This window comes from Oenanthe melanoleuca, chromosome 5 (genome assembly GCF_029582105.1).
Source record: "Oenanthe melanoleuca isolate GR-GAL-2019-014 chromosome 5, OMel1.0, whole genome shotgun sequence".
Lineage (NCBI taxonomy): Eukaryota > Metazoa > Chordata > Aves > Passeriformes > Muscicapidae > Oenanthe > Oenanthe melanoleuca.
The window spans coordinates 21,301,209-21,423,104 of NC_079339.1; the positions used below are offsets into that span (position 1 = coordinate 21,301,209).

General features: G+C 39.8%; 2 protein-coding genes across 3 annotated transcripts; both read left to right on the top strand.

Moving 5' to 3' along the window:
- Positions 1-48,638: 48,638 nt before the first annotated feature.
- On the top strand, positions 48,639-65,469 carry API5 (apoptosis inhibitor 5). Its single transcript, XM_056494101.1, has 14 exons — positions 48,639-48,862; positions 52,105-52,266; positions 53,045-53,138; positions 54,055-54,120; positions 54,500-54,651; positions 55,981-56,187; positions 56,714-56,818; positions 57,504-57,593; positions 58,142-58,323; positions 59,520-59,613; positions 60,117-60,173; positions 61,213-61,289; positions 61,627-61,763; positions 63,310-65,469. Exons 1-14 carry the CDS (start codon positions 48,794-48,796, stop codon positions 63,387-63,389), a joined length of 1,572 nt encoding a protein of 523 aa, XP_056350076.1. The 5' UTR covers positions 48,639-48,793; the 3' UTR covers positions 63,390-65,469.
- A 1,630-nt stretch (positions 65,470-67,099) lies between these two features.
- TTC17 (tetratricopeptide repeat domain 17) lies at positions 67,100-121,265 on the top strand. Of its 2 annotated transcripts, none has more exons than XM_056494102.1 (25): positions 67,100-67,355; positions 79,658-79,747; positions 81,075-81,244; positions 82,245-82,356; positions 83,466-83,597; positions 84,286-84,395; positions 84,689-84,833; positions 85,210-85,349; positions 85,583-85,743; positions 86,062-86,174; positions 86,854-86,994; positions 87,440-87,555; positions 88,642-88,816; positions 89,330-89,407; positions 91,586-91,810; positions 93,958-94,144; positions 109,949-110,119; positions 110,461-110,714; positions 111,254-111,419; positions 113,764-113,884; positions 114,206-114,365; positions 114,842-114,925; positions 116,404-116,523; positions 118,729-118,872; positions 120,203-121,265. In XM_056494102.1, exons 1-25 carry the CDS (start codon positions 67,140-67,142, stop codon positions 120,332-120,334), a joined length of 3,663 nt encoding a protein of 1,220 aa, XP_056350077.1. In that variant the 5' UTR covers positions 67,100-67,139; the 3' UTR covers positions 120,335-121,265. The 2 variants fall into 2 exon arrangements, with proteins under 2 accessions (XP_056350077.1, XP_056350078.1); XM_056494103.1 differs by lacking the exon at positions 67,100-67,355 and adding an exon at positions 75,653-75,753.
- Positions 121,266-121,896: the final 631 nt, after the last annotated feature.

The following is a 121,896-nucleotide window of genomic DNA, read 5'->3' on the forward strand; positions in this document are numbered from 1 at the left end:
AAAAATAGTAGTCTCAAAGAGCCTAATAAAAAAGATGGACATACTGAAAAAGAAGAGTATTTTCATGAGCAGCACAACTCAAAAGTGCATACTTGAGAAATTAAAATGATAATCCATATTAAGCAGTTCCATCTTTAAACTGACTATAATCCATAATTACCAGGTGTCTCAGTATTTCAATAATTCAGATAAATATTTCATCACAGACACGCCTGTCTCTAGGAATGAAGTCTATAACATTTGGTCATAAAAAGTAAGAAGAATTTTTTTTAAAACAGTATTCTTTCCAGTGACACAGTTAATCCCCAGTGTATTTTTAAGCATTTTTGCAGAGACAGAAATACTGTAAGGAGAGAAAACTAGTCAGCAAGCCTTTCATTTCTTAAATTGAATTAATGTTTTACTTTCTGAAATGAATCTAGGAAATCCCCTGAAAGAGAAACCAGACACTTTGACAGTACATTTTTAAAAACCTGAGCTATTTCATTTGAAGACCAGTGTGTACACATTGAACTGCAAAAGGATTTCCAAAGCCTTGTACAGAACATTAGATTGTCATGGATGACATGAGAGAAATTTCATCTGTTGGTTTGTTTAATTAGTTGTTTTTTCCTTTTGCTTTCTCTCTAGGTGTCCTGCTAGAACAATGACCACACAGAGCTATTCTTTTTCTGGATGGGAGAAGAATGAGAGGTAGGTCTTTTCTATTATATGAAGAAAAAGGTTTCCCTCTTTTCCCTCCTTTCCTTCCCCCTTCTAAAAAAGAGTTGACCAAGATACAACCCCTCCATGCACAAGATTTTATAAAAAGAAATCATTATTTCTAAAGTATTTCAAGTAGTCCTGCAGATATCCAAGAAACAAAAAAGATGCTCAATCTGTTAATATTCATATTCTAATTGGATACTTAATTTGCAACACTGGAGTTGCACAAAATATGTATAAACAAAACAGCAATTAACCTTTAGTTCTCTGTAATTTTTCTTCTACCCAACATGGGTCAGTTACCATAGAGATTATACCTACAAGATCTGCAGATGTGACTCAAAACCAGCTAGAGTCATCATCTCAGCCACATCTCAGTATGGCACCAGGATAATTAAAAATCTGCTAAAAGGGAAATGAAAATGCATCTGAAACACTAAGGAAAAAAAAAAAAAACTGTTAAAAGGAAAACTGCTGGGGTGAGGAAAGGACTTTGAAACACTGGCCCAAAAAGTATCCTTTCATCAGACAAGGTGTCCTGGCTAGACCTCAGGATCTCCTCTTGAGGTCAATGTACTGTGAACTTTTAGTGCCTCATGTGATTCAGAGCTCAGCACAGGGCAGGGCCTGGACTATTCACCAGCTCAAGTCAAAGTGTTTGGTTCCTTAGAGCTGAACCACACACACCAAGGCCAAAAGCTTATTCCATGCAGAAATTATATTCAGCTGCCTATGTGTAGAGCTCTCTGTAATGGTCCAAGGAGTACACTCAAACCCTAAATGAACTGTTCTAGTCAATGGCTTATGAAGAAAATATTAAAATTGGCAGGAATTAGCATCTTGTCCTGATGAAATTTTCTCAAGGGCTTTCCTACAGTTTCCTTAAAAGCCAGCAAAAGAGCAAAACCATTGTGTAAAGAATGAAAGAGAAAAGAGACTTCAGGCTTTGATTATCCTCCTAGTTTTAGGTAGGATTGCATTTTAGTTACCCTTCTAGAATTATCTATATAAGCATTCATATGATACACTTGCCAGAGAATTCAAATGGAATAGCTTTTTGCACAGTTTCTTTTAGGCATCATCTGAGAGGCTTCGTTAAAAGTTCTTTCTGCAATGTATTTAAAAGGAAATTTGTCTGCACAGTGTTCACCATTATGGAATGGATATTTCACTGAGATAAGAAACATGGCCTTCAGAAAAGTGCACAGAGTGCTTGGAAAACACACACGGTCTTTTCCTCTGCTTCAGAAAGGAAATGAAAAGTAGTGTCTGTGTCCCACAGGCTGGATCATGTAGTGCATTACCACAATTTTATTGGAATCATCATCATACAGTTCATGTAGCATCACTCAGTTTAATGCATCACAAAAAGCTTTACATACCGAAGAACATCTAGAGAATTAAAGAAATCATGCTAACAGAAGAAAATCAAATACAGAGAAAGCCATATAGAGGAGCTGTATGAGCACATAATGGTACTCTGAATGTACATAGTGTGTTCTAGCTGACAATTGCAAATTTCAATGATCTGGTGCTCTAAGGTAGGGACACCTTCTTTCTTCCTTTCATCTCAAAATAACTCAGCCAGAAATACAACCCACATTACCTGTTACAGCCAGTGCTTCAAACCAATGTACTGCATTGCCTTGAAGTTAAAGCAGAAGAGATGAGAAAAAAAGACCTGAAGAGATAAAAGCATAGAGAAAGCAGGGGATTTTTACCTCAAATATGAGCAAAGTTATTGATCAGGTAGAAGTACAAAGCAGAATCTTGGAGAAAAAACCCAATGTATTTTGCTTTCTTGGGGAGAAGATGAGACGAAAGTGCACCATAATCCCAGAACTCCCGAAATGTTAATTGGTGTCTAGAGGAGCAGGAGTCAGTGGGGTACCCCAGCAAAAACATGGAACTCAGGTGATTTACTTTGGACAATAGTTGCAGCCACCCAGAAAGCAGTATGGAAAGGACTGGTTACTGGAGTCTAATGCATCCTTCCTGGCTCTTATTTCTGAGATTATGGCAATACAAATTATTATGAATTACTGTTTGTACAATACTCTGGCCATGTAAATCACTGTTTCTTTGTAAGTCACATGCATTATTAATGGTATCATTCTCATGAAACCAAACATCTTTATTCTACTGGGCAAAGTGTGTAGAAATTAACAACCAAAACAGAGCAGCATTTCTGTAACAGAACAATGCCATTCTTCTCTTTGAAATGAGGCCAGGTAGTAATCCCAGATGAAGCTGAAGTACATGACATGGGAGGTTGAATATCACTCACACTACCCTGCTACGTCTGTGTGCAAGACAGAAAGTGCCATTACCTCCACTTGTGCATGAAATCCTATTCAGAATGTTTCAGTGATATGGATAGGAAGGGCAAACCTGCCACCTGGGATTGCTTAATGAACATTGCAATTAGCAGCAACAATTAACTAATTGTTAACCTGACAGGAGACAGTGCAAAAGCAGCCAGTCTCCCTGCCTGTGTTGTCCTGAATGCTGTTTTAAAGCCAGGAGTCTTGCAGCATATTAGGACTTTTATTTGCAGTTGGAATGTGATGGCTAGAGGCATTTTTCCTAATGCATCTGTCTTAAGTGGTGTACAACAACTGCCTTAAACAATCTCCAATGAAGTAATCAAAAATTAGCAGTTTGCCAGCATTGAAAGCACTTCTGATCAATGATAGATTTTTTTTTTTTTCTCCTTATCTCTTACTTCGGTCTGGGGAAAAATTTGAAAAAAACCCTAAATTTAAAAACCACCAAAAAAACCCTAGCCAAAAAAATAAATAAACAAATAAAACACAAAATACTAAAGGATATTAATATCCTAAGGGTCAAAGTTTTAGGCTAAGAGGAAATTTTATAAAGACCAGACCAGGCAGAGTTCCAGTATCCTAAAAATGTCTACGGCTTTTTAGAGCAACAGAATGGAAGATAGTTCTGGACCATGAAAACAGCTGGTATGAAATTTCAGTCCTGCCCTAGGTGCACAGAAGGAAGTGCTGATCCACAGGTCACCATGGAAAAGCCTGCAGTCTCTGACCCTACCTCATATTGCACAGTGGCACTGAATCCCTGCTGCTGCCCCATCATTGAGCCCAGCCTGCTCCTGGAGACCTGCTGCAGAATTATCTGGGCCTTCTCATCTTTGATGCTTGTTAGACCAAGGCTCAAGTTTTAAAAAAGCATTGTAAATGTAAATGCTTGTCAGCGTTCCTGAAACAGATGGTTTTATTTTAACTACAGCTAACCACAAGCAAATTTCACAGTAGCTACTGTCATAATTTGTAGTAATCTGGGCCTTTGCCATGAAGGAATTAAAGGAACAAACATTTTATGAAAAAGTCATTTGGGCTTCTACCTTATTTGCTCCAGATTTTTAGCAAAACTCAGATCTATTTCTGAATTAATAAATTATAAAATGCTGGTTGAAATAAGGATACATAGCAATGTTAGCTGTTAGATGTTAGCAAGAATTAAATAGTTTCACATTTCTCTTCATTTCCTAAGCATTTCTTCCTTAAATTTTACTCAGACACACACCAGTCAATCAATTAGCAGAACTGTGTTCCTCCACAACTTGGCTTTTTAGTCCACATCCACCCCCCACTGTTCTACTCATCTCGTCACAGCTGCTTCCCATGCTCCAGGCACCATATCCCTCTCAGAGTGCTGCCAGCTTTAGCAGTCAGGATGTCTAAGGCCAAATGTGTTGTGTTTCTTTGTAAGCCAACAGACCTTCAGCACTTCTGTAAGGTATTCCAGCGGGTTTCAAGTCCCTGTATTCATGTCACACACACAAAAAAAATGCAACTTCTCTCTGAAAACACTTATAAGCAGAGGAGGAAGATGTATAACATTGAGAAGGAAAGAAAATTTAAAATTCAGTCTACATAATGTTAATTACAGTCTCTCACCCAGCGTATTTAGATTATTTCTGACTTGTTAACACTATGATATGGAATGGTCTAACATGAAGTTTAAATTTGGCAGTGGTACAAAGGATTAAAATCACCATCCCAGAGTTTTAATGCAATCTGATATTCCAAGTCTAGTTCTAATTATATGGCAGAGATATTTGTAGTCTGCAGAATTCAATGTAGCATACAAAACCTTAGCTGACTGAAAAAAAACTACCTTAGGTGCCAAAAATAGCTTAGCTGTGGCAACAGAGGTGTCAATTTTGGTTAATTTACACTTTACCCAGGCAATCTTTGCTGCATTAGGATCACTCTTTCTGATGCAGCACTTACAGAAAAAATGTGGCCCCAGGAAATCAGTCCAAGAAGAGCTAGAGCAAAACACACATGGAAGAGTCCTGTCTAGGCAAGATTTTGCATCTAAACTGATGGACCCACAGACCACTGGTAAGGAATCATAAATCATTCACTCTTATCCTCTACAGCAGCTACCACCTATCCTGCTCCCCCTGTCTGGGCCTCTCTGCCTTCGCAAAATCAGGCAATAATGGGATATGGCCTATGCCATGGCTCCTCTTGATCACCTTACCTTCTGACTCCTGATCCACCTCCCGCATCTGTCAAACCATTCCAGGTTCTTTGTAACTAAAGCACAATCTGACCATCATGTAGTCTTCTCTGAGGTTTGATGTCTGGTTTATTCAGCAGCAGACATTTCTGTTCTTACTGTCAACAAGCCTCAGTCTGAATATATATGATATTTTCACTGAATCATGACAACAAGTTGACATTAGGCAATTCCCTTGGTGGCACTTACATTGGAGATTTCTTCTTCTGAAAGGCTAGATAGCATGAATTGCCTGTATCCTCCAGCAGGGGTTATTTAGGCACCCTGGCAGGCAACTTCCTCTGCCTGCTTCAAGCTCCACTATGCCTGAACTGACAAGCTGAGAAGCTGAGTCTTCAAGGATATCAAGAAAAGCTAGCACCTTCAACTGGCATCAAATTTTCTCAAAGTGCTATAAATACATGCCATTTGTTTTACTTGTTCTTAGGGGTAAGATGACGTCAGTGAGTTTTACAGAGGTTAGAATTCTCTTATCTACCCTTCAGTATCACTATATGTCCTATATTAGAAATTTCTATTAGAGAATGCACATCATCATGTTATCTGATTTTTCCCCACAATAACAATAAAACAAAAATCTGGACCACCTATGTGCCAAGAGCACATCACTACTTATCTTTTCAATTTTACTTTGTAAGCCTGAGATTATTTCATTGCCTAAAGTACTTCTTCCAGCTTATCTAGCTTCAAATGTGCTTTGAAATACAAACCTAGGGCTTTGCAATAATGACACTTTCACATCTTCTGATCACTTTTGGGAAATCAAAACTGAAAAGCACATTTGAATGGCAACTTTGGGTCATGTGCCCATGCAGTCAAATTCTTAGCTAAGGCTTCAGGATGCTGAAAGGCAAGACAAAGACAGAAGAGTTGCTCCATTATATAAGATGCACTTGGAAGACAATAAAGTTGGAAATGGCATAACACAATTATTCAGGATAAACTGTTATATAAGAGAGAGGCTTTATGAAGGAGAAGAAGCAAAATTTAATACAAAGGCTAAGAAGGGATAGAAATTTTTTGAAGTTTTCCTTTGTGTTCTGAGCATCTCAAATCAACAGATCACAGTATCATGGACAATGGAGATTCTTATTCTTCATTCCTACTCAGAAAAGGCAAGCAGATATATTTTATTTGTCCAGGATTGCACAGTTATTGACAAAGGCAGAAGACCCTAGCAAAGAATCCATAGCATGATGAGGGAGCTAGAGGCAGATTTTCCTGACTCCAGATATGGTGGTGTACATCACTCTCTCTCTCTCCATTTTTTCCAAAGTTTCTGTTTCCTGCAAACATCAATTGTTTGCTGGGAAGAAGTAAAATTAAACTTGAAATTATTGAGATGTTTTTCAGAGAACTTTTTTGAGGGTTCATGCAATTAAAGTAATATTCTTCTGGAAGTATTTCAAGATGAACTTCCATTCATGGCTTGAATGCAAAGCAATAGGAGTTTGCATTTTTATGTAGAAAAATGAATGGCATCCTTTGTAACTAACCTCCTCATTAAGTTTTCCTCCTTCCTTTGGGCTTCCCGATTCACTAGTTTACGTTAAGCTTACAGTGCAGCATAGTTGAACAGTCTGTATTTTCATCATCTTCCATTGGAACTCTCAAGGTCAATCTACTAATCAGTTCATTTTTCTCAGAGATCCACAAGGGTTGATTACCCCAAGGGCATCACTAATTAATACTCAGGTTTGAAATAGAAGACATTTAAGTTTGATGCTAATTAAAGCTGGAGAGTTTCATCCCCAGAAGCCCACAATGAAATCAGTTTTAGTGTTAGAATGTGTTTTGCACCACCTATTTTTTTTCACTTTTACTATTTCAGAAACTCTTTCTGGAATCAACTGCGCCTCTCCTCTGTCCAGTTTAATGGTGTGAGACATATTTGTTTAGCTTTAAAAACCTCTGCTGCTATTTCAGAGGTCATCAGACACCTTACACCTCTTCATGCAATCTGGAGGGACATTTGTGATCATCCAGCAATTTCTGCACTTTAAATCATTTGCAAAACATAGAGTCTGCTTTATCTTGCAGCCTTGCCCTTCACAGGAGATCTTAGTGGGTATGAAGATGTTTGGAGGATGAGAGAATTTTTCTTTGACCTCACCCAAGCAAAATTGGTTATTATGTCCCTGCTACACATACAAAGTTCACTGAAGACCTCTTCTAAATCCTGTAAGATCGGTGGGAAGACTACCACCTTTTAAAAGAGACTTCAGCTCACATTTCACAAAGACATGAGAAAATGAAGATTTATGTGTTGCTAATGCATATTCATATTTTTAGATATCTTTACCTTATGGAGTTCCTGCCTTTTCTCATTTACCCCCAGAAACACAGAATAATTAGTCTTGATACACTTCAGGAACTATCAATAGCCTATTAACTTGTCATTTTCAAATTTATACACAGGGCACTGCATCACCCTTAGTGTCACTGAAGTTTGATGTCCTGCTATTTTCTTTTCTTGATAGGGCCAGGGTCTCTGAGGGACAAAGGATTGGAAGTAATGTGCTGCACCCATTAAAATTAATTGCATGCAAACATTAGAAGCCAGACACCCATTTCAATCATGAAATATGGATAAGGATTTGCTTAAAGCCATTTATATTAAATTACTTTTATGATAATATTTAACTTTTTGGTATTAAATATTTAGTGCCCTTCTGCTTCCCCAGTATGATGCATCTTAAAACTCTCATATTTTTGGCAGAACTGCAGAAAGTTGAACAGACTGACTAATACCTACAATGCTCATCTTTGAGCCAGAGATGGACAAATAAGTCAGAGCTATGAGCACCTGCATGATGCAGGACTGGACTAGATGCCAACCAGTTGTGGCCAAATGCAGTACATAAAATTTCAGAGACAGATCCAGACTCACTTTCATGTTACAGCCAAGAAGAAGCCAAGATAAAGCTTGGTACCTCAACAGCAGCACAATTCTTCTCAGCTGGGAACTCTTACCATAGTAGAGTCAGGATTGTACCCTGCCCTGCCTTTTACAGAAGAAAACCCCCTTCCCTCATTCCTTTTTTACTTTGTGTTTCACAGTAATTCAGAGAGAAAAAAACCCCAAAACATCAAAAGTAATTGTGCATTTAGACTCCGCTTCTCTTTCCAGTTTAGGTAAACTTGATATTGACTTCAGCTTCCTGGATAGATAACATGGGAACTCTCTGTGTACCAGCTGCTGCTGCTCCTAATGATCAAATCCAATAGTTCAGATTATGTTTCAAAAAACAGCAAAAAGAGATGCTTCAGCTGCTTGTTAAGGGCTGAATCCCACTAGAGTGGGATCAGCAGTTATGGCCTTGAAATATTGGCCTCTGAACAGCCTGGAGCAACAATATGATACACAGAAAAGCACCCAGCTGCCGGTTGTGATCAAAATCTCAAGTGAAAGACCATGAAAATAAAACCCAACTTATCGCTGGCAGTATCAAAGATTATAGAAGGCACATTCACTACACAGAGGTGCTCAGTCCTGGGGATGAAGAGAAATTAACCACAGGAATATTAACTACCCAGGGAAGTGGATGGTACTTGCCCTCCTGCTAAAGAAGTGTATTTGACTAGGTGGCTGAAAAGTTGGCCAGAGCAGTTTAATCATGCCTGTGGCAAATATTCCATGTGATTCATAAGCATCTATGTGTAATTCACATTTAATTTCACCTAAAAGCAAATATACTGTATGTGATTGAAATTAGTTTCTCCCCCATTCACTCACACTGAAATGGTCTGTCAGGTTTCTTTCTCTTCTCTCCGAAGATAAAGAAAAGCTGAATATAGCTCTAAAGAGCAGTGCAGCACCTTTTTGGAAGTATCCATCATGTTTCTTCATTTGCTCAAGTGTTTCAAGGAGAGTTTAGACTGCACATTCAGTCATTGTCAGTGATAATCAGGGGAGCAGCTCAGTTTCTTTTCTCTGCATTCAGCCAAAACTCATGGATGAAAAACAGGTGCTTGAAGTTGAATTCAAGCAAGTTAGGCCAACTGGCAGAGTGCACAGCCCACAGAGTTGGCAGTTCTGGTGCAGGCACCCATGGCTACTGATATAAAACCTATTTGGTCAATGCTGTACATAAATTGGGTTCCTCAGTTTTCAATGGCAAGCTCTCACAGTCTTCATAGGAAAATCCAGCTAGTGAAGAAAGCTACAGCACATTAGTTCAGCTACATGGGTTATGGCAAATGCACCTACCAGTCTCCAGCTCAGTACATGAGCTTCCCAGAGAATGTGAAATTAACTTCCTAGTCTTGGTCTCTATCCTCAACATGTTCAATGGCTTGAGGCCAAAATAAGCTAGAAGCTAGGCACCCAGAAAATGAGAAACCTGCACATGCTGTGTTTAAAAAAAAAAGCTTTAAATGACTTGCCAGCTTCCAAATACAAATCTCCTGCAAAGATTTTTTCTCACAATAGATAAAGAAATGGAGAAGCAAGCATAACATCTATGTCTGTAATACATCAGCAGCTGCCAACTCACAAGAATTTCCTTCTCTTCCTGACACTCCTTGTCTTATTGGCTGCACATTGTTTAACATCTCCAACACACAACAAAGGCATCTCACATGAAATTATTTCACCCACTGTGTAAGGCTGGCTCAGTCCACAAGCAGGACCCATGCTGTGCTGTGAATGAGGCTCCATATGGAAAAGTACCACCGCTGCATCATCAAAGCACGCACTGTGAGGCATAAAAGGACACCTAAGATTTCAAGGGCAAGTTTGGTCACATCTATGTTTCTTGATCAGGTTAAGACCTCATTATCCAAGCTGTCATACTTATATTGCCCAGATGGTGCATGGCCTAGAGTGAAAAGGTGAGCTAACACAACATAGCATGCAAGTCCACCAGTACGGGCTTGAGTGCCACCTAGGCCCCTGAGCTAGTATAAAAATATGTTTCTTAATACAACATTTACTGGTTTTTGGTTAGGGGAACTCACAGTCTTAATATAATTCCTGTTTTGTGTGAAGCTTTTCTCAAAAGATGCTACCCAAGAGTGTGAGCTGAAAAGCAAGTTCTCACTGATTTCTGTGGAGGCAAGGCCAGATCTCCTGCGAGAATGATGATCCCTCAAGCATGTCAAACTGTTCCTTAGGACCTAGACTCAATCCATAAAATCACTACTCTATTGTCCTGCTTGAAGAGGTGCCTTTTCAAGGACAGGATAATGTTGATAAAACCTTGTTTGACTGAAATGCTTAAAATTTATCTTGGCGGGTATACTCTAAATGCTGCTGGGTAGGATCAGAGCTTTCTGTTCCTTCTGTCCTCCATTCCCTACGTTTTCCTTTGTACCATCTCTGTGGTGTACCATTGTGTTCATAGAGCAGCAAGTAGAAAATGGCCTGGCATCCTAGGAGTCTACAAATCCTTACCACAGAAATAGCAGGTAATAATTATGCCTCTGCAGGTACTGTAGCAACTGAGTCTGGGGGATTTATCCATAGAGGAAAAAGGTAATACATTGCCTGGCCATGTAAAGACTATTGTGTTGTACTGACAGCACATTAAAAATAATAAGAGGCTGTCTCCTCAAAACTGGAATTTATTATGAGCATCCTCTTTCCATCCAGTAGTGTGGGCCTGGATGTTGAGCTGCCTTTCAGCCTGCTGCAGGTAAGAGATAGCAATCCTCATGCCCTTGGCCTCATCCTCAGAACTGTCATGTTATGGCCAGCTTTTCTGACTGGGCTCTGCCAGATCCTAGCAGCTTCCTAACTCTGCTACTGCATATTATTTTCTCACTGGGTGAGTGCAAGGGTGCTCAGTCCCAGGCTGCTAGTGTCCAAGGTCAGGCTGAGAGCAAATGATCCACTGTAGGCTCAGCACTGGCAAAAGCACAGCCTGGGCTTGTCAGGTAGCGAGTAACTTTGGCTGTGAGTGGCATATCTTGGCAGAAGGAATACCAGTCATTGGAGGCTGGTGACATTTTGCCTGCCACTATCTACAGATGCTCAGTTGTTATGAGTACATGTTGCCATTGTCTCACACTTTGTAGCAATCAGCCCTTTTTCTGGGATTTAGGGGAAATGGTCTGAAAATGGACCAAGGTTCACGGTGTGGGAGCAGCAGTTTAAGAAGTGGTTTTGATGCTTGCTCAAACACCCATTAAAGACAACAGAAGTGTCAATCCAAAGCTGGCAGAGTATTTCTAGTGCTTTGAGTGCACAAAACTGTGATGGAAGTGACAATCAGATGATGCCCCAATCATTTTTTCTCATTGGAAAAAGCTTAAATGCACAGTCATTTTCAAGAAGATAAAACTGGTATAAGGGAAAAAGGTTTTGTTTGAGGGCTTGAGTGGCGTACTGAACAAGTCAAAATATATTTTAAAGCTATTGTTCATAGCCAGTGCTTATATTAAAAATTTCCTGTGGAAAATGAAGCATATCAGGAAGGCAGAAAGCATTAAAAGCATAGGAATGACTTTAAACCTCCATTGAGAAAATAAAGCAAACTTCTAAAGAGTGTCATACCTGATGTAATTCCATCCTTTCATGAAAACTAACGCCTAAATAATTTTGGTTACCTCAGTCTCCAGAAATGGATGAGAAAGAAAGAGTTTTAATCCTTAAAATAAAATTATGCCTTCTAATCAGCCTACAAACATTTCAGACCCAAATGCTTTTATGCTATCATTTTAGTGTTTCTAAAACACCTCATAATTTCACTTGATTATCCTAAAAGACTGTTTCTTCAGATAGTCTCATCAAACGAGGGCCCTCTAAAACTATTTCTACTCTTCTGTTGACAAGGTATTCCTGGAACTGCTGCCATCTCCACTGAGCTTGTCCAGTTGTCACTGTGGGGCACTGTCCAGTGAATAGCAAAGGAATAGATGCCCCCACACATCCTTTGTCTATGTTGCTACAGGCACAGCTGTGGATGAAGCACACAGTAGGGATAGGCAGGTTCTCACTTGATCTAATACAGCAATTTTATGGATAGAAAAATATTCTCATGTAAAAATGCCTTTGGCAGAACCTCACCCTGCAATGCCAGTCCTCTTTTCCATCCCCTCACGTCTCAAACAGCTGTGTTGCTTGCTCTAGTGTTACTCTAATGCCAAAAATGTTTGTTCATATCAGAGAGATTTTAGGGATACAAGTAAGTGTGCATGCGTTAGTGTAATGATTTTGAAATATCTTCCCCACTCTCAGTGGAAATGGATCCAGAAGGAAAGATCCAGAATGTCTGCAACAACTCAACTTTAAGGAAAAACAAAGTCCCAGAAATTCTCTTCTTTAACACTCCACAGACCTCTCCTTCCCATCCTGTGTTATCAAAATACACTTAAAGGATCACACTGGAACTTTGCAGGATAATAGGTGCTCATTTTACAATTTTAATAAATTAAAATCAAGATCCAATGGACTATGGGTCTGCTAATGTCAGATGTGAATTGCTGCAAATGCGCATGATAGATCTGGGCTGTTCTGTGATCATTGTTTTCCCAGAACACAGGCCAAAAACTCAAGTTAAATGGCCAACCATAGCAGTAGTGAAATAAGAGTTTGTCAAAATCAGTAGAGATTGAGCTGAGCTCAATAAAATACATTTTATGGCTTCAAGCAATAGCCCGTGTTAGGGAGAAAAAAAAGTCTGTGTTTATTCATCAAAGGACTTGTAGTTGTATTATTGCTATTATTTGGAAAAAATAAACATCACAGAACTGCCTGAGTCTCTGGTTGTCCACTGTTGAGCTGGGCTCTTAGTCATATAAATCAAGATGAAGTATTAATGCCTTGATCCAAGGAAGCACTCAATTACATTCCTAACTTTGGTTTTATAACTAGTCCCATTGGAATCTATTGTGCAAATCCAACACTTAAAGCTACACCTAAGTCTAAGTACTATCCTGCCTAAATCTTTCAAATGTGGAGCTAATATTTTTAAACAGGATACAAGATAAATAAAAGCTTAAAGTGATTCAGACCAGGCAAAACTGGAGACTAATAAGTGCAATTGCAAAATGTTTCTAATTACGGGAAGAAGTTCAGAGGCACTAAGGGAATGTAACTCAAAACTCTAGATACAAACATTAGATATTGTACATGAACTGCAATACTGAGTAACAATGTAGCCAAAGGACAGCTTTCCCCAAAAGCTTGGACACAATACTGCCACTGAGGAAACTAATTTAATAAGATTTATAAGAGTGTGAAAGTCCACTTGCAAACATGACTATTCATATATACACAAATGCAATTATTTTGTGTTTAACTGACAGGGGAAATTTGTGTGTGAAATTAGCAAGGAGAAGAACTATTGCAAAGCAAACAAATAACATGGGAAAGAGCTAACTGCCCAATCAATGCAGCAAAGATCCTGTGTTCTGTCTATGACTCAAGGTATGAAATAGAAAACTTAAGAGCTTACACCATGAGCTTCCAGCGGTGTGACTGTTTATGTGCAACAAAAGGACTAAATAAATACAAGGAAATAGAGAGAAAAAAGTTCTATCAGCAATTTTTAACCATATGTTTTTAAAGAAATAACCTCTCATGGAGCTTTAGCACCACTTACTGGCTGTAAATTAAAGTCTTCATACATACTCAAAGGACAGCTCCCAAATAACTTTTACTGCCTTCAGTCTGATCTCCTTTTTCTTCCATCTGAGCTCCCCTGACTGACCTTGGCGCAGCTTAAATCTGAGAAAAAGTCTGCATGACCGACCGCACCAGCATTCACCGCATTCTTGTTGCTCTGTACTCCCCTAGGCTGCCCAGCTGCCTCCTAGTGGGTCCACTCCTGGCAAGGCTTAAAGGGATACCAGGATGTGTAACATGGCAAAGACACGGCAGAGTGAATGCAATTGTGATTTGTGAAGGAGAGAGATCATGTCCAATTCTTCGTAGAGTTGCAAGATATCGGTATTCATCTGCATGAAGCAGTGCCCCCGCCACCTCACTGCCAGTGTCTTTTTAAACCTACTACAAAGGATGCCTCCCTCATATCACACAGCCATGGAGACTGCTGTGCTTATCTGGCTTGGCTCTTCCTCGGCATCACAACTGGATTTGCAGATTGAGTTACTTTAATCCTCCTCAGTCTTATCACATAGTGCCTGGGGAGCATGAGAGCACATACACTTAGGAAGAACAAGAAATGCCAACCATAAGATGAGCTGCAGGGTCCAAACGTGGACATGGAAATAGTTGAAATTCACTCAGTTCCCCATGCACTAAAGCAAATGGCAAATGGCAAATGGCAAATGGTGGACTCTGTAGGAACAGGTAAAACAGACGCTGTAGATAGCTGATCAGAGAAAAACAGGGCAGCCTGAACCTATAACCAGCAATATTCAGAGTATCTCAGCAGTTACCCATTCAGGAATGGGGAAGCGCACATGAACCAGAGTTACAGAGGACCTCAGCAGAAGGAAGGAAAATTCCTTCCAAACTAGGGAGAAGACATGCTGTGAGTGGTCCATTTAAGGGCATTGCATTACCCTAATTAAATCTGAACAGCAAAAATGGCAAAAATTCCTTTACAGAGGCAGAAAGCAATCCAAGAAGGACTCAGAAAGCTAACTGTCTGCCAAAAAACTATACATTCATGCTACCCATAATATCAGATCATCATCAAGAAGGGAAACAATGTTCTCAGCCAATCCCCTACTCTTCAGTACAGTAGATTCTGGACATATGAATAGCTTCACAGCTGACAGTTCTCGCAAACTTTTCTGACCATCAGCAGGATGAAACAGACTGGGAATTTCCCTACGTATTTCCTAGCCGTGCCCCAATTCTTCTGGGAGGAATCTCAGGAGTGTGAATTAACCACCTGCTGTTGTTCTTGCTCACAGTCATGTACTTCACCCAAGCGCCTGCTGCCCGTCACAATGTGACAGATTGCAGAGGTATGTGCAGGCAGTGGGTAAGGCAGAAGCACAGGTGGTTGAAGGCACTGTTTTCTGTGATCACTCTAAGTCTGCAGGGAGTCAAGGCTACCCCTTGACCTGCCTATTTGAGACATAAAACATTGCAGCACAACTATACCAGCAAAGCAGTTAAATTTAGGTCAGAGTTAACTGAACCAAACATGACCTTACTTCAGCTTATTTTTCTAGTGTGGAAAAGCCCAAAGGCATAATGCAATAACACATTAAGAGGGACTACCTTAGAAAGGTTACCTCTTCATTTAATCATACATTTCATTTATTGCTCAATTAACATACATCATGCATTTTCATCCCTCTATTACAGCTGCAGTATCTTTAGACCTGGAGCTGTACAGCTCTCTGCAAGGCACTTAGTGTTATCTATTCTGATAGGTAAATCATTTTCTTTAGTACAGGCTGTCAGCATCTATCCTTTCAAAGGAGATGATAATTTATGAGGTATTTTATGTAAGACAGGTATGTACCACAGCAAAAGTACCCTTTTTTGTCTCCTTTGCTCCCTACCTGCCCTAGGGTTGAAGATCCACCAGGCTGTGTGCAGCTTCAGGACACAAGATGACAGCACAGCTCCTGATCTCTACAGTCCCCTGCTCATTAGGGTCTTTGGTCTCTCTATACCAGGTATCACTTAACTTATCCATGAGTAAGAACTGCAATGTAACAGTTTAGAAATTCAGAAGGAATGATCAGGAACTTCATAAACAGACTGACTCTAATAGGTGAAATTTTCTCTGAGCACAGGGTGGAAGATTTTGTTCATTCCTACAACAGCTTTCCATCATGACTGTATTGAACCATACATCAGACACACACATGCAAAGAGCTCCCTAGGCACTTCAGTCCAGCTCAGGTCCAGAGACAATTACCTACAACTTGCACAGAGCTGCTTGCTAAGTTGATCACACTGCTTTCAAGACAAAAACCATATCCCCAGGCAGAGTTACAACCTACTTAGTGGGCATGTGCAGAGACCTTAGTCCCATGCTCCAGTGCCATGTAGGTGAGATTTCTGTTGTTCAGGATCTCAGTGAAAAGCATTTGTCAGGCATGTGAGTCACAGCTTTTGTACAAAGTGAACTCTGTTAAACACACACTGGCTTAGTGCAGCTCTCTTTTGCCTCTCCAGATGATACCCACCCAACACTTTACATTCTTTACCAGTTCATACATAGAAAAACTCTCTTTATTGCTTAAGTCCTACAAAGAGTATCAGAATGGTGGTGCTGTATTAAAAGTGTATTAAAAGAAGCCTTGAGCTGACCAAGTGTACAGTTGCTCATTCCAAGTAGTGACCCTTGTCTAAAACCAAGTGATCCATTGGATTTATGGAAAAATTAGATGAGATTGCTAAAGACTGGGGGATTAAAAATCAATTTAACACTTAATTGTAAATTTGAAAATAATTCTTACTAGATCCTAAGTTTGATATGTTTGACAGACAGTGGGGGCATAGGAGATAGACTGTCAAGGATCACAATAATTTCTACTTGCTGAACATAGAACAAAAGTGTCTGTGGCAAAATAGTGGCAGCACTATTCAAGAATAGGTAAAGATCAAAAGATCATGGAAAAATACCTACATTTCATCTGTTGTCCAAAAGATGCATTCTCCTGCAGTGAAGGGGATAGATTTTGGATTCTACCTTCTTTCCATGGGATTTATTGCCAGTTTGCCTACTCCAGAATTATAGACAGCACCACTGCTTTCCCAGCACACCCACTTCTTCCATGAAACAACATGTTTTACACATGTACAAGGAAGGAAAAAGAACTCAGTAGGAATTTGGGGTAACTGCTCCATGAAGATTGATCAAAAATATAATGATGCAAAAGGATGCTGGATTTGCTTTTATTATTATTGCTGATGTAGAAAAGAAAGTGGGATGAAGAGAAAATAACCAAGAACATGGAAAGAAATCTGAGCATGTATCTTCAGAATTCCTTAAAAAAAAGTTTTTAAAAACACTTAATTTATAGACAATTTAAACCTCTGAAAAATTAAATGCCAGTATAAGGTGCTGTTTTACACTGGCCCATTTTAAGCTCTAGGTACCTGTAAATATCTCTTTGTTTAAGGAAATTTAACTAACACAATATTTAGACACTTAAGAGGTCTGTAAATCACAAGCACATAAAATAATCCCATAGCATGGATGCCAGATGGCCCATGTTATGAACTGACTGAAACTTTAGATCAAATTTGCAAATATGCTGTTTTCATGGACTTCTCCTCCCCAGCATGATATTAGGTGATTTTCATTAAAACTGGTGATACAGTTAGGTAAAGGGAATAATGCAGAGGTAGTTAAAAAGTAGGTTTCAAACAGCTTAGAAGATGGCAGCAAGCACGAAGGGACCATCCTCATATCCCACCTGACAATGCACTTAGCAGCAGTCTTGTCACAGCCAGGCCACAGCACCAGGAGTTCTGTCAACTAAATGTGAAAGCTCTTTTCTTTCTCACTTCTTAGTCATGCTTAGGAGTTACTGTAGCTCTGCCTCCTCCAGGCTGAGATCTGGCAGGCAAAGTAGGGCTAGTGAATGAATCTCACTTTTCTCTCTGCTTAATTCTCAGTGAGTTCTTTTGCCATTACTTGAGTGGTACCTAAAGCTTGTGGTGGCTCTCTGCAAAAAAATAAATTTCACTCTTTGATACTGTATACTTTTAAAGTGACTGATTTTGCCATTCATCCAAGAAACCTGTTATAGAATTATTAACACTGGAAATATTCATTTGGTATAAATGACATGAATGAAAATGTGGGTATATAAAAGCACCAGAAAAAGAATATCAGAACACGTGCCAAAGGATTGGTGAGCATTAATTGTCCCAGAATGCTGTATCTGTGATTTTATGCCAATGACCAAAGTGGCACCAAAGAAAGGAAGAAAAAACTTAAACATAATGTGAAGGTGGAGAACAGCGCTGGGGCCATAAAATGCACAGATAAGGAAAAAGTGAAATTCACTAATTTTATCGAAAACATATATGGGGACAAGAAAAATATAAGGCAACAGGTAAAAATACCTGGAACTCTACATAGAAGCATGTGTATTTCTCACATTCCTTGTTTTTAACTACAATAAGCTACCACTGCAGAAAGATTCCAGAATGAGTCTATATATATTTCCTCCTTTTTTCATAATGAATCATTTTCTTCATGCATTTATTATCTGATCTCATTACAGCTTACTGTCATCCTTTATTTCTGGGATGTCAAACAGTTAAAGTAGTGTTTCCAGAGAACTTTCTGTGCACACCCTCTTCAAAAACTGGACCTTCTGATCCACTTGCATAGTTGCTGTTTGTTGTGTGAGTCTTATAATAAGTACATAAGAAGTTTGCAGCATATAGAGCAGATTTTGTTTGCTGGATGTAGCAGGACGCTCTGCCCTGGAAAGGGGTCAAACAACCCAGACAATACCCTATTTGCAAGGCTATCAGTGATGGACTGACAAGGGGTGTCATACTGAGTTTGGTGTTGAATTTTACTAAAATCCATCTGATGCATTAAGTCCTAATTAACATCCTGATAGTGAAACAAAGATTTGGCAGATAAACTGCCAAGCTGAATTGGAGACAAATTGTCATCAAAGTTGTGGGATAAACAAAATCAATCTGACAGGGATTCATATCACTTTACACCATAAAAGTCCAGTCAACTTTCATATGATAGGAGTATGTCTGCTCCTTCCTGGAAAGCTTTCTCCCTCAAAGTGGGGACAGCCCTTCAAGGATACTCCTTGAGGCTGAGTGAAAGAGATCTGCACACAAGCATTGCTATAGTGAGGTACATCAATCACTGCTTAATAATTGTTTCTTTTTGATAGCTTTAATATTATTGCTTTGATATACAGCATTATACTATACACTAAAAGTAGTTTTAGCTTTTACACTGTCTAGTACTTAATTTAGATTAATATTTTGGTATAATAATTTGTCATAATTAATAATTCATTTTATAGAAATATATCTGATTTGTCATCTTTAATCCTGCAGGACAAGGTTACTTAATCCATTGACACTCTAGGGTTAAGATTGGGTTCAGCCATCCCCAGACTCCTCTCTGAGAACCTCATGCAACTCATGGTGCAGCAGGGCTTCTCTAATAAACTTTGTCTGAAGCGCCCACTATCACCCATGACAGAGGTCTGATGTTTCTTTTCTAAAACAAAAGAAGAGTGAATAGGTCCTCAGAGTTGCTTAAAGCATATTGTATGGCCTCTGGAGTGATGGGCATTTCTTCACTAGGAATATTTCAGCACCTGAAACAGATCTAGGGCCACTACAGCTCTTTGCAGCATTGCTGGAATTGCAGTAGCAGGAGACTGTCTCCTGTTCTGGGAGGATTTATGAATGCAACCCCCAGCCCTGCCACAACTCATTGAGAGCTTTCAGGTGAGATGCTGACACAGTCATAGCATGGAGTAGACACCTGCTCTGAGAATTGACTCTGATAACCAGACTGCACTATCTGCAGTAACCTTGCCAGAATAAAATGTGCAATGTACAACTTCTACCTGAGGCAAGTCTAGAATAACTACTGTTGGTCCAAGAAGAGTGAGTCTTTCTTTCATCCACAAGAGAACATATGGCCCAAATTCAAGTTACAGCTGAGTGAAAGACAAAAAAACTACACACGATAGATGGTGATCCTGAGTAGCTGGCAGAGACAGCTTGTTATGCCTCTTGTGACTAGTAGCAACAAACTGGTCATTCTCACTTCAGTCTCATCTTGTTGGGAATGACACAGAGATTAAAATTTTTATATAACTTTAGTCAGGGGCAAAGGAATTGAAGTTTCTTTTCAAAGGAGTGTTTCAACACTCCAGGCCTGATGAGCTTAACCTCTCAACAGACTGGGCGTAGCACAGAAGATACAGAAAAGATAACAACCATTAATGAGCATCAAACATCAGCATGGAGACACCTGGAAAAGAGATAAGAGACCAAAGAATGAGAAACTAATTAACATCGAAGGTAAAGGGGTCAAGAATCAATAGGAAACCAAGTACTATGACCTGTGTAACTTGGGACCAATGAACACTGAACCAATTAATTTCTCTGGGTTTTGACTGAATAAGTATGTGAAAAATCTAGTAAAGAGCATTTGTGTTGGAATGACTTTTTCCACACAGCCCAGGCAATGTGCAAATCAAATTATTTCTCTTGCACATCCTGGCCAGAACAACATTCTAGCCAGAATAAAGCAATGTCTTAACTCTCTAACACTAAAAAATTTTGTTGGGGACTTTTTGTTTTTACGCAGTTTTGGTGACAATCTCATCAACAGACAAAGTTACCAGCTGTCAAGAAAGTGGAGGCAGGAGAAACACTCTGTCTCCCACTTTGTGTGGCAAGTGGTTGAGCTGCTGGAGGCAGTGAGAGAGTTGCATAGTATCAGGAAGGCTGAGAAGGAACTGGTTAGCTGGTTCCAAGCACAGAGGGTGGAAGAAGTAGACAACTGTCCTCTGAGAGCTACATAGGCACCTGTTCACTGACCTGACACACTCTCTAGAGAGGTGTGATGCAAATGCTCCTGCCAGGGTTATCACTGAGAAACTACTGAGCCTCGTACAGTCCAGACTATTACCCACTACTCTTGCTTCTTGTGGGTGCCAGTGATACAGCCAGGAGCAGTCTGAGGTGTGTCAAGGATTGCAGAGCTCTGAGAGTGGTCACAAAGGGCTCTGGAGCACAGGTAGTTTTTTCATCAATCCTGCCAATCAAAGGAAAGGAGTTTGAAAGGGTCAGTCAGGTCTCGAAATTCAACAAAGGGTTACAGGGCTGATGCAACAGCCCACTGGGATATTTGCCTACTGAGAGCATGGGAATTGCTCTGGTCCACTGAGGGGACAGATGAGGTCCACCTGTCACAGAAAGGGAAGAGCATCTTCAGGCATAGACTTGCCAAGATGGTGAAGAGGGCTTTTAAAGAGTTGATGTGAGACAGGAACTCAATTAATCCCTCTCCTACCTGGAGAGGGCAGACAGGTCAGTGGTAGAGCACCTGAAGAGTAGCACTTGGCCATTTCATTATCTGCACCTACTGCAGTTCATCAAGTTTGAACACAGTGCTGTTTTTTCCTTTTTGTTCTGCCCCAGACTAAGCCAATAGAGAGACAGGATGTTCCTGGAGAGCAGCAGGGGCCATAGAAGCAGATGGAGACAGGGCTGTTTCCCACTAATCCTGGTACACTCTTCTCAACATCATTTCCTGTGCTTTGCCTTGTGCTGCTAAAGTTCCTGCAACCAAGGGAGAGAGGGTTGCTTGTAACATAAGCGTAGCATGTGAGTTGTGACTTCTGTCTCTATTTCTAGTCCAGGTCTTAGAATACATGTTGATTCCCAAGGCAAGAAGATATTCCTCAACTGCTTCAACTGTCACATTTTTAAAAAATAAATCTTGTCTTTCCCCCATCAGCTCACAAAACCATTCTCTCTTTAGATTATTGTATATTATTCTTATCATTGTTCAAATCAAGCCAGCAGATTTGTTGGTAGCATAAACTGTTCAACTGACAGAGAGACACACAGAGTACTCATTTCATATGTCCCACCACACCTGGGCCAGACTGACTGCATCCTCCCAGAAGATATTTTGTTTTGATTTTGTCAGACCCTTTTCAATACAAGATTTTATAGAGTTGTACATACCACCCCAGTGGAGCAGCTGTCACGAGGAAAGCCCATACTGAGTACCATGGTATGCTTTCTGCAGGATTATCCAGCCAGTGCTCTTTCCATATTTCTGCAGATTTTTCGTGATCATTCCTAACAGAATGGTAAATCTAACAGAACTACTTTCATTTCTTATGAATTAGGAACATGGCCATTGTGCAGCCTAAGCTGCCTCTTTTTTGAAACAGCCCCTTCAACATTATTCTGAGAAATGCAACAGAAGGGAGAACACCAGATGAATTGCCAAATGGAGAGGAATTAAACTATGCCAAGTGATAACTGGAATTTACTCCCAGACACATACACCCATAACACAAACTGTCTTGCTGCAACATTTTTCGACTAAAAGTGGTGCAAGGTGCTTTATTTTGGATCTTCATGAATCACAAGTTTCCAATGTACTCCAATGTGCCTGACTGTTTCTGAAACAACTTAGTAAAACCCAGCCTGCCTGCTCTCTGTCGGTAGTGCCAATGTTAATGCATCAGATACAAAAAGTTTCATAAAAAATTGTATCCCAGCAATTAGGATACATTCCTTGGGAGACAGGTAACACTTTTCTTATTGTTTTGACTAAACTCCTCTAAGTTCTCTTTAAGTGCTGCTGATTTTTTACACCACACCCCAGAACCAGCCATTCACATGTGGTGGGCACCCCTATGTCCTGCATCCCTGCATCCTGCAAACAAAGAGCATTTGCAGGTCTGTAAGTGTATTAGAAATAGCTGGGCTTTCAAAGCTGGCCTTGTTCAAATACATACTCCATCTTGTAATTGACTGTCAGCTTGATTTACAATGGCAGTTGTGATGGGCTTAGAGATTTCAATCCAAATGGCTCTCTGAAATAAGTGAGGACAAAAGTCAATCCAGTGAGGCAGCTCAATTTGTTAATATCATCAAAGAACAAGGAATGGTTTAGGCAACTCAGCAAGCCAAAACAAAATGCACTCAAGACAGAAGCAGCCCAGACAAAGACAGTTCACAAAACAAATCGCAACGCCTGTAGAAATTATAGAAGTAGATAGAGGAATGAAGGTCAGCAAGGGGGAATTAAAATATCATTCTACTCAGAAGAAAAGCAAGGAACAAGCAACAATATTTAAGTTCTGAAGATTTTGCTCCATCAGATGCTTTCTATAATTTGTTGAAAAAAGCTTCATAAGAATTTAAGTTATCTGTTTTGGGCATGAATTGGTGGCATTATGAATCTTCCAGGCAGTTTGCTTCAGAAACATCATGCTTGATCATTAAATTTTTTTAAATCCTAAAACTTCCTAACATTAGGAAGACAGGTAAAGGGTAAGGAAAGAAGATGCTGACAGAGACCTCTATGTTCCTCTGTTGCTCTCTGGAACAATAGACCTTAGCTTCAATCCCCAGGCTCTGAACACCTTGGATTTTGCAGATATTGCCTCTCCATTTTTCAAGTGAATTGAGATGCTCCAGACAAACTAAGGTTAATCAGAATTGAGAGGACTGCAGGAAAATCTATTTTTCACCTGTGGCAGGAGCATGTCAGCAGGTGGACAATGTTAACACCCTATTTTCCAGCCACAATTTTGTTTAGTTTTACTCCTGTGTTTAGGCTAAATTTCTTTGTTTACACTGACACACCTGAGATTTTCATTGAACTAGAATCAGAAATATATCATTCACATATAATAAACAGCAATGAAAAGCAAAGCAAAGCTGACTTCAAAATGCAAAATATGTTTTATACAGAAATTTATATATTAAAATAGAGGACAACAAATTAAAATACGAATTATGATCTTGATTCTTCACGTAGACCCAGCTGACTGATTCGGATAAATTATTACTTTGCCACTGGGATCCTTCTATCTCTTGCTTTTGATTTCTGTGCTTTGCTGTTAGCAAACAATTTATTAGTCAGACAATTAACCACATCAGCAAGCAGCTGCCTGGTAATAATACTTTATGCATGCCAGCATTGAACTTGACATTGCAAACCACAAGGGCTGTGGTCTATCCTTAGGTGTGTCAATCCTGCTGGTCAGGCACATTAACCCCTTTGTAACTGAACAGACAGGCATTTGGTTCAAAACTAAAGGCTTCTCCCAAGTGAACTACAGATAAGTCTCCAGTTATTAGCAATGTAACAAAGTCACCACTGTCCTCTTGCTGCAGGAGAACAAGGACTTTTGAATGCCTGGTCGCAGTCAGCAAGAGGACCATACACCTATGGCCAGCATCCAGACCAAAGTTCTACTCCCAGTGCTCCAGTTACTTTTTCCCTTGTGTAGCTAAGGCACTTTTCTTCACTCCTTGAGATGGTTTAATTATTTCTGGATTTCAAACCATTTTTTTTCTGTTGGGAAAATATACCCATACTGTTTTCAGTAACAATATTTACAAAACTTTCTCCTTTTTTCAGCTAAAAAAAAAGGAGTATTTTTTTAAAGAATATAATTCTGTTCCAATTTCTGTTGAAAAATACCTTTTACCTTGGAAAATCTGAGGAAAACATAAAACAATATTTAAGTGAAAATATGTGCTCCAAATAAACCAACATACAAAAAGACAGATGGTGCTTTTCATCAACCTTTATTCTCCTTCCCCTCAACTTCACTCTTGTTTTCCTCATCTTCAGATCTTAGTGAAAGCTTCTTCAAACACATCACCACTCTTCTTCCAGTACTTCACTTCTCATCTCATCATTGATAACTCTCTTACCTGTCGATTCACATGCATTTCCTAAACTCAGCTTGATACCTCTTTCCTGTTTCCCTACTACTGTCAGAGTAGCTTTCAATCCTGTATAATGCAGTGCTCTATCTTTAAGTCTCTTTTACAGTTTCTTCACATATAACAGCTGTGCTTCCCTGTTACACAAAGTCAGATCCATTAATCAGACATTTTCTTATGATTCCCTTGACTTAATCTGGTGAATTTTTTCTCTGGACATTACCACTTATCTGGAAAAGAACCTATGGGAGCTCATTAGAATTGTGCTTTTTTGCCCTTCTCCCAGAAGAGAATGTAGGGCAACTATGTTAATTAAAATACAGATATATACCAAAATCTCAAAAACATTCCCTACAAGTATTGTGCTCACAAAATTCCATCCATTCACATTCCCCAGAATGTGGATTTATATTTTGGCTGTCAGAGGGCTGTAGCCCTCTTGGGACTGTTGGTTTAGGACTCTGTCTGGAGAAAAAGAGGAAGTGCTGCAGCTGCATAATGCTCCTGAGATAAATCATTTAGCACATTTTCCTATGTGGATGGCTTTATCAAAGTCATTTAATTAGGGCCAGAAATGTTGAAGTTCAAGATCTCCAGAGAGTTTAAAAATAAACCAAAAATGAATACAGGATTTGACAACAGCAGTTTTCAGGACACTATTAGAGAAAGGGACAATGCAAAAGAGATTTAAATATGGCATTTTGGTATGATAAGAGAACAAATAGAAACAAGGTATGAAGAAAAAGAATAGGAAAGAAGATATAGCTGAGACAGAAGATTCACATATACTGGAAGTCTTTGAAAACAACCTGCAATGAGCACACACTAAATATGATATCATTGGTACATTGTGTTCAGGGAATTGACTTAAAACACAAAGACTAGACTAAAACACAAAGAAGCAAGTGCTTCCTCCAAAGTAGCTGGCCATTGAAATGGCAAAAAAAAAAAAAAAAAAAAAAAAAAAAAAAAAAAAAAAAAAAAAAAAATCGAGAAAGGATAAAACATTGAATAACTGAACTGGAGTTCCACGAAAGATGAGATGCAGCAAGAGAAAGCTTCTCTGGGAAAGGTTTCTTTCCGGCTTTCTGAAGACTCACTGCTTTTCAACACAGGACTCTGTTCCACAGGAAACTTAACTCCTCAGGATCGTCAAATCCTCAGTCTGGGTAGCAAATGAAGCGCCTTGGAAAGTAAGTTTCACTCTGGTACCAAAAGAAGAAGCGGCAATTGTTTCTACTTTGTCCACACTCTGTTCAAAGATACAATGTCTTAGACTGAGAAAAACTCCTGTGAAACAGTGAAGTATTTCAAAGGATGACAAGGGAATACAATGTAAGAAGGAAGAGATGACCAAAGCCGGCTTTCCTCAGAGTGCTGGAAGCCTTTGAAATAAACTTGGAAAAGATATTCACCAAGTTCACTAACAATTGTATGCCGAGATCTGTATAGACAAAATCATCCTTTGAGTGCTACATCTTCTTTGGATCCATCTGTTTCTTGACTACTACTTCCAAATTCTACTTCAAGCCTGGGATTTTACATACTGAAAGAAAGATGAAAAGAGAGATACAAACTAATGCATACTCTCAGTAGAAAGTTCGTGTGAACATAAAGGAGGAAAGACTGAGGGCTGGAGATTTGCTCAGTGTTCAGGAACAAATCCAAAAATATGTCACTGGCATCAGAACTCCTATTCAGTTTTTGCTGCTGTAACTGAGAGCAGAATCAAACTTTATTTAGCTCTGGCCAAAATTCCTTCATTATAAATGTGTGTGCCCATTTTGTGTGGTCTAGCAACTTCAGAGACAGACTCTACCTGCACTATGGGATTCCTGTCCTTGAGATGGAAAACTAAAAATAATTGGAGGCTTCTGAAGCATCAACATTCCTATGCTATCCCACTACAGGAGTCATTGTTCTCCAGCTGAGGTCAGACTTCTTCTTTTCACGAATAAATGTGAGCCAGCATCCTGTTTTCTCACCTTCTGCTCAATCTTCCCTCTGTTAATCTGTGTAAAGCACAGTAGAAAATCCAAAATGAGAGGGCAATGCTAGAAACTTATTAACAAAGCAAAATTCTCCTGTGGAGGCTTTGGAAGTGAGAAACGGGAAACTGAGCAAGTAATAAATGTTACAGTGCTCTGTCTCTAAGGTTGGAAGAAACACGGCCACAATGCACTGGATTCCTCACTCCAGAGTCTAATTGTCTCTTAAATGCCTGTGAGAATTTGCAGTTGCACAGCAGCCAAATGTCCCATGGCATTGCCCTTACCTGATCAGTGTGCACGTGCTGTTCTGCCTCCCCAATTCCTTCCGGGGGAGCATTCCTGTAATATTGGGAGCTGCACACCTCCAGCATGCTCGGGGGGAGACTTTTGGAGAGAGCAGGGGAAAGACACTTGTATCTGCCACTCAGAAACAATATACCACGTGTGAGCCTGATTCAGAGCTACCATGTCAGGTTTTTTTTTCCTAACTGCTGAAAACATTTTTATTCTTCTTACAAAAGGGAGTGGAGTTTATTCAGCTCTTGTGAAAATCCATTGACTCATGTTAGAGATAAATTTGCCCCTCAGGACTCTAAAGAAAGCAGTCAGAGCATTCTGGCATGCAAAGAATCACTCCTGCTTCTAAAATCCATCCTGAGGCAGAATGTATTCTCACCCACACAATGAGCAAACTCTACTGGCTGGTACTGAGTAGGAAGCAGAACAATATCTCTGCAGCTTCTCCCTTTCACTTTGCTTTTTTCCAATTACCATCCCACCTGACTCTATGGGAGCTGCCTGTCATGTGCTGCTCAGCCCTCACCAGACACAGAATGGACATGGAATCTCCTGGCTTTTCTACCCATGCTTGAGCCAGTCCTGGTCTCTTGACTGAGCAGCACCAGACTCAAGCTTCCCGCCAGACTGTAAAACTGCAAAGGTTCTTTCAGCAGACAGAGTCTGTGGAAACATAACATCAATCTTAACGACCTCCTATTGGCAGTGTCTGGGATCATCCCTGCTTGCCTGCAAGCATTTATTGAGGTCAGTAAAACCACTCTGACATTTATGTGTTGTTTGCAAAAGAAAAGGAGTGGCTAAAGACTTACATTGGAGGTTGAGTCTTCATTTTATCAGGAGCTATTTGAAGAATGCTGTTTGAAGACTCAAACTAGATTTAGTGAGACAGTTCAGGAGGGATCAATGGAGCTTTGTTTCATGTAGTCCTAACTTGAGAGCCAGGATTCCTTTACCTGAAATTGCTGTCAAGCTGTTTCTCAGCAGAAATATGGGGTTTATGTAGCTTGCCACCATTTTCTCTCCTTAAAATCATTTATCTGACATCTCAAAATTCCAGCCTTTTAGGATGCATTATTTGACTTTTACATAGCAATCTCTTTGATTCAACAGGATGCACAGGGAAGCCTGACAGTTATGCAAAAGCCCAAAGCAACTGTATGAAGTAAGCTCAAAAGCCAGAGTTTTCTTTGACATATCAATAAAAACTACAATATTTTCAGGGAGAAGTTCCCATCTTTATTTACCTTCCAAGCAGCCCAGGCAATGGCAGCCTTCATCAAGTTGTCAATACCAAGAATAGCACTCTGTCATTTTGGACCATCACTGCAGAGTAGCACAATCAGGTCAGCAGACAAGAGCATCTGGTTCCATCACGGCAGCAGCAGCTCAGCCAGGCTGCTCTGCAGCTCACTGAGGCCAAAGCAGCTTGCAGAGTAAGCCCTCTTCAGACTTTTTTGTTTGTCCTTTTGAACACCTCAGAGCAGCTTATGCCAGGCCAGCCCAGCCTCCTCACCATGTTGGTGAGGTTTAGTAGCTTTTCTTTGGCCAAAACAAGGAAAAGGAGACAAAGCAAGTCATCATAGATAAATAACATTTGCTTCATCCTTCCTCCCAAAAGTCTCAGAGTGCAGAAACTGGAATCTAAGACCTCTCCTCTGACTCAAATTCTCTGAAAATAACAGCTAGATTTTTTTTCAAGGAGCTGTAAAAGTCCTTTCACTTACATGAGGCTTAAAATATTAACTCATCACAGAGACCAGACTGTGATTCTCCTGATTCAGCAGTACTCACTCAATGTGTCTGAAAATGCTTATAAATTTAATCACTAAGAGCCTGTGTGGGTGACAGATGGAGATAGACAAAGTGATGATGACAGGGGTGGAGGGTTGAGTGTTCCCTATCCCTATTTGTTTCTTAGTCAAATAAATGGCAGCCAAATAACACTCTCCAAACTCCTCCACCTCTGCAAGTTAAGGGCAGCTACAGGATGTAACAATGGTATGCAATGTAACTCTAGGCTCAGCTGTTTTCAAATGGGATGAGAAAAGAAAATGTAATTGGAAAACTTGATGGCTGCCTGACGGCTATTTCTTTATTCCTCTGGTTGCACCTGAGAGCTAAGTGTGAAATTTGGCACTTAAAAATATGTATATATGTTACAGTGTAAAAAAAAAAAAAATTTAAAAAAAAAAATTAAAAAAAAAAAAATTTAAAAAAAAATTACCTGACTATGGAGCTTTTGAAGAAACAGAAAGCAATGAACCCTTAGTACTCTCCTGCAGGAGTATTTCAAGTAGTCCTTTTATCTAGCTATTATTCTTGGCCACTTTTCCCAATAATTTTACTTTTGAACAAGGACCTTGGAATCCAAAGTCCTTTTAACAAAGAATAACTGTAGCATATGAAGCAGCAACATAATCTCTCTATGTTTCATTAATATTGCCAGCCTCTTTCTCTTGTAACCAAAGAAGAAGCAAAGCAACCTACATCTTTTTTTGGGCCATATATATCTTCATCCAGGTCTTTTGGTGTGGAACTAGAAATGCCTAGTTCCTATGTTTTCATTCTTTAAAGCATTGGTTTTAATCCATGGTCCAGTTTTGCTGGTCTTTTGTCTTTATCATCTTTATTCTCCTTGTCAAAAAGCTTGTTGTAGGGGCCCAAAATAGCTCCATATGCTTTTTCCTATTCTTTGTTGTTACATTCCTCCAGCTTCTCCCTCTGTATCTACACATTTATTATCATTGACCCTGTCATCTTCTACACTTCATTCACCATAAGCACATCCATCATACAGTTATGTCAATTGTGTCTCTTCATATCCAACAGCTGCATCTCACCCCAGCAATGTCTGCATTTTGCAATCTATGTTTATGAAAATTCAGTAGTAATGGACTATAGTAAAAATTCTGTGGCTGCCCATAGTGATTCTCATTTTCTGTCCTGCAACTAGTTTTCTGCTCCTGAAGAAATTATTTTCTTTGCCAACTTGGAATCTAAAACTTTGCTGCTTTTTACAGTATTTTTATGCTTAGCTCAGAAATGGCATGTTGTTATTGTCCAGACAGAAGCCCCAGGTGGGATCTGGGCCTGAGACATCAACTGTTTAAACAAGTGGAATGGCTGTCATTAATCTCTGCTTCTGGAGCTCATAACAGGAAAATGGAGCAAGCAGGGAATTGGTTCTCAATAAAAGAAGCGTCCTTCAGCTTTGCACAGTTTCATGTCCAGCCACTAGTCAATATATATTGTTCCCATAGATCACAGTAGCAGCAGGTGAGAAATTGCTTGGAGCAGAGGCTTGTGTGAAGTGGACATGTGAGGATTTCCCATGCACACTACAGACAAATCAATCTTCTAGAAAAAGACTTGAAAGAAGGATCAAGAAAAGGCAAGAAATTATACCAAGAATGTTTGGGAACAGATCCTTTGTGAGGAATATTTAAGACAGGAAAAAAGTCTGATTCTTGTCAAGAAGGTTTTCTTGTACTTCAAAGATCAATACAAACATGTTAGAGGTATGTCTTTGCAACAATACTGATAGCTGAGAGCTAACTGCAGTGTCACCTGCCTGCACGCTAGGCTTTAACCTGCTTTCCAGTACCAAAAGGAAGCCTACAGAAAAGCCAAAGAAGCACTTTTTGACTGCCACTACAAGGTCATGTAGTGATAGGGCAAGTGGGATGGGTTTAAACTAAAAATGAGCGAGTTTAGATTGGTTCTGAGGACGAAATTCTTTACAATGAGGTTGATGAGATACTGGAACAAGTTGCCCACAGCAGCTGCCCCATCCCTCAAAGTGTTCAAGGGCAGGCTGGATAGGGCCCTGAACAGCCTGGTCTAGTGGAAGGTGTCCCTTACAGTGTCCAAGAGGTTGAAACTAGGTGATCTTTAAGATCCCTTCCAATTTAAACCTTTCTGTGGTTCTATGTTTCTAATGCCTCATTCTTGGTGTCTACACCAAAAATCTGCAGCTTCAGAATTATGTTTCTTGTTAAAGGCTTTACCTACCAGAAAATCAGTTTTTCTTCAGAAACAGAGTAAAACATCAGGAATATATAAGTGCTGTGGTGTGCTCAAACCCTCTGTAAAGGTTGCTATTTCATGGTCTATCATGATCTTCTCTTTTCACTCCTGCACAGTAGGACAGGCTAGTTCTGGCATGCGCCTGACTGGGCATCTCTGAAGGAATGCTTTATTGGGCCTAACAGCCGTGTTTTCTGTTCAGAACAGAGGGTACCTGAGAGTGGGCCACAATGGCGAACAGAAAGGTTTTAACAGCTTGGACTTTGCTCAGTAGATAAAAGAGCCCCAATGTTTTCAGATGCCTGGCAGGTTAGAGCAAGAGGCATTTCAATTCCCAGAAGGAAGAAAACACTTCTGGTTATATTACCAAGACAAATAGTGCAGTGAAATCAGTTTCAGAGACAAGAATTGGTCCCGAAAGATTGACTGAGTAAATTTTCAGTACAATTCAATTCATATGCTCCTTTGGTACTTTCTATTTTTTTCCTCATAAGCAGGTGGTAGGTAGTGCAGGATGTGGCAAGCTCTTTTATATGATTGATGGTTTTAACTTTTCAATTAAAAGCATGTTTGCAGGTTTGAGGAAATCTTTGGGATGAAGGACAAGGGAGAGCTATTTGTGAAGTAGAAAGCCCTATTTTCTCTGCCTAGAAGTAGCATCTCCATTCCTGTTTAAATGCACTCATTATTTGACCAAGGGGGCAAGGCACTACAGCAGATTGATGTTGGGTGGAGGTGTGACACCCATCTCCTCTCCAGAGCAGTGCTCATAGCACCCTGCCAAGGACATGGGGAAATGGAGTGTCAACTGGAAGTTTTGCCATTGTTCATTACATAAGGACTGAACACACTGTTTTTCTTGATCCATTCTGTCACCCATCTCATCATTCTCTATGGGCATGCCTAGGGAGGAATGAACTCAGGGAAACTGTGTGTCACTACAATTCTGACATTTTTTAAAAATGTTAAAAAAATATTTCTGCTCTGGAATATTATCATCCCGTTCCCTTTTCCTCTTTGGGAACACTGGAAATGCCACCACTGATGTAGCTCCTCGTTCAAGCTGAGGAATGGCCTGCTCTGGTTTGGCAGATCAGGGGTCACAATCCCTCCACTGTGTCCCTGCTGACTGCCAGGGCTGTCCATGGACTGAATAGATGCTGATGGGCTCCTGTGTGTTCCCACACACACTGGCTTATTTTACAGACTTCATAATAAACACCAGACACCTTGGATTGCTCTGCTGCCTGGCTCCTGACAGATGTTTTGAAAAAGATATTTTACCTCTTTTTGCTGAATTAAAATGATTCATTGAGGATGACATGCAATGAATATTCAGATTCTCATGATTCTTGAGATAATTAAACTTTCTCATCCTCATAAGTGGTAGTTTGTAACATGTCCTTAGCACATGTTTTTTGTGGGATTTAGTATCCTTGATACACAGATATTTATTTTGCCATCTAAGAAACAAGATTTTAATTGACTCATCATATAAAATTGTATTTTATTATGGTCATGATTGCTGAGAGTCATAACAAGCAAGTTTTTTCTTTTGTTTTCACTAGTTTATTTCAAATTACATGAAGGACCTCCCCATCAAATGGCTGATATCTTCAATGCCTAAACAGACATGGGATGAAAAGTGCCTGCTGTCTGCTAGCAGAAAGAAAAGCAGACTTTTGTAGACATGTTGCCATTAGCTGTATTTTGAGCTGTGAGTTCACTGACAGTTATTTGTAAGGTACTGAAACAACATTGTAAATTGGCTTGGCTCCAGATGTACTTTGGAAGGAGTGCATGAACAGTATATGTCATTCAAACCCACCACATTTCAGAGATGTACTTTTGTTGTAAATTTGAGATACAGAGCCATGTTAATGCAAGTATAAAGCTTCCAGACTACAGGTATTACTTCAGTTAGTTGTCATGTTCTGTTAATCTAAGGGATGTTACTACAAAACAACCTCTCACTAGCTAAATCTGAGTAATCCTCTAGAGGTGCATCTCTTTCCCTTGATTACAGATATCTTTATACCTTGATCTCCAGTGAAGTTCTTGACTTAAACATCCCAGACTAGATGGAATTAAGCCAGCCTGTGCATCCCTCACTGAAAGCCATAGAAATTGATGTAATCCTGATGTCAGATATATAAAGACTGAGAGATTTTTAGCAAGATTCCTAAAGCAGGCAGCGTACATCAGGCTGGATCCACAATTTGTGATGCTGAAAATATTCCCATCAGAATAAGCAATGTAGCCAGCTAGAGGTGGCATGGCCTGCCTATGTTAACTGTAAATATCTATAAAGAGTAAATCAGGTGAGATGTCCTTTTCATGGGCAGTACTTGGAGCAGGAAGGTGTTTTAATCAATAGGAGCTATCAGGGAGTATAAAGCACATTATTTTACCACGTCCACCAACTCCCAGCCCCTTGCAGCTTGATATATTCTTCTCAGAAAGGCTTCTTTTGACCACAAACTGTGTTGTGGGACAGCAAGCCTGGCCCTTCCCCCTTCTACTGTCTGCACTGACTTAGGTCTGAAATGTATATGCCCAAGCTTTACCTGAGTTTCCCTCAATGGCAGCAAAGATAAACCCTAAGACATGCAGCAAAGATGTAACATTAAATTATTTTGACAGAGCTAGGATTACTTGCCCAGAGAGTCAGTCAGAAGAAAGCAAGAAGACAGCATGAGAAGTACACTGATAAGGCAGCAGAGACTGGAGTCCAGAGAGGAGTCTTTTGAGGTGAAAAGTCAGTAGACTGGGCTTAGAGCATTTTAGAAGAGACAGACCTCATAGCAGCTGCAACACTATGCCTTGAATCCTGCAAGACTCAGAAAGCCCCTGTCATTTGAATGTCTATGGCTGTTGAAGATAAGCCGGACATGAGCGATGGTAATTAGCATCTGCCTATCTTTTGTGTGCAGTAACTCTGTTCCCATTGCCATGGTACAAACACCTGAAAACACTGCTGTTTAAGAATGACTAAATCAACTTTTATCTGCATTTCCATATGTTTCTTATAAATATTCATGTATTTATTTTTGCAACACCCTTATTGCTCCTTCAAAGCAGGGATTTAAGCACCTGAACAACATAAACTGCCAGCAAAAAGGGGACAGGCTCTGACACTCTGAAGGTGTAGGTTAATGCCCCAAAAACTCACTATATATGAAGGCCTATATCAACTCAGAAATGTGCAGTATGGAGAAGAGGGCTTTGATGATCTTCACTTTTTGTAACAGTTTTTAGCCAGATAACAATCCTTCCTGTGTATTGTCCCAATATAAACTATGAGACTGTACCTTACTTTGTTTAAATGAAAACAAGTCTTAGAGGAGCATAGTAAAGCAGCAAATGAAAAGTTCTACCTATGTATGGCTTGAGCTCTACCTGTGTAAATTCATTAAATCTTTACCAAAAAAGGGGACATGGGAAAGATATTTGAGGTTTTATTCAAATAACCTCACTAACGAGACAATCCTCACTGCAGCTTGTGAAATGATTAGCTGCTTACAAAACTCATCATAACTTCAAGCACAGCATCTTAGCCATGACTTTGACTGTTCACTTGTAAAATCTATGTTAAGCCTTCAGTGCCTTGATAATCCAGTTTTTTTGTCCTACTCTGGATGGATGAGGATATGAAACTAAGGGACTATAGATACTTTTCACCTATTCCTAAAGTTAGAATTCCAGTTCATAGCATTGCCACGAGAATAATTACTTATTAGATTTGTCATTAATTCTAGTTCTTTTTAATGCATTAGCATAGAAGCTGTAAGAACCAAGGGAACAGAAACATTGGAAGCTATTTCTCACACATCAGTGAAATAATAAAACACTATAAACTCAAAGTGGAGCATAGTCTTAAAAGAAAAAAATTGCATTTGGAAAATTTATTTATGTATCAAAACTAATTATTGCAAGTTCCACCTCAGTAGTACTTGAGGATTTCATTACAAGATCTAATTGGACTTATATGTGCTGTAAAATTTTTTTTATCTTTTAATTGGTAGCAGAGATCAAAGTAAAGAGAATGAAAGACAAACTTGGTATTTGTTTCATAAACTCATCTTCTGACTTCATTTATATTTACATGGTTCCTTGGAGCTGCTCATAGCAGAGGCTTGTATTAGCATGCCAAAAGAGAATCTGCTCCTGTTTTTTCAGTTCAGTGCTTCAGAAATTCGTCAAAGTCATTCAGCCAGTCAGATTTTAATTACCAAAGGATGCTACTTCAAGTCTGTCCTGTGTATCCAGCCTCTCCTTATGCCTTTCTAAAACAGGTTTGGAAAAAGAGGCAAGTAGAAGCTGTTGTGCCATTCTAGTCAACTTTCCATGGTGTAGCCGCAAGTCTTCTTTCGCAAGGGTGAGTGATTCCTTGTAGTAGCTCATCTGAATCAAACTTGTGGGGCCAGACCAGAGCCCTTTTAAACTTCACCCAACCTGGTAAAATGAACATTTTTGGTTGATTCTGTTTTAAATGCAGCCAAGCCGAAACAGCTCCTGCAGAGCCCATGGATGTAAGAATGAGAATGACTGAATTCTGTCTGTATTGCCTAACGTTGATTTTGTGCATTGATTCCCACTAATGCCAACCTGGCTGGCACCAAATCCAGAAGTAGTATATCTGCTCTGTCATAATGGCATAAGTTAAAAATGAAACGCATACAAAAATTAAAAGCCACTTTTTGCAGTATCATCCAACAGTTACTGGAGCTGAACCACTGTGAATGATGGTAAGCAAAATACCTCTTGAACCAAGGGGAAGACACTTCTGGAGTCAGTGATGAAGAAGGGACCTTAGCACACTTGAGAGTTGGGCTAAGGCAAATGTCATGAAGTTCAACAAAGCAAGGTGCAAGGAACTACACCTGGATAGCAGCAATCTCAGAAACACCTACAGGCTGGGTGGAGAAGTGCTTGAGAGCAGCCCTGCAGAGCACTGGGGGGCAATGTTTGATGAAAAACCCACCATGAGCCAGCACTCACAGCCCAGAAAGCCAAACCAATCCTGGGCTGCATCCAAAGGAGCGTGATCAGCAGGTCAAAGGAGGGGATTCTCCCCCTGCTATGCTCTTGTGAGTCTCCACTTGGAATGCTGCATCCAGTTCTAATGTCCCCAGCATAAGAAGAAAATGGAACTTTTGGAGCAATTCCAGAGGACACCATGAAGTTGGTAAGAGGACTGGATCACCTCCCCTACGAAGGCAGGCTGAGAAAGCTGGAAAAGAAAAGGTTGTGTGCAGACCTCATAGCAACCTTCCAGTGTCTGAAGGGGGCCTGCAGGGAAGCTGAGGAGGAACTCTTTATCAGGAGCTGTAGTGATAGGAGAAGGAGAAATGGGTACAGAGGAAATTAGGCTAGATGTTAGGAAGAAATTCTTACTGTGAGAGTAGTGAGACAGTGGAACTGGTTACCCAGCGAGGTTGTGGATGCCCCAACTCTGACAGTGTTCAAAGCTAGGTTGGATAAGGCCTTAAGCAATTTAGTCTAGTGGGAGATGTCCCTACCTCCCATAGTGGCAGGGGTGGAAATTGATGATCTCTAAGATCTCTACCAACTCTTAACATTCTATGATTCTAAGTGGATTCTTCCAGTTCAGTGAAAAAATGGGTCCCTTAAATGTTAAATATTTAAACTGGCAAGTTAGGAGGCAGAATGAGCAACAGCTGCCAAAGAGACTGTAGAGTTCATTTTGTACTTATCAGTCACATGCTCTTGCCATTCTTTCAAAAATACAACGTGATTTGTCGAATTTTGCCAAAGACTAGCTTTGTTCTTTCTTTTGTTACTCTTCTATTTTACATGCAAATTCACTATTTAGGAGAGATGTTTTTCCTGTCAAATTTTCCATTGGGAGGTACTTAATCTTCCCAATTTTTTGTGTGTTTGAGCTGTGTGTGTTACATCTGTAACACATTCCAGCCTGGCCACTCAGGCTGGGAGAGTGGTTTTATGTGTCAGAAGCATACCCCTTCCCAGTGTCTTCTCTTGAAACTGTGAAAGCTGCCAGTCCAGCAAGAAAAAGGCAGGGGTTTTTTCTAAATTTGAAAATACAACTAACTGGCAAAACTGCAGGCAAACCAAAGACAGAAGGGGAGAGGGTTGAGGAACACGGCTTTCAAAGGCTCTTGACCTCCTTGCTATGTACCTTGCTCTGTCATTTTCCACTGCTGCACTTTGCCAGGTAGAAAAAGGATAACACAACCTTTGCACATAGATTTCCAGAGGGCAGAAGGCCAAACTGTCATTGCTCAGCTCCTTTGAGAACCTTAACAGTAAGTGACTCAGGAAAGATAAAATGTGATGCTGACCCAAATGACACCATGATTTGCTCTCTGCATTGGTTCTGGAATGTCTCCTCCACAAAAAAAACATTCTGTTTCCCATGGTATTTGGACATTAAGTGAGTATCAAGGAGGATTCTTTTCATAAAGCTGCTTAATTTCTTTTTCTCTAGCTAATTCTAACTCTCACCCTCTCCTTGAGATGGCCCAAGGGCTTCAGTAGTAGATCCTTCCCTTTCTTTTCCAGATATTAATTAAAGAGCTCAATCCTCAATGCATTTATTATAATAAAAGAGCTATGCAGTGCAAAGCAATCTAATTTTCCCTACCTCACAGAGGCCAACAAAATGCCCATTTTGGGGCCTTAATAAAATAAAAGAGCTGCGAAGTTATTTAGAGCCAAGCTGAAGATTCACGTGTTTGAGTGGGTCATGGGTGCTTTATTATGTGCTTGTCATTACAAAAAAAAAAGCTTATTCTGTAATGAGTTCCAGGGTGACAGAAAACAGGCAGAGGCTCTTGTAGGAGCAGCCAACATCTCACAGAAAGTATATGCAGCTCTGCCTCTGAAATATTAGCTTCTCACAGCTAAACAGCTGCAGTACTGGATGTGGCCCATGAGGCAGATGGGCTGCAGAGCAGCATATTTCTTCCCGAATCTATCAGTAGTGCACTGTACCAGGTCATATAAATGGACAGATGAAAGGAAAGGTTGCAGCTTCTTTCTGATGGTTAGTATGCCCGAGCAACAATGCTGGGAAATGTCTTGCTCTTACCTGGTATTTTTTCTGTCTGAGAAACTGAAGATTTTTGGGATATGATCATCTTCACTCAGCATTGGAGCTCTGATGAAGAAACCTTCCTGAAATGCCTCACCTGCAGTTTGTACATTGCAGGATACTGGGAAATCCAACTACAATATACAAAAACATAAGAAATCAGACTTCATTAGTTCGTTTGGTCTCAGAACTACATGTTTATATATGATGGTAATTCTCTTGTAAAGAAGCCTTTCATTGCATGGAAGTTCTCTTGCATTCATAATCCTCTGCCTGAAACGTCCTAATCCTCTGTTTGCACAGGCATGTCTATACTTTGAAGTGTTAAATCATTGAAAAATGTTCACAGATCAACAGTTCAAAAATGGCTTTGGAGTTTTGGTATATCAAAATATATGTGGGCGGTGATCTCTGCCTAGGTAATCATTTTACATCTGTCTAAAACGAACTTCAAGCCTTTCCAGTCTGATTCAGATGAGTTCTGACTCCTGTATGGGTTAGCTCAAATGACAACATAAGCGGCAAGACAACAGAAAATCAAGAACTGTGATTTGGATATGCTAGCTCAAAATGGATATAGCAATAATAAAAAAGATTAGCATTGTGGCTTTCATGCCAGCAGTCCTAATATCATTTATGTAGTCTACAGGAAAATAGGGACATAGGATTGGCAGAGACTGCCTGGGTCATTGAGCCTGGGCCTCTGCTACCACAGGCAACAATATCATCTAATCCCTTTCATAAATCCTGTGACTTGCCAACAAAACACAGGAAACACATGGGAGAACACTGCAGCTGTTCAGAAGAGCACAGGAAAACCCACAGCCTGTTTACAACTAAAAGTACAATTGAAGTTATATAGGCTTTTAATAGGGATGAATCAAAAAGTGTGGGTTAGTGCAGCTCTACTCCAACATATTCTGGTGTGCAGGTGGGAAAGGGTTACATGTGAATATCTCATGCAAGAGATTCACATACTTTTTTCATGTATAAAGGTACTTTGAGTTCTGAGTTTTGATTTGAGCATCAGCATCATCAAAAAGTGCCCATGGATCTTGGATAATCAAGACTGGTTCAAAATTCCCCTTTATCTATCACTTGATGTATATTAAGGATGACATTTGAGCCTGTTGACTCCAGGAGCAGCTAAATAAATCCAAAAGAGAGAACAGCCCAACTTAATTCCTCTTTTATATGGGATATCAGAGTCACTCATCTATGACATTAAGAGTTCTGAGAAAACAACTGGTATTTCCAAGAAACTTGTCTCTGTTCCATTTGTGATTCAGACATTCATTTTGCCTTGTTCTTTGGTAAGTTTCATATAAATAATCAATTGCTAGTTGAGTTGGCTGCCCAAAGGGACAAATTCAATGGCAAGAGAAAGGGAGTAGTTGGAATGCTTCACTGGGACCAATAAGATTAATGAGGAAACAGTTCATATTGTAAACTTCTACAGAGTGCATGTCCAGAACTTGAACTTTTTGCTGATTCCTTGACAGTGCCTGGTATTTCTGTCTGTATCTTATTAGGGGAATCATAGGTCCCTCTTTCAGAGCTCTTCATGCTGCAGCCTGTCTTATTACCCAAACTAATAAGCAGTAAATAATCAAGAAATTTGAACCCATGCAAGAAAAAAAAGCCCCAACTGTGTCTTAAGCTAAAGGGAAACAGGCTGTTCCCTGCTTGTCCCCTAGAGAAGACAGTTCTCAGTGCTGCATCAAACAAAGCAGGAAGGAATACATAGCTGCAGAGGATCTTGTTACCAAGTTTGTTCAGTTTGGACTGAAAAATAGACGGTTTGGCCAAAGCCGAGAAAGTGTTTCAGTGGTCTCCTGTTGTCACAAATTCAGAATGGAAAGAGGAGTGATTAAGGGTAAGGGAGAAAGTTTAGCCAGTCCATAAACTGCCACAAACTCTGCTGACCCTCACATATCTTCACTAGTCACTGTTTCACACCATTTAAAAAAAAACAAACAAATTGAGACCAAGCCTATGCCTCTTCCAAACTGTCATGAGATTACATGATGTCTACAACATCATTCTAGAGTGTATTTGTTTTTCACTTTTACTAAATATTATATTCAGCTTTCCATAGTATGTATAAGATTGTACTGCAACTGCAGATTTCCATCATGAGAGGATATAATTATACTAGATAACCCTTTGCTTGGGATTCTCTAAACGATGCAGAGATGGCATTGATGAATCAAGGCGCTGGTCTTCATTCGGAATATGTTACAGATGAGGTGTTGGGAGAGAGGAAAATGGCCAGTTTGTAGAGTTGAGGGACAATTTGTCAGAGAATAACAAAAGGATGTACATAATAAACACCTCTGGCTTCAGAGCCTGGGAAAAGAGATGAGAGAAACAAAGAAGGAATGTGAGAATTTTCTGCTTTAACCATAGCCAGCAACCAAGGCCCCACACACCTGCTCACTCACTGCCCACCATGGGATGGGAAGGAATTGGAAGGGTAAAAGTGAGAAAACCCATGGGTTGAGATAAAGACAGTTTAAAAGGTAAAGTCATGTAAGCAGAGAAAAGCAAGGAATTCATACACTGCTTCTCGTGGGAAGGCAGGTGTTCAGCCATCTCCAGGAGAGCAGGGGGCCATCATACCCTGGTTATTTGGGTAAAAAAAACACTCTGAATATCCCTCTCCTTCCTTCATCTTCTACCCCCAGGTTTATAAGCTGAGCATGTTGCCATAAGGTATGGAATGTCCCTTTGGTCACTTGGGGTCAGGTGTGCTGACTGTATCCCTGCCCAACTCCTTGTGCACCCCCAGCTTCCCCACTGGTGCAGTGGAACAAGGAGCAAAAAAAGCCCTTGAGCACTGCTCAGCAGAGTACCGTTGATAACTCCCCATTATCAACACCCTTCCCAACACTAACTCAAAACACAACCACATGCTAGCTTTAGCTCTAAAATGTTAAAAGTACTTTCTTAGAAGTTTTTTATTATAAGGTTCTTTTGTTCTCACTTCCAATATTAGAAATTAGGACATCCCCTTGTCTTCACTGAAGTATATTCATCACACACCCCCAAAAAAGTACTTTCACTCCCTGACAAACATGATATACATATTCTCTGTCACTTGCTTAGGTGCTTATTTTAATTCTTTCTCTTCAAAAAAGCAGGGAAACTCAGCTAGGTACTGTGTTCATGACACTGTGACAAAATCTTCACACTTTCACCACAGCAGGTGCAACTAGTGAAATGAGTGCCCTAGAATTTCCAAGTCCTGACAGAAAACCCCTTATAATACTAGATGCTACACACCTTTGCTTTGATAAAGGAATTTTTAGACTTCTCTTTCCTATAGGTGTTGTGCTGATTCTTCTGACCATTACAAATACCATCAGTCCCTGCTGCCAAAACAGAAAATGAAGGTGAGGAAATAAGTGCTATGGACCTAAGGCAGCACTGCTCATCCCAGGGTCTGTTCTGAGCTGAGCAGGGACTGAGCAGCTGCTCAGGTGATGAGCTGAGAGGCACTGGTCTGAGGAGTTCCTGTGGTCCCAGGGATACATAAACAGATATAAAAGAGCATCTCTAGCATAGGGCCTTGAAGTGCAAGAGAGGGCAGGTAACTACACAGCACATACCAATGAACACAGGCAGGGGCCACTCCAAATATTGGCAAAACAACATGGCATAGCAATGTCAAGACATGGCAGGGCTGATATTTCCTGAGATCAGAGGCAAGAAAATTATGATTCTAACAAGAGCAAAAACAAGAAAAAAAGAAAGTGAGAATGGAAAGAGAAAATGAGATAAGGCGAGGAGGTCATCTAAAGAAGATCCAAGCCAAAGTAATGTAAGCAAACCAAAGCAGGAAGAAAAGGACTAGGCACACTCATCCTTATGCAAAAACCAAGGAAAAACAGTCGATGTTGCCACACGTTGGAGGGTAAGGAGACTAAATTAATCAATTAATCAAGGGCAAAAGAAACAGCAGCTAATTCTGGTGTATTTCATGCCCCTCTTCTAGTAGTTAGCAACTGCAGTAGCAGAAATAACTTTCTGCTCTTCCTCTGTTAGGAGAGAGAAATACTGACAAAATGCATACCGGTAGTGAAGGGTCCCCAGTGCCTCTCCTGCAGACTAGCAGTCTCTATCCATGTAAAAACACCTCCCACATCAGTGCTACCAAAGGCACATTGAGCTGCTCCTGAGGGAATGAGGTGTCACTTTGTTCTCTGGCCATTCAGTCATCCACTTCCCTGTTCAGTGCTCTCCTATATGAACTGGTAGATAGTAATAGGAAGGGACTGAGGAGAGAAAATACTTGCTCCTTCCCCAGCTTTGAGCCTGTGCAGCAACACTCAGCTCTCCACATGATGTATAAACACAGTAGGCTGGTGGTTGTCCCAGCTCTACCTCGTGCTGGACAGAGTTCATTTCTATCTGTCATACAAGAGTAGAGAGACAATGGAAATGTCACCAAATTACAGCAAGGTATTCACAAGGGAAAAAAAAACATGCTAGTCAGCAAGTGTTTTCAAGACATGTAGACATGTTAACAAATCCAATTTATCTTGCATGCCAACTCTCCCCCACCTCATTCCCATTCCCACTGAATAGATACTAATTGAAAATTATGTTTTCAACATGAAGGCTTTTTCTAATTTGGTCTTATTTAAAAGTATTTAGGGATCTTATTGTTCATTATATTTCAAAGGGATTTGCATGAACTCCCCAGGGAAGCCAACAAAGGGCACTACCAACATTTTGCTGGCAGACAACACAGAATATTCATGTGCTCCAAGAAACACAGATTCTTGAGGCAGAGGAGACACTGAAGAGCTCCGGTGCAAAACATTTAGGAAACTGTTGTAATATCTATTCCTGTTTATCATTTTTAGCAATCATGGTAGACACAGAGCTCAGCTGAAAATATAAATAATTTTTAAGTATTTTTCACAGGAGAGGCAGAGTTGCCCATGCAATATAGACATGCTCAAAAAGATGCTTTCCATGGTTTAAGTCTCATGTGCATGTCACACGGCACACTCTGTAATCTCTTCATTGAATTCTATATACTCCCACACATTTATGACAAGTGAGTATACAAAGTATAAAACATTTTGTATTTACCCAACAAAAGATGCAATCATGCACTCGGGCATGCAGTACACACATGCCTCATGCATGATGCCAGACATTGTGCATATGCACATATTTGTGCATTATGTTATACGAGTGTCTTTGCAGACTGTACAAAGCACAGGAACAGCCTGCACCCTACAACACCTTACACCTGCAGGACCTGCATGCAGCCAGACATTGCCAATAAAGTTCAGATTACTTATATTTGTGCATTAACAAAACCTGTGTTTACAACATCTTCCAATTTGTATATATGCAATGCATGCCCATACATTCATTTACTTAATAAAGTACAGTATTGAGGAGGGAAAAAACACATTAAGGCATACAGTAAAGTCTTCAGAAGAGAATTTGTTAAACAGAAAGCCCAGTTCCTATTATGAGTTTTCAGACTGGTATAAAACCTCGTCTGCATGCAAAAGCTTAGTTGGCACAGCTAGGTTAAGAACATAAAAAACAACCCCATTAATTGACATCCCCATGACAACAGAAGTCTTACAGCTATGCCAGAAAAGAAAACTCTTTGGCAATCTAATTTCTCTAGTTCAAGAAATGGGAGAAGGAAAAATAATATTTTGTTTCTTTTTCAGAGTAATTGGAGATTCAACTTGCCATCAAATTTTTTCCATTATGACAAAGGCCTGCATCTACTTAGGATGATTTTTCACATTAGAGTGGCTCAAAGTGCTGGAGGAATACTATTTCATTCTAATCTATTCAAGTTCCATGTCAGAAAGAATCATCTGCTTAGAGATGCTATTTCAACTATGACTTGGAGCACAGCAAGTGCTGCACGCTATGGCTTCCATAGCCATGTTTACACAGCTTGCTACAGCCCACAGTACATCATCCAGGTGGCACAGACCATTATTTAGTGCTACTTGAGCATATATTACAAGTATTCCAGGTATTTCATTCACACTGCCATGATTTTTCTGAAGTATGTCTGGATAGCATTGCCAGAACCAACTAAAAACAAACCTCAGTCCTCGAAATTCTTCTGTTGCTTTTGTCACTGTCTAGCTTCTTCTGCATAGCCACTGTCATTTTCATACTCTTATCAGCCAGCACAGATGAAAACAGTGCTCCATGCCATTGCAAATGCCACTGCAAATACACAGAAGCTGTGGAAAAGTTTTCACAGCTTGCTGCCATGTGGCTTTAGCACTTCCAATCTGTCACTGTGCTGCAAAGCAGCTCTCACGTGTTCTCAGAAGCAGAGGCAACAGCTGTCTGACCAGCAGCAGCCTCAGGAACAGTGGAAGGTACAGGATGTCAAGCTGCTCAATGTGGGAGCTGGGTCAGCATCCATGGCTGAATTGATCAAGCAAGAGGCAAGTGGTGGGGAATTTCATAGAGTCATAGAATGGGTTGGAAGGGGACCTTGAAGACCATCTAGCTCCCAACCCCCCTGCCATCATCACAAACACCTTTAAACAGACCAGGTTGCTCAGAGCCTCATCCAATCTGGCCTTGAGCACCTCCAGGGATGGAAGATCAATATCCTTGAGCAACATGCTCCAGTATCTCATCACCCTCAAGATTAAGAATTTTTTCTAATATCTAATCTAAACCTACAGATGCTTTTTGAGCTAAACAATTAGTGGATGTAACGTCTGCTTTTAAGTCTTCTTGCCAAATACCATATTTTACAGTCTCATTTTCTTACTCTTCAAGATGCTTTGTCTCTAATACTTTATGAATGTTGCTGTATGAATGTTCCACACAAACAAGACAATCAGAGACTCTGAAGAGGGCTGGGTTTTCAATCTTTACCCAGCCTTGCCCGTGGGGAATGACATGCAGAATTTTGGTCTCCCAACTGGAGAACTGATTGACCACAGTTAATGCACATGGCACACGCTTTGTTAGGGCTGTGGGAGCTCTAGAAGAGAGGAGCATCACAAACCATTTAAAAGGATGTTCTAAATTTCCTACACACTGCAGCAGAGCGAGCACTAATAGGGGTAAAAGCAAACTCTGTACAAAGGCAGCAACCTGAAGAAAAAAAAATACAGGGGGAAAGAAAAACCAGGCTCTATTTCTTTAATCCCTTTTTTCGGCAGAACTTGGAGATGTGACTTGGAGCAGACTAGGCGTAAGGTTTTCTGCAGAGGGAAATAGTCCCAGGGCCGGGCTCCGTCCCGCAGCCGGGAGCGGCTCCTCCGCGGGGGGCGAGCGCCGCCTGCTGGCACGGCAGCGCAGGGATTGCCGCTCCCACGGGAAAAATTGCTCGCCTTGCCAGGGAGAAATTCCGCAAGAAAACCCGATCACACCAGAAGGAATCAGTGGAAAATCTGCGACTGTCTGAAGACAGCAGCTAGGTGCTTATAGCCATGCAAGATACCTTTAGTGCGAGCCAATAAAAGGCTTTACATCTGTGAACATAGTTATGCATTCGTATTCCCCTGTGATATCTGGACACCATTTTCTGAAAAACTCTCCACAGATTTTTAAGAGAGATGGAGTAATTGCTGCACCCCTTCACATATAAAACCTCTGTTAGTGACTCAAGCCCAATTCTAAAAAGTGAGATTAGAAGAATTCAGGATCTATTGCTCATGTGGCATAAGCCAACAAATGGACACTTTTTGACAACAAATGACAATAAAATTCAGTCACATAATTATTCATAGAAACTTTCCAGGTTTGGTTTATGGGATTGGACCACTGTTCCAGTGTGAAGATTTCATTAAACATGTCTTCTCCTTCTGTCATAATAGAAGTCTTTTCTTGCCCCATCTATGGGCTTTGTGTGAAGCAGGTCTTCCACCAAAGACAGGGCCACTTGTAGGATAGGAATAGTAATATTTTTCCTTTGAGTGAAACAGAAAACTTAATTAATTTCACAAGTAAATTATTTTTCCTCTGGAGAACCTGCAGTGATTCCAGAGTACTTGATTTATGGGCAGTGCACAGGAATGGGAATCAAATGTATAATTATACCACTTCATTTTCAAATTTACCACAGGGTTATCTCAACATGCTTGGGTTTGCAGACATTGAGAAGAAAAAAGAGAGAAAAATCCCGATTGATGGTCAGATTAACCCTGTTTTGGGGAACTATGAGATTTGCACTGCAGAGTCTGAAAAAGCTGTGTGTCATTCTCAAATGTGCATTTGAAGATTCTGAGTTCCTAAAGATGCATTTTCAAAAATATCATAATTTTAACAAAGAGATCCATGACTAACTTTGAAAAATAATTTCAAACAATTTCTTCAGAATATGTAACTATCAGGTCTTCATTTATTTTCCTCCCATATAAAAGCTACAGACTAATGATGATTAGTTTTAAACAGATTCATTTTTAAAAATATTATATTTATTTCATAAATAGGTGAAAACTAAAGATGAGAAAATGGAAATTGTTGTAAGGAGAGAAAAAATGAAATTAATGATGTAAAGAAACAAGGAAGTAGTTGAGGAAATAAAATTCCAAGATCAAAGGACGGAAACCAAACAAACCTCAGAGAAAACAATTCTTTAATGTGGCTCTGAATATCCCTTTTCATTTTGTGTGTTCTCTGTTAGAAAGCCACTGAGACCAGCTGAATGTATCACTGCTACAGAAAGCAGAAAAGTATCATTCCAAGGCCTATAACAGATACTATAAAAATGTGATTAAAATAGTTAGTTGTAACAAATTATATAATGCTATCATAGTATTTTGAAGTTGCTTACCATCCCACCCTACCAGTTAATCTCCCTGCTATGCAGCCACAGTCCAGCATTGGAGCTCATCTCCCATCACTCTCCAGTGTCTGAAGCACCCTTTCTGCTCTGAATGCAGAGCCAGTCTTTCCCAGAAGGTACAGAGCCCCTCTCACAACCATTTTTATTCATGCTTACTTCTTTTATTCTCCAAAATTCATATGTACAACAATGCATAAATGGTACATATTTATCCATGCTTGCTATGGAACGTAATCACGGTTTGATAGAGTGTTCTTGAGGAAAAAAAAGCAAGAAAAGGAGATAACAAGGCAGCTCCATCTACATAAACACTTCAGCAGGGGAGAGTAAAAAGCACTTAAATGAGATATTCATCTTTCCTCCTTTCTGGCCAAGTTGTAAAAGCTTGCCATGGTAGTGCAGATAAAGATGATTATAGTAAATTTTAAAATCTGCATTCAGATGCAATGCTGGCTGGAAACTGCTGGAGGACAAGAGATTGACATCTCTTAATATCCGCCAGGCTGCCCGAGGAACCTCTCCCTTCCTAGAAAATGAGAGGTTATCCTAAGCACGCAGCTCTTTTGTTACATTTAAAATATTTCTTCTCTCATGTTACATTTTGTTCCCACTACTAAGATTACCCAGGATATTCTTTTAAGATTACTTTGGGTATATATGATGGCCACAAGCACACAGAGGGGCAGGATGTGGTTAGAGCTCTCTTGGATCTGACAGCAGCTACAAGCTTCCACACCCCCAGACCCCAACAGAGTGTGCAGAATGACATGAATCCTCCGGGGGACAGGTAAAGGCACTCAGCTCAAGGAAGGGGAGAATGGTGACTGCTGCCACTGGCTGAAACACTGAATAGAAGAGAAATGGAAGAAGGTAAATGATCAATGCTGCTGTACATCCCTGCTGCATGCAGTCTACCGGCATGGACCCTGGAGACAGGCTGGAGCTTCAAACGCCTCCAATAGCATCCTTCATGCTGCTGGAGAGGATGTTAAAGAAAGGTCCAGAGCTTTGCTTAGTTCAGCCTCAGATTCACATCAGGGGACTCCTCTCATTTTAAGTGCCTCTGAAATTTGCAGGATGCCAAAGCATATTGAGACATGAGAAGACCTCGCTACAGCCTTAAAACTTTTGCCACAATTTATATTTGGTGATTAGAGCCTAAGAAACTCATGCTACCTTCATTGGCATGGGTTGAAGATACTTCGGTTTCTGGAATTAGGGAGCATCTTCCTCTGCAAGAAAAGATGCAAGTCACCTAATCACAGGAAGCAGTCTCCGTGTCCTACTAGGAGCTCAGCGTGCAACAGGCACTTCCCGAGCATCTTCCATTGTAGTTGTATATGACACACAAAAAGGGACACAGAAATGAGGCGCTGGGGGAAAGCATCAATCAAAGGAAGGAGCAGTGCGAGGATCCGGAGGGGAGGAAAAAAAATAAACCCTGCAAGAGTCGAAGGCCATGGCGCATCTCCGAGCACAAGAACGCACCCGTGGCGGGGCGGATCGCGCAGGGCCGGGAGGAACACGCAGGGCCGGGCCGGGCTGAGCCTGCGGCGGGGCGGATCGCGCAGGGCCGGGAGGATCGCGCAGGGCCGGGCCGGGCCGAGCCTGCGGCGGGGCGGATCGCGCAGGGCCGGGAGGATCACGCAGGGCAGGGCCGGGCCGAGCCTGCGGCGGGGCGGATCGCGCAGGGCCGGGAGGATCACGCAGGGCAGGGCCGGGCCGAGCCTGCGGCGGGGCGGATCGCGCAGGGCGGGCGCTGCCGCGCGCGGCGCGTTGGGCGCGGTGCCGCTCCCGCCCCGCTCCCGCCTTCGTTGCCCGCGGTCCCGGCCGTGCAGTGCCACCGCCCACCGCCAGGGGGGCCGCGCGGGCGGCGGCGCCCGGCCGCTCTGGCACTGGCGCCTCGCTGGTGCTGACGACGCGGCCCGAGCGGGAGCGGCGGCCGGAGCGGCGGCGGCGGCGTCAGTGGCGGGTTCGGTGTTTCGGCGGCTCTGCCCCTTCCCCGCCGCGCCATGCCCACCGTGGAGGAGCTCTACCGTAACTACGGCATCCTGGCGGACGCCACGGAGACGGCGGGCCAGGTGCGGTGTGGCTGCGGCCTGCAAGGCCTCGCTAGGCCTCGGGCTTGCGTAGCGCCGCCGCGGGCAGTTCCGGGCCGAGGCGGGGTGGGCGGGCCGGAGTGCCGTCGGAGGCGCTGCTCGCCTCGCCGCACAGCCGGCGAGCCGCCGGGGCTGCGCTCGGGGTGGGTTCCTGAGCCCCGCGGCGGCGCGGGGCGGGTGGAAATGAGCAGCGCGCCCGCGGGTCTGCACGGAGCGCAGCAGCTCCCGTCGCTTTGGCGGCATCCGCGGCGTGTCGGCAGCTCTCCTTTAAATGTGGCGTCGCGGATATTAACCAGTTCTTAGCTGGAGTCAGGTTGTTTTTTGCAAGGGGGTGCCTGGCGAATTCAGACCTTGGAGTCTTTAACACCGCACTTGCAGACCTGGAGGACGTCTGGCAGGCTGTTTTGCTAAAAGGCTTGCTGAGGGAAGGTGAAATCTATTATGGTTTGAATGTTGCCCGCAGCCCTTTGGTGTTTTCTTCCTTGGGGCAGGAACGTAAGGTCAACCCCGAGGACTGAAAATCTTTTTCTGCAAAATCTTGACAAGATCTGTCATTTGTTTATACCGGTACTGAATTATTCAATAGGCTTATTGAATATTAGAATACTACTTAAAATATTATCAATGGAAAATATTGTGGTTAGTTACAAGTAGTTTTGGAATTGTATTAGTCCCTCATTTTCCCAAATGGCCCCCTGAAAGAGCAGAAGGTATTTTTTTTTCCTTTAGTTCATAATGTCAATAAGTAGGAAAATAATTTTCCCATATCTGTATCTAACCATGAATTTTAAACTAAACGACAACACTCCTATACAAAGTCACTTAGAAAGTTCTTTAAGAGAACCAATAATTTGGTCGTTGGCTGGGGGCAGGGGGAAGGTGTTGAAGTTTTTTTCATTGCAATTCAGGTTCGTTCAGTTTGTGTGTATGTTATGCCCTAGTGAAACGAAGCATCCTTGCAGACAGTCCAACAAAAGCATCACCTCAGAACCAAAAACAAAGTGCAAACAAAATGTAGGGAGCTACGGGGAGAGGTGCAGAGTAAAACATGCTGTTACCTTGCCACTTTGGAAATGCAGAGTTCGTCTCACTTTGATTCTTGTGAGTAGCTTTTGTGGAGGAAGGAATGGCCATCTTAGGTAAACTACAGCATTGTTAAGAAATGCAGCCTGTGACAGGGTAGGTGTGTAAGGACCTCTGAGGGTAAGTATAAATGGTGATTCCTGAAACACTCTCCCAGCTTTGTCCCCCTCCAGCTTTTGGGTTCCCAGAGCCAGAGTCTCTGTAACAAGCTTAGCTTTTGAGGTTATTCTTCAGTGAAATTTTATGATGCTTTATTGAACTGAACGTGCTTCTGGCATATAAAAGTTCTGTGCTAAAATGTTTCATGGTTTTGTTAACCTGTGGAAGGAGTTACCTCTTTGAATTTGTCATTTCATAATCTTGCTTGGTGGCTTAAATTTCTGCATTCTGAGAAGCCGTGAGTAATTGTTCCTTGCTTGTCAGTTTTATCCCACTTAGTGCTTTATTGTCTCTTAATTTTATGAACATGATCTCTTACTGCAAAAAGTCATGGTCACCCTGTCTCAAATTAAGAAACATTGAGCATGGGTATGGGGACTACCAGAAGTTATGACATCAAGAAATGTAGTTTAGAAGTCTTGAAAGTACTGAACTTGTAAAAGGGTGTTTCAGTTGAGAAGGGGGATCAGGTGTGAGGTGTCCAAAAGTGGAATGAAGGTGAGAAGTTGAAAAAACTATTAGGAAGCTGGTTGAAAATAAAGAAGACAAACATTTCTTCATAATGCATTGTGAGACTTGTCACAGGGCACTGTAGGGTACGAATAGGCTCAAGAACTAACCTAGAGAAGTTAATGGATGATTGGTCATTTAACAGTTATTAAACAAAGGTCTGGACACTGTCTCCAGGTTAGGACATTCCTTTGTTACAGATGGGAAGGGACTGGACAAAACAGAAGGATCACACTGCTTCTGTAGTTGCCTGTGGTTTTTCTAGAGCATTCCATGCTGCCAGGTACAGGTAAAACAAACTCCTGTCTGAACTGTATTTTGCCTACATGGTAGGAATAATTAGCACGCAGGAACACAAATGCAGGGAACACAGGCTACTCTGTTCCATTGCTGTGTGGATGCTTTTTCATGTGTAATAAGTTTTATGTTACATGTTCTACAACAGAACTTGGTCTTAACGTGCAGCTGAGAACGCATGTCTGTAATGATGTGTGTTTTTATTGCTAATTTGTGCTGGCTCATTCCTGCCTTTGCTGCTGAGTGCACTGCATTGGCCCAGCTACAGAGTGAACTGGGTGGTGATGTGGTTCAGCTGAAAGGCAGCTGATTCTTTCACTGCTTTTTTTTCATCCAGATCTGTATGCCACTCCAGACTCTGGCAACACAGAGCTATCAACAGGCTATAGGGAGTGCTTCAGAAGCATGGGCACTAAATTTTAAAATGCAGCATGCTTTAGAGGACATTAATGCAGTGTGCTGCTTTGTAAATTAGTATCTGTATTTGCTATGGGACAACTTTCATGTGGAGTAGTGGTGATAATATATGTGACTCTGGGAAATTTAATGTAAATAAAGCAAAGAAAGCGTCCTGTGCTGTCAGGGTTGCTTTTCAAAGTAGGATAAGATGTTTTAAGCATTCTTTTTCACAACCATGAGGAAAATTAAGCTTAGAAGGTCCTGATTTTCACTAGTATCCTAATAATGCTGACTTCTATTTCACAAACACACAGCTAACCACAACAAAGACTTCAAGTAATTTAAAGTTTCAGTCCTGCAGGCACAGAATCAGAATCACCTGTGTGATTCCAGTTGGAGCAGCTAGAGAATATTTTACTGTTGCTGGAGTGTTTTTTCCTATACTTGGAATATATATAAGAATTTGCTATCCACTGTCGTAGCACAGTTACTGGGAAAAGTAATCTCTACTTCAAAGACAATATATGATCATACAGCAGCTGGAGTAGTACACACTTGAACAGACAGGATCCAGAATAACAGTAAAGACACTAGAGACAAGTATTACCAAACTGGCATGGTTATATCAGTTTAAGAGAAAAATATATTTCTTTGTAACAAGTTTCTGTAATATAGTTAACTTAAATAGTTTAGGAGAACAGAAGATAAAAGTCTTTCCTTGTCTTGAGAATAACCCAGGATTTTTCCATTTATGTATTCTGGTTTTGTTATTTCAGCATAAGGATGCCTACCAGGTGATCTTGGATGGTGTGAAAGGAGGTGCAAAGGAGAAGAGACTTGCAGCTCAGTTTATTCCTAAGTTCTTCAAGCATTTTCCTGAGCTAGCTGACTCAGCTATCAATGCCCAGCTGGACCTCTGTGAGGATGAAGATGTTTCTGTAAGAATAAAAACCTTGTAGCAAGCTGATACTTTGAGTTTATACTTTGCTATTGTTTCCTCTTTTTGTTTAATGGGCTGTGTCTTTTAGGAGGAGAGGGTTGGTCTTTGGAAAACAAAAATTTAATTGTATTCTTGCATTTAATTAATTGTGCTTGGGAAGATGCATCAGTTTTCATTTATCTTTTTTAGCTTCCACCACTGATCAAAGGAATAGCTCTGTAGAAACTTACAGTTTATTTGAATAGCATTTACATATTTTCCTATCAAAAGGCACTTTGTGGTAATTGATTCTGATAAATACTGCTGGGAGACAGAATCCTGTTTGCACCTGAGAACCACAGGGATGTGATTCTGTCTGTTATGCTTCTTGAGGTGCTTCATGCTGCTTCTGTGGTGCTGGTAGAACCTGTACCTTTGAAGCATCTCTGTTTATCAGGTCTTAAGGGATTTGGACAGATCATTCAAGGATTTTTTTCAGTGCTGGAAGCAACCCCTAGAGTTTATCCCTGACATATTCACAACTGTAGAATTGTCCTTCCTCTTAGCAAATATAACTCCTTAATAACACACATTCCAGCCTTTATTTTGTTGATCATATGAATGATTTTGTGAACAGAAGTGCTGGTTCAATTTGATTTTTCTCCAGTCCTGCCTAGATCTAAGAAAAATATATTCTTTTCTTCATAAATATGTCAAAATAGGGGGATTTGAGGTGTTATGTAATTCCTGAAATTTTAAACAGTTTTTAATTTCTACGTCACTGACAATTTCAACAGATCCGGCGGCAAGCAATCAAGGAATTGCCTCAGTTTGCCACTGGAGATAATCTTCCTCGGGTAGCAGACATACTGACCCAGCTTCTGCAGTCAGGTAGGAGACACATCCTGGCTGATCTCATGGCACACCTAAATATGTATACAATTTTGGTTCTGTAAAACATTTTCCATTGATTCATAATTTTCTCCTGTTTTATATTTATATGCTGTACAGTTAGGCTGCTGGTTCTGCTGAAAGGTCACTCATTATTCTAATCTAAACGGAAAATCTTTCTTTTAAATAAAACAGTTTTTTTTATTTGAGTTCTCTGAAAGCATAGACTGCAGCAAATTGCTTCCTGAAAAAGAGTTACTGAATTTCTGATCAAGTTTCTAGAACCTGAAAAAGCCTAAGGGCATTTTGCTCCATACAGTTGCATTTTTGGTGCAAAATAAATACTTTGGGGGTAAATTCAGAATTTAATGTGGTTTTAATCTCAGTAAGTTATAAAGTGCTAAATATTAGGTGTTCAAACTTCCATTAAAACTTCATGGTTAAGACTCTGGTCTTCTCAGAAGATAGGTTTTGATTTGGGTTTTTTGAGATTTACACGTTTCTCCATTTAGTTTAAGAAAGAAATAGTTCCTGCCACATACAATTACTGTAGATTAATTAAGAGTTTGAAAAAAAAAACCTATGTATTTTACATCAATAAGTGAAAGTTAGCTTATTTATTAAAATAACTAAATATATAGATTAATAGCTTCCCTTCAAGTTTTCTGTCCTATCAAGTTTTAAGGTTTAGTTTTGGCAGGGGGACTAAAGTGACAAATAGCTTTTTTTTTTTTTTTGCTTCCATAATCATGGCTTTGAACTTCCTCAGTCTAATAGTTTTTAAAAATACAGATTATGTTGTTTATAGCTAAATGCTGAGAACAGAACACTTCTTGTGTAGTATTAGCAATCTTTGTTTTTCTACTCTTACCTTTCCATTTCACGTATATGTATATTAATTTTTTTCCCTTTCCAGATGATTCTGCAGAATTCAATTTGGTGAACAATGCCTTGCTCAGTATATTTAAGATGGATGCTAAAGGTAAAGGACACGTTTTTCTATACATAGCTTTTATTAATACTTCTCAATCTGTAGTAGGTTGAGAACAAGACTTAATTTTGTGTCGTCTTAGTACAGTGCAAAAGTGAGACACACACTAATTGTTAGGTTTTGCAAACAGTACTGAACTTAATAATTGTGGATCTGAATTATGCAGACTGATAAAAGAATGTGGATTTTTATGTCAAGATACATTAAAATTACCATTTTTTAAGCAGCTTAAAGCAGTTATTTTAAAATGCGTCGTAGAATCTTAAGAGGAAACAACTTCTTTCTGCATAAAAAGTCCAGGCAGGTTTTTATGGTTCAGGCTACCTAACTTATAAAATAATTTGTGTTACCTGATTTATTCTCCATTCAGGGACTTTGGGAGGCTTATTCAGTCAAATTCTTCAGGGAGAGGATATTGTGAGAGAGAGAGCCATTAAGTTCCTTTCTACAAAACTGAAAACCTTACCAGAGGAAGTGATGACAAAGGAGGTGGAAGAGTTCATATTGACTGAATCAAAGAAGGTGAGTGTCTATACTCAGTTCAAACTCGAGCATTGTTCAACCTTCCCTTATCACTGGTGTTGCTCTGGAGATCTGTTTGAGCATTGTACAAACAGATCTTATACTTACCTATCTGATACACCCTAAAGTTTGCAGCATTTTTTGTGGTAATGTTAAAATCATGGCTCTTCTAATTTTTCAAGAGTGGCTTTGATTAGAATTGGGCCCAATCATTCACATTAGAAAAGGTTTATTAAATTTAAGAGATAGATCAGCTCAGTGAATCATGCTCAGCTGAATTCTGATCAGACTTCTTGGTTCTTTTTCCAGTTGGCTGTTGAAAACCTCTAACGAAGGAAAGTTTCTATACTCTGGGCAACCAGCTTCAGTGTTCAGTTGTCCTCAACAGATTTTTTTTTTCCCTCTATCCGGTTGAAACCTCCCATTTTAGTTTCGTGTCCTTGTTTCAGCCTATGTCCACCTCATCAAAGAACCTGGCTGCTCTGGGTGGTGTCCTGCTCTGAGGTGTTGGAAGATCAGTTACTTTGCCACACCCAGATATAGCTTTCTTCCTTTAGGCTGGAAAAGCCTGATTGCTTTAGCTCTCCTGACAGCTCATGTGCTGTAGATACAGATCACCTTGTTGATTTGCCTTCCTAAAGCTTATTAAGCACTTCCTCATACAGGAGAGCCCAACAGTAGGTGCAGTATTCCACATTTGGTCAGATGAGGGCCCAGCCAAGGGCCTGTCAGTCCTCTGTCCCTTTGTTTCCCTTAGTTTGTACTCTTGTCCTTAGCCCAGAACACCGCTTATCAGCCAAGGAATGGTGGTGTCACATGTGTTTAGCCTGCTGTCCCCCAGAACCCTCAGTCTTCTCAGCAGAGCAGTTCCCCAGCCAGCAGTTCCCCTACGTATACTGATGCAGGGAAGCTGGTTCATCCCAGGTGCAGGACTTGGCAGTCTTTGTGAAATCTTACGAGATTTCCATGCATTCCCTTAGCTGAGAAAGATGCAAAAACTTTTAAAACAACCAGTAATGAGCAGATACTTGTTTAACATTTATTCTGCCTGAAACATTTGATTTTTGTTAGATAGGAGTTTGTTCTTAAGTTTAGAGTTAAAAAAACCTGTTTCCTTTGCACAACTTGATGACAGTTGCATTAATTTGTAGGTGCTTTCAATTATACTGAATGTTTTCCTGTGTTACTTCAAACTTGTGTCTTTAAATAACTGAATGCTAAATTTAAATGCTAAATATTTGCATATTTTAACTTTTCAAATCCAGTACGTTTGATGTGGAGGTTTGCAAATTACCGCCACAGAAATATGTTTTCTGTTTTTCTGTTAAGGTTCTGGAAGATGTGACAGGCGAGGAATTTGTTCTGTTCATGAAAATATTGTCTGGATTAAAAAGCTTACAGACAGTCAGTGGGAGGCAACAACTGGTGGAGCTGGTAGCAGAACAGGCTGACCTGGAACAAACATTCAATCCATCAGATACGGACTGTGTGGACAGACTTCTGCAGTGCACTCGGCAGGCAGTGCCATTGTTCTCAGTAAGTATTTGTTTGCTTTGCATGAGGAGTATTGAGGAAAGTTAATGGCTGGAGCTTGGTTTTGGTGTTCTCAATTATTATGTTTGAAAGACCACAAATTAGTACTTCTCCACCTTTTTCTTCTAACGTATCCAAATGTTGGAAAACATCCTTAAAGCCTCCAAATGCAAAGATACCTTGCGTTTTTCTCTTCTTTTCTCAAATTTGAGATGTTACAGTGAATTATTACAAAATTCTCACATTATTTTGTATTAATTTGATTATTTCAAGTTTAGTGCCAGGCAATTGCAGCACTTAAAGGCCTATTCTCGGGTTGCAAGCAGTCTTTTCAGCTGCTGTTGTGGACATCTTCTGAATTTAGGCTACTTGCAAGGAGGTTTGTGTCTTAGGAATAAGAGGGAAGGTTAATAAAGCTTTAAGGTACAGCTGTGAGGCAGGCATTTATAAGGGTGGAGTAACATGAATAATGTGTGATGGTTTGTTTGTGTTTTGTTTTGGTTTTTTTTTTTTTTTTTTTTTTTTTCAGAAAAATGTTCATTCCACAAAATTTGTTACTTATTTCTGTGAGCATGTTCTGCCAAACCTCAGCTCTTTGACTACTCTAGTGGAGGGTCTTGATATCCAGTTAGAGGTAAGCAAAAGTTAAAACATCTTCCAAATTGTGAAAAATAACTACCCTAGATAAAGACAGCTGTTTTAAAAACCACAAGCTCTTTGCTCAAGTCGTTTTCATTTCTTGGCTCGTAGGAAAAGTAGCTGCACTAGAACAAACATTTGCTCTATTGAGGCATGACTGAGCATTGCCTTTTAAAGCATGTGTTGTCTGTCCCAAGCTTTTGAAGCAAGATAGAATAAGTAGACCAGTGTAATCATTTTTATATTACTCTCAATTTTTTTAAGCACGTAGCATTTACTGAAATGATAGTTGCATAGTTTGTGCTAATTTAGCCTCCTAAGGGAGTGGCTTAATGTCTGTCATTTTGTTTACATTAATCAGTGCTACAGCTCCAGTTAGATCTCTGAAGCTCTCACTTGAAGGTGAGCTGTGCTGCAGATGTGGGAGATGAAGTTTTGTTTACTTGTTGACTAAGGCTTGTTGGAATTAGACACACAAACCTGTGTTTCTTTTTACAGACAGGAAAAACAAATTAGGCATGTTCTACCTTGTTTTCCTTCCTGCTCTTTGAGAGGGGTTTAGTTGTAATGGCTGGCCTCAACAGTGCCAGCTGTAGTGATGTGGTAATTGATTTTAGGTTGAATATTAAGCTTGTGTACTATCAGTTAACACACAAAAACCTGGCTATTTTTATGTGTAGGTTTTGAAGCTTCTTGCTGAAATGAGTTCATTTTGTGGTGATATGGAAAAGCTTGAATCAAATTTGAAGAAGCTGTTTGATAAATTACTGGTAAGATGAATTCAATTTTTATTCATGTAAAACACTAAGAAATTAAGTTTTCATCAAAACAAGTTATTTTTATGTATTAATCTCTTTATCCTTTTTCTGAAGTGGCTATTTCAGAGACAGTAATGTCCACTAGATAGAAAGTTGAACATAATTTTGCAATTTAAAGCTTCTGTAGATAGAGAACTCTTACCTGAATAATGTTCTTAATCCAGTAAACACAAGTGTGTTTCTTCTGTTTAAATTTCATTGTCATCAGAGACTCATGTTGATCTCATTAAGTGCTGTACAATTCTAAGCAAATCCAGCACTATTTCAGAAGCATTGGTGCAGTAAATTGTTACTTCCTGTGGTAGTAGTGCCACCTCTGAATTGAGTCACAGAAGTGTAGGCAAACCACCTGCACCACTACTTTATTCAGTGGTTCATCCATTAGTATAGAGATGGTGGAGACTTCTCAAATTGTCAGCACTGATAAACCATCCGATTCAAACACTGTGAAAGAGCAGTCATTAAATGTCTCATGCATGTTTTTCCTTTCTGTTCTTCAGGAGTATATGCCCCTTCCTCCAGAGGAAGCAGAAAATGGGGAAAATGCTGGCAATGAAGAGCCCAAGTTGCAATTCAGTTATGTGGAGTGTTTATTGTATAGCTTCCATCAGCTGGGTCGCAAACTTCCAGACTTCCTCACAGCCAAGCTGAATGCAGAGAAATTGAAAGACTTCAAAATCAGGTAATGATTTAGAGGTAGTGTTATTATGTTAATGTTCTGTTACAAGGTGTTTGTCAAAAGGTATTAGTGGAGTACCCCAGGGCTCAGTACTGGGGCCTGTCCTGTTCACCATCTTTATCAACGATTTGAATGAGGAGATTGGCTGCATCCTCAGTAAGTTTGCAGGCAGCACAAAGTTGTGTGGGAGTGTTGATCAGCTGAAATGTAGGAAGGCTATGCAGAGAGTTTTGGACAGGCTGAGTCAATGAGGTGAGAAAAACTGCATGAGACTTAGTAAGGAGGAGTGCTGGGTCCTGCAGTTGGGTCACAACAACCCCATATAGCACTGCAGCCTTGGGCCAGAGTGGCTTGAGAGCTGATCAGCAGAAATGGGTTAGGGGTGCTGGTTGACAGCCAGCTGGGTATGAAGCAGCAGTGTACCCAGGTGGCCAAGAAGGCCAATGGCATCCAGGCCTGTCACAAGAATAATGTGGCCTGCAGGACCAGGACAGTGATTGTCCCCCTGTATTCGGCACTGGTGATGCCTCACTTCGAATGTTAGGACCAGTTTTGTGATCATCCCTTCTAAAAGGACACTGAGGGGCTGGAGTGTGTCCAGAGAAGGGCAGTAGAGCTGAGGAGGGGTCTGGAGCACAAGTCTGATGAGGAGTGGCTGAGGGAGTAGGGGCTGTTTAGTCTGGAAGAAAGGAAGGTGGGGGGAACCTCATCGCCCTCTATAACTGCCTGACTGGAGGTTGTAGTGAGATGGGGGTCAGTCTCTTCTGCCATGTCTCAACTGAAAGGACAAGGGAATGGCCTTATGTTGCACCAGGAAAGGGTCAGATTAGATACTAGAGAAAAAAGTTTTACTGATAGAGTGGTTGGGTACTGGAATAAGTTGCCCAGGGAGGTAGTGGAATCACTGTCTCAGGAAGTGTTCAAGAGGCATCTGGATGTGGCACTTGGGGTGTGGTTTAGGTGTAACAGTTGGACTAACTGATACTGTAGGTCTCTTCTAACCTTTATAATTCTCTGACTCTACAAAAAAGTGAATTATTATCTGGACACTAAAGAAGCACAAATCAGATTGATGGAAGACTTATTTTGAGCATTTTTCCTGAAGGGGAAGAAACAAGGTTACAGCTTCCCTTTGCTTGTGCTTTTATTTCTATAGGACTATGTAAATTTTACTAAGGGTTTGCTTTTAACTGTTTTAGGCTACAATATTTTGCTCGAGGGTTGCAGGTGTATATTCGACAGCTTCGTCTGGCACTTCAAGGAAAAACAGGAGAAGCTTTGAAAACAGAGGAGGTAAGAATTGTTCGGAAATTCTGATTTTTCTAACTGAACCTACTGAAAGAACCATTGGCACATATTAATAGGCTGCAGTAAGTTTTAAGTATGCAAATAGATTAAGGGAATAATAGTGTTAACATTAGTGAAAGTGCATGTTATCTTATGCTACATTTTGCAAGTGAAGATAATCTAGATTCGACTGTTAGCTGCTCTCTGCAGCCACATGTATTTGGTTTAATTGTGCTCTGTGCTTTATTTTGAAGGGGAATGGAAATTTTCATATGTTGAGCAAAAAAAATCCCAGTGGGAACTACACTGGAACATTAAAAGCAACTAGTTAGTATGAAACTACAAGAGCCTTAAAAGCAGCTGTGATAAAAACTTGAAAGTATACCTTTCACTATCATTGTTACTATACCAATTCTCTAGGAAGAGCAGTCAGTTTAATGTTACAACTTCATCAAATGAGATTGGTATAAAGCTACTAGATGTTCAGTAGTGTCTATTTTTTTTAACAGAACAAGATTAAAGTGGTTGCCTTGAAAATAACCAATAACATTAATGTTTTAATCAAGGTAAGTCCTCACATTATGCACTAAATTCTCACAGCAGAGTAACCTCTGCAGAAGAAAGGAATAGATTTAAACCAAGTTGTATTCTGTTATTAGTTGATGTTGTATTAGTTGATGGTAGCTACCTCAGAGTTGGTGCTGCTTTACTTTTTCTGAAGAGTGGTGGATCTTGCTGATCCTGCAAGCAGCTTAGCTTTTGCTGCTACTGCTCTTGGGATAGGGTGTGGACACACTTTCTTGGAGCACTGGTTGTCCCCAGGGAAAGACCACATTGCTTCTTTAGGGGTCTCTGGATTTTCTTACCATTTCCCTTTACTGCCGTGTTGGTGAGGAGTACGGAAGAGTTCAGAGAGGTGCAAGGAGATGTAAAAGAGGGAGGAGGCAAAGCAAAGCTCTGTACAGAACCTAGAAGAGGTGGGCTGCAAGAAAGAGACTTTCATCTGCAGCTCATAAAACCATTCTGATTTCTTTTAACCCCCTTTTACTCTTTCTTCACTCTCACTCACCACAAAAAACCAAAAACTTGGCCCACCATCTTGAGAAGCCTGTCTTGTACCATCATAGGGATATCAGATGTCTTCCTGCAGGAGCCACTGTAGTTCACTGTAAGGTGCTTGATGTGCACAGGCAAGGAGACAAAGCCTGTGCTTTCTCTGTAAATGGACCATTCCTTGAAACATTCAAGGCTGGATTAGATTGGGGTCTGAGCAACATGATCTAGTGGAAGATCTCCTTGCTCATTGCAGGGTCATTGAAGTAGACAGTATTTAAACATCCCTTCCAACCCAAACTAGTCTGTGATTCTGTATTTGGTCTCAGTATAAGACGCTATTTTGCTAAGATAAATCCTACTTGAATTTCCTAGTAAAGGCAGCTTGATAAGGCAGTAAGCTACTCCCTTCTCTCTCTGCCATAGGATTAAAGGATTTAAAATTATTGGAAAGTAGTGGTTATTCTAAAGTCTCAGTAAGTAGCTAAAATTTTGAAGTGCAATCAACATGAATTTAATTGTAGAATAAACTGTCCATTTCTGCCTCCATAGGATCTCTTCCACATTCCTCCTTCTTACAAAAGTACAGTTACATTGTCCTGGAAGCCAGTACAGAAGGCAGATGCAAGGTAAGAGTTCTTCATATAATAAAAACAAACAGTAGGGTTAATTTTGTAAACAGAAAAAATTAACCTCCCAAGCTGTATCTGTATAATGCATATGAGCTAAAAGTTTCACATCAAAAGTAACACCCATCCTGTGGCTGTAGAGAGAGAGATTCTCTTAGTCTTGCTTTAGGGATACTAAAGACTGAATCAACTGGAAGATCTTCTGAAATACTATTATTCAGGGCATTGTCATTGGCTGCTGCTGACTTCCAGTGATTAATTTTTGTGGCTGAACTTCTATTACTGTACTTGTCACCACAGGGGTGTAATGATATATGTTTTTGTTTTCTTCTGTCAGTCAAAAAAGAGCAAGTGAAGATACAACCTCAAGTTCACCCCCAAAGAAACCTTCAGCAGGACCAAAAAGGGATGCCAGGCAAATATATAATCCTCCCAGTGGAAAATACAGCAGTAACCTGGGTAGTTTTTCTTACGGTAAGTTAGGCAGCTTGGAAAAACTGTGTCTAATGACAGTTGTGTCTTGGGGTGGGGTGAATAGGTAGCACATTCATGGAAAATCAGATTGTACTGTCATGAATTTTTGTTTGTGGTGGTCTCTTCCTAGCTGTTAAAATGTTGCAGTGTTTGCATGTTACCAGCCTATGACTTAGGTCATTTGCAAGTTAGTTTTAGCAGTGGTTTAATGCCTAGAGTTAGTAGTTGAACTGTTTTCTCTGATACACAGTGCACCAATTTCCCATTGAACAGGCCAGTTGCAGAAAGTGGCAGAGCTGGGTCACCTCCTGTCATACGACTGGACCTGTGCTGCATTCCTATTACAGCCACTGCTGATGTTGCAGACCTGATCCAGAAGTTCTGGGAATTGCCAGGTTCACTGTGCATGCACACAGTTATATCCTCATGCTCCCAGTCACACTGAATCTGCCCTTCTGCGAGTCATATTTTTGGGTGAAGCGCAAGACTGGATGGATGGCAACAGTCCATCCCTGTGTGCCTGTAAGCACTTACCTCTGGCAAGTAGTCTGCTATGACAAATTGTCACCCACACCCATGAGTTGAAAAACTAATATAAAGCATTGGCAGATACATAAAGCAAAGAGAAGATATAACACCATCTGCAAATTCTAGATTTCAGGTGACACACCTGCGTCTTTTAAGATAAGATTGTAATCCTGCAGGTCTAAAGATTGAGAAGCTTTCAACCAGGAATGTTTTATTACTTGCTGCTGCTTCTTCTTAGTGAGATGCTTCAGCCTCATCAGTCAGCTTCTGATTTCTGTAGCATTTAAAACCAGTGTGCAGTTCTCTCTGTAGATTAATATAAATTGTATTTTAAGACTGCACATGAAGAGAAATCATGAAAGGAAAATTGAGAGTTTGGTACATTATCAAACAAATCCAAAGAAACTGTATAAACTATTAGGGTTGGTGTTGTTGGGGTTTTTTTTTGCTGTGATTGGATTTGTTCTTAACAAAGAGGAACACTTTTTACAGTATACAAATAGTCTGTGTGGTATCCATCTCTAGCTAGGATTTGTAATTGAATGATGATATCAGCCCCAGAAAAAAAGAATAATATACTGGTGATAACATTAAGGATAGGAGAGGAAAGATAGACAAAGTTCTGGTTTTCCATCATTTTATAAAATCATTAGTAGCAAGTCAGACTGACACCTCAAGACTGTGTTATTTAACAGGAGGAAGAGCTAGGCAGCCAGTTTTCAATTCTGTGGTGATGCACTGGCCTAAATATAGTCCTAATTTACAGGGACAGTTATGTATCACATTATTAGTATGCAGAAAGACTGCACTTAATTTAGATGGGCTTTTTCTCCTGACCTCCTTTTAAGATTAAATGGGGTCCATTTTCCATCAGAAAATAACTCAGCAATCTCATGGTCTATAAGCAGGCATAGCCTGAGAGACTGAAGTTACCCTTCAGTACCTTCAGATCCTGCTATTCAGTTTGGATATGTATATAGGATAAAATGTACCTGAAAAGTTTTGACTCTTATTTCAGAGCAAAGAGGTGGTTTCCGGGGTGGACGAGGAAGAGGCTGGGGAGGACGTGGCAATCGCAGCCGAGGAAGAATCTACTGAGAAGACTGCTAAATCTTCCATGCCCCTGAAGGGCTAAAGTGAAAGTGCTACTCAGCAAGTTTGCTTGGAGCATTGTTTTCTTCAAGGACTGCCTTCCATTGAGACTGACTTAAATGTTCTTTATACCTTTGTATGTATGATCTACTTTTCTAACGGACTATAACTTGTCCATAGTGAAACTACAACTGTATTTTTGGATGCTTACAGTCAGCAGTTCTGGGTTCCTTTAAAGTGTCTTCAGGATTCAAAATTGGAAAAGAGCATAGATGTTTCATCAAAAGCTGCATCTTGACAATTTGTATATTAACCTAAAAGTCAGCTACTGAATAACTGAAACTATATAATTGAGTTTATGTATTAAGTAATGGACAGGAAAGGCATGACAACAAAGATATGTGTTAGATAAGCTTAGCAGCTGAAGTTATCCTTTCCTCATCTGTAACCATATTTTGCAATATGTGGAGAAGAGTACCATTGTTAAATTTGCTTTGATTTCCTTTCTTTAATGGAAATGCTGTTTTTTTTAAAGTTTGCAACATGGCTGGAAATCTGTTCTGCTTGTAGCATGATGCAATCTTCTTACTTAGAGATGTGGAGAACGTGGCATTTTTTGGTTTGCACATCTTACTCTTCTCCGTGCATTGTAATACAAAAGTGATGTTTTGAAGATTAATTTTTAATGTTTAATATGAATATGTGCATATAGTTATGCCGTGAAATCTCAGTTAATGAATAGCATAAAAACCAAAACAATAAATGACGAATTATTTCAGGAATGGGTAAAGACTGATGCAGTGATTAAGCTTCATAGGCTGGAGCTGGACCATATGAGTTTCTGGCTCTTTTCTGTTTTATGCAGATTTCTGGATTAGTTGGCACTTGAGGGTGGGTTGGTTGGTTGGTTGGTTGGTTTTTCTTGTTTTGTGATTTTTGTGTGTGTGTGTTTTGGTTCTTTTTTTTAACCAATAGTTGCATTTAAAAATATATAAATAAAATTGTATTTTGGGTAACATTGAAAAATTCCAGCTATGTAGTTCGATTCAGGTGGAAAAGTAATAATTCCATGCTATTTTTTTCCCATAGCAACTTGAGATTTTTAGTTACTGGTGTACACCCAGAAAATACAATGTAAGAGCACAATGCTTTTTTTTTTTTTATTCTCACCACTCAAAATTTTAACTTCTCAGGTCATTCAACATTGTAAAGGAATTAGTATATAGTAAAAAGAAGTCACAACAGGAAAAGAATTTTAATTAAGTGTTCCAGAGCATGTTAATGTAAAATACCTTAGGCTTTAGAAGAGTGAATAATACTTCTTATCCTCTTTTTTTTTTTTTTTTTGCTCAGTGATATCCAGAGAAGATGATGTCTCCCCACCCTAGTTCCATTTGTATTTGCTTGTGAATCTGATTCAGGTGTTTTGATTAACACTCTTTGATATTTATCACTACAATCAGAAAGCCAGAATACCAAAATTATGTCAAAGTTAGAGATATTGTTGATGATGCTAAATTCAAATTTAATTCTGTTTTTGCTTAACTCTGGAACAGTAGGTAGGAAACTTTGGACATTCCAGAATATAGGAGCTGACTTTGTATTTCTCATTACATGCCAGCCGCTAAACTCTGATTTGGCATTAAAACCATGAAAATTGGCTAAAAGCTTTGAAGGAGAAATTTGAGAGGTCAAAATGTCACTCTAAGAATAGGCACTAAATATGTAATGGGCTTCTATTGGGAGAAACAAAAAGGAAAAATAAAAGACATTTTGCACTTGCAGCTATTATTGGTATTTTGAGGAGATTTAATAATGTAATCCCAAAGCCTAAACATAGCTTGTATTTAGACTAGTAACTAGGTACTAGCAGCTTCTTTTCTCACTGAATTTTGAGTGAGTTTTGTGTGACTCCTGTATTTCAGAGGTGATGTGCAAAGTTCTTGTGGCCTCAGAAGTAGATTCTTTTTTCCCAGTTTCCTATCTAATTTTAACACAGTGAGTTCTTGTGGAAACACCTGTTTGCCATCTTGTTGATTTGTAAATGTTCCCTTACAGCTTTGGAATAAATTCATTTTGTAATTTTGTTTGGCTCATTGCTTCACAGTTACTCTGCAGCATTATGTCACCTTAGTAAAAGAGGTTCTGTGCTACCTTTTTGTTGTAGTTGAGTTACTCCTTAGATTGCTGTAGATGCAGAAAGCTGTTTGTCACTAAGGAATAAGACTGCATTAAGTGTTTCACGTTTTAAGTAATTCAACTTTCAAATGCAGAATTTTGATGAGGAATTTAAATACTCAGCAAAAGCTGCATGTTACACATTTGGAAATTCGGTGAAAAGGAGTCCAATCATTGTCTTACTCAAACTCCTCGATGTTGACAGTGTGATACAGTTTGTTAGTACCTTATGAGAGGTAAGCTAATGTCTACAAACAATTTGATGAGTGTTAACACTTTGAAATGGGTCCCAATGTCTCTCCTAACTTTGGGCAGCAGTTTTGTTTCAGAGCCCAGACAAGCTCCTGGAACAGACAAGGGTCTGCAGAGCCGGAGTTTCTGAGCTTTGGGGTAAAATGGTAAGTTCAAGGGGGGAATATGTGGTAGGGGGTTCGGGAAGGCTGTGCCTTCCCTGTGCCTCAGCCCGTGGGGAAAGGGAGAGGCAACATGCGGCCGGGAGTTCAGGATAAAAGGAGGCTGCGCCCTCCAAAACCCCGAGAGAGAAAACCCCGCGGGCGTGTGCTCCGGTGAACTCTCTCCCTTGATTCGGATGAAGCTGCAGGACTGCTCTGTCTCCTCTTTGGACATAAGCTCTGTCGTTTGTGCATTTTCCTGACACGATACAGCAAGAGCCATTTAGAACGGCAGCCTAGGCTATTTTGTGGAATCTGTAATATGCCTGATTTGAAAACCGGCCACAGTAAGAAACTATCATACTTATGCAGTATTTTCTCTAGGCTGGTAGAAACCAAATCGCTTGAACCACTGGCACACTATTTGTAAACTTGTTCTTGTTTCTACAGTGAGTTTCAGTTGCGAGCAAATCTTGCTGTTTAATGGGCGCTGGAAAGTTTGATATTCCCAAGAAGCAGGACTGCAGAAAGATCGTACAGAACAAAATTTGAACGTGGCAGCTTTTAGGTGTCTCTCGGTACTGGGGATACAGGCTTTCGCTTCTGGGTTGGTATTTACTGTCAACTAGAAGAGGAAAGGAAAAGTTACGGGTTTGCTGTGTTTTGAGAAGCATTAGAAGGGAAAAGGCGCGGTGTGTCCTTCAGAGCTCTCTTCACCCAGCTCCTGGGAGGGCTGGCATTAACTGAGTGTGCATGGCTGCAGGTACGCCTTGGCTTACGCTGGACACAAACTCGTTCACTCGAGCCAATGTTCCAGTGTGCTCCGGATAAAAATTTCGTCCTCTAAATTGAAGGGTTCAGCGTGTGGCCCCACGGCGCTTGTTGTCATTTAAAGCCGGCCTTGTGCTCGGAACAGCGGCTCCGCCGTTACCGGCGGCTGCCAGGGGTGCGGGAAGGCGCCGTTGGCCGGAGCCGCTCCCCGCGGGGGCTGTAACGGTGCTCCAGGGCCGCGCCCCCGCGGCTGTGCCGCCCCTCGGCCCGGGGCTGCCCCGGGACTATCCCGGCACTGAGAGCGCTCCGGCCGGCGGCTCCCGGAGCCGCCGCGGGCACCGGCCCGGGCCCGCCCCCGCCCCGCCCCTTGGCGCGGCCGCACCGGCCCCAGCGCGCGGCACCGCCCGCTCCCAAAATGGCGGCGGCGGCCGTTCCGCTTCCGGGGGGTGCGAGCAGGCCGGGATTGGGGAAGATGGCGGCGGCTGGAGCGTCCGGGCGGGGCGGGCTGGGGCGGGTATGGGTCTTCTCCGGCTGGGCCCTGGGCCTGTGCTCGCTGCTGGCCTCGGGGACGCGGCCCGCCGCTGCCACCACCCACTGGGTGGTCACCGAGGACGGGAAGATCCAGCAGCAGGTGAGCGGCCCGAGGGACGCGGGGCGCTGCCCACCGGCTGCGGAGGCGCGAAGAGCCCCTGGCCGTGCCGCCGCTCGCCCACAGCCGCGCTCTGCCCCGTGCTGTGCGGCGCGGGGCGCCTCGGCCCGCTGCGGAGCCCCGCCTGTTCCCGCAGCCGCTGCACAGCCGGGCGGCGGTGCCGGTCGCTCCCGCGGCCCGGCACGGGGGTCTCCCGCGGCGAGCTGGCGGCGCTTGTGAAACGTGGCTTGAATCCGCCGGAGCCCCGGGGCGAGGCAGCGGGGAGGGGGGTCGGTGGGTCGGGGCGAGCCGAGAGTGGATTTCGGCTGGAGCTCCGTTCGGAGCAGCGGCGGTTCCTGCCTAGGGGCCGCTCCCGGGAACCTGCGGCACGAGGCCGGGTCCCGCTTCGGGGGCGAAAGCAGCGGCACCGCGGCCCCGGCCCGCAACCGGGACCGAGCGGCCCGGGCACCCCCGGGGGAGGAGATGTCAGTGAGTTTGCGATTTTTCACATCCAGCCGCACCCGACCCGGCCGCTTTTCCTTCCTGCTGGAGTAGGAAAGAGAAACGGTGGCGTGTGTAGGAGCACACGCACGCCTTGCGGGTTTAGTCAAAATGTCTTATTTTGATAGTGGGCTGTGCCTCACGTTCACTAAGCGGCTTGAAAGAGTCAATCTCTATCTCATGTTTAGGCTTTTTCTTAGCCTAAGAGTCTTGTTGTTTGCCTTCCCCTTTGTTATAAAGGGAGCCGCTCTAGAAATTTACTTCTGTGTCAGATGCGTCTGTTTCCCTCGGGAGTGGAAGAGCTGATCCTGTAGCAAGCAGAGTGGCCATCCCCTTGTACAAAAGAGTGGAGACATGACTGTTCATTATCACCTCCATTGTGTGAGGATTTTTAGTCGGGTTTTCCTGTCAGAATGCATTGAGCCCCTCAGACAGGTGGAGCAGACTTTCTCTGCAGGAAACTCCTGCTGTCTTTATAGTTCTTGGGCACTTCTGCTGTCTGGGTGGATCCAGGCACTCTAACACCCTCATTAATAATAAATTAATTAATGACAACACTTCCAGTGCTGTCTCATCTCCTTTCCCCACTTAACGTGGTGGGGAGGTGGTGCAAGTACATGATAATGGTCTGGAAGCATCTGTGTGTGTATACTAAGTGTATCTTACAAAATTTGGGTCAGGTGTTGATTTTGATTATTGCATGAAAAGCAGTTGTGACTTGGAAAAATCCAATTAGACATAAGGGCTTGAAAATCTTATTAGCTAAATTCATTACTGATTTTAAGGAATGGCATTTCGTGATGTCAGCTAACTGATGGTGCAGGTAGAAGTTTCCACTGTATCATTGCTATGCATTAGTCTTTTCTCTTACAGTTCCAAATGCTTTGTAAGCATGGGCATTCCCATGTTCCCTCTGTCAATTTCTCAAAGCCTGTCGGTGAGGTGAGAAAACAATATCTGGGGAGGAACTTCTTTTACTTACATGGTCAAAATTAATTAGCCTATTTCCAGCAAGGAAATTGCTATTATAAACATGTTATTACTTGGAGTATGAGGAGCCAGATTCTTCAGTACCTGGAATGTAGTGCTGCGAATTGTCCAGTGAGCTTTTTGTAATTAGTTGCATTTTAGCATCTGTCACTGTCGTGTCCCTGGCTCTCATGAAAATGATATTTAAATTGGTGGTTATTGCTGTTGTCAACTCTGCATGGCACCTCTGAATTTTATTTTTTCCACTTAACTTCTGTTTTGGGGAATCACTGGACAATTTTTTTAGTGAGCTTCAATGTTGTTTTAAGTGCCAAAATGTAGTAGTGGTTCGATAGTTAGTAGCAAAAGTAACAGTCTCCACCAGTGCAGCAACAGGCAGGAATTGTTGTCCCATTTTACACTGCACTAGTGCAGTCACACCTTGGGTGCTGTGTGCAGTTTTGGGTGCCTCAGGATAAGGACATTAAACTCTTAGGCTGTGTGCCCTCCCAGAGGAGAGCAACCAGGAGGATGGAACCTCTCAAGGGTAAAACTTATGAGAAGCAGCTGAGCTCACTCAGCTAGTTCAGATTAGTTCTGAGGAGACCTCATCCAAGCTTACAACTTCCTTAAGCAAGGCAATGGAGGGGCAGGTGCTGATCTCCTCTGTCTGGTGACAGGAGGACATGAGGAGATGGAATGAAGCTGTTCCAGGGAAAGCTCAGACTGGACATTAGGAGGTTTTTCACAGGCAGGATGGTCAGTCACAGGAACAGGCTCCCAAGCAACGTGGTCACAGCACCAAATGTGTCAGAGTTCAAGCAGCATCTCAGCAGCACTTGGAGGATTCATAAGTGATTTATCAATATTCCAAGATACTTAACCTCTCCTCCTAATGCCAAGAACTTATTAACAAAACAAAAGCCTCAAACTTCACTGCAGAGCATTCCTTTGCTTTAATTTTTCATAATATTCTTAATTAAGTTATCACATATCATGAGAAGTTGTGTGTCCATTCCAACTTGAGATACTTTGTGATTCATTGGCAGTAGGAACCTCTGGTATGTTATGTGCCCTCACCACCTCAAATGGGCTTTGCTGGCCCTCAGAAAGGACAGAAAGCTGAAGCAGGCACCTTCACATGGGTGACTGGTGGAGGGACAGGATCACACCCCTTGCCCAGCTGGCTCCAGCCTTGCTGCAGCAGCAGGGTGCAGTGGCTGCCTCAGCTGTGAGGGCTCCCCAGCAGAGCCCAAATGCCATTTCTGGAACATTGTTTTTCATTCAGCCCCAGCCTTTCCTGCTGCGTGGGACTATTGTATCCCGTGGGCTTGTGGTTGCCATTTTTGACTTCATGGCATGTTGACTCCCTATCAGCCCATTCTGCACCACCTTGTCTTGCTACCCCAGAGGGCACCAAGCCTGTGGTTCTCTTCCATGGCTGTCAGTAGTAAAGAGCTGTGTCAGTAACGATTGGTATTGATCCCTGAGGGATGTTGCTGGTGGTCAGCCGTTGTTGGACCTTGCACTGTTCATTGCAATACTTCCAGCAAAGCAGTCTCTGATTGGAAGTGGCTGCTGTGGCAAAGAATGGTGATATTAATTAGCATTGATATGATTTAATTTTGGAAATATTAGCATTCTTAAAGTCTGAAACATATCTTCAAAGGTTATCAGGTTACCAGCTTACCAGAGACGTACAGGCTTGGTCTTCGCTTGGACTATTTCAGTTTATCTGAATGAAGCCTATATAATTAAGATGTAGGCAAAACTTAATTGATAGTAAGACCCAGACATTCCCACTGCTAAATGAGCCACTATCTGTGGAAATGCAGATGAGCCCCAGTGACAACTGACTTCCTTGTAGCTTTGAGTTTGCTACTGTGAACTTTGTTTTCCTTGTTACCAAAACGCACTGTGGATGAGGGGCTGAAAGCAGGAGTTACAGATCCTGACCTAAATATAAAATATAGTTGCTGGAGTGTGTTAGAGGGAAGAAAGGTGAGATTATTATACATTATTGACCTAAAATCTCTCTTAGCTGTTTCTCCTTAGAGCACAGCAAGGGTACAAGAATTTAGTATGAGACTACATTCAAGCTTTTAAGTGAGATTGACTTTTCTGTGACACAAGACCACAGGTATACCCTGGCTCAGCCTTAATTTCCTGGCAGCAGTGGCAAAATTAACACAGACTGAACAATTTTCTATATATCAGCAAGATCTCCTCTAATAAACAGGAGTACTTGCTAAGTAGGCACTGTTGTTCAAGTTTCTAGTGAGCATTTCTAAATGACAAAACAAATTTCTAGCAGTGCATATAGTATTTCAAAGTCTCAGCCATCAAGAAAAAAGCCATCAAGCTGTATCTGTTGCTCTAGTAGCTGGTTTTCAGATCAAAGACATCATTCTCTGGATCAGTTCATGTTCTTTTAGTCTGAGTCTGCCTTCAAACATGTTCTTCTGCAAAGCCAGGGACTGAGTAATCGTCTCTCTTTAATGAGATTTTATCTGCTCAGTGCACATGTTTATAAGCCATTTCACAACTCAGTATAAAGTTCAGGCTAATACATAACTGATTTTAGACAGAGCTTGTCTGCCAGTAGGGAAGCTGGGCACTCCACAGAAATATTAGTGTACTTCAAGAGAAGAGAGAAACTCATAAAGAGAGGACAGACAATTATCAGATTAAATGCAAGGCAGAGTACAGTCATTCATGGCTTTAATGGTGGGGACCAACTGCTACCATGGCTCAGAGACCTGACATACAAGAGCTGAGGTTGGGTCTTTCTAGAGATGCCTTGGATGGAGGTGATTAAAACTGAGTAAGCTAGTGGGACTCAAAGGACTGCCTTTTTATGCTGTAAGCTCTGGAGAAGTTATGTCAGAGTAACTAAATTAAAAGAAGCACAGACACCTTCCAGGCAGATGATTCAAAGCAGGATTGGGAAAGTGTTGTCAGGAGCTAAGAGGCGAGGAATCCAAGTTGGCAAAAAGCTGTTTTAGTTTTAATGTGTTGTCATATGTTTCGAAGTTCATAAGAGATTATCTAGAGAGCAGAGTAAAAGACTGGCTAGCTTATTTGGGACTAAGACAACCACTGCTCAATGAATGTGATATCTGAATTTCCTGCAGTGCTGTAGTGTGCTTCACTCTGGCTTAGTGCAGTAGAGAGGGGAGACAGTACCTACCAGTTGTTCATTTGGTTGCAGATTTGAGATTTCAAGCAGCAGCAAGGCAAGTTGATTTGTGGATGGCTTTAGAGTGAGTTAATGCATTACTCTCTCTGGCATGTGAGAGCACCTGTGTGCTGACAGATTGAGATGAGAGCAGTGGTCCACGTGCTCAAGAATACAGGAAAAGCAGCTACCCAAACCCAAGGAAAGCTGAGATTCCAGTGCAGCCAAATAAAAAGCTATTTGCTGCTTACAAAAGCATCTTCTGTAATACCTTAAGCAGTTGTTCAGTCCTGTCTTGAAAATGACAGGTGAATGTTTACTTTGCTCTTACTCTAAAGGTTTGTTTGCTTGGTTGTGTGAACTCTTACTTGACTTATACTTCCAAGTCTATTGTGTGCTAAGCAACAACAAAAAACACACGCATACACAAAAAAAATTATTCATTTTCACTGAAGTATGTAAGGTGGAACCATGCCTTTTCCAAAAGAGTTGTCAGTGCCTCCTTACGAGGGTGTGCAAAGACACCTGGGCTGATTGGTTTGAGTGTTCTGTAGTTCCTTAGGTGTTATCCAACCCTAGGGTGATGAATGGAAGCAGGATGGTTCTGAGGCATAGGTAGGGTTTTCCTCAAGAAAAGTAAAACTTGTTCTGGTTTAGAACTTCTCTCTTGATTACCAGAGGACCTCAGGCATTCATGTGGTATGAAAAACTGTAGTTTAAAAAGAAAAAAACTCTTTAAATTTTCTACCTTTACATAAGTGAAGTTTTTGAACCTGAACATTTTGTATAGTGAATGGCTGAGTTGCTTAATGTCCTTGTCCCAGATAAGGATTTAGAACTGCACTTCACCAGCACTGCCTGCTCCCAGGGGAGCATTGCCTGTGTATTTCTGTGTTGCTGTGAACATTATGACTAGATCTGAATTTATAAAAATAGGCTTTGTGGTAGCCTGTATGTGGCATCAGAAATGCAAATGTTTCATTCAGTGGAGTGGGGTGGAGAAGTAGCTTCCACTGTTCTCAACTCAGCAGTCAGAGATTTGCATCTGAGATTGGAAGAGCTCAGAGGCAGATCCCAAGGGCTGCTGAGCTGCAGCTGTTGGTGGCCATGCCCCTCACACCTGCCACAGCCCAGCAGGTCATCTTATGCCAGGTTTGACTGCTGCCAGAGAAACTTTAGTGCAAAGCTGCCTGGATTTAGCTGAGCATGGTAATACACGGCAAGGTGGTTCAGGCTGTAAGTCCAGAATGTTGTAGTGGTGGCTCTGACCATGTGTAGGCATGTCCTGCTCATTGCTCAGCTCCTGGTGTTTTCATACAGCCTTTTCCTCTGTGTGTTCCCAGGTCCCATTCTCTTAGAATCCTCACACTTTGATTTCCTGGTCTCTCATCCTGTTTTCTGTCACTTTTAAAATAAGGCTTAGACAATCTGAAAAGATGATATGAATCAACTGTTCAAAACTGGTTATTCTGTGGTGGGAGTTATGCTTGGTGCCTGGAATGCCTTCCTTGTATTGTGAGCTTCACAGCTGAAGGGTAGGTAGCCTTAGAATTGGCCCAAGCATATGTTTGCATGAAGACACCACCAAAGCCCAAAAGAGCAGTCAGCAAGACTCTGAAATCCACTGTTATGTCATGTACCTGCCTGCTTTAAAAATACACTGCTGGATAAAGTAATTTCATTCAAAGTTTAACAGAAAAAAATAACTGCTCAGGGTTAATCTTTTTTAGGTATCTTGTAAGTCTAATAATTAATCTTCCTGTCTGTATTTTCAATATTGGAACACTTGAATTTAGGATTTGGCAGTGAGCAGACATCAAGAACCAGTCTGCTTTTATGAAAAAAGTACTTGCTCATTACAGATGTATAGCTGAATGATTTCTCCATTTCTTTTTTTTTATTTAGCTGAGTGTTTGGCTACTGAAGAATTTAAACCTTACATAGAATATACAAGTTGGAAATTTATACCCATAAGTATGACCAGCAACACATTGGACACATGGTGTTCCACGTAAAGTCTTGTTTCCCTTTGATGTATTTAGATCTGTTACCTAGGTTATTCATAGCCTGTGTGATCTCAGTTGAGCAGAGCTATTCAATAATACTGCAGCTTTGTTAGGTTTTATTTCTGAAGTGCTACAAGTGTTTAAAATTTGTGTTTTCCCTGTAGCACAGCTAGTATTAATAATATCAAAATATCTAGTGCTGTTTGCTAACAGGTTCTGCAGCAGGCAGCTTTTAAATGGCTCAATACTTACAAAAACTCATTTCAACATAATTTTTCTGTGTGAATTTTTCAGTGACATCCCTTGGAACAAGTAAGTATCTTCTGACACTGCCTGCTCATCTCATTTGGATGAGTCAAAGAACTTACTTTCCAGTTTTGTAGTTTGTCTTGCACTGAAACCCATACAGATTTTTTTGTGGCTTCCTCAGAAATGCCATGTAGCATCATGTTGGAGTGCAGAGTGTCTCAAGACAGCAAGAATATACAAAAAGACAAGCACCAGTTTTCAGATCCTTGGCTCCCTCTCAAAACTGCAAGAAGTTCCAGCCTGTTGGAGGGGTGAATTGCCTTTATTTTGTGCAGTGACAAAACATCCACTGCCTGTGAAACAAATATGGGAGCCCATTTTTCTGCATACCATCATTTGAAACAGTGTTTTCCAGCTTCTTCCTCTAATAATCTGCCTTCTATATGTAGTATAATGCTTTTAGGATGTGCAGAGGCAGCAGCAGGTGTTCTGATTTTGATGTGCCTGTGCCTCAGTTAACAGTGGGGTTTCCACAGTACTTTTTAAAAAAAGTCTTACTTAAAAATAGTTGACTGAGGCATTCATGGACCCTCATTTAAAAAATTTACTTCATGGTACAATGTAACTGGATCGTTGGGGAAAAATATGCTGTAAGTTTTGCCAAACTTACAACTCTAATTGCTGAGAGACTTTGATATATGGAGGTAATATGGGAGACTTTAAAACTTCAGGGTTTGATTCAACTTGATGTTCATTACAAAAATTCAGTGTATTTCTTGCTGAATCAGGTTCTTGGTGTACTTTGTGACAGTGAATAAATTTGAACTGTGCTTTATAAAGAAACTTTCACCTTTGGGCAAAGTTGAACAGAGAACACTTATTCTAAAAGTGTTTTACTGGCAGGCTTTCTGCAGTGTAACTACAGTAGCTGTCAAAGGTTCAAAGAAAGCTTTTCAGAACAACTTTTTTTCCTCTGTTTACTGTGTTGGAATTGAAGTCAAATTCTTGCATTTCAAGTGCTTCATCTTGCATGTCACAGTTTCAGCACTTTGGAGAAAGAGTAAATGAATGTGGTGCTTTGCCATCAGCCAAACACTGACAAAGCATCTGTTCTGGTGCAGGAGCCTCCACTCTCTGCACCATGAGGCTGTGTTTGCTGGGTAGGCTGATGCCTGTTCTATTTCATCCCAGCAGAGCCTTGTGGAGAGTTGCTTACATTTTGAAAAAGATAATTTAAGTCACAATATCTGTGTATTTTTCACTGCTCTGACTCCTGAATCAGGTGACAAGGCACAACAGACTTTGCATGAAGGGGTAAAGGTGGCAAGTGTTTGTAAGAGCACAAGCATGACATGAGACTGAGTGAAACCAATATCCTCTGACATCTACCCAGAGTCTTGCTGTGGGAAGGAAGGGGTATAATCCACAAGCCCCTAGCTATCCATCAAATACCTTTTATTTGGACTATTGTATTTCTGACTAAAAAATTATTTGACAGGTGAGTGAAGCTCTGAGGTATTTTCCAAATCTTTGGGGTATGTTGCCATCTCTTTGAATTTTAATAAGAAAGTTCTGAGATATTTAATGTTTTTCTTCCGGGTATAATTTTCCTGGCTTGGGAATGTGGCTGCACAGGAAAGCAGGAAGATGCTAAGTGGAACTTAAGCATGGGCAACATGAGGGAAGTTTGAGCATCCATGTGACAAGCCCTCCAGGGCTTAAAGTGTGTCTTCCTGATTTCAGCACATCCTGCTTTCCACTTACCTTTACCATTGCTGCTGCTCATATCTGTGTTGGGCAAATTATGCAGATGCAAACCTTTGTTTGCAACTTACTGTATCCTTCATGAGGTATCATTACTGCTCTCAATGGCAAACACAGTATTGGTGCTCTTCACAGCTGAGTACGTCAGCTTTGTCTTTTTCCTGCTGTAGAAATGGCTGGCACTGTGAAGAAAATGTGTTAGATGTAGGGAGGTGTGTTGTAAAAAGCTGGATAACGTACTGTAAGTCTTGACAGTGTTGCTGACTGGATCTGAGATGAATAAGTTTCAGTTCAAAAGCCATCTGTCTGTCACTACAGAGAAGGGGATAATGAAGAGCTTACCAGGTGCCCACCAAAGCTGCTTCATCACTCCTCAGCTGCAGAGGGGAGAGAGAGAAAATATAAGAGAAAGCTCTAGAGTTTGGATAAGAGCAGGGAGAGATCACTCACCAGTTACCACCACAGGCAGAACAGACTCAACTTGAGGAAATAATTTATTACAAATCAGATCAGGGTAAGGTAATGAGAAATACAAGCAAATCTTAAAAATACCTTCCCCCCAACCCATCCTTTTCTTCTTGGGCTTATCTTTGTTCCTGATTCCCTACCTTCTCTCCCCTGGTGGTACAGGAGAACAAGGAATGGGTGTTGTGGACAGTTCATCACACAGTGGTTTTACCACAGCTTCTTCCAAGGAAGAACTCCTTCCTGTGCTCCAATGTCATGTCCCTCCCACAGGAGAAGGTCTTCTATGAACTCCTCCAGTGTGGTTCCTTCTCGTGGGCTGTCACAAACTGCTCCAGCTCAGGGTCCCTCCCACAAGATGCCATCCTTCAGGAACAGGCTGCTCCAGTGTGGGTTCCCTGGACGGCCACAGGTCCTGCCAAAAATCCTGGTCAAGTGTGGACTTCCCACAGGTTCACAACCACCTGTGGCTTCCACCTGCTCTGGTGTGAGGTCCTCCCTAGGCTGCATGTGGATCTCTGCTCCCTGGTGGGCTGCAGGGGACAGCCTGCCTCATTGACTTCACAAAAGGCTGCAAGGGAAATCTGTGCTCTGGCACCTGGAGCACCTTCTCCGCTCCTCTGCTGACCTTGGTATCTACAAAGCATTCTTGTTTCTCTTGCATATTCTCACTTTTCTCTTTTCTGGCCATAATAACTTATTTTCCCTTCTTGAATGTGTTATCACACCAGCTCTGCCCCAGCCTCTGATGGGCTCAGCCCTGGCCAGCAGTGAGTCCGTCTTGGAGCCAGCTGGAGTCTTTTCTGTTGGACTTGGGGGAAGCTTCTGGCAGCCTCTCACAGAAGACACCCCTTGCCATGCAAACCCAGTATAGCTACTAAAATTCTGTGTTAGGAGCTTTGTGTTTACACGCTGGTAAGGTTAACTTTCTACTACGCTAAAGTACTATTAAAGTAAGGAGTAAGGAGTTCATAGTAAAGTACTATTAAATAGTACTTATTTGCTGGTGGTAAACTGAGTGAGATGTGGAAGGGAAAAATCTGAAGACTAAAGAAAAATATCCTTAACTGGGATGATTTCCTGGTGGATTGCTGTAACTTTATGAATTAATTCAGTGATATTTCTGTTTGACTGTTGACTACAGAAACTGCTTCCAGATAATAGTTGATGGGAGTGTGGTACTTATTGCCTTGCTTTCCTGTTAACTCACACACACTGGGTTGGTAACATACCACTCCAAATTCTCCAATACTAAATTCAGACCTCTTGTGAGATTGTCTTACCAAAAGTTAAAAACAAACCAACCCTGAATATCATTCTGTTTCTGAATGAATGATAAGCCAAGATCCTTCATCATTCAGAATAAGGTTTTCTAATTGGTGGCGCTTGCATAACTTTCTCCAAAAATGTATGCCCAGATGCTGTTTGTCACTGAAAGTGGAGCTGAGTGTTGACTTTACCCTCAGTGACTGTAGTTTCATGCAAGCAGCCTTCAGATGTCAAATGAGCAGTGCTGTTTTGGAATGAATGATGAAGTGCTTTAAACACAGTGAAACTTATTTTCTTTGCAAATTCATCTCTCATTCATTTGCACATACCACAGTAGTTTCTTTATCAAATGAGGCATAAACCAGTGCTACATTCAGTGCATAACTCTGGCTTTGTGTGCAACCAGTTCAAAGTGAGGTGGGGCCCATAGGAGGAAGTAGGAAATATGACCATGAATAAAATGCTGTAGACTTTAATACTTCGACTAACAAAACCATTACTTTTTTTGAAATGGTATTTTCCTTGTTTTCTGCATCATGGTGGATACTTGGTCTTCCTTTATTTGCAACAGTTGAATCCATAATCTCCAAATTCATGGGTAAAAATGGACTAGTGTGAGTAGCACCTGTTATTTTGTACTCATCTGGTGATAGAAGAGAATTCATTTGCTAAGGAGGAAAATGAGTTTTATAGCTTCATATTTTCATATACATATATATATAAGAAAATATAACTGTTTGGACTGTATAGGTAGTCACCCGTGCAGATGGCTCCCTACTAAAAGAAGCGCTTCAGCTTTTGCTTTGGAAAGGAATACTTAGCCAAGTTTAGCCAAAACCACGCTTAGGGTTTAGTAAAAGGAGCAAGTGTTTATATCTCACAGACAAGAGTCTTGCAACAATTATAGACTTCACAGTCAGTAGTCCAAAGAAAGTAGATTGGAGCTTCTTACTTGACTCACAACCAAGAGAATACGGCCTAAAGTGTAATCTGTTGACAGGACACATTAGGGTGACCAGAAAATATGCTGGAGGTGCAGTTCTCTGCAGTATGAGAGTGTACCAGAAGTTTGCCCAAGCTATTCAGAGAAGGAAGAACTGGATCTCAGGAGGTTCTCCTGCACCCGTATATATGGCAGACATTTCCATTAAAATGTAATGTCATCAAGTTTGCACAGATGTCATGGGGGGGACACAGCCCATTTGGAGGTATCAGTGCTAGCAGACAGATAAGTGCTCACATGTTTGTGCAGCAGCTGGTTCTGTATCAGCTAGGGGCTGATGTGTAACTGCTGCATCTGTGACTCACCTCCAGTGTCCCTCTTCATGGAGCTGTGAACTCTTGTGCATAGCTATGGAAGCTGTAGCATGGTCTTCTGTAACAGAGTTTCAGTCTTACCTGCTTCCCTCTTGATTTTGTTCCTTTACTTGTTAATCCTGAAAGCAGTAGATCCTCATGGTAGGCTAGTGTGTTAAATTAGTTGCAGAGAGGAGTTGAAACTTAACTACTTCATGCCTTTTAAGGGACACGGTGGAGGAATTTTAAAGTTACAAAAGAAAATAAGGTTCTGTGATTTCACTTGAAGGTATCTAGTATTTTGGCAGTAGGTACTCCTAATAATGTTTGTTGTGGACATTTATTTGCCTTTTATGCTTAGACCTTGTGTGCCTGATTAAAATAGATTTAAAGTTAAAGCATGGGTTGAATTGGATTCTCAAATGACAATGTTGTTTGAAGTATGAATTTTCATAATGGACGTATTATAAAAGTTGACTAGACAGGCAACCTCTGAACAGAAACTGTGACGGAATGAACATAACTGCCTTCTTTTAAAATCACTGTAATTAGGTGAATGTCTTAGATGTTAAGACATTCTGTTAAATGTCTGTTAAAATGTCTTGCAGGTGGATTCACCGATGAACTTGAGAAACCCACATGATTTGGTAATACTAATGAGACAAGAAACAACAGTTAACTACCTCAAAGAACTGGAGGTAAAGCACAACATTTAAGTATTAACTAATTTCTGAAAATGCAGATTTTTTTTTTCCATGGACTTTATAGTGATAGTTTTAGATGGGGAAAATAATTTATTGTTGGCAACGTTCTTCTTTAATGAGAGGATGAAAAATTTTTGAGATCTCAAGAATTTTTTGCCTAAGTGATCTCCAGTTCTATCATTCCGTGTTGTTAGCCATAAATCCTAACATTTTTGCATAAAGTCTCTAGGTTCTGTTGTACTGTATTTCAGAAGAGCACAGAGCAAATAATCTCTGGTTTTGTTCAAGACCATTTATTATTGAGAAGGGGTCTGAGCCCACTCTTTTGAAAAGGGCTTTAATGAACTTTGAACTGATAAATTGAAGTTTAGATACAATAGGGGTTAAGTAAGCAAACAGCTCACAGCTCTTCTGGCCATGCACCTCTTTCTTGTGCCAGCTTTGGTTTTATCAGATTGGGATAAATAACTAAGTGGAAAGCTAGATGAAAACCAGAGGCAGCTTTAGGTGAATGGGAGAAGTAGGAGAAAGGAAAATAAGCAGGACTGCCCCTGGTGTGACTGTATTCAGCCAGACTTTCTCATTGAGGTATACTCTTCTGTGGTGGTGGACATTTTAGCTGCGGATAGAATAATACTTGCAAGCTTTTTGGGATGTGGGCTGTGGGTGTGGATACTAATGTCCAACTTGTGGTATACAAATGACTTTCAGCTGAAGTTACCTATTGTAATTTCATGTACAAATTGCTATTAGTGTACATCTCTCTATTACTTTACAGTAACATGTAATCAAATGTGTATGGCTTTAATTAAAAATGCAGGTTTTCTCATTGCACGGGTGTTCATGTACAGTACTATTCACATGTACTCATGTTCTGTTGTACTTAGCACACTGAACAGTTAAGATGATGATGATGACTTGTTGCAATGTCTTGTATTATTTCCACAAGGTCTTACAGTGGAAAAAAGGGAACCAAATGTGAAAGATTTGATGTACTTGTAGCAACCATTTCTTCTTTTCCTAAATGGCCTACCATGGATTTGGAATGTTACTAGCCCATTTTTTAGGCACAACAGGAGAACTAAGGACTCATTCAAGTTGTATTATCTCTAATGAAAGTATTTCTATGCCATCCAAATCCAAAAAAGTCCTACAGATGTTATAAAAGATGAGGAAGTATTCCCAAAATTTAATGGAAATTTTTTAGATTTTTTTCAAATGAACTTTGTTTTAAGGAAAAAGTTGGACAGTTGAATCATAGCAACTGTGGTGTTTGCTTTCATTGTTATTATATGCTTCTGTTTCCTTTTTTTTCCTGCAGAAACAGTTAGTTGCTCAAAAGATTCATATAGAGGAAAATGAGGACAGAGACACAGGGCTGGAACAAAGGCATAATAAAGAAGATCCAGACTGCATTAAAGCAAAGGTGCCCCTGGGGGACCTAGATCTGTATGATGGCACATACATCACCTTAGAGAGCAAAGATATCCGGTAATAAGATGCTTTAATAAGGTGCTTTATATTCTAAGATTTTTACTGAATAAAAAAATAGTTAACAGTACCTCTAAATGCAAGTGAAAAATTATTAGCACTGACTTTCTTTAGATGGCAGTTTTTGTTTTATGTTATTGCGGGATAAAATTGAAACAACATCTGCCACTATTTGTGAACAGGTACAACATATAAATGGTTTTTCCCCTAAACTGTCTATGCTAGCCCTGCCCTGAAACTTCCTTTCTGTTCCCAGTTCTACCTCTGTTACTCTGTACTGGTACAACCAGACATGTGAATTAAAGTGAAATATGTCATGTAGAAGGGGGTTGAATTTGCTTTAGTGTGCTTTCAGTGTTTTGAGCTAGATATTTATTTTAGTGTAAACTGTCTTGATTTAAATTTGAATGAAATTCCATTGATTACCAAGCTGTTGAACTTTCTGGTCCTATTTTATCCCCTATGTTTAGAAAGTGAAGGATGAGCAGTGTAGTTGACATTCAGCTTCATTGGTAATTCATCTTCTGAAATGACTCTTTTGTTTTAGTTGTTTTTTTTAAAAATCATAATCACATGAGTACTTGAAGTGGGAAAAGATCAATTTTATCATCATACACCTTCATTTGGACTTCTCATCACCCATATTTGGGATTGGTTTGTTTGCTTCGGTTGAGGAGTCTGCATGCATTGCCATTTGCCTGGCAGATACATCAATACTAATAGCTGTGGTATATACTAGGTTGACATTGATACATTGGAGGCTATCCAAATGTTGATATTTTCTCTAAAGCAGACAAATTTATTTAGTTTATCCTATAGTCATGAATCCCAACACAACTGAAATCTGGGAATACAACAGAAATAGGCTAATGTGCCCAAATAGGGGATTTCTGTAATGATTAAATCAAAGTACTCTCTATATCAGCTATCATACTGTCTCTTAGGAACTTAAGCAGTATTTTAATCTGCAGTCTGCTGTGTTATGTTATTATGTCCTCAGCCCTGAAGACTATATAGACACAAAGTCCCCAGTGCCTCCAGACTTGCAGCAGCCAGACTGTACAAAAGTTCTAGATCTTCCATATAGTATTCATGCTTTTCAGCACTTACGGGTAAGTGAGCAAATGCAAGTAAGTATTTTTCCCCATTAGGAAGAGGAGTAGAAAACTCCTACTGGCAGTTCTTACTCAAGGTTAAAAGGTATTGTAATCTTCCAAGACTTTCACACTTTTTTAAAACTACAGTTAGACCTTGATTAAAGTACCCGTGTACTTTAACGTAGAGGTTATACCTGTTCCATCAGGTATACAGTTTCTCTTTTGTTATTTTTTTGCCTTACTTTAGAGGACATTTTTAGGAGAATGGAGTATTTTGTTTTCACAACACATTTCGTTAGCAAATTGGTAGCTTTCATTGGGACTACTACTGGCTTGTGAATTGTCTCAGTTGAAATTTGCAGCATGCTGAACAGGGTCATTAAAATGTATGAAGATTAAAGATTAAAAAATTGTTTTCAGTTTTGTTGATAGCTCCTAACAAACCTGAACATCTGAATGCCAAGCTCTAAACCAGAGGATGAGATAATTGTTCCCAACTAGTACAAAGTTTACCTGCTTTAGAAAAGTTACAGTGGAAGAGTGGTAGGAAAATTAGTTTTGTCAGCAGCATTATATGAGCAGATTTTCTAATGCTCATGCAGCTTTAGTGCTTCTATCTTGATATTTATTTTATTGCAAGTCTTTTCATTAACAAATAAGGATTTTCTTGCAGCTAAACATTAAGTGGAGTTTTTTAGCTCTCTTCCTGGGTTTGGATGTATTTTTGAAAGAAGTATGTTTGTGCTTGGGGGAGGAAGAAAGAGAAGAGGTGTAGGGATACATCCATTGTATGCATGTAACCTGACAACCCTGACTTAAGTGCTTCAGTCGTCATTAGTAGCTGCCAGATGCACAGTGCTACCAGAACTGAGTATTTCCCCTGCAGAGCTCACAAGCAGAGGCTGCTTTTGGCTGCTTCTGGCTGCTTCTACTGTTTTCCTATCTGCTATAATATGTATTGTTATCTGTTAGAGGTGAAATTGTTCTATCAATTCCTAGAGATCTTGAAAGAAAGATAAGATTGTAAGATAACCAAGCCATACATTTTCCTGGGAGTCATGCTTTTGTTTATATTTCTCTACTCTTAAGTGTCAGCAAATACCTGTATACAATTTTTATTTTAGGGTGTCCAAGAAAGGGTTAATCTTTCTGCACCCCTGTTACCTAAAGAAGATCCAATCTTCACATACTTATCACGGAGGCTCGGAAGAAGCATAGAGGAAATAGGTCACCGTATTTATGATGGGCTCATGAAGGTATGAAACTGTAATCTTGCTGGATACACAAAAAAACAGTGCTGGAAAATCTCACAGTTTAGATACACCTTGTACAAGCAGTCACATCCAGTTTTGCACATGTATTTTTGGTTTACAGTTCAGTTTCAGAAGGCAAACAGACCATTTTCTGGTAGGCAAGTAGAGGCAAGAGAAGGCATCAGCAAAGCCAGTAAATAGATGCTTACTGTCGTCTTTAAGGACTTAGGTAGTTATGTTGTCTGGCAAGCCACATTCATTGCTTTGTCAAGGTAATAAAGAGTTTTTATATAAAAAATACAGATACTTGAAGAGCAAAGAAAGGAACAACTGTACTGAAGTGTTTGTTTTCGTTAAATGTCTTCCTGCAAAATCTAGGAACCCTCACTGAACTACAGCTAAGATGCTGATGCTTAAACTACTGTCATCTCTCATTTCACCTCATTTTGTATTTTTGCCTGCCTGAAATGCAGAAATTCTGCTTCTTTCATACATTAATATGCTAGTCGAGTGTTCCTAAACATTGACAACCGTTGCCAAATGGCAGATTTCCAGTGGAAGAGGATAGCTTAGAGCAGCTGAGTACCAAAGTTGGTGCTCAGCTTTTCATCCTATAGTAATTAAAGCCCTGATTAACCTTTAGTTCATGTGTTAGTAGTCAGTACACTTCATATGTTTCTCCTTACTGCAGAACTCTTCTTCCTGGGTGCTCTATAACATGGCTTCTTTTTACTGGCGAATAAAGAATGAGCCATACCAAGTAGTAGAATGTGCCATGCGTGCCCTTCATTTTTCTTCAAGGTAAGAATTGCTAATAAGGATTTCTTCTCAGATTGCTTTTCCAGTTATCCTATTTAGTAAACAGATTTTGGTTTCTAAGACAGTGTCCTAAGGAGTAATCCGTGTTGCTTGTTCTTGGTCTCTATGTGCTATACTAGGCATATAAATAGTTGAGACATTTTTCTAGCAAGTGATGTATTTTAATGTATAACTGGCAAATCAGTGTATCCTTGTGCGTGATTCTGACACAGTCTTACCTTACTTTAATGTTAGTTTTTAATTGTTTTCCTTTATATTTTCTTTTATTCTTCTAGGCAAAATAAAGACATTGCACTGGTAAATTTGGCAAATATTTTGCACCGAGCTCACTTCTCTGCAGATGCAGCAATTGTGGTTCATGCAGCTCTGGATTACAGTGACTTCTTTACCAGCTATTACACTTTAGGAAATATATACGCAGTAAATACAATCTTTATTTTCCAAGACTTGAAGAAAATTAATTACTTAATCTTTTGGGTTGACTTGAAATGCTTTACTCTTTTACAGTGTATCTTGTGTTCCACAGGAATCTCATGCGTAATGCTCAAGATTCTGTCAAGATATTTTTTTCAAAAGTCTGTCTTTTAACAAAGCCTTTTATCTGCACCTGGAAATAAATTCCAGTAAAATTCTTCTGCAGCCTTTCTTTAATAGATATTGTGGCTTGAGTATCAGAAGCGACAGGCTGCTTGTTACCATAAATTAAAATTTAAGTTAATGGCTTCTTTAAAAACTGAGTATTGTTTATCAAATATTACTTCACAATGACTAATTCTCTCTCTTGGTCATTCTTCAGATGCTTGGAGAGTACAACCACTCAGTCCTATGTTATGATCATGCTCTGCAGGCCAAACCAGGGTTTGAACAAGCTGTAAAAAGGAAGCATGCTGTCCTATGTCAGCAAAAACTTGAGCAAAAATTGGAAGCCCAGCATAGGTAACTAAAGTATCCCAGTGACAATGCATACAATCAAACTTCTGTAATTCTGCTGCAGTAATTATTTACATTTCAAGAAGCATTTTTTTAAATTTCTATATTTCTTTGATTATACAATAGAATTAAGCATAAGAATACTTTAAGAAACTGAGAGTTGAAAATGTGCAAGAGTGTTGGAAAAGGTGATGTTCTAGAAAGCATTCAAAGTAAATCTTCTCTGTTTAATTTCCAAGATCACTTCAGCGAACATTAAATGAATTAAAGGAATATCAAAAGCAGCATGACCATTACCTTAGGCAACAAGATGTTTTAGACAAGTACAAGCTCATCCAGGAGGAACAAATCTTGAGGAACATCATTCATGAGACACAGATGGCAAAAGAAGCTCAATTAGGTACAACTTTTTAGTGTTCATGCTCATTAAAGCAGTAATATATGGCACGTACTCTGATAAGTGTCAGGATATAACTTCTTCTTATGTTAAGATGGCCCTGAGTGGCTCTTGTGTTTTCCTTATTAAAGCAAGAGATTGTAGTGTATTCTTGAACAGGGAATTCTTTTTGAGTCTTTTGGAGTTGGGAGTTTCCTCTGGGCTGATGGAGTAAATAAAAAGGATTGTCCAAACTGGGGGCAGAGAGGTTAACTGTGTGCTGTCTTTGTCTTCTCAGAAACCACACTTCTCTAGTATAAAAAAATACTTTGTGCTCTGCAGGGAACCATCAGATTTGCAGACTGGGCAACCAGCAGCATAGCTTACATTGTCAGTGGGATCAGCCTGTTCGTTATCATCGTGGAGACATTTTTGAAAATGTGGAATATGTTCAGGTTTGTCTGTGGATTGATACCAGTGCTTCAAGTTTCATCCATTTGCTTTATCAGCGAAATAGTTCCAATTTTTTCGGGGTTGATAAAAGGGCTACATTTTGGGTGTGGTAATTATAGTGAGAAATCTCATAGTCTCTTTCTTTTCCAGAGTGCAAAGTGTTTTAATGTGCATTTCTTTTGATGTTAATACAAGCTGAGAGACTGTGAACTATAGAAATACAGAGGGTTTCTTGTGAAAGACTTTGTTTTACTTAGAAAAGAGAATTACTTGAATTCAAAAACTTCATTTTAATCTAAAGCCTTAGTTTCCTATGATGGCATTGAGAAAATTTGGTACAAGAGTATTAAGAAGTTTTGGAAGCAAGGTGTGTACTAATACTGAAAATCCAGAATGACAGCCACCTAATCAACACCTCTACTGTGTTAAAACTACAGATAAGGATTATGATTTCAGTTATTTTGCAATGTGGAGTACATTGTAAAGTTTCTCCTTAACTAGTTTAAGAAATAGGAATAATTTTTTTTAATTTTGCTATTGTCTTCAATTGTTTTTCCTATTATAGTAATTTTAAATTCAGATTATAGAAATAATTCTAAAAGCCATGAGTCTTATCAATTCTGACTTGATCTCGAGCTATACCGTCTTCTGTATTAAAATTTGTCTTTCTGTTGTTTCTAGTTTGGTGAAGACTCTTCAACTTCTAGTATGACATCCATGAATTTGGATCCTCATGCAAACCAAAGTGTTCACAGCCAGTCCTTGCAGTCTTCCCTTGTGGCTCGTTCTGTGGTTTCAGTGTGGAGTGTGGAACCCAGCAGAGTGAGTGAAGAGGATGAGCTTTGCACTTTCACAGAGGAGTGGTGAAAGTGAATCTTCTCCTTGTTTATGTGAAACTTCTTAGGGTTTGGGCCACAGTTTTGATGTGTGACAGCACTGGAAAATGTAGTATTCTGAATTTCTTCAACATACAAACATCTGTCTAGTTTGTCTGTACTGGTTTCCCATCCTTTGAAATTAGTGCAGCACAGAAGGAGCTGTTCTGTAAACATCTGCTTCAAGTAAAGTGGTGCAGCTAAGTAAAGATAGAAATTTCAACTGCTGATGTTAAAAAAAGATGGAAAAATAATAGTTCTAAAGATATCTTTTTTTTTTTTTTTTTTTTTTTTAATTCAGACCATCCTTTACTGTGTCTTTTATTACCTTATTTATTAGAGTATTAAAAATGTTGAGAAAATAATAAAAAAATAATTCCTTTCCCTCTTAGGACAAACAGCATATTCTTTGGCCTCAGCGGTCAGAGTGCATGAAATCTTTTCCTAAAATTCCTGACCCAGAAGAACTGCCAACTTATTTCTTGCCCCCAGAAAACAGGGGATTCAGGCAAGTACTGATTTTTAAAAGCTGTATTTGTAGATCTTTACTGTATGAATGAAGAGTATTTTCTTTCTGGAGAGGATGGATTCAATTGGTAATCAGCAGTAGAGAGATGTTCAAACCTCTTGCCGGCATTTCCACAGAAGAAAGGCATTTTTCTTGATTGTTGTCTTTGCTGCAAGTATAACAACCAGATTAAATTTCATGGTGATTCTTCCCTGACTGTTAGTCTAGGGTGAACACACTAAATACAGACAGAATGAGGATTTAAGCACAAGTCTGAATGTCTTGTGGACTATATCAACAACAAAAAAAAAATACTTACAGAATGAGGTGAGCATCTGTTTAATAACTACGGTTAACTCTTGCACATTACATACATCCTCTTAGCTTTAGTTATGATGACAGAAAATGATAAAGACCAGAAGACACTAAAAATGGATTAGGAGTGGAAACTCTGGCTCGTTCCTTTGGGACAGAGGTAGAAAATCAGCTTAGTCATAGAAGAGTCAGTAATATTTGTTATTATATAGGATAAAATAAATGTGTCTGTACTGCAATAGCTAGCTTACATAGCTCAATGCAATGTTATAATACCCTTGTTGCTTAAATTATAACAGTGGTAGTAAAAAAAAAGCTGTTCTGTTCTACCTAGTCAGTATAATACCAATATTGAGCTTGTGTTGAAGGTTCCCATCAACAGACATCCTTTGGAATAAAACAGTGTTCATCTTAGAATGTTCTTTTTACGTCATTTGGCTACCTCTTGATGTTTTTGAAATCTAGTTTTAGTGTAAAAAAAAAATCAACTTTTTTTTTGTCACATATTTTGTTTAGTCCTAAACTTCACAGAATCCTTATTACTGTAATATGAGAACCTTCTGTTATCTCTACTGCACTGTTCATTGTTCTTGTTATTCTATGCTTTAAAATGGAAATTAAAGACCTTATAAATTACTTTTCAAGGGAAGGGTGGTCCTTGACTTCTTTGTGTTTGCAGCTTGTGTCTCATAGCAGTCTGCAGTATGAAGCTTAGCAGATGATGACATGCAGCACATACTGTTAATTTGTTTTGGTTCTCCTTATTGCCAGAATCCAGCCAATACTGAATATCCCAAGAGATACTGTTGAGGATGAAGAAGCACAGGCACCAGATTGTTCTTCCATTACTGATGCTCGTAATAATGAATCTCTAAACATATTGGTCAAGGAACTAGACACTAATCTAGATTTGAAATTCAGGATGCCAGATGATCAAGCAAGACAAGTAAGAGACATTTTCTTATTTGTTCTCTTCTGGTTTAAAATCTTCCTCTTTATTGCTTTAAGCATGTTGTTTACATCATGAAAGATGTTGATATTTCAGAGTAATCAGTACTTCTGAAAAATGTGGGCTAATTTCTTCTAGTAGTAATGGAGAATGGAGAAAGGGTTAACTTGTCTGACTTCTTTCAGATGCTGACCCAAAAGCACACAAAATGGGAAATTTAATTTACTCTTTGAAATCACATCTTTCTTTTTAATCTAACAGTGATTTGATATGATTTATTTGCAAGAACTACTGCATTCTACCAAGCTGGTAACTTAAGACCTTCGTATTGCATTCTGGAGAATTGGTTGCTATAAGTGTTATGTGTCCACATCCTCTTTTTAGTAAAATATCTTTATCTTCCCTTTGCTAAAGAGAAGATTTAAGGAAGCAAGTGTTGAATGGGCATTGTAGATCTTGACTGTAAAATTTATTCAGTAGTTTGAGAAAAATCAAATCTTTGTGTTCTAGGTTTTGCATTCTCGTATCAACAATGAAAGTAGTACACTGACGAAGATAGGAGTGTTTCTAGATCATGCCATGAAAAAGGTATGTCAGCCTGTCACGAGGTGAATTCAGAATTCTTACTTGAGATTTGTTTTTATACTTATAAAGTAGTCAGTGATGCACTAGAAAGGAGTGTATTTGCTGCCTGTAGCCGAGATGAAACTAACTTAAAAATCCATGTTTACAAGTAAAGGAGAAATATATAGAGAAGTATCTAAATTAGCTTAATGTGGACCAAACAGCCCTGTAGTTGCTTGTTCTTGTTGCAAGGATATGGAGCAGCAATATATTAGCTAATTCTGGCAGCCATTTGCTTAACTGGGAGAAGTAGCTTGGAACTGCTCCTCTGTCTGGCACCCCTTCCTGCATGCCTGCCTTGTGCTCTTCCTCCTCCTTCCCACTACCCTCCTTTTCCCCCTACTCTCCCTCCAAGGAAACCAGCCCTCTGTCAATCTTCTGTCAGGATAATTAGCACTCTGGGGCAAAGAATGTACCTCTGTATAGAACCCTGTGGAATGCCACCTCCATCTTGCGTGGGGCCTTTGAGAATCAAATGACAGGAAGCATTGAGAGAGACATTGACTCTTTTTGACATGTCAAGCTGATATTTCTCAATTTAACTTTCTTGTAGAAGTTGTGTCAAGGTATTATGTGTAGATAACTTTTTTAGTCTAAAATCAGTACCATTTACTATGTGCATCTGTCTTAACCAGGAGAAAAATGAGCAGTGGGAGTTGATTCCTATTATTATGTTGTTCAGAACAGTCCTATACATGTCTTACATACTAATGTCTTACTGTGCAGTGCATGAGTATTTTGGTTTTAACTGTAGTAATCTGTTGCTGTCATGCTAAAAGCCTGAACTTTTCTGTCTCTGATGTAAGAACACTCTTGTGTCTTACCTATTCTGCTAATGATAAACTACTTAAAGCAGGAATGCCACAGTTAGTTTCTTTGTATTGGGAAAGACAAAATGCCAATAACTTGCTGAGGATTTAGTTAGGGAGGTCGTTGAGACCTGTGAATTGAGAGTGATTCAGTGAGGAGTTTGGAATGAAGAACATGCAAGTAATGTTATGCATGTGCATTGCAAAACAGGGGTCATTAATAATCTTGAAATCATGGATTATGTAAGGTACTCCAAACAAAGAATATTATATAATGTTGATATCTTCCAGTTTATCTAGAACCCTAACCATATTTAGAGCCCTTCTGTGGGAGGGGCTTTTTAAAACCCAGAACAAAAATGTTCTTACTAACTCAACATACTATCATTGTTTTGCTTCCTTGGTCCTAGCTGCATGTTTCGTACTCAGGCATGCATTTGGGCTTCAGACACGTAGGTAGGACTGAAAATCCATTTCAGGTGTAGCTTTTATACTGTAAATGTTTTGTAGAATTGGGTAACACAGAATAGTGAAAATAGTAAAAACTGAAACATGTTTCTGAATAATTTCAAAGTGCATCTAAAAGTGGATGTTTTACCTACCTCTGTCAACCTGTCACTGTTTTTCAATTTCACTATTTCCCTTCTAGGGTGAGTGCTTATTTTTGCTGTTACAGGTTAAAGAGGAGGAAGGAATATTCAGGGTGTATTTGACACTTCCTTCATTCTTTCACCTGCCCTCACTTATTGCTTACTGTTTTATAATCTTTGGCATGCGTTAAGATACTGTTTAGTTGTCAAATTTCATAGCTACAATTTCAATAGCTACATAAATCTAAGAAAAAACAACTCTGAAACCTTACAGTGACAGGGAAAGGTAATATTAGACACAGGACCTGGAAGCAAATCTAACTGTAATTTAATAGCTGTCTGACTTTCAAATTCTAGCATTTTACATAGATCTGTGTTCTGTGTTTGTATCATTTTAAGACTCTGAAGTGGCCCACAAGTGTTGCTTCCTGTAGTGAGCTAACCATTATCCCATGTATATTTTAAGGGATTTTGTGGTCATGATGCAAAGCATTCATATGAGTGGAGTGTGAGCAACAGCTGCTACTAAATTACAGTTCAGCCTGTAAATCGTGTCCATTTGAGTAGAATAGGGCAGATTGAATAATCTGCAAATAGTCACAGCAAAGTCTAATTTGTGTCTAGTTAACAATGTGGTATGCAAGAGTGAGTTCTGTTTGCTTCTTATTAAAGAGCAGGCATTTCTGTCTTCCTGAGACACCTCTTTGTGGGTGTTTTTATCCTTTTCCCTGACTCTCCTATAGCCAGAAGATCCTCTATGGCTTGTGCTTAATGAAGCTGGATTGTACTGGCGTGCAGTTGGAAATAGCACCTTTGCTATCACCTGTTTGCAAAAAGCATATAATTTGGCTCCACATGAGTATCAGGACATCCCTCTGGTCAATCTTGCTAACCTCTTATTTCATTATGGTCTTCATTTGGATGCCAGCAGGCTCCTGCTCAAGGCTTTGGCCATCAATGCCTCTGAGGTAAGATGATGGGGTTTGTGTTGGCTCAGCAGTGAATGTGTTTTCCTTCATTATATTCTAAATACATGTTACTTGTGTTTACCTGTACATGCAGTTCATCTTACAGCTTGTGATTTGCTATGGATGTTAATTTTCATATAAATTCTTGAGTGCACCAGGGGTAATGCTGATTGTTGAGAGTACAAACATCTGGAGAAGTTCTTTTGAATCAATGACACACTTTCAGCCTCCCAAAACCTGTATTATCAACAGTGCCTCCAAGGAATTTAATCCAAGTGTTTGGCAGCATTTTAACCTAAAACAGAGATCTGTCAAGCTGTCAGCATTGTATCTTGATTCTTAAAACCCTTAGTGTGTATGCCACAAAGATCTTTGACTTTATAGATATCTTTCTGTGAGACGACTTTTTTTCTGTATTTGTCCTCAGGTTTTGTCTATATACATAGAGGAAAACATGTTCTCATTGTTTGGTGGCTTTACTTCCAACCATAGATTCAAACTGGGTTTTTTATTTCTGAACAGGAGCATGATAAGCGTTCTGTAGGTTGTCACCTATGTCATATAGACAGTTTCTTTATAAGCTGTTTGAACTACTGGACTGGCTAGAACAGTTGTGAAAAGAAAGGGGAAGGGAGTGGCATAGGAGGGAACACCATTACTCTAGCAGATAATTTTGATCTCACATTTGAGATGCCTCAGTGAAGTTCAAGTGACTTCTTTCTTGTGCTTCTACCTCTGTAGTTAGACTAACAGAGTTTAAACCTGGCAGGCCATCAGTCACCTAGCACATTAGAAAGCTAAAACCAGGATAAGCTTATTCAACGTGGCATTCAGAAACAAATTTTCAAGTGTTGGAAAGGAATGTCGTCCATTTGGGTGGCAGGTAAGAATGCAGAAAGAAACTTCAGGAAGAAGTATGCTTGAATGATGTGCCTTAAGAATAACACTTGAAAACACAGCCTTGAAGGGGAGGAGCCTAGCAATCCTTAGGACCATGCTGTGTGAATAGGGCTTCTCTTAAAAAAATACTTGCAAATCCTACCTCATTACAGTAATACGTGCTCCTGTTTTTTTCAGGTGTACTCAGGCCTGTAATACCTATTGTACTAGAAAAGCTGGCAGGAGGCATTGTACTTGAATGATATTTCCTGGAATATAATGCAAAGGAAATACAAATTAAAATTATTTACAGCTACTGGGAGTAAAAGATGTGCTCTAGCAGCAAAAGCAGTTAAAAAGAGAAAAAAATCCTGTTGCTCAGCTTGCACTGTTTTTTAAATGCAGTTTAGTAATACAAGCTGAGTTGGAAAAGTCTTCAGCTACTCCTCAGTCTTCACATTTGTAGATAATCAATGTAAAAAACCGTTTCAGTGGGAAAAACGGCTGCTAAATTACGATGCTACAGTCATTATTCTAGCAGCATACTGTTAATTGCAGCACATTACTTTGTCTAAGTGAAAGACTTCAGTCAACCAATAAATGTAATGCTTTACTGTGTGCTGAATTAAAGTGTTGAGTTCTACCCAGTGAAAAAGGTGTTTATAATCTTTACTTTTCAAAAAAATTGCATATTTAGGGATAGTAGCCAAAAGCAGTAGACAAAAATATTGTTTTATAAAGAATTGAAAGCCATAAATGTGTGGCATAGGCTTGTGTGGCATGGGTATTGCCAGTAAGCTAACTTTGCTGAGGTAAATCTGAACACTCTTGGCAAATGCAATGCATCTGTCCTGCTAGAGCACTAGTGATATTTTTACTTTTTTGTGGACTTCGAAGGATTCTAAATTGTCTTTGCACATTTCCATTTAGTCATTTGGTATTCTCTGCAGTAAGAATTATATTTCTGATGGTTAAAAGTAAGTACTTAATGCTTCATTTCAGTTTGTGTGTATTTAATAGCTGGGTGTTTTTTATTGTAGAAAGATGAAACTCCTAACACAGCCCTATGGCAAAACAGTTTTTGGTTACAACCAATGCATCAAGCTGTTAGTTCTCTGTTTTAAGAATAGACAGTGCCTGTTTAAGAAGTTTTCTAAATTCTTTCCCACCAAATTTGGGAGGGTGTGGCTTGACAAGGGTTTTTCCTTGGCTTCAATCTCAAACAGTGAACATGCTTATGCTGCAGTGTGTTGCTTTTCTCTTCACAGCCCCTGACTTTTCTGAGCCTAGGAAACACGTACCTGGCTCAGAACAATATTAGTGGAGCACTGCAGGCCTTCAGACATGCACTGGATTTGACAACCAAGTGCTTGGAGTGTGAAAGCAGCCTGAAGATGATCCGCTGTTTGCAGTTTTATCCTTTCCTGTACAATATCACCTCTTCTGTGTGCAGTGGTAAGCAACTGCTGAAAGATGGACCACAAGTCAGATAATGTCTGTTTGCCTTGGGTGCTGAAGATTTTTCTTTTTCCCCAAGTTTCCACCCTTTTGCTTTACAGTGCTTTCTACCTTTAAGGATCAAGGTTGAGACATTGCTGTTAATGGAAAAGTTACAGTCCATTAAATAACTGCTTGAGGATGACTTCTTGAATATCTAGAGGGCTTCCACTGAGTGCAAATTACTTCCTGACTGTCAGTAATGCCTTAACAGCACCACCAATATCTCTTACTGGTAAAGAGGAATGCTGGCTTCAGTATTTATGGAAGTGCACATCTACTGCTAGGCTGCTCAACAGCCCCTTTGTACATCCCTTCACATTTTACAGTCAGCTGGATTTGTTTCCTTAAAGCTGAAGAATTTGATGAAGAGCAGTTTAGTTTTAATTCATATCCTTTCACTGTGTTCAGCACTTCGGGTGTAATTTTCTAGAGTTCAGTCTTCAAGGAATAGAATGTCTTGTGTCAGCATTATATTATTTGTATGGGACCTGTGAGCACTGTCTTAACACTCCAAAAATCTGTAAGAATGGCTTAGACTCTCCCCCCAAAAAATTATTTAAATATTTTCAATAGAATTATTTATTGTCATTAATTGCTACTTATATTTTAAAAAATAATACCTTTTGAAGATAGATTCTTTCATTTTATTCAATCCCACTGAATATTTTCAGTACTTTGTCTGTACTTGAATATGGCCAATATGATACTCATGCACAATCTTGTGTGATTAATTTATTTTAATTAATTTATTAATTAATTATTAATTTATTTTCTAATCCTTTCTATCTCAAATTGTCATTAAGGTATCTTTCCATCTAATATTTTCTTTATTTTCAGGTGTAAACCCCACCAGAGAAATGCTTGTGATATTTAGCATTGCTAGGACTTCCTCTGAGGGTTTTTTTAAATTCCCTTTCCAGTGAAAAGACATGGAGAAACCTCCTCTGATTTAGCATCTGGAATTGAGCTGTCTAAACACTGACTAGAGGCCTATGTCCTGGTACAATACGGATGATGCCATCATAGCTGAAATTCCAGGACTATGGCATTAAAATAATACTGCTTTTTATGGCCCGGTGCATTTTGCTGTGATTGAAAGCCTATCAGCTGTGCAGAGAAGTGAATGCTGTTTGGCTGAGTGGGCTGTAGTAAGTGCTGTAGCAGCCCAACTGATGGATCCCTTGCTGATACCCATAATGTCAACTCCTATGCTGGTATCTCACAATGAATCTCTTAACTTCAGATTGCCCTGCTGAGAAAAATCCTAGGAGATACTGTAAGCAGTAATGGAACTTGCATATTTGATCACAAGAGGCACGCTGTTCTGAAAAAAAAACCAAAACAATGTTTGTTTACTTAAGGTCTTTTAAAAGTGTGTATCTCACAAGGTTAAAGTTATTCTAGTCAAACCTTAGTCATAGCTACTGTATTTTGAAGTTAAGCAGAAAGCAATTTAAAAATACTTTCACAGAACAGAAACAGTAACAAGTAGTGGGTGTATCTGAACTCCAGAGTTATCTTTGTAAACTTTTGTTTTATATACTTTTCTTCCTTAAACTTGTCATAGTGTAGTTTGCTTGATTCTTGACTTCTGCTTGCATTGGTTCCTGATCCTGGATGTTCATTTTGAGGTCAGCTGTTACAGCATATGCTGTTTAGGAAGTTTGTGTTTCTTGAGTATGAGGGAAAGCCCATCTCAAAAGTGCTTAAAAGAAAAGTGGTATCTTGGCCTTTTTTTGTCAACTTGGCCACTGGTTAGCAAAGTGAGCATGAATATATTCATCTGGTGCGTTGGAGTTGGGTTTTGATCAATAAGAAATTTGTAAAGTTGCTAAATCAAGAGGGAGCTGAATATGCCTTAGCATGTTAATGTGTTCATTCAATTTCAATATTCCATTATTTAAGCATTTTACTCTGTATTTATATTATTTACCTTTTTCTAGGACCCTTCTTGTCGTAATATTTTTCATTTTTATTTATAATATCTTTTAGGTCATCTTTTGTTTTAGTTCAAGAAACATGAAAACATAAACCTGACAAATAGCATAAATATTCTTTGTACATTCTTGTGCAGAGTAAACACAGTGTTTAATTGAGTCTTGATATGTTTTGTGGTTTAAGTCCATACTCAAAATATTAAGATGGAAAGGTAGATTTACCTATCTTATTTGCATAAAGTTTGGGAAAATATTTTTTTCTGTAAACTTCAGCTGACTCAATATGAAAGTGAGACTAAGTCTCCAAAACAGAATTTCAATAATGAATACTCAGAAGTCGTATTTTCCACTTAAAAGTATCCTGAAGTTTTGAGAGTCCTCTGTTGATCCTTCAGTCCAAGAAAAACAGTTGAAAAGAGATTATTGTTCACTTATGGCATGTCATAAATTATTTGTATGATATCTTATGCTGAGAAATTTGCCAGGAATTTGGAGTGTCAGATGTTTCTCTAGTTTAATATCATGTTTTGATGAGCATTCCTTCAGTATTTCTGGCAGTAACAGCAGTAGGCTTCCTGTGCTTTGGGTTGTAGGCCCATGTGATAGCTGTGTTTTTGCTTCGCCTGTCAAAAGCCTCTGTTCATGAAATCTGAGCTAAGTAGCAAGACATGGAATTCCTTGTTCTGCTGCCGTGAGCCATCGGCAGAATCCAGCAAATGGTCAGTGGGAGTTATATGCTGGCATGAGATGGAATATGGGATCAAAAATCTGAATTCATGGCCTGATTTTTGATTACAGTATGTGCTTGGTGTTTATTTCAAATAAGTGAAATAGGCATTTTCTCAAGCATGTTGGGGTGTTTGCTGTTAGCACAGGATTTTAGAAGTTTGACACACTAACACTGACTTTTTGGATGCTTGCTTATATGTTCTGTCTGTACTGCTGCCTGGTACATTTTTTTAGTAACTTCCCTCTGGAATAGATAGATTATATTTCAAACCCAAGTCACTTCATGCACATGAGAATGAGGATTCTTAGACCAACACTTTTCTGTTTAACTTTTGCCTCCTGTATTCAAGTTTATATAAATGTTTGTTTTCATTGTAAAGTAATTTCAAAATCTGCAGGGGTTTTTGGTGGGTTATTTTTTCTTGTGGAGGATGTGTGTGAAGTGTCCAAAGTTATTCCAACCCTATCATCTGTGACATGTATTTTAGACAGCTGCAGGAGTTCAGGCAGTTGCATCTAATACAAATGCTATACAGCAAGAGCCCACACAGTGCCTTATTCCCAAATACCTGAGAAAATGGTTGGAAGACTTAATTGTTCCAGCATTATCCTGTGGTGATCCTTCTAGAGGTGACTTGGCAGTGTTAAGGGTGTTGCTACTTCAGCTGTTAGGTTACTGGTGAGTCAATTTGTGAAGCATGTTAAGAAACTTTGTGTTGCTTTACAGATAACTTCAGCAGCTGTGTCTGACACAGCTAACAGGACCAAAGTCGAGGGAGTGTGAGTTCTGTATGAATGTATGTGCATGCCACCAAGAAAGCTGCATCCTTGTACTTAGAGGGAGGGTTTGTGGAAGCAGTTCATCCTTCTTCCTCAGAGTTAGTCCTGTAATGGGTCCGCTTTTGGCGTGGCTTTAGTGCCCTCTTGTGGTACCAACACTCTGTGCCACATGAAATCCAAACTCCTGGTTCATTCCGTCTATTTCTCCTTAAAATAAAACACGGGAAAGGTGCTTCAGTTTTTATGTGTATGGACTTCCCTTTATGCCTCTGCACGTAGGTTCTTACAAGTTAAAGTAAGTTAAAGTTAATAAGCTTATACCTTTAAGCAAATTGACCTAAGGGGGAGAGATTGACCTGAAAGGAGAATCTCTACTTGAAACTCTAATAGCAAGCTTATGACACATTAAATAACTTCCTTGAATCAACATCCCAGTTTAAGCCTTGGACACTAGTTTGACAGCTACAATCACCTCAAGTCCCTTTAGTGATTTGAGATACACAAACATTAAGCAAAAGTATATCATTTTCTTTACAATAGTGTGATAAGACACAGGGATACGAAATAATTTGCATTTTTGAATGCACCTTTCACTTAACTGAGTTATTCCCTACCAGTTATGACTGACTTGATAGTCCCAGCAACAGACTGCTAAATTTTTGTTCCATATCCTATAGCATGAGGTCCTCTTAGACATTTTTATCATAAAAGTAGTTGCCTCCTTCTCAAGCTGCTGTATCTTGTTTGTCCAAGGAATGCTTATTACTTACAGTGTTAATGGTGTTACATTAATGTTAATGGAATAAATATCCCTAAGATGTTTACTGTTGGAACAAAGGATATTGAACTTAGCTCAGAATTTAATGGTGTTTAGTTGAAGCAAAAGACCAGAATCTATACCAATTATATGGGATTCTGAACTGAGCACTTCCACATGTTTAAAATTCAGCTTTATCTCATCTTGATTTGCATATTGGCAGAATTCATGAGTGCTCCTGAACCTTACTGAGAATACTGCATATATTGGTACTCTTACTTTGGGTTTGGTGGGATCTGACCGTTTGTTTCTCTGTTGCTTTTATTCTCTTTCTTGCCTTACGGTAAAGTTTACCTGTATGAACAGAAGAGTCAGCAGCAGAAGGGTTTTTAAACAATAAGCAGAATTCTACAAAGCTCATGAACAGCTTGTCAGAGCTCTCAGAAATACATCATGGCAATAATTTGCCGTGGTCATTTAGCGGTAGCATAGAGAAAGTGGATTTTGTGTGTAACAGTGGCAGTTCTAAGATCATTGTTATCCTTTGAAATTAAATACTCAATTGCCTATTGCTGCCCCTTACGTGCACAGGAGTGCACCCATGTGCCTACTCACCCTGCAAGTTCCTCCTGGAATCTGAAAATCAAGCTGGATTCTTTCTCCCTCTGGCAGCCAAGCATCTCTGGCAGGGGAGATCAGACAGTGACTCTCCATCTGAAAGACCTGGTGGGTGCCACACAAGTGACTCTAGGTCAACGTATTTGGGCTCTGTAGTGCTGAAGGCGTAAAAAGAGGTTAAATTTTGCTTGTGTAGAGTGAAAACATTTTGCAGAATGCAGGTAGGTGGGAGATATGGAGAATGAGGTCTGCTTTTTGTCCTGGTGGAAGCCAGCATCCCTGGGAAAGTGAGTGTGTCAGGAAATGTCAGATGTGCTTCTGAGTGGAAGATCTTGGAGAAATCCGTGTGAGAATGTGCTCTGTGAGAATAATGTGACCCAGTTATTTTGGGTTTGTGCTACTGTTTCTGCACCACTAGCCCATTAAGGGAAGAAGAAGTTCCCACAGTCTACTTTTGCTGCAGTAATCTTAGAATATTAATGATATGATCTTGAAGATAGTTGACCAGATGCAGGCTTCTTGGTATTTTTCACTCCTTGAAGCCTGATTTATACTGATTTATATTTCCCTGAAAAGTCTTCATGTTGTATGTCTTGAGTGGCTGAAGGAAAATGAAGGTGAATGACCTTGCCCTAATGACAAGCTTATTTTGAAACCTATCTTTCCTTTCCATGTATTTTGCATGTCAAAACTATATAAAAGATGTATAGATTGAGATTCTTAAATTGAAAAATAAAAGAATGGGATACTGTGTTAAACGTGGCATTTTTAGCTATACCAGCATCCAAAGACTGTGTACCCACTGCTTATGCACATTGCTTCCAAGCTGCTGCTTGCTGGAAAGCCATTAAGAATCTTAAAGGTTTCTGTAAACAATGCATGATTCCTTAAGTATATCTCTGTTGCTCAAATGTCATTCTCTTTTGCATGTGTTAAATATGCTAATGGGTGAGTTTGTTTTGCAGCTTCTTTCATCATGCAAAGTATGTCTTGCTATCCTACGTACATGGCCTGCTTGTTTCCTGCATGGCAGTGTACCTGACAGCTTCTCCCAACAGTCATCTGTCTCACTTTGCATCATGCTCTGTTAAGGCTGGTATACTTGCAATATGTAGTGTTCTGTATCCATTCTGTCTTATCACAAGATCAAAAGGCCATTGACTAGCAGAGGAGAGAGGAGAAAATCATGGCCTCAGCTGCTGGAGTGACTGAGGAAATGAGAATTGCACTGTGGAAGGAAATTTAGAACTGTAGGAGAATTCAGTGAGAGTTTACTGATGCAAAACCATTCAGCATGAAGAAAAAACAGTACAGTATTAAACTAAATATAATATGACATTTCCCATTTTTATATGCCTTTACAGTGCAAAAGATTCTTCTTCATAAGTTACCTGGATCTTTCCTTTACTTGAGCAATAGCTGCATGTTCATGTAGGAGGAGGAGAATTGTCAGGCACTACTCAAAGGGAAAAGATTCTCCAACTAAATTTTCAAAAGTTGATCCCTTCAGTTATCAGATGCATTAATATTTCTCCGCAATGCATGTGGTGCTTTTCTGTGACAAGAATGTAGAGAAAATTATAAATTTGTTACTGTGTCTTCCTCTCTGTTGGAGAGGCTGTCTTTGCCAGTGGCAGTTACATGCAGCTGCTGTAATTTCTTACTGAACCTCAAGAGGATAAACCACCTAGAGCTGCACCTGTTAAAAAGGTTCCAACAACTGCATGTGTTTAACAGCCTTTTTAGGAGGAATAGTAATTCCCCAACTACATCTACAGGGAGATGTAGTTTCACAAACATGTTCAGAGTTGAGCTGTACACACTGAATTAATGAGTTGGTTAAAGCATGTTTGGAGGAGAAAAGAACACATGGTCCCCATATTTGGGAAAAGTGACAATGTGTAGTTTAGTGTCAATAGCAGGTGTCTGAGACCTTGAAGGCTGTATTCACTTGGCTTAAATCTGAGAACCTGTAGAGTGGTGATGTGTGGCCTCAGCCTGTAATGAGTCATGTGGAGGTTGTCTCGAAGCAGCATGCAATGCCATGTGCTCAGATTAAAATGAGCACTGCATGCTGAGCCATGGAGTGCCAGGCACTTAACTACCCCTGATCTGTCTGCTTTATTGATTTGTTTTTTCCTTTTAAGGTTGTTTGCCTGGTTCATGTGAGTTTGTGTTGTGCTCTGACTGTCCTCAAAGCTTTAAATCAGTCATCTGCTCTGGCTACTAGAGACTGAAACTAGGACAGTTCAGCATTTCCCTAGAGGAAGAGATTGAAGCTTTTTGAATGTAACCATTTTGGGGAGAAGGGACATTCTTTCAAAAGTTTTTAGTCTTTCTGCAGTAACTATCCTATGGCTTTGTACTGTTCTGGCAGTGTGAGGAGAGTGTTTTCTTGTTGAATTCTAATCTAGAGTGGTTGGCAGTATTCTTGTCAAACATAACCTTCTGCAGTTATTCCTTACTTAAGAAAAGGCTTCACAACCATCAACACCAGGATTTTATTTTTTTTTTATTCTATTTACAGCAACAGTTCTGCTTTTTAATGGATTTGTGTAGAATGTACCTTGTCAGGCAAAATGCCAAGCACTTAAAAACTCTCTCAGATTAGCAGGGGACAGGCCTACCTGGCCAGTTAACACTGGCTTGCTGTTTGTCAGTATCTCTACTTTGATGTCCAGTTATGAGGAGCAGTTGCATGGATATTTCTTCCAAACAAATCTAGAAATCATCACGGATCAAGTCTGACTGTGAATCTGCTCTTGCTGAGTACTATAACCTAATGAAGAGATACACACAGAAACATAAATACAGGCTATCAAAGTAGTTTCTCAGAATAAAAAATATGTCATGAGGTCTCTGTGGTATATTGTTTAAATTCCAGTATATGGTGCAAACCTTACAAAGTGGTGATAAGACACACACATAAGGCCTTTCCTCGGCTTTGGAGTTTCAACCCTATGCATTCAGAGAAGTGGGAAGCTAACAGTTATCCATAGTGGAGTTATTGACACTCACAGAATTCAACTGTATGGTGCCATTTCTCAGTAGAGCTTACTGTTGTACCTAAAGTCCTTCTTTGACTTGAGTTCATAGATACTTAGGATCTAAAAAATATGTGATGTTTAGAGTAACAGATATGTGGAAAATAGGAAAGAATAGAGCAAAAAAATGCAGGCCACTGTAGGCTTTGCTTATGGTAGTGATACTTAAACTGAGAATTGTCTTTGGCTTGATCATAAACAGATTTCAGAATTGTATTGTGTACAGGGGTGTAAATATTAGCCATTTAATACTCACAGCAAGCCTTGTATTAGAGTCTACTGTGGGTGAATGTTTATTGCTAAGAAATTCATAATTAACTATTTTTTTATTTACAGTAAAAAATCTGGCCTGAGGAGAAGTCACAAAGGACAAGCCTTTGTCTTCAGAACTTTTATGTGCTTATTTCTCTTGCTTTTTTTTCTCTCCCTAAAACAAACAAGAAGAAAAAATCATTACCCTTAAGGCACAGACTGAAATCAGACTGGAGGGCTACTTACTTTCCTGCTCTATACATAGAAACAGGGTCCTCTGAAAGAGATATTTTCTAGTTATCTTTTCTTCACTGACAGGATTGGGCGGGGGCGGGGGATTACATTTAGATGTCTCTATGTTTTAGGCCCTATTCCTGCCATTATAAAGTAAGTTTCTGCTTCTAGATGTGCATCATGAAAAAAATAAGCTGCTATTTTAGTGAGTAGAGAGGAAGGAGGAAGCTGGAGGCTTTAGGTAGTCAATCTCTTTGATTTTCCCCTCCCTGTTGCTGGGAGGAAGGTTGACATTTTCTACTCTGTTACAGAGTAGCCTACTGAATTCTTCAGGATATTTTGCATGCATGTGCCTTATTAAACTGCATTGTGTTCTAGGTTTGTCTTTCTTTCTAATTTTTTCCCATGTTTTATTTATCACTGCTTTATATTTCATAAGGAGAATTTTTGTATCTGTTCACCAGAGACTGGTCTATTGCACAATGGTGTGAGGTATTTCTCAGTATGATCAAGAAACCTGTTTATATATTGTTGGCATTTGTGTGTTTTGAAAGGTTTAATCAGAACTGCTGTGATGAGACAAATAGATAACCTTTAAATCTATAGCTAAGCCAATTTAGAGACAGCTTTTTTGCTACAAGTCAGATTTTAAAACTTCTTAAAAGTGAGAACAGTTTCACCAGATAAACCTCTTAACTGGGAAACTGTTGTTGCAATAAATAATAAAAAAGAAAGAACTTCTGCATGCTTAGTTTTGTGTGCTTTGGTCTAAATTTTGATGGCATAAATTATCATCCTGTTTTTTGCTATGCATCAAATGAAAGGTTTTTATGTAGCGTTTTCTTTGACTATTCCTTTTTGAGCATGCCTCTCATCATCTTTGAAGAAGGGCAACTGGCTATCAAAGGGAGGAATTTATGAAAATCAGCTTTTTAAATACTTCATTTTGCTTTTCATTATTTGTTTTCGATACTTCACTTTTTCAATCAGCAGTTTGTCCCGTCCTTTGAAAATATTTTTTTCTGTTCTGTAAATTCTGGCTTTTCAAAGGAGGATTTATATTAAAGGGAAAAACTAAAAATTAACAAGTAGTTTTTGTGTGTAAGGAGAAAACATGTTAAAAGCTTAGTTCAGAATTTGGGCGCTACACTCCTTATTCTTTTCCAGTACCCATACAGCTGCTTATTTTCATCAGAATGGGAACTTACTGCAATCTCTCTTTTGTTATCCAGAATTGATTCTATGATGATATGTGGGTAGTAGATACATCTTTTTAGTGGTTTATCCAGTAAGCAACTGTAAAAGGCACTGAAGGTCTGCTGATGTTAATGTTCTGGAGCTGTGTCATGCATGGCTGAAATCAGCACTGATACTGTTAGATTCAAGAGAGTAAGACTGTCCACTGCTTGGTTGCTTTTCAAGTCAGCAGCAAGGTTGTGAAGTGTTTTATGCTTCTGCAGATGTAGTTGCCCATCTGCTTTGTGTCCTTCCTGTGTCCTGTAGTGCACAGTGGATATGTGGTAGATCTGACGTATTTCTCTTGAGCTAAATACAGACCTAGCAAACATTCACAGGTCAGTACTGCACAGACAGCTAATTCTAATTAAAACTTTGCATTTTCTTTTACTTACCTGCTCTATCACTTTAGTGATAATTTTTCACTAAAAATTAACTGGAAATTCTTCAGTTTTATTTTTAATATGCTTGTATGTGTGGAAAGCAACAAATTCCTATGGCATTGTTGCAGCACCATTGTACAGTTTAGTAGATATGGCCTGTGGCCTTTCTGTAATAGTTTTGATGGCAGTCCTGTTCAGTCCTAAGTGTTCTGCAGTTTCTGCTTTCAGAGCTCAATCATGGGCTTCATTTTGAAGTATAAATATGTATTTTGTTCATGAAAACAGTAAGAAAAAGACTAATTTTAGAGCAAAATCTAAATAGAACCATGCTAATTTATGATTAAGGTAAGCAGAACAGCAATAGCTGCTAAAGATAGGTCTCTTCTGTAGTTATTGCTCATTCTATTGCTTTTAAAACTTACCTCAAAATAAGTGGGTTGGATTTTTTCCTTTAGCAAATGCTTTGCAATCAAATATGTGCTCATATGTGATTGGAATAACGTGGTTGCTGTTAATGTGTCAGAAGATCTTTAGGAAATTACCATGTTCACCTTGAAAGATCAAGGTAATTAGAGTATGCAGTGTGTTAATCACTAGTGTTAACATTGCCATGAAAGTCAAAGTTCATGTTTTTATGTTGTCTAGAGGATGGTTTCCTAAACAGCACTTCCCTGTGACACTACCTGTGTTGTTAATGTCAGATTGCAACCAAGTCACTGTGGTGCATGAAGTAAGACATTTCTTAAGGTGCTCATTTAGCCCAAATATTGATGACTGAGATCCCAGTAGTTCTAGATGCACAGAAGATTCTGATAGGTGAATTTTCTCATTCTAGATTATTTTTGTAAACCCTGGCAAATTATATTGCCTGTGACACAAAGCACTGAACAAGACTGGTTCTATGAAATTGGTGGGTGACAATGTGCTGGGTTTCAGTTTAATTTCTGTAATGAATATATTTTAGCCTAATTGTAAATATACAGTGTCACTCAAGTAGAGAGCACACCCAAATTTTTCATGTGACCTCTGAGCAGCATCATTGCCCATTCTCATAAGTGGTAATACACCACCCCCTTTTACTACTTGTCTCTGCATCTGTGTAAGCAGTGACTAGCAAAAGTAAAGAGAAGACTCTTCATTGATTCTCTGCTGCTGAGATGTCTGTAGATGAGACTTCATCTGCATGCAGGGATTGAAACTTATTTCCATTGATTTCAGTGATATGTCATTCCTGCTGTAAAAAGAAGAAAAAAAAGACCTATCTTTACTGAATTTCACTGTGGGGAATACTAGTTTTAAGCATTCATAAAAAATAAGTATGAAGTTAATAACTCCTGTTAGCAGCTTGGTTTCAGTTTGTTCTCTACTCTGACAACTCAGGTATTAGAATGACTTATGTCTGTATTAAGTACAGTTCTCTCTTGGCTGTGTTTACCCATAAAGAGGCAAATCATTTAAGTGACACATATCTCCAAATAACATGTGTTTTGCCTTACCTAATGCAAGTCACTGGCTACAGCAACAGTCCTTGACTCTTGTAATAATTCAGGAGATAATGCAGCTCTGTTTATTCCAAATGGTAGGGGAAAAAAATCAGTACCTAAATTTAAAATGACTTGATTTTTAGTTCTGAGGCATTGTTCTGCCATCATAATTTCTAAATATGTACCAAAAAAATTTTAAGGGAACTAGTCTGTACAACATTAGAAGTTAGGACCCAATAATTTTTGTAAACCTATGATGCTGGAGTTAGAAACGCCATATTTTGCAGGTTTTGCACTGACAAAGAACTAAGCATCAGTAAAAATTTTGTGCTGACCAAAGACACTTGGACATAATTTTACTTTTTATTTCTAATGCTATTGATTACACCAAATCATGTATCTTTGGTTGGTATATAGGAATCAAACAGTGAAAATATTTAATGAGGCCTCATTCTCTCTGCCAGAGAGAACCACAAGAAACAAAGAGCTACAGTGGCAGTTAATTTACATTTTTAGAACAATCAATGCCTAATTTAATGGTGAGGTTTGATTACTTTGAAGACTTACTTGAGGTGCAACACTTCCATGTGATACTCTGGGGGTGTTGTTTGTTCATCTTTCCTCTTTTCTGTACTTTGCATATTTCTTTCCTTGCCTTAGGTGAGTGGCTTTCAATCTGAACATCTGGGATCACCCAAATTAACAGAAATTTGCTCTTAGACAAAAAAACAAGTCACACCAGAAAAGCTCATATGTAGTGAGGAAAGCTCATAATGGTTTCCAGGTGTGACTTTTCTGAGAAATGTGGCAGCATCAAATATGGTTCAGAATAAGTGTTTGTTACCCAATCATAGATGGAGCAAGCCATAAACTTCAGTTACTGTATTGCTTCTCCCTCCTAATATTTCTCCTTCCTTGTGACAGATATCAACACTGTGGGTGCTTCCCTCCTTATGGCAAGTGGATATCTGCTTAAGAGTTCAGAATCACCCCATTCCTAAAGAACTTGAGCCTGACTTTCTGTCTAGTGTTTTTTTGCCTTACCAGCTGCAGTAGGTACCACAGCTTCAGTGGACATTTGAGAGGAGTCCTGAAAATCATGAAGGTGATTGATATTAAATGGGATGGATTATCTAGCAGATCTTTCCTATATTTAAAGTTTGATTTGTGCTCATGCTGTACAAGTGAGTTCACATTGGCCAGAAAAATTATAAGTTATAACAATATGGGAATAGAGTCCTTTAATATGCAGTACTGTGCTCTGCTTTTAATCTCTTAGGTCTCAATGCTTCAGTTTAGCATTCACATTTGCTTTTTTTTCCAGAGGCCTTCCTTTGTAAGTTAAGAACTACTCTGTGGGCTTTTTCTGCCTCTACATTAACCTGGTACAGACTATTTGTGTTATATGCATCACTTAAATAAAGGCCCAGACACTTGTTTGTACCATCAGTATGATTTTTGTTTCGATGGCTGGAATTTGGTAACCAGGTCTCATAATACATATGGTAAGCAGACTCTGATCCACTTCCCTCTGAGCTTTCTTAGCTTTACAGAATCAATAGAAAGAGTGACAACAGCTGCTCTCAGAAAATAAATGAGCAAGAAAGTGATCCTTCTCTAGTAAATTTTTAGGATAGAGTAAGCTGAACTTACTAAGGACAATGTAGAAATTTTAGACTTCCAAGTTTTGTAATATCACTGTGTCAGGATTTTACACCTAAAACTCATAAGTGCAGATTTAAGCAGCCATAATATATGTGAAATAATAAGTAGCTGAGCATTTGTAGGTTAGTGGTCACTTTTGTCCTTCACATAACAAAGATGCTGTAAGTATTGCAGTGATACAGCCAAAGTTCTACAGACAGAGGATGTGCCGGGAGTTTGGGGCTGTGTTGTTCCCTTGCTGGTCTCACACTCTTCCCCACTGGACTTCCTGCTGGATTTCAGCATCTGCCTGACAGAAGCTGTGAAGTTCTGCTTGCAGTGTTTCAGTACCACTAGCTTCATGGTTCACTCACTAGAGATCTTCAACTTCCATTGGTTTTTAATTAGCATTTTTGTCTACAGCAACATCAGACTACTGAAAGCAGCAATTTGAAAAAAATTAGGTCACTTGGATTTCTATATATAGCAGCTCTCAGATCCCAAGAAAGCCAGCACAGACAGTCATTTAGTCTGTTTTTAACTGTCAGTGTTTGTAAATTAATATTAACAGAGTTGGTGTTAAGTAGAATTTTAAGTGCCATCATTTTTTTTCCTTCTGCTTGCACTTTCCAGCTTTTAAAATTCTTTTTGGCATTTTTATTTCAATTAAAAATAGTTGTCTGGGTTTGAGCCCCTTTGCTTCTTTCTTTATACTAATGATGAGTGGACTTTAGCAAAGGAAATTGTGGTCATTACATTACTGAGAAACACCTGACTTGTATTGAAATCAGGCTGGGTTGATGTCAGGTAGGGGCAGCTTAAATGTCCTGTGTGCACCATTTCTCATAACTCTAATAGCCTCATAGCATGAGGCTCTCCATATATTGGAGTGATTGTTTTATCTTTTTTTTAATATGAAACCAATTAAATTTTTATGGGCAGAATGGGAGAGATGGGCAGAGGATTGAAGAAAGACTCAATGACTGATAGAGTAAGAAAGGCTGACTAACTGTATGGTAGATATTAGAAGAGTTTATGAAGTTAACTACTTCTGTTTCATACATTTCCTTGTACCATTGTTTGTCTTCTTGCATACCGCAAAAAAGGTAGGACAAGAAATAGTTTTCCCAAAGGATTTATAAATCTAGTTTAATTTGTTTGATTTTGGTCACACACACACACATAGAGAAAACAATGGTCTGTTTCTCCTCCAAAGATGACACCTGAGTGTCCCCAGATGGAGAAGCAGAGACCTAAAGATGGAGTTTCACTTGGCAGAGAAGCAGTGGAACAGGTTTTCCTTACATGAGAGTTAGAACCATCCTCTCATCCCACTGGCCTGATAAAGGCATAAAACCTAGAATTATTCTTTTGTAACATAGGATCATTGTGTGAAGTAGAAAGGGGTCACTGATCTACTTTATTCACATTCTTGTTACTTTATGCTGCTGGTTGAAAAAAAATAATGCTTCCTGTATGCATGGAGAAATACAATTTGAACTCAGAGAAGGTAGAATGGGGAATATACTTGAGAATCTAATGCATTTAGTTTTTCTTTTATTCAGCTGTTTGCTTCTTAATTCATTTGTCTGTGTATACTATTTTCACTCACAAGTGATTGAAATGAAGAAAGGATTTGAAAGCAGTAGTTGTGTACATGGAATATGTTTTTCTCAGTGGGAACAGGTTTCCTGTGTGATGAGACAAGTGTCCCCAGTCTGTGTCTCAGCCCTGTAGCTATGCCTTGGGGTTCAGGGCAGTTCCCAGCCTCTCACACATGTGGAGAATGGTGTCATTAGCTATGTCCATGGAAAGTAATTAAATCTGAGATCTGTGGTTAAAATGTACTTACTATCAAAAGTATTGTTACAGAGATACAGATGGCCACCCTCTAAACTGTCTGAATGCTTATGTGGCACTGAAGGATGCTCAAAGGCAACTGCTGCAAGTGTGTGCTTTTTTGTTTCTGCTTATTACTGACTATATTTGGGTTTTTTCTGATGTTATTCTTAGATCTTTGCATTTGGTGGAATGTGAACTTGCAACCTGAGCACAAAACTATAGATGTTAAATTTTCAGCTGTATAAACTTCTGACTTTTTTGTACTGCTCGTAGCTTTTGTCTTTTTGTTTCATGAGCTAGTTGTCCCTACATGCTGTTTGTTGCTGGCATAGAAGGTCAGTCTGGCATTCCCAGACCAGTCTGCCTTGGCCTTTTTTCTCTTGCACATAAGCATGGGGACCACTTGGTGTCTTAAGTGAAAGTTCATCTGGCAGGCAAACCTGATGTGGTGCATTGTCACTAAAACATGTCTTGGGAGTGTTCATTAGAGTGGCTGCCAAGACACAGTAATTCCTCTTGTAATTTCAACCTTCCCTTGAAAAGTAGCTGATTTTTCTTGCATTAGTAGTTCACAGCATATACCTAATAACATAGTTTCCTGTAACTCTTTTACATTATTTCCCTTGTCAGTGGGCAGATCAGTTTTTTAATCACTGAACAAGGTTTTTCATACTTTGCAGACTTATTCTTTTAATCCATAGATTAAAAACAGAAAATCCACAGAAAACTAGAAGATGGTAGCTTCCATAATACAGCTTCTGCACTTGTATCCAGCAGGAGCTTTCTCTCATGGTATATCAGTAAATTTCTCTCTTTCAGGCCACTGTCATGAGAAAAATCCAGATGGCAATTATGGCAAGGAGAAATACTTTGATGACCACTATGAGTCAGCTACAGCAATGACAGAAGGACACTCTGAGGGAGGTACAGAAGATCCAGAAGTTCTTACTCAGAGTTCAGCAAGGGATCCCTCCTTCTTGAGACTGGAAAGTAAGTCAGCCTTACAAAAACAGTTCTGGCAAATGAAATGGTTTCTAGATTTTTTGGAAGAGCTGTCTATTTTCCACTGAGAAGCTGTTTTCCCCTCTCTGTCCATAAAGTAACAAGTAACCCATAAACTAGTTTCATTCTTTTCACTGTCCTTCTCCAAGCACAACAAAGGCTGCTTACCTGCATTGACTAGTTCTCTCTTTTTGCAATGTGCAGTGAGTAGTCAGTGATACTTGGGTTGTGCAAGTGAAAAAGTCAGGTCACAGAACAAGTTTCATTTTGTACAACTTGTGAAAGCACAGGGAAATATTTTTGAAGTTTTTTATGGTATTCCCTCTTAGACACAGTCACTGCAGAAAGCAATGGTTCAGAAGGAGTGGAGGGTTTAGAAGACGATCAGATGTCTGAAGAGATGCTGGCTTTGGTGGATGAGTTTGAAAATTCTTGGCCTCAGGAAGCTTTTGAAGGGGCACTGGAGGTAAAAGGTCGTCGGATGGACTTGCAGGGAATCCGGGTCCTGAAGAAGGGATCTCAGGATGGACTTGCTAGCTCCTGTTTTGGGGACTGTGGTGATGACGATGATGAAGCTGAATGGGTAAGTTTGAATGAGTTTACTTTAGTCTTGTACTAAATGTTGTGGAGGAGGGAAAGATGAGAACAGTTCAAGGGGTTTAACACTGGGAGATACAGATCTATGAACTTCCCCTATGAGCCTAAAATATGTAGTTAGACATTGATGGCTGGTGTGAAATGAACAAGCGATTTCAATTCATCACCAACTTCTTGCTCACAGTTAAAATTTAAAAAGATTTTAACCAAGAGTTCGGTTAGCATTGAAACACTGACATCCCTCTCGTCGTGTTACCAGTAAAATAGATAATGAAAAATGCCTTTCAGTTCTCCAGCAGTTAAACTGATTGTCTCCAGTTTAGAAGGTCAGAAGTTGTATACGTGGTTTGCATGGTGTGATGTAGTGAAAGGGAGCAGGCTTTAAAAATGAGCTGAGATGGGGAGGAAAGGAGAGAGAGAGATCTCATCTGTTACATCTTTGGGCTAAAACAAGTAGTGCATTGGAGCTGATAACAGTCATGGTGTTTCTTGCTGTTAACCTTGCTAATACTGTTCTTTTGGTAGATCACTTTTCAGGTCAAACGTTTAAAGAAACCGAAAGCTGAAAGCTTGGATCTCCAGGAGCCAGTTGGGAGAAATGTGGAAGAAGGGACTAATGCAGAAAATGAAAACTTGTACCAAACTGCTCTAGAGATCAGTGGACCAAAGATACCTTCTCCTGGACCAATAGGTAACCTGCTGCTTCTAGAGAAAGACAATCATTTGCAGCTTTTGTATTACTATGGTTTATTTCCTTTGCAGCCTTTATTACACTGGTTTATTGCTGAAAATAAGCATCACAAAAACTACATAGTGAAATGTCCCTTCTAGATGAGTACAGGGAAAAATAAGAAATCTCTTCCATCTGCACCTTCTTGATGAAGTGCAGCCTAACTTGATGTGTTGAATTAGAACTTTCTAGTTAGTTTCCAAAACTTCTGGGGATGAAGGGTGAGAGTGGAGAATGAAAGAGGTAGATATTGTGAGCAGAAGTTGTAAGAGGGGCCTTAGGTGATCTCTTTTGATAAACTGAATGGGCAGAGGAGTTTATCAGATGCAGAATAAGAGTTTGTACTGGCTTTTGGCTAAACATAAGACATACAACTCAAACAGAAGGAGCTGAAAGCTTAGTTTAATAAAAATGAAGTAAACCAATAAAAACCAATTGTTCTGCTATAATTGTTCAGTAATATTATAAGAGAAAATTTAGAGTCTGTCTTCCAAAACACTGTACAGCTACAGAAGAGTAGTTTTGCACCAACACAGATGAGATTTTGAGAGGCAGATGCAGTTTTTGCTAGTTGAATAAGAGGAATTGGAGAATAATCTCTTAATATGGTGCCAAATAATAAAACCCAAGTAATTGACCCCCATACTTCTTGTCTTACCTTTCAATGGATCTAAAATCTTAATGTTGTGGGACTGATGTGTAAGCAAAGTTCTACAGTGCATCTTAGTCCTTGACGATTTGATGACCTGGAAAGTAATTTCACATTTTGAAGGCTTTTACATTAAATCTTTAACAACCTCCTTTTTTAGCAACTGACAAATGTAGGTTATTGAATTAAATATTTAAATGGAAGGGGGGAAGGGGGAAAAGGAATACATAAAAACAGGCTATCATTTGTGAGCACGCACCTGTCCTTTCTTCAATGTTTATCTTCTTTCCCTCTGAGTTACTTTTGTGGCTTTATTAGATAGCATCCCTCAATTGTAAAATAATCTTCCCAACATTCCTGTGAGGCAGGGTCTGAGGTATCCTCTTTGCAAGAACTAAAACATCAAAATTTAAGTAACAAATTGGAGACCACCTGGAGAGTTCTTGGTAGAACAGAGAAATTATGGTATCTGTCTTGTGTTTCACTCCTTCCCAGTATCATCTGTAGGATTTCCATACCTCTTTATGTCCTTTGCTGTTCATGCCAGTAAGAACATGCAATCAGATAGTTCACAGTGATGGTGATGAGAACTGATCATTTCCCTTTGAAATTTCCCTTTGTATCTTGAAATTAATTTCCCTTTTATCACAATACTTTACAAAATACAGGGTATTGCAAACTTCTTTGTTATTTGCAAAATACGATGAAGTGGTTTACTGTAACTTGAATGAGAAATAGGCATTGCATCCAAATGGGCAAAATTTCCTGTAACTAGAAATAAATACTGAAATATTGTCTACATAGCTGGTTTGATATACTGGAATGTTGTTAAACTTGGCTTCCCACTGTGCAAACCTACTGCTATATGAATGAAAATACAAAGTTTTCTTATGTTCCAAATAATTTGGATATTTCCTAACATTTAACACAGGTCAGTTTCCTAGGACTTGATATAATATCCATCAAATTTGAGGAAAAGACTTCAGTAAGCATTAGTTCAGATGTGAAGACCAAATTCGTGTTTCTCTCAATGATCTGTTTGTTAACATAAAGCAAGTTATTTAACCTTTCCCTTCCTTGCTTTTCGTCTCTGCAAAATGGGAGAGCTAAAGTGTAATTGTTAAATAGTTTCAGGAAGGTTTCTATCATGAGTGTAAGAACACAGTAAGAGCCACTGACTGTCTTAGACCGTACTCATTGAACAGTATTGGCAGTATTTTTGCCTGGAATTGCCAGCAGATAGACCAATCAGCTTTTATTAGTTTTTAACTGTAGCTCTAGAACATTATTGATGACTCACAATTTTTGTTTAAGGATGTTTAAGTAGAAACATTACCTGTAAACAAGATTGGTGATTGTTCTTAATCTGTTAGTTATGGAAAAAGTGTAACGAAACAGATTTTGAAACTTTGAATCTCCTAATCTGTCTTGCACATAATCTGGTTCTGCCTGTGCATGCTACCAGTCCCATTCAATCTATTTAGATTCAGGAATGTTCTTAAAGAAATATGTCTGCAAGACACTGACTTTTATAATGTAGAGGATGTATCCAGAGGCATAAAGTGTTCTAAGAATCACTGTACTGAAGGAGAATGTCTTTCTCCTTCCAGAAAGTTTCTTCTATTTCTTTTTTGTTTTTTTTTTTACTTTCTCAAGGAAAAAGGCGTGACTACCGTAGCCTTGGCTGGCCAAGTCCTGATGAATGCCTGAAACTCCGCAGGGTAGAGCTCACAACTGTAGCCAGCACATGGCTTGCTGTTTCTGCTAAAAACATTGAGTGAGTATCTTCGGTATGAGCCCTAAGTAAGTTACTTACACAAAGCAGGACAGTTATGTGGTCTTCAGTGTGTGTAAACTGAAGAATTTATGTTGGTGAGAAAGAACTTCCAAAATTTTTAAGAAGTTTGAAAACATTGTGTGGAATTTCATCAGTTAGACTTGAAAAGTGCAAGTGCAGATGAAAGATCCAGTTTCTCTTGCTTCTTGAGCTACTCAAATGAGATTCTGCTGGGTTCTGGGTAGTTTACTTTCACTAGAGAGCTTTCTAATGACTTTTCTATTCTCTTGACTAATTTGACTTGTTTTATGACATTTGTAGCATTACAGAACACATTGATTTTGCCACACAGCTGCAGGAACCAGCCGTGGAGCCCCTTTGTAACCCAAACCTCCCAGCCAGTATGCATACTTTGGACCACCTGCAAGGTGTCTCTAGTCGGGCCAGCTTGCATTACACTGGAGAAAGTCAACTGAAAGAGGTATGCCAGAGCTGAAGGTTGTCACACAAAAAAGGCCATACCATGGCAGATTCAATGTGCATTTACCTCAGTGCCTTATCTCCAGAGGTGACTTTCAGTGAGTGAATGCCTGGATAAAACTGTAAGAACAGTGCAGCATGAAATTTTACCAGAATGTTTTCCCAGCCATCTACAGTGTGGCCTGAGGGAAATCCTAAAACACCATTAGTGTCTGTGTATTTATAGCTCTTTGTGGATGAATTAGTGAAAGTAAAGTCCAGCTCAGCATACTCAGAATTTCTAGTGTTTTTAGTATTCAATGCCATGGAGTTGTAGCACTGTGTTATACAGATAGAATTAACTCAAGATAGACAGTGATATTTAGGTTGAAGCAGGTTACAACATTTGTAAAACACCAGGCAAAAAAGCAACCAACAAACAAGGGGACATCTCTTACCAAATTGCAGGATCTAAGCACTTTTACTTCTCTTCCACAGGTCCTACAGAATCTTGGCAAAGACCACTACTCACCACAGTCACTAGAACAAGTTGGTACTCGAATAGCCAAAGCTTTGGAAAAGGTATGTGTAAGGGAGAAAACGAGAAGTCTGGGCTTACTTCTCATGACTGGCATAGTGGTCAATCCGGTCTCGAATCATTTGTCTGAAATCCTGCTCCAGGAACGTATTAGCACTTGGACTAGGGATTTGTGTCTATTTAGCATCTGTAATGCCCTCACAGGTATTTTGTTGAGGTATATCCTGTGCTTATACCATCAAGTGTCTTCTGTATCTTTCTGCTGAAACTTAAGCTTGCCAAATGTCCCAGTGTTTCCTGCCCTGTAGTGAGCAGCATTGCTGATTACTGATTTATTAAACTGTTCTCAGTTCTCGGCCCTCTTTCTCTTTATGCTACATTGACTTGGAGCTTATGGAAAATAGAATTAAGCCATGTCTCCCCTCTCCAGCAACACTCCTGGCATGCAGCAGTCAGACAGCTCAAAGGGGCTTCCTGTATTTTCAGCCTGCTGCTTCTGCCTGGTACAGTGTTGGCCTAAAGTGTCATATGTGTTCAGGCAGAGGTGTGGTACCATGTGTAGGCCTGCACTTCCTGTTCTCCCCAGAGAAATCCAAGCTTCCTAGCTAAAGGCTACTAAGGACCTCAGCTGTGAGCCCTAGGATGAGAGGATTAGGGACATAATTTTCACAGGATCCACAAAGCAGACAGAGATGCTAGGGATTGGCTGTTCTGTATTTACAACTAGTAGGAACAATATCCCAAACTGCTATAGAAAAGAGGGCTTAGTGAAAACAGTTTGGTGCTCCTAACCAGTTGGACTGAAAGCTGAGGTACTTACTGTGCTCTGAAATTAAAACCAATATAGCTTTGTCCATCCCCTGAAATAGTGAGTTATCCTCATGTTACTAAGACTTAATTTCTTTTCACTTTAGATGTATACTAGCTTTTTCTCTTACATTCTAGTTTCCCCTGCGGACACCAAGATTTATCCAAATAAGCTGAATATTTATGCAGAGATTAGAAACAGTATTCTCAGTATTTTCCTTTGTAACACAGGGCATGGGAGTCAGCCAGCTAGAGGCTGGGCTTTGGCCGGCTTCTGGACTGAGCTGCATCCCAGGGCATCCTTTCTCTTTCCAGTGACTGCAGGGAGCCTACAAGTCCAATCAGCTAAGTTAGCCAAGTTTTTTCCTTCATGTTGGGTAATGTGTGTGCACATATAGATGCTCAGCGTCAGAGAGCTGGTTAGAAGCTGTTGTGGCTGCTGAAACTGTTGTTGCTGTTGAAAGCTATTTAACTGCTATTCCTTTCCTAAGGAAATGATGTTGCACTTGGAATTTGTTTCATTTGGCAGTCTCATTTACCTGGCTATTGCATATATGTTGTCAGAAACTTTTTGCTGCTTTGAAATAGTTTAATGCTCTTTTTAAGTGTAACATCCTTTACCTCAGTATATCAAATAAATTGAAAGAATGAAAGGTAGGAAGATTATTCAGTCCCAGTGTTTACTTGACAGTTTTTTATGTTCTTCTTTTGGCAGAATCAGACTTCGTGGGTCCTCTCCAGCATGGCAGCTCTTTACTGGAGGGTGAAAGGCCAAGGAAAGAAGGCAATTGATTGTTTACGGCAAGCATTGCACTATGCACCCCATCACATGAAGGTGTGTACGCACAGTGTAGTACGTAGTGTATACATCACACAGTGTGTGTCCACTACCCAGATGAAAGACTGTTTTGTTTGTCACAACAGAGCTTTCAGAGACTATTGTTAAGGCCAGCACTGTATATTAGACATCTGTAATGTATTAGATATTAGCTAGTTGAAATGAAACCAAGATTTTCACCATTTGTTTAATGTGGACTGTCTCTAAAATAAAAGATAACTGATGAAAAGTTCATTGGAATTTCCTGCAGTTCAGTGGGTGTTACACCTCCCTGGGCATCCTGGACTTGAACTTCCTCCTGTTAGTTAGGACTTGAAGTCTTCATCAGCCTTTATCTGGACAAGTCTTATAACCTGAGATGTGGGAGTATGTTCTCTGGTTATGCTTTTAGAGAGAGGAGTATGTCTTCTGGTTGTGCTTTTAGAGAGGGTGGAAGGTGATTATCTAAAGGAATTACTTAAATGCTTGGATCTTAAGCATTTGGGCTGTGAATCTCAGTAGTACACTAGTCCTTGACTTTTCCTTGCTCAAAAAAAAGGCAGTCCTTTGGACACAGTCTTCTCTTCAGTTGGCTGAAGTGCTCTGTACTCTTCACTTTGCCAGGTGCTGTGCTGAGCATTGTAATGTCTGCTCTTAAGCACCAATCTCCCCCTTGTCAACTGATAAATGCAATATAGGCTTCTTACTCAACATAGCAGATTTTTTGTCTGGGACCTGAGCAACAAATTGTGCAGCATGGACATATGTAAACTTCACTGGAATCTTGGTCTTCTAATTTCTCTGAAAATTGGGAGACAAAGTAATTCAGGATATTATTAGAAGGATTTAGCCATTAACAATAGAAATGCCTCAGCTAAGAAATGCACATTCCCTCTGCACATCCTTTATACGTTTGCTATAATTCTATCTCTTTGCATTATCCATTTAAAACAGGGTTGGAACCAAGACCTAACACATTCAGCTTTTGCTTATTTTCCTGTCTTTGTATGTAATTGGTTACTCAGGAAAGGAGTCCTTAGCTGTGTGATTTGTAAGGGTCAGACTAAGAATTGGAAACTATAGTTTGGCAAGATTATGGAAGAGTAGTGCCGGTTTCTTGAAGTATGATATAATGTTGCTTGAGACATTGTGACTCTCTGAATTTGTGCCTTGTTTTTGTCCTCCATATTGAAGCTGCCTCCAGAGAAAACACTGGATTTGGTTGTAGAGATAGAACTGCAACTTTTATTCCGAGTTAGCGCTGAATTACAAGTTATTTTGTGTATCTTAATTTCTCCTCCTCTTTGCTTTCATGCACTTTGGCTACTTTCTCTTGACTTTTCCCATTCAAATAAAAAGTAATTAATTTTCCTGTGAACTTCGCTTGTGAATCTGACTTCCATAACACCTGCTTTGCAAACATGAAAAACTTGTCCAGGAGAAGTGTATTCCTTGACATGTGAAGGTCAATCATTAGGGGATCCCATACACCCAGAACTGTTTTACTGTCCTGTTGAAGGCACCTAAGCGTTGGTACTAAGTGGTATTTTGTGCTTTGAAGCGGTGAGGCCCAGCTCCCAGAGAGTCTGTTATGCCTGCCAGGGCACTACAGATTTTTCAGTCAGACAAGGTCACAGTCTGGAAATCCAGGAAATAAAGAACATACCATCAGTGTCTAGCTGAGAAAATCTTATTTATAGCTATTACTCAGCATCAGAATAACAATTCTGTGGCAGAGGCAGGACAAAAAATGATGCGTCTGTTGCACTTATGGTTAGACCATGTTTTCACTTCCCTGCTGTCCCCTTTGTTCATATTCCCGTTCCTTTTTTGCAAGACCTGAAGGAGGTTACTCAAACAAAACAGCTTGTCCTTAGAGTTCACCTCATCTTTGGGGAGAAAAATAGTGTAAGAGCTTCTAAAAATTAAATGTACATACATTTAAGTGAGTTAATTTTTGAGTTGTTTTTTCTGTCCAAGGGTCATGTTTGTCACTACTGGGAGTGGATGTGGATGTGAGGTTTTTTTTTTTGTTTGTAACTCAAGTCCAAATGCAGTTTTGTATTAAAATAAGTCTGGATCATTGCTCTCAACATCAAAAGAGAGGGATGTGGGTAGGACCCAGATGAATGCGTTTTGGTGGTGGATTATTCTATTTGTCTTGCTGATCCTGAAGCAATTGCAGTGGAAATAAACTGTTTGTTGCTTGCTCTTCTCCTCCAGGATGTACCACTAATAAGCCTAGCAAACATCTTCCACAACGCCAGGCTCTGGAATGATGCCATCATTGTGGCTACCATGGCAGTGGAAATAGCGCCGCACTTCGTGGTTAATCATTTCACACTGGCAAATGTCTATGTAGCAATGGTGAGTGTGCTGTCACCCAGGTATGGCTGTCTTTGGGACACTATTTACATGTATATAAAAGTCTTATTCTCACAAATAATTCTGAAGGAGCAGTGTTCAAGAGATTGGAGTATGATCATCAAGAAGAAGTATCTTTAGAAAGACTAAACTTTTATTACTGATTTTGCTCCTATTTCTCATTTAGTACTTTAAGGCCAACATTTTTATAAGCTGGCTTAAGAATGCTCTGTGCAAAACTTTGTAAAGACAGTAGTAAACAGTTGGTAATTTGTGTTGTCTACCCATCTAAATACAGGATATTTTTATGATATTGGAAAATTAGTGATGAATTTGGTCTCTATCTTGAAGAGCTAGGTTTGGAATAATAAGTAAAACCCAGCTTGGAGTTGTGGTGAACAAACACAAGGGAAGTTTATTTTCAGTATGTGGATTATCAATGCCCAACATAATTTGCAGAATGGGCTCAAATTTCTTCATACTGTCTATTTATGCTATTAAAATACACCTTTTAAAAAAAAATCAAGATTTACAACTCACCTTGATCTAGTTAGTCTTTATGATATGGCCAGAAATTCATATTATCTCTACTGCATAACTAAAGTTACTGAGAAAAGGAACTTAAGAGAAAAAATAAGTGATGAAACTAACTGAAAACCTCAATGTTTTGGGTCTTTTCTCCTCTCATTTTTCCTCTAATACAGTATTGGATGTTGGCATGCTTTCCTAGTTACTAAAAAAGCAGGGTGGCATAGGTAATGAGATTTCAGCTATACAAAAATAGATGCTATTTCCACATGAATGCTTCTAACTACCAGCCTGGAGTCCAGCTTATCAATTGAAATTGTCTAGCTATTGTATGCTCTTTAAGTTTTGGGGTGTTTTTTCTTCAGTTTTTACTCTTTTTATTGAGTAATCTTTTAAAAATAATTTCAGGTTGTTTCTAAAAATGTTAGCTTTTCAGAAAAGTTGATGATTTTGTATTGTCCGTGATTTTAAAGCTTTGATCTGCTCAAATTCTGACCAAAATCTGTTTTTAAAAGTTACTTTCACAGCAAGAATACAGAGGTGTATTAAAAAGAAAAGGCAAGAACATTGGTCAATAATTCTCAGCAATAACTTGACTCCTTTCCATGGATTATGCAGAATTGAGAAAAAGAAAAGAAAATATCAGTTATTTGTGGGAGAAGGAAAAGAATCCTAAATCACAAGGATTGGTTCAGTTACTTTTGTGCTTATCATGCTGCACAACTGGTTGGGATGGGAAAGGCATAGAAAATATGTTCACTGTTTTAGAATCTGACTCTTTGCACTCTGGTTTCTTTCTTCACAGGAGGAGTTTGAAAAGGCCATGAAATGGTATGAGTCAACACTAAAGCTTCAGCCGGAGTTTGCCCCAGCAAAGAATCGAATCCGAACCATTCAGTGTCATTTACTTCTGAAAAAAGAGCGACGGTCTCCTTAGAGATCAGCATCTTTCTCTTTTTTAAAAATGTCATTATTCTCTATTCTGCTCTTAAGTGTGCTAAAATAAATTGATGAATTGAAATTTTTAACAAGACTGTTAAAAAGAGATGGGATTTGGATCAAGGGTTCTTTTATTATTTTTTTGTCAAATAGAGGAGCATCTTTGGAAAATATATTTCACAGACCATAATTTTAAAACATCCGTGTAAATATTAAACCAAGAAACTTCCATGAGTCCATGACCACCTGTAACAGGACCTAGGCAACTGTTAGTTTTTCCATAATGCTCAGATTGGCATCAGCATCCAAAATAACTTGCTTCATGTCTTATTATCTAAGCCACTGGAAATGCAAAGCACACAACTGTACCAAATAGTAAGAAGAGATAATCAGCAATTCATCCATGTGAAACTCATGCTTTGTCCAGTCTTGTTCACTCCATACCACATTACTTGCTTTTTTGGAAGGAGAGGAACAGACTTTTAAATATTTATAAAAAAACATGAGAAACATGAAGCATTTTTGGAATTCTTCGTTTCTGTTGGGAAATGAGGTGGAGGAAACATCAGGACCCTAAAGTCAAAGTAGTTTTTAATCATACTGGCAGAAAAAAAAAATTGGTAAAATCCCAATGAGATGTTTTATATTTGTCTGTATATTCATAGCCCTCTGCCTCCCTGAGTGGTTGATTTACTAATTCTTTGTTCACTGTATTTCTAGCCGTTTTGGAATAAGGTGCAAGTTTATGCTCACCCTGAGCCATACTTTCAGCTGCCAAGGAGGAGGAGGGACATGGTGTCAAGGTATCAACAACAAACAAGTCAGGTGGAAGATTTCCAAATCAGTTCTGTCTTTGGTTGGTGGAGGACATGATTCTCCAGAATCAAAAAGGGCACATATTTGAAATAAAATTGTTTATGAACAACTCACAGCTTCTCCTGTACTATGTATGTCATGCGCCACTTGCAAGAGTCCAGGTTAGCCTGGAGGAGCTACAGCCTTTCCTTGGGAGCAGACCAAGCTGGGAGCCAGGAAAGCCTTGACACTCCTGATCAGCCAATAATTTTGTGCGTACCCTTGGAAAATTCCTTGCTCCTCTGTGTCTGACTCTCTTTGTGGCAGAGGGAAATACGGAAAGTTAAGTCAGCTGTCATGTAACCCACTCTGCATCTTCTAGTGTTAAACATGCTTCTTAGTGATTATTTTAAAGAATTAACAATGCTGATGAACATACTGGTGATTTTTCTCCCCCAGTATTTTCCCTGTCTCGTTGATGCAAATTAAGAGTATGGCAGTGGTAGAAACTATGACATCAGTGTAATTTTTGTAATACTGGAACTTACTACTTCATAAAAGGATCCCTGAATGTTTTTATATATGACTGAAGATGAGCGGTTCTAATGCAAATTTTACCTCTGTTTTATTGCAAGTAATTTCCATTTATCTAGGAAGCCTGACAGAGGTATGAACCAAGTACTACTGTTGGGTAGATTTTTATTAAAATGGGTGAATGTGTTAAATTTTTGTCAACAGTATGTCAAATTTTATTCTCTTCCCAAG

What these genes read in the sequence shown, in the direction of transcription:
- TTC17 (XM_056494102.1), top strand. Translation starts at nt 67,140, where the DNA reads ATGGCGGCGGCGGCCGTTCCGCTTCCGGGGGGTGCGAGCAGGCCGGGA. An exon ending in CACCTCTTCTGTGTGCAGTG is followed by an intron (nt 94,145 to 109,948) that starts GTAAGCAACTGC and finishes TCTCTCTTTCAG; the next exon opens with GCCACTGTCATGAGAAAAAT. An exon ending in GTTTCTGCTAAAAACATTGA is followed by an intron (nt 113,885 to 114,205) that starts GTGAGTATCTTC and finishes TGACATTTGTAG; the next exon opens with CATTACAGAACACATTGATT.
- API5 (XM_056494101.1), top strand. Translation starts at nt 48,794, where the DNA reads ATGCCCACCGTGGAGGAGCTCTACCGTAACTACGGCATCCTGGCGGAC. An exon ending in ATTTAAGATGGATGCTAAAG is followed by an intron (nt 54,121 to 54,499) that starts GTAAAGGACACG and finishes TTCTCCATTCAG; the next exon opens with GGACTTTGGGAGGCTTATTC. An exon ending in AGGCAGTGCCATTGTTCTCA is followed by an intron (nt 56,188 to 56,713) that starts GTAAGTATTTGT and finishes TTTTTTTTTCAG; the next exon opens with AAAAATGTTCATTCCACAAA.